This window comes from Diabrotica virgifera, chromosome 6, assembly GCF_917563875.1.
Source record: "Diabrotica virgifera virgifera chromosome 6, PGI_DIABVI_V3a".
Classification (NCBI taxonomy): domain Eukaryota; kingdom Metazoa; phylum Arthropoda; class Insecta; order Coleoptera; family Chrysomelidae; genus Diabrotica; species Diabrotica virgifera.
Window position 1 is genome coordinate 24,940,215 of NC_065448.1, and position 126,922 is coordinate 25,067,136.

Consider the following 126,922-nt stretch of genomic DNA (forward strand, 5'->3'; position numbering starts at 1 on the left):
TCTTGCTCAGAAGATCCTGCATTTGCCGTCTCATATCGTCCTGCAAGCGGAAAGGCACTCTATAAGCCGATTTAGCTATCGGAGCAGCATCCCCGTGATGATCTTATATTGCACCTGATTAGTACATGAGAATTCCCCCTCCGTTTCTACATCCATCACATCGCGGTATTCAAGCAATATCTCCCCTGTATTTTTTCCTGTCCAACTGACAAATGTTCCAACTTCTCGTGAATTTCCTATGTGAAGTCGGATCCTTGAGATTCAGTTCTCACCTGCCTCATCATCCTTGTATTACCTCGAGCGATTATTGCCCTTTTCTACGACTCTTCCCGCACTTATCTCCGCGGGTTCCTGGTTACAATTTATGAACTTCGCCCATACATTATCTCCCATTCGCGTTGCCATCACTCGATCCACTCTAACACCTGATGGTAAGTGTCCAAACTGCTCGACAATTATTTCCTCTGGTTGGTTTGATCTTCTAATTTTGGCTTTTAGTATAGTTTCATTCAATGCTGGTAGTTGGCCCTATTTTTAGTATCACTTCAGCTGGCTCCCAATTTTTCTGACAAACTCCGCTGCAAATTGTTCTTATTCGCCAATCCTTTGGTGCCCGCTGAATCTCACCATATATTACTTTAAAATACTCTCCTTCATCCATATGATCTCCCTGAATTCGAGTCCGCTGCAAACACACAAATTCGGGACAGCTTGGATATTAGTGCACCCTATGTAACCCACAGCGGAATCTTATGTTTGTGCGTCACAGTGTTGCCATACTGTTTTCTTTATTTCTTTCATAATTTCAATCAATGTTAAATGTACCTACAAGAATAATAGAATAATTTTATAAGAACGTTTACTTCTCCGTCACTATACCAGGTAGAATGACAAATGAGGTGTCAAATGAAAGCTTATAATCCAATGATATATCGCTTATACTATTTCGGTGACTTTAAAACAGTACTTACGGTTGCGAATCTAAAACCGGAAGTCCGATGTCAAATTTCTCATCTTTTGTCATTCTACCTGGTATAGTGACGGAGGAGTTATATTCGCGGTCGGACGGATAGACGGACAGACAGCCTAGGTCAAATTTCTCACCTTTAGTACCAACCTTGGATTATAAGCTTTCATTTGACACCTCATTTGTCATTCTTCCTGCTATAATAACGGAGGAGTTGAGTTTATAAACAGACAGACAAGACGGACGGACGGACAGACGGACGTGGATAATTCAACGTTTTCACATTTTTTAAAAATTGGTGAAAACTACAACAAAATAAACTTTACTTATTAATTGGTGTTTCAAAACTACTTATTTTTTACACATTACTTACAAGGTTTCTAGCAAATTAAATTTCACAATGATTTAAAATAATCAAGTAAAAACCTATCTATGCATAATATTAGAACATACCTAAAATACACAATGATACATGTCACACACAAATATAATAAATATCACAAAAAATTGTAATGTGATGAAAAAATAGAGGATACGGCAACGGTGTAACATGTCATGCTCGGATCCAATGCCAAAATCTACAGAGACATATTAGGGTGCACTAATGTCCAAGCTGTTGCAAATTCGTCCCCTTTTCCCTTTCATTTTCTCCAGTTCCAGGCGAAATATTTGATTATGCGTGAAGAATTTCAAGGACATACGATTTCCTAATATTATATGTCGTCGCCGTCATAAAACTCATTGGCGTTACAAGTATGTACTATGTCATCGGCAAATCTTAGATGACTTAAAAATCTGCCACCAATTTTAATTCCACGTTGTTCCCAATTTAACTTCTTAAACACATCTTCTAATGCAAGAGTAAATAATTTTGGAGAGATAATGTCTCCCTGTCTAACTCCTCTCTCTGTTATTATTTTGCTTGTTGTTAGACCTTATAAATTCGGGTTCAAAACGTCCTCCGACGTTGTCCGATGTCTTGTTGCCAATATCTTCTATCATTGCAGTTTTAATCTTCTAATCCTCGTACACTCATTGATCGTCTTACTCCTTGTATCCATGTCGTTCTTTTCTTGGTCTTCCTCTTTTCCTGTTTTCTATAGGTATCCATTTCATAATTTTATTTGGCAGTCTTTCCTCCCCCATTCTCTGAACATGTCCGTACCACGTTAATTGTTTCTTCTCAATGCATTCTACAACCGTTTCCTGTAAATTCATTCTTCGCTTTACTTCCTCATTTCTAACCCGGTCCAATCTCGATGTTCTTTTCTTGCTCTTCTTAGGGCGTCCATCTCAGTAGCTTCTATTTTTCTTTTTTTGGCGTTCCTTTATTCTCCATTAATCATGGTGTTGCATATTCTCATTTTTCTTTGTTTCCCTATCTCGGTACTCCACAAAACTCCGTTCAACGATTTAATTATCGTTCTTGCTTTATTTATTCTGCTCTTAATTTCTGCATCGTCAGTACCTTCCTTGTTGAAATTAATTCCCAAATATTTATATTTATCACAGCTAGTTATTTTCTGATTATTGTCCAATATCATATCAGTTGAATACTCACCTAGGCATAAATATTGTATTTTTTCTACATTCATCTGCAGTCCCATTTTTCGTATTCTTCCTTCAATTTGCGAGTCATATATTCCAAATCTTCTTTATCGTTTGCACATATTATCTGATCGTCTGCAAACTGAACGGTGTACACTGTACAGGCAGGTGTTGTCGTCGATTTGGATTCCCATTCCACTGCATTTTCTTTTCCATATTGTAAGGGCTTTGGGGACATAAATCTTAAACAGACTCGGTGATATGCAACATCCTTGTCGTAGACCTTTGTTGACTGTAAACAAATCTGTTATTTTGTTTCCTAATTTTACTGCAGTTTTCATGTCACTGTATAAATTTTGGACAGCTTTTATGAGAGTAAAGTTGTTAGACCTTCTGATACATTTATTTGCATAGTTGCGTTGTCGCAAATATTGATTTAAGACTACCTATTACTACCAAGAGAGCCATATAGAACCGACAAAATTTATGATTTTAAACAACTTTCCTCTGGTAATCACGCTAATGATTCAGAACTGTGTTAACGGACCAGGACTATACCGGAACTGAAAGTGAAGAAGATCTATATCAACCATCCACATCGAAACAAAGGCCACTTATACAGCAGCCTGTTCTAATAACAAGAAACGTCTCAAAACTATTTATCTAATCTAATCTTTCCAAGCTATTATATATGAAAAGGTATAAAGGTACAAAAAGGAAAATGGCACCAATTAAAAACCTAATTTTTATCTTCTAAATTATACATAATTTGCCAGATAAAGTAAGATAAAAAATATTTTTTATTTAAATTTTAAAAAAATTAAGTCATTTATTGTTGAACGAAGCCCTAACAATGACAATCAAAATTTGGGCTAGAAGTGAAGATGGTAAGTACCATATAGTTTAAATATGTTTTTATACCCCTCTACCCGTATCTTTTCTCCATCCTAAGGACGTAGTTGCGTCATGTAATTTGTTTCTGTCCAATTATCTCTCTCCTGGTCGTGTTGTTTTGCTTCGGAAAATCATTAACCAGTCATGTTCTTTTGTTTGGTCCGACCATCGTAATGGAGATCTTCTTCTGGATCTTCTGCCCTCTACGTTACCCTCAACTATCATTCGTTCCATGCCTTCTCTTTTTCTAGTTATATGTCCAAAATATTAGCTGGTATGTGGTATGTAATTGTGGTAATCTAGTGTTTAGTTTTATCTTAAGTTCTTTTAGTATTGAATTCTTCAGTGTACTTCAATATTTTTATGAGTTTGACTGTTACAATAATAATTAGAATTAAATAAAAACTATAAATCATTTATGTTGAAAAATTCAAATATCACTCAATACCATAAAAGTGATGGTGGACGCATAAAATTACATTACAATGCATACTTTTGTTCACATAGAAATACTATGTTGTGAATGCCGTTTGGTAGAAGAAACAGTACCTGTCAGTCTGCACGATTTACGTGTACTGTCCGTGCTTTGCTCTCGACCAGTCTCCCTAGAAACCATGGTTCGCCTGTCGTTGTACAATGGTTTCTAGGGAGACTGGTCGAGAGCAAAGCACGGACAGTACACGTAAATGTCTATGGAACCAACAACAATCCATCAAACTTTCTTCTCTGTTGACTTCTTAGCCTTCTGGACACCACCGTCCGGCATAACCCAGGATCCAAGAACACCAGGACACGGCGCTTGCCCGGACTGTTTGTTTTTGCTGCCAACACAATACATTCACCTCAAACCCTGAAGAGGACAAAATCCTAAACGGGGAAGCACATTGAACGCATTTCTTCTAAACATTATCTAGACAAGCAAATCAAACAATGTGGCTGGCTGGCTGCACGATTTCTTAGAAAAGTAGTAAGAGTTTGAGCACAGTATAGGAGGAAGGTTTGAGTCAGCGCCCCCTCCCTACCTTCTCCTCCACTACCCAAGCCTTTCGCTCTAGTTTTCCGCGGAATTGATCATTTAGCCTCTTATTCCTTCTTAGTTTGGATACTTCACAACAGGATATTCAGATTAGAAAAATACTTCTCATAGAATTAAGTCACATCAAGATAGTCAAGCTCACCGATCATATATATGTGAAAACACTCATCGACAGGAGGCGCCTTCGTGGTCGAATTGACAGCTCTTTGGAAATTCAATTAATAGAAGCATAAGCGTAACCAGGGGGGGTTTTGGGGGTTGTAACCCCCCCCCATTGGGATGTACTTTGAGCTCTATACGCTTAACACAATAGCCCTCAGAGACCTTCCAGTAGTTGTAACCCCCCCTTTCAGGTAGTTGTAACCCCCCCTTAGGATCATCTGGTTACGCCTATGAATAGAAGTAATGGGAAAACACATTTTGAATATAATTGTTGAAGAAATTAAGGAAGCCGAATAGGTACTACTCCTTAAGTGTCGATTCAACATCAGGTTTGTCTCATATTGACCAGTTAACTATAATTAAGTTAGTTCATCTGATGGTTAAGTGTATGAGCGTTTTCTCACATTCATACCCATAAGTAGCCATAGTGTAGAAAATATTTCTTCTGCAGTTTTAACTTTTTTAAGCGAATATGGCACTCATGTTAAAACGACATGAGGGGACAATCATATGACACTGCAGCAAATATGTAGGTAGGGCTTACAATACCGGGATTCCGGGATTCCGGGATCCCGAATACCGGAATCCCGGACGATTTTTGTCCGGTATTCGATACTGGTATTTATAATAAAAATACCGGTATTTCGGTATTAGCTTAATTTATAAAAAGTGAATTGATGCACAATAAACTTTCTTCTAAAATATTTTTTGCTATTACAAGAAATTATTTTTGAAGATAAACAACCAATATCACTGTAAAAAATATTTATTAAACACGTTTATTACACGTCGTATTAAGTCGTTAATTTAAGGCGAAGGGTTATATCAGTTTCTACAACCAAATTATTAAATCTCGTCTATACAAATATGTACATAAAATGAGTTGTATAAAAATTCTTAAATTGTTAAAAAGCCGTACGATTTATCATTCAGAATTGTTTTAACATTTTTAGATCTTTTTTTATTTTTTTTGTGTATTGTGGTGTATAAATTAGGCTTACTTATTTTCTGGATTATTTATAATAATTGAAAATATTACTTACATACTTATCCCTCTTCACTCCATGCGGAGCATAGGGCGTCAACTGTCTGCCTCCATTCTGTCTTATCCTTTGCACTGATCTTTATTTCTGCCCAGGTTTTCCCAATAGCATAATTTCTTTTTCGACACTTTTCCACGTTTCTACGGTTAGTTCTTTTCCATAGGTTCCTGGTTAGTTCTTGTCCATAGCTCTTGGTTTGATATACGGTTTGGCCAGTAAATATTAAGAATCTTCCTTAGGCATTTATTTATGAATACCTGCATCTGTCCGATACATTTTCTTGACACTTTCCAAGTTTCTGCTCCATACAGTCTTCACGTTGCTGTTGAATAGCCTTATCTTGGTTTTAATTGTCATCTGACGTGAAGACCACATTTTCCTTAGCATATTGAATGTGTTTTGAGCTATTCCTATTCTCCGTTTTACGTCCTCTTCCGTTCCTCCTTTGTTTTAAAGTTAAATTAATTTACAAATAGCAAATTTCATAAGTAAAAGTGCTATCTTATTTTATGAAGAATTTATCCTAGAATCAAATATATAGTTTTTCTATTTCCACATTTTTTGTATCTATGTATCCCTACTATCTATCTAATACTTATTATAAACAACATCTACTCATTTGAAAACAAAAATTTAATAGGTTTCATATATTATTTAATGACAAGTCCATATAACAACTGAGGATAGTATAAATATAACGTGTATATTTTTTATTCATAATACCGGTTTTAATACCGGGATCCCGGTATTTTAAATTTTAAATACCAAATACCGGTATTGAGATTTTGGCTCGGTATTGTAAGCCCTACATGTAGGTAAGGCAAATACAATAGTCTCCAGGCTCATTTATCTAATATTAACAAACTTGCCATTTACATTCCTTGTGCCTCACACTCACTTAATTTTGTTGGAGTAAGTGTTGCTAAAAGTTGCGTTGTAGCAATATCGTATTTTGGGTTTGTTCAGTCCGTGTACAACTTTTTTTCAACCTCTACCCACCGTTGGGAAGTTATCATCAAATGCTTAAATGAAACTCGACTAAGCAATCCAATTCGCCACGATCTAGTAATCTAGTCCATAAAAGACCAAGCAGCACTAGATAGAGTTATCCACTTATCTAAAGAATACCGCTCGGAGATGGAGAGGCTATCCGAGGTTTTGAAAGGAGAAGATACAGATTTCTTTAGGGGCCTCAGCATGGTTTGACTAGGGGTCTCAATATTCTTAATCCGGGACTGCTGGCCATTGTGATGCGTCGACGGATCTCGTCTTCGCAGCCTCCACTATTAGTGATGTCGGAGCCTAAGTAATTAAATTGTCTGACCACTTCGTAACCTGCCATGTTTCTTTATATCTGTTTCTATCGATGATCATTACTTTGATTTTTGTATATTTATTTTTAAACCATATTCCGTACTTACCGTGCCTAGACTATTCATAATTTGTTCCAGTTCTTTTGATGAAGACGCGAATATAATTGTGTCATCAGCATATCGTAGGTTTTTGATTTTTCTTTTTCTTCCTCCTATAGTTGCTCCGTGTTGCCACTTCTCAAAAACTTGTCGCATGATGTTTTTACTATAATAAATATTGAATAGAATGGTGCAATGGGGGATATTATGTATACATTATACATTACTGCACTGCCAAACTCCAGATTTCGATTTTAAGCTTTTCGAAACCACATTATTATCTTTTACATTATCGGTATTATTAACATAGCGTACAGTTCTTGTCATAAATAGATTAATGTTGTTCTGAAGCTATTTCCTTGTGGCATTTTTATAATTACGTATTTTTTATGGGAAATAAGCCACAATTTTACTAAAAAAATGAATTTATTAACGTTTCGAAGCCCAAACAATGAACTGTCAACACGGATGGAATGGCCCCATCCCATTCAAACAGTGAAGCGAGATTGCGGCCAACATACAAGTGAGAGGTCCTAGAGAGAGACAGAGCTTGTCAGGGAAAATTTGACTTCTTCATTCGTTGGATATTATCATAATGACCAGAGTTGCCAGATGTGATTTTATAAATCCCCCACTTAGAAACTGAAATTCCCTCAAATTGAAGCTCAAACCCCTTAAATTTAAATTTTTGCCGCATTTTAATAAATTAGTAATTTTAATAAATGTAGAGAACAGTAAACCAAAATTATACTACTTATCAACAGAAGGTCCTGGAAATAATTCATGGGTCCTATCGTCTTCGATTATATGAGAGTATAATTTTACAGTTCTACGTATATACGCAAATTTAATTTATCATGACCCCTAAAAATATCTCATAATTGTCCCTCCCCAACCATTTCTGCTTAGAAAAATTCCTCTAGACGCTTTCAAATTACTCCAAAATTATGGAAAAATACCCCAAGCTGGCAACGCTGACTATTACTATAAATTTTTTGTTTACGAAAGATGGCCATTATCTTCCCTCCTTCCCTGACTAGCGCTATCTCATCCTGGCGTCATTAAATTCACTTCTTGCCCATTCCATCGGTGTTGACAGTTCATTGAGCCCAAATCGGGTTTCGTTGTCAAAATACAAAATACTATTAAAATAAACAAACATGTTGTTGCTAAGTAAAAAAATTCTTCTATAATTTATTTAATCTGACTCATTTATATTGGCAATTCAGACGTATATTATACATTTTAAAGTAGAAGACTTTAAAATGATATCGCCAATATTTATGAGTTGCGTTCCTGGGACGACTTTACTAAAAGATAGTTCATTTGATTACATGAAATCAATCCCAACTCAAGAATATCCGTCGCAAAAAAATCATAGCATGTGATCTGTCTTTAAAAAGACAACCAAATGCAACGATGACAGTAAAATTCTCGCGTTAGAGATTCCATAGTAAATCACGAGGGAAAACCAGGAAAAAACCTCGTGATACTATCCCGACATCGTAAGTATTTGGTCGTACATTTAATCTACCTTCAAGAAAACTAATACCAAATTCTGACTTTAATATGTTTAAATTATAAATAATATTAATATTACATAGATATACAATAAGTAATACTAAAATATAAAATTTGTACTAACTCGATATGTTATTGACTTACTAATCGTGGTATTTTCTTTCTATTGACTTCCTCTTTCAGTATGAGTAACCGCATCCTACTGCATTCTACCGAGGAATTTGTGACACAATTGGTTTCATTTAGCATAATTAGAGCCGCTTCTTTGATTTTTCTCTTTTTACTATCTGATTCTTTCAGGACTATACTTGAATCTCTCCACTGAACTCTATGTTCATTATCCCATGCGTGTCGACATATTTGAGATCTATCAAATTCTCTATTTTTAATATAAGATTGATGTTCATTTATTCTAACGTTTAATGGTCTTGATGTTTCACCTAAATAAAATTATTCGCATTCACAAGGTATTCTATAAATGCAATTCTTTGTTCTTTCTTTTTCATTTCATTCATTCATTCAACACATTGAGATCTATTCTATCTAAAACTAAACCTAACAATGAACAAGAAAGAACAAAGAATTGCATTTATAGAATACCTTGTGAATGCGAACAATTTTATTTAGGTGAAACATCAAGACCATTAAACGTTAGAATAAGTGAACATCAATCTTATATTAAAAATAGAGAATTTGATAGATCTCAAATATGTCAACACGCATGGGATAATGAACATAGAGTTCAGTGGAGAGATTCAAGTATAGTCCTGAAAGAATCAGATAGTAAAAAGAGAAAAATCAAAGAAGCGGCTCTAATTATGCTAAATGAAACCAATTGTGTCGCAAATTCCTCGGTAGAATGCAGTAGGATGTGGTTACCCATACTGAAAGAGGAAGTCAATAGAAAGAAAATACCACGATTAGTAAGTCAATAACATATCGAGTTAGTACAAATTTTATATTTTAGTTTTACTTATTGTATATCTATGTAATATTAATATTACTTATAATTTAAACATATTAAAGTCAGTATTTGGTATTAGTTTTCTTGAAGGTAGATTAAATGTACGACCAAATACTTACGATGTCGGGATAGTATCACGAGGTTTTTTCCTGGTTTTCCCTCGTGATTTACTATGGAATCTCTAACGCGAGAATTTTACTGTCATCGTTGCATTTGGTTGTCTTTTTAAAGACAGATCACATGCTATGATTTTTTTGCGACGGATATTCTTGAGTTGGGATTGATTTCATGTAATCAAATGAACTATCTTTTAGTAAAGTCGTCCCAGGAACGCAACTCATAAATATTGGCGATATCATTTTAATGTCTTCTACTTTAAAATGTATAATATACGTCTGAATTGCCAATATAAATGAGTCAGATTAAATAAATTATAGAAGAATTTTTTTACTTAGCAACAACATGTTTGTTTATTTTAATAGTATTTTGTATTTTGACAACGAAACCTGATTTGGGCTTCGAAACGTTAATAAATTCATTTTTTAGTAAAATTGTGGCTTATTTCCCATCGAAAATACGTAATTATAAATAGATTAATTATATAGTATTAGATGTTTTGGCGTACTTGCCAAAGAAGCCTTGGAGTAGTCAACAAAGCACAAATATGTTTATATATTGATGCTAATTTCCCCAAAAAAGACCAAATGCGTGGTTATAACAGCAAATCTAATAAAATGTAAATTATTGCTGGAGGGTTAGATAATAGAACAAGTCATGGAGTTTAAATATCTAGATATCACACTATCTAGCTACGAATAGCTCGAAGCAGAAGTGGAAGATCAAATTAATAAAGCAAACAGTGTCGCAGGTTGTTTGAAACAATATGGAGAAATAAAAATATCGGAAAAGAAGTGAATCGCAGAATTTACAAAACAGTCATCAGACCAAAGAGATGAAAACCCTTCGAAAAATCGATGGTAAGATAGGTACTATGGGATAGAGCTACAAGTGAAGATATACGACGGAGATGTAAGGTGGACAACATCAATAACTGAGTAAAAACAGAAGAGTAGAATGGAATGACCACATAAGCGGAATGACGACAAATAGAGTAGTAAGGATAGTGAGAGATCTTGCTGTCCTCCAATAGGAATACGATCAGTGGGACGGCCAAAAAACGATGAAATGACAACTTACTGGAGGCACATTGAAAAACAGAGTCATTGTCTACACAATAAGAAAAAGAAGGACTTAAATTCGCACAAACAATGTAGATTTCTTATTCTGACTGAATCATAGAATAAGAATTCTCTATACTCTATACCAGCGTTTCTCAATCTGTGGTACATGTACCACTGGTGGTACATTTCATTTTTTGAGGAGGTACACAAAAAAACAGCCAAAATCAGCACCACTATTATAGTTAATTAGATCACCTAGTTAGATATGTATTTCAGTTAGGTGGTACCAAAAATAATAAAAAGTATTTGGTGGTACATGACACAAAAAGATTGAGAACCGCTCCTCTATACAGTGATGAGCGCGTTAATAACCGGCAAAATAACGCAAAAGATGGAAATAATACATTGCGAAACAAAAAGAGATGAAACTAGTGGAGGTGGAAATGATCGTTATAGACGTACAAAAAATTAACATTACATTACATAATTAGTTTAAGTATTTTCTATGGGAAATAAGCCACAATTTTACTAAAAAATGAATGTATTAACGTTTCTAAGCCCAAATCGGGTTTCGTTGTCAAAATACAAAATACTATTATATACCCGATTTGGGCTTCGAAACGTTAATACATACATTTTTTAGTAAAATTGTGGCTTATTTCCGATAGAAAATACTTAATTATAAAAATGCCACAAGGAAATAGCTTCAGAACAACATTACATAGTTTCCCACCTTTACACGCATTGACATATTAAGCCTAGACTCGGCATACTCACCAAAAAAGCGTAACGCGGAAACAGCATGGAAACAGTCGATCGGTGCTCTATCTATCTCTTTTAACCAAACGATCCCGCGCATGTGACTGACAAAGATGGCTAGACCACTCAATCCTATGGCGACGTTACACCCCGATGCATTGAGTGGCATATCCCTAGTCAAGTCTATCCTCTTTACATGTCTCTGTTTACACGTCTGTGACAGGAGTATTTTATAAAACTCTACTGTCACAGTGACAGTTGTCATACTCCTCTGATACGTCTAAAGGTGGGAAACTATGTAATGTAATGTTAATTTATACGTTTATAACGATAATTTCCACCTCCACTAATTTCATCCCTTTTTGTTTCGCGATGTATTATGTTTTCCATCTTTTGCGTTATTTTGCCGGTTATTAGCGCGCTCATCACTGTATAAATACTCTGGCCCTACATTCTCGACTTCACTAGAAATTTCAATGGTCTCGTTTGAAAAAAATAAAATTGCTCCTGGGACATCGAGGTGCGTTGCGCGTTGTTTACTTGGGGTCCTATCGAATTCTCTAGTAGGTCATTGACAGGCACGTAACGTAACATTATTTTCTAAATTTTAGGTACTATAGATTATATCTCTCTAACAAAAGAATATGTACCAGGAGCCCTAAATGTTCTTAGAAAATCGTTTTATCGCGAAGAAAGCGACTGCCTAGCGGCAGGTGTGGCAAACAGCGAGGATGCTATGTGCGAAGTGGATAATTTTATGACTAATATGGCAAAACATGGAGTTTCCATTGTAGCGGTGGAGAGGAAAACAAATACTGTATGTGGTGTCGCAGTCAACGAAATTCGAGAGGTAATATAAGATGTAGTTGTAATATCTTAGTTAAGTTTATAATAATCTCCCATTAATCATCTCTCGAATTATCTCGAGTGCTAATGCACAGTTTGGCCAGATTAGCGCGCTCGAGTTAACTCGAGCGTACACGTTAAGGTGTTAAGCAGTTTAATATGACCGATTCATATAGGTACATACTAATATTCAATTTTTCTTGTAGATCAATACCCATCCCGTAGTCACACATTGTGTCGATAAGGCAAGGCACACAGCTACCAAAAGTTTTTTGAAATATGTAGAAGAAGCGGACGATCTCCTCAGCATTTTTGAAAATTGCAAAGTCGATTGCTACATAGAATTATTTTGCTTATCCATATTACCAGAATACAGAAGAAGAGGAATTGCTTTGACATTAGCGAAAGTAACTGAAGAACTGACTCGACAACTATCTCATGGGAAACCTGTGAAACAGTCATTAGATGACAGTGATCTGCCTTTAGAACCCATACCAAAAATGATTGCTGTTATTTTTACAACCCACGGATCCAAGAGACTAGGTGAAAAAGTTGGATGGGAAAGTGCTCGTAGTTTAAAAATGAGTTTTACCAAAGACGATACAGACTGTTTTAATGTTATGTTTAAAAAAATGTCTAACAGTAAGGTCTAAACTTATGCTATCGTTGTATAAAGAGAACCACAGCGAAATTCTACAGTTGTGTTTTAACGATATTTTTTTATTAATAAACTTCAAAAACTAAGTTTTTGATCTAATAGCACAGTGGTTCCCAAGCTATAATGTCTGGCGACCCACCTTCTGATGTTTTTTCATATTCGCGAGCCATCCCTCACTCATGATCATACGCTATTCTGTACTCTGAACGTCACTCAGCTACTGTAAGCGCCACGCCGCGACCCACCGGTTGGGAAACGCTATATATCACATAAAACAACATCCAAAAATGTTATTCTACATTCCACCAGACTGAAAACAATGGGAACCTACTCTGGTAACACCTCCGAGGCTTCTACAATTTGCAAGCCATAACGGATACTGAGACTAAGGAAGATGAGGGAATTTTACAATTTATAATTCACGTCCCATCTGCTCAGCGCGGTAAAGTTCCAACGAGAATGGTTCCCTTCGTACTTCAATCAGAGTAAACATGTAAATCAAAAATGAATAACCATTTTCAATTTCGTTGCAACACTAAACTACAGCCGTATCATTATTCCAGTTCAATCAGAGAGTGCAGCAAGCACCTCTATCGGTTTTTAAACTTATTAGTCTCTCATCAGGAGGCACAAATGCTGCTCTCTCTCTGATCCAACTAGGACAAACCCCGGCGTACAGTCACGGATTGCAACGAACGAAATGGCAGGGATGCACTAGCGGCAACTGCTAGCCAAAAACTAAGTTTTCAATCTAATAGCACATAAAACAACATCCAAAAATGTTATTCTACATCCCACCAGACTGAAAACAATGGGAACCTTCTCTGGTAACACCTCCGAGGCTTCTACAATTTGCAAGCCATAACGGATGCTGAGAGTAAGGAAGATGAGTTGGGTCAGAGAAAGCAGCATATGTGCCTCCTGATGAGAGACTAATAAGTTTCGAAACCGGTAGCGGTGCTTGCTGTACTCTGATTGAACTGGAATAATGATGCTGCTGTAGTTTCGTGTTGCAACGAAATTGAAAATGGTTATTCATTTTTAACCACTATATTTAACACTATTAGTCCAACAAAATGGAAGAAATGATGAAAGAAATGTTATCGGAATTTAAACAAATGCTATCAGAATTTAAAGAGAAAAGAGATGAGGTTGTTACATATGATACTTGTATCATTACGTACGTAGGTGGCAGTAGACACTCTCAATGTAATAGTCACTTTCGACAGTTGATTCCCCGACACCGACAGATTCCGATCCGAATGCCAAAAGTGCAAGTGCAAATGGGGCCTGATTCTAATTCATTTCGACAGTCGCAATTTTATTTCGACACCGCCATGACAGCCGGAGAGTATAGCGATTCTTGGGGATATTAACCTTATCATGTTGAGACTGCTCAGAATTTGGGTTGGCGCTTCGGTTTCTTGGATTTTGTTGATAGTCTGGGAAAATTATCGAAAAAATACCATTTTTGGGAAAAATTATTTACCAGCTATTTTATTGCTAAAATCGAATCTTAAGATTGCATATATTAGTAATATGGGGTATGACAAGTCCGCAGAAAGTGTGTTATTTTATTTATAAACAAATTAGCACTCCTAAATCTTCTTTTTTTTTCAATTAGTGGTCTGTAACTCCTATAATTTTTCCTTTGAGCCAAAAACACTCAAATAAAAATTCACCGTAATTTAGTTCTGCACAAAGTTATTTTTTTTCCGATTTCCTTCAACAAAAATTTTACTCAGAAAATCCGAGTTTTCCCAAAAAATCTGCCATTTTCAATTAAAATTTTAGGGAAGTACCTAATTATTTATCAATAATTAAATAATTGAAGACATGAAAGATTTATTATAGTAGATTATACAGAGGGGCTAAATTATGGAATAAATTCATTTCTTTAAAACGGACGATTTTGGAGCAAAATCCCCAAAGAGGTCGATTTTTATTTTTAAATTACAATTTTTTGGCATATATTTCATACTAGTGACGTCATCCATCTGAGCGTGATGACGTAATCGATAATTTTGTTAATGGGAATAGGGGTCGTGTGGTAGGTCATTTGAAAGGGCGTTTAATTCTCTATTCAGTAATATAAACATTAATATCATTAGGTATTTATACAGGGTTGCCAAAAAAAATTTTGAATTAAATTAATTGGCGCAACAAGAAGAATGTATGTAATTTATTTAACTCAAAATACATTGTACTGCTGTCAGAAAATAGAAAAAAAGGTTTATTTCACAAATAAACATTTCTTTTCGCTTAAATTAAATCACAAACAGCCTCCCTCCTACCTATTGGCAGTTTGAACTTTTAATTTAAGCTAAAAGCAATGTTTATTTGCAAAATAAACATTTTTTTCTATTTTCTGACAGCAATAGAATGTATTTTGAGTTAAATAAATTACATGCATTCTTCTTCTTGCGTCAATTAATTTAATTCAAATTTTTTTTTGGCCTCCCTGTATAAATAATGATATTAATGTTTATAATACTGAATAGAGCATTGAACGCCTTTGTAAATGAGCTACAACACGAACCCATATTCCTATTTAAAAAAATAATTACGTCATCACGCTCGGATGGATGACGTCACTAGTTTGAAATATATGCCAAGAAATTTAATTTAAAAATAAAAATCGACCTGTTTCGGGATTTTTCTCTAAAATCGTCCATTTTAGAGAAAATGAATTTATTCCATAATTTAGCCCCTCTCTGTATATCAGGAGACCGGCGACAATCTAACCAATAGTTTAGCAATAATTAAAATATTAATTAAAAAATTTCGGTCGAAATCATAACCAGAAAGATTATGATACACCAGAATAACTATGATTTTCATATAAAAAAGCACTATACCTATTCAACGTACCTTACAGGATTGAAATTGGACCATTTGAGCGGTCTCAGGAGTGTTATAAAGAAACAATTTTTTGGCTTATAAACAAATAGAACCCCTCAGAAAATATTAGATTAAATTAAATCGACCTGTTTCGGGATTTTTCTCTAAAATCGTCCATTTTAGAGAAAATGAATTTATTCCATAATTTAGCCCCTCTCTGTATATCAGGAGACCGGCGACAATCTAACCAATAGTTCAGCAATAATTAAAATGTTAATTAAAAAATTTCGGTCGAAATAATAACCAGAAAGATTATGATACACCAGAATAACTATGATTTTCATATAAAAAAGCACTATACCTATTCAACGTACCTTACAGGATTGAAATTGGACCATTTGAGCGGTCTCAGGAATGTTATAAAGAAACAATTTTTTGGCTTATAAACAAATAGAACCCCTCAGAAAATATTAGATTAAATTAAATTAAGTTAACGCTGTTGAAAAGAGCACGGCTTCTGTGTCCTTTTCGAAGAAAATCAAATTGAATTGCGAGGAGTGATTCCAGGTATAACCGGTCAAATTTGACCGGCATTTGCGACAGAGTTATAAACAACAGGATTTTAATCTTTGAACCATTAGATACCTTTTAATTCCGGTCCTCTTTGTACATACAAATTTTCATATCTTCAAGACACTCATAACAAAAAAGATTTATGTCACTGTCACCAAATTATTTAATTATTGATAAATAATTACTTCCCTCAAATTTTAGTTGAAAATTAAAGATTTTGTTTGGAAAACCCGAATTTTCCGAAGAAAATTTCCGTCGAAGGAAATTGGAATAAATTATCAATGTGCAGAATTAAATTACTGTCAATTTTTATGTGAGTGTTTTGGTTTAAAGTTAAAATTTTCGGAGTTATAGAGCAATAATAAAAAAAAAGATTTCGGAGTGCTAATTTGTTTATAAACAAAATAGCACACTTTCTGTGGACTTTGCACAGCTATATTACTAATATAGGAAATCTTAAGATTTGATTTCAGCATGTCCAGCAATAAAATAGCTGGTAATTAATTTTCCTTGTTTTTTACTAATTTTCCCAGATTATTACCTCACATCTTTCATTGAGTTGATGATTCATGTTGTGGACATTCTCAATTATTATATTTCTAATTTACTATTCTATCTAATTCCTCAAAACAAGCAAATTTCAATTAAACCCAGCTATTAGGCAATCCAAACCACGTGACCTCTGGTTGGCACACAAACTAAAGAAGAGGTTATGTTTGTATCTATTTTTCAATGATTTTTCATTGTTTATCGTCGTATTTTGGATTCATTTGGATTTCGTTTCCTGTTTTTGTGAACTTTATAAACTTTACCACAATGCGAACTGATTATTTAAGGAAATTATTATTGGAAACTCCAGATGTTGCGAGAAAGGTAGGCGAAACAATGTTTATTTACTGTTCATTTTGCCCCGATATTTATCAATAATGATGAATTTTGCAAGCAATAACATTATTTCTTTTATTGTTTTAGATATTTATTGAAGCTGAAAATAATTGGGGATTTAGATCCATACGGAATTCAGTCAGAATTGGATTTTACAGTAAAGTGCAGTCCATCAAGTTACTATTATAGATATGTATTTATACAGATCTGGTGGAGTCTCACAGTTGCTACTCTAAGCAGCAGATGAAAGCATACAAAAGCCTTCAGGCACATAAATATTTTACAGCTGGATTTGTTTTGAATGGAGTAAAAATTGTTAATGATTTCCTGATTTCCATATTATTGTTGGAAAGGTATGCCTTTATTTTATTTATTCACCATTAAGAAATATATGGATAACAGTATTAGTGTCTTTTGGATAAATTGGTTCTAAATATTAGATTTATTTACGTTTATATATCTGTATGAAACCAGACATATTGTCGTCCTAATCTGTAAACTGCGAACTCCATAATTCTCTGAAAATGATTTATTACTGCCATCTATTTGAATTACTGTCATGATTGTTCTAAAATTATATTATATGAATGTCTGATTTTAAATAAAGTATTCTCAATCATTGTAAAGAACGCAAATACTCTAATAAAAATAAATTTTTGTAGTTGAAGAATTTCCAAAAAAAATAAAATATTTTTTTAGGTGAAGCATTTCCAAAAAGCTAATGCTAAACGACTAAATGCTTGGGTGGGGTGATAGCCAGTTCTGATGACATAGCAAATGCACATTGTATGCGTATGGCCGGTAATAGTGAAGTCTGCAGCCATATTGCAGCAATCCTATTTTTAGCCGAGTATGCCCAGAGCAAGACAGACGAAGAAGAACCCAATGCATGTACATATGTTACAGCTACATGGTTTGGAGATAGCAACATATGCATTCTCTGATGAAAAACTAACGAGTTTTGAAACTGTTCGGTCAGAGTGCTTGTTGCGCTCACTAAACGAACTGAAATATAAGAAGTCTTTGGCATTGTGTTGCAGCGATATGAAAATGGTTATTCATTTTTAATTATAATGTACTTCTTCATCATGAGTAATTATGTATTGGTCTTTTAGATGTGTATTTATTTTTGTAATTAGTATCAACTTGTAATGATAATATACATTTATCGTTTAAGGTACGACTATGTTTTGACTCTAAAATAAATGTTTTAAAAATCGAATCCTGCCTCTTTCTGTTAGTAACTACCCATGGATATCACAAATTGTGCTTACTGATAGGTTTGTTCGTAGAACGATCAGCAACTCTTGCCAACCATCAGACACATGCGCATTCGTAGTCTATGAATGCTAACTATTAACTGCACAACCCTAACTGTTAACTGCTCATGCATCTGATGGTTGGCAGCAGTTGCTAATCGTTTGTGTCGTACTACGAACAAACCTATTAGGTCTGGATCCTGTGTACCAAAAAAATTGATTAATAGCAAGCTGAAAATTTGTTAATAGTTTAACGGTGTCCAGTTGGACAAACTTTGATGTATTGTGACACTGGAACAGGGGTAGTTTTAATTGTGAAACAGTTTGGAAACTCAGATTTGGAACATCAGATTACGAAAACATCCCATAAATTTTGTCGGACAGAACATCCAATTGATCTGTTACCCTTTCATTAAATTCTCATGCAAAAATCAGACTGCTATTACTAACCAACATGATTCCTGTAGTTTGACATGGTCTTCGTGTTCTACTCATTAAAATGCCCAGTTGGTGATTTTTTCACCAGTCTGGTTTTTGCATGAGAGTTTAATGAATTGGTAGCAAATCAATCGGAAGTTTTATCTGACAAATTACATAAACATTTTCGTAGTTTGACATTCCAAATTTTTAACCTGTTCTACAGTTAAAACTTCTAGTGTTCCCATACATCAAAGTTTGTCGGACTAGACACTGTTAAGCTATTAATAAATTTTCAGCTTGCTATTAATCAACTTTTTTTTGGTACGCGGGATCCAGGTCTATATGGAATAAATAAATAACAAAACAAATTCCCTGTCAAAACTGCATTTATTTTGAATAGAATGAAAAACAAAATAATATTGTTTTAACAAAATAGGGGATAAATGTTAAAATTTAGTATTAATAAAGTTTGTCACATTGGCCTAAAATTAATGTCACTAGTTACGTTAGTGTCACATATAAATAATTGTAATAATATTAATAAAAACCATAATTCCTAGCATGAGTGCGTCCTGTTTTTTGATAATTTAGTTAGGCGAGGAAACATAAATGAGTTTCTAATAGGGCTTTTCATTGATTGTCATTTGTTTCGAGCTTCCGTTAGATGTTGTATAATTCGTGTATAATATTACTATACACGGATTATAGGACATATGACAGAAGCTCAAAACAAATGACTGTGAATGAAAAGCCCTATAGAGGGAACACGAAAAAAATTAACATTATCTGATCAGCTCGACTTTCACAGTTCACTACTATACAAGTTACAGGCATGTTTTCAGCACTTTTTTTTTTATTAATGGCTTTGACATAGCCAATTAGCCATTTTCAGCACTTAAAATCACCAAAAACGAAAAGTTTATAAAATAATCAATCTAATGAATGTCTTTAAATACTATATTAAGCTCAAAATCACGATAAAAAACAAATTAAAATTAACATTATTCTGATCAGTTGGACTTCCACAGTTCACTACTATACAAGTCACAGGCATGTTGTCAGCACTCAAAATCACCAAAAACGTAAAGTTTATAAAATAATTAATCCAATGAATGTCTTTAAATACTATATTAAGCTCAAAATCACGACAAAAAACAAATTAAAATTAACATTATTCTGATCAGTTGGACTTCCACAGTTCACTACTATACAAGTCACAGGCATGTTGTCAGCACTCAAGATCACCAAAAACGTAAAGTTTATAAACTAATTAATCTAATGAATGTCTTTTAATACTAAATTAGCTAAAAAATCACGACGAAAAACAAATACGAAAAATCAAAAATTACATTGAGTTTAGGTTAAGAACGGTTTTGTGTGCCAACCAAAGATCACGTGATTTAACTTTGACAGGTCGATGGATTCCCTAATATTATAATACCTTTTGATTTAGTTTTCCTTGCAAGAAATAAACAAAACACATCTAAACTAAACCTAACCTCGCTTTTGGCCATTCATTCATCTCCATGGTACAATAAAGTTTCATTTTATTGTACCATGATTCATCTCCGTGTCAAATAATTTCGACAGTCGCCATATTGAAAGCATAGAGTTATATATTAGCATAGAGAGAGTGTCATTCAGAGCGAAGTGACGACACCATCTTTTTTATTTGGATTAGTGCTGTTTCACTCTTACGCATAGTAAAGCTACTACAGTTGTCCTCCTCTTCCGTGCCTATATTCACACTGAATGTCATCATAGATTTTCGATACAATGTGTTAGAAAGAGATGCTGCAAGCCAGTTCATGAGATCTTGTCGTCAGGAAGCGCGGAAGGTAGGCTCCCTCTATGTTAATATATACCTCTATGATTGAAAGCGACTTGTTTTTGGTCGAAATTTGATTTAGAATCAGGGCCATGGTCAAACCAAAGAATACTCCATCCAACAAGAAGCGAAATCATCGACTATTTCAGGATCCAAATTTCTTTGCGCATGTACGATCCGCCATGTTTCATGTATTATTTCTTATTTCTCAACCTAACCCCTAACAACTGTTTGTTGAACCCGGTTCAACAAACAGTTGTTAGGGGACGAGCCGTTAAATACCGCTATGAATTCCACGATTTTATTGGTTAGAACTACCCACGTGATATCTGTGTTCGTATTGGTCAGAGAATTAAGCAATAAAGACAAATGACAATCAGCTGTTAGACATCATTATGTGATGGAATTTTTATTTTGATGTAAATAAATATTATTACTGATAATTTGTATAAGCAAAATTATTGTACTGCACCTACAGTGACTCACAGCTTCAATTCTGAAATGATACAGTCGTTACTCAATAAAACTAGCTTGTGTCAGTGACCCAATATAAGAAAAAAAATTACATACTGACAGTAAGTTACTAACTATAAGTCCTCTAAAATAGCAAAGCTATGTTTTGGGTTTCAAATATACCATATACCATACTTAAATAACAATAGTTCTTTTATTATTTTGTGTACGATTTTGATATCAGCTAAAATGATGTAAACTTTTAAAGGAGAATATTAATAAAGAAAACAAAACTCCTTGTTGCTTATTTCTTTGGCTGATAAAAGATTTATTTCTTGCAGTTCAGCTATGTAGGTAGATTATTCTTTTGTAATATCCGTTTAATTGTTTTAGGGTTACCTATTTTTCCAAACTGTGTTTCCACCTCATCTCTCAATTTTGGTGCACTTTTTTGGGATTATTTGCTATTTCTCTGACAATACATCTTAGCTATTAGGACTTTGCAGACGACTGCTCTGAAAAGTTCATTTGATGTTCATCCATACCATTCTCTCAAGTTGCGCAGCCAAGATATTCTGCATCTCCCTATGCTTCTTTTTCCTTGAATCTTTCCCTGCATAATGAGTTGGAGCAAGTTGTTTTGGCCCATACATGGCAACATTTTTCATACGAATTTCTAGTTACATACAATCTATCTTTTTATGTCATAAGGCCAAACCCAGTTATACCAGGAAATTGGCTCAGGCCATAGCATTATTCTCTACATATAAAAACTTAGGAAAGTGTGTCCTTTTAGGTGACACAATAGATCGAACACAACGAGCCATGTGTATCTTTTTTAGTACACAGTGTTGAGGACAGTGTATATCTAAAAGGATACACTGGCGCTGAGGGTGTTAATTATTGCATATTTGAAACCCAAAACATAGCTTATGCTATTTTAGAAGACTCATACTAACTTACCTACCTTCAGTATGTAAGTTTTTTCTAATAAATATTGAGCGACTGACACAAGCTAGCTTTATTGAGTAGTGACTGCATCATTTAAGCTGTGAGCCCCTGTATATGTTTATCAGTCATGGCCTAGCTACACGTTAAAATTGTTTCGTTATCATTCCCTGCGTTGCTTTCTTCAGCGTGCACACTGATTTTTGTACAGCAGCTTTTGTAGCCAATAGTTACTCTTGTTTGTTTTCTAGATTTTTCCTAATCAGGACTTGATTTCTTTTTGGTTTGTTAGTAACTCCCTTCTACAATAGAGAGTTTGGGGCTTATTATTCGCTAAAGTGTTGGAATGCTTGTGGGTTTTGATATATGTACCTACTACCACAACTGTCAATACAAACTTTGATCAAACTGATAGTGTGACGACTAGATTTTTATAATTTGAACAAACTGTAGTTGTGACGTCACTTCCTGAGTTTGCTCAAACTGTTTGATCAAATTATTTGATAGTGAAACCACGACTTTAAGAATTTAAGTAACATCAATTTAATTTGCAATAAAAAAGATCATGAAGATTTGACGATGCTTGTAAATACATACACCCGATTTAGATAATTTAAGTGACAGCAATGTTTAGATTGTTTTGTCAAATATACACATGCAACAAAAAATTTAATAAAAATTTGCATAAAAAAATTGAAGTGTTTTAAAGGTTTCAATATGTAAAAACATTGATGAACCACAGAAACGGTTTTTCTCCACAAAGGAACAAAAATCGTAGCAACATATTAATAAGTGATACGTTTAAAAATCCAAATGTAAATGAAATTTCAGACTTTTTAAAAGGACACTAGACACAACATGCCCTATACTTCACAAAATGCCGAAGAAAATCATAATTATTATATAACATATAATTTCCCCTAAATTACTTTTCCCCATATCCAGTACCTATATTAACTTTTATGTAAATTATCTCTTTTTAATTTTCATGCATTTATAATTTAATTTATAAGATATATTCTAGTACTGCCGTGTTTGTATTGAACAACTGAAATAAATTAAAAGAATATTATAACTATACAATAATTGTTTATATTTTTTATGAGATAAAAAGAAATATTTTATGAGACTAGGTAGAGTCTAGAAAGAAGACTAGTAGAAACGAATAAATAGTGTTTTTTTAATCAATACCGTTTTTCAATATACATATTGATTTTCTACCACACTTTTATTTCTGTCATAAAAATTGTCAAAGATAAACAAGAAATTAATATTTATCCATCATCCTCAGTCAGCTGACTTGTTTTCTTGAAACGACACTTTGCATACAATATTGGTATTTAAATATCCCGCTCTGTCATTCTTAATCATTTGACCAATACGAACACAGATATCACGTGGGTAGTTCTAACCAATGAAATCTTGGAATTCATAGCGGTATTTAACGCTTCGTGTTAGGGGTTAGGTTGAGAAATAAGAAATAATACATGAAACATGGCGGATCGTACATGCGCAAAGAAATTTGGATCCTGAAATAGTCGATGCTTTCGCTTCTTGTTGGATGGAGTATTCTTTGGTCAAACTGTCAAGTCAAACTCAAACGTGAATCTGGGACATCTCGGTAGAGCATGAGCAAACTAAATTTGTAAATATAATAAATGTAATGTAGAGTTTTGAATCGTTGGTTTTGAAACATAATAAAATGGAAGTGAAACAAGAATTTAATGAGGAGACGTGCAAAATAGAAACAGAGGATAATGACTTGGATGATGCTCTTCTAGATGGCTTTAAATGTGAAATTAAAGAGGAATCCAATATACAAAGTACACCTGGCACATATGATTATTTAGAGGAAATTCCTACAAATACTGAAATACACCAAGATCCAAATAAACTGAATCCATTGGAAGAAAACCAAACCAGTGAAAAAGGTTAGTATAACTCGAGGTATAACTTAAACATACAAGTAACAAGAAGTAGTATAAATAATAGGAATTAAATTGAAATCTCAAGAGATTAGAATATTTAAGGCCAGTATTATATTAGGCAACTGGTGACGCCACCAAGTTGCTCCACCAGTGACTCATTACGTCACGGGGCATTTAAGTAAATGAGACCTATTAGACTATGGTAACTGGTTGTGCCACCAGTTGCCCATATCGGCCACCAGTTGCCCGTAATATTTTGTGTGCTTTAATTTGGTGGAGCCACTAGTTGCGCCACCAGTTGCCCCACTAGTTGCGCCACCAGTTACCTAGTCTAATAATGGCCTAAGGAAGAGAAATTCTGTGAAAATAGGTTTTTTGAATGAGAAATACAGAAGCAAGCTACAGCCCAAGTCGGGTGCTGGCCTCCCAGCATCTGCCTCCGAGGGAGGCCCGGATCTGTACCTTGCTGCGCTCCTCCAGTTGTCCACTCTCAATATCTCTTTAGCATCAGTTCTCACTTCTTCTATCCATCTCTTCCTTGGCCTTCCTACTGGCCTAGGTCCCACCATAGTTCAGATAAGTGTTCTACTAGATCTTCTGTCGATATTTATTCATATCAGGTGACCTGCCCAGTGCAATCTTTGTAGATAATAAGAGTATAAAAGACAAAGCATATAAGTAGATAAACAGGACAGATACGTAGATAAAACTAATACGTTAGACCAGGGGTTCCCAACTGGTGGTACGTGTACCACTGGTGGTATGCGGGAAGATTTTAGGCAGTACGCGTCACGTGGGTAGAACAAACGCTGGGCCTCTGTCTGCGAAAGTGCCAGTGCAGTTGTTGTGCTTCCATATCATCCCTGCTATGTTTTTGGTGAATCCTGGATCAAAGTGATAGCGCTAAAAAACCTAAACCACAGGCCAATGGGAAATATCACGAAAGCTACTTACAGTTTGGTTTTATAGTGAAGTCTGGCACAGACAATGGTGACAATCCTATTCCTTTGTTTAAAACTTCAAGAATGCACATATTTTGCACTTCAAGTAGACGAAAGCACCGATATAACAAACATCACAGCTACTTATATTTGTACGATTTGATTTTTATGAAGACGTAGTTATAGAAGAGTTTTTGTTCTGTAAACCACTTGAATCTTTACTGATCATGAGCTTTGTTTCAAGAATTATAGTGTTTTCAGAGCTGATAGAAACTTAAATACTAGTTCAAAGAATAGAGGTGGTGGAGTTTTAATTTTAGTTAATAGTAAGTTTAAATCTACGCATCTTACCACTCACTTTATTAATGTTGAACATCTGTTTGTTTCTTTGTCAAGCCATAACTAAACTGTTATTATTGGAGCTGTTTAGATTCCACCATCATCAAATCAGGATATTTATGTGGATCATTGCTCTGCAGTAGAGTTTATTGTTGAAAACAACCCTAATAGTAGCTTATATCTTTTTGGAGACTATAATCTTCCACAAGCAACTTGGAATTATTCTACTGAGGATGGTCTTTCTGTCTCTTGCCCTGCAGAATATCCTGCATTAACAGTTTGTGAAAGTTTTTCATATTTGAATTTAAGGCAGGCCAATGTAGTTGCAAATCAGCATGGAGTATTACTTGACTTATGTTTTTGTAATGATGATGCTCTGGAATCAATTACTGTTGACACAGTGGTGGACACTTTATTGCCAAACAATTACCACCATGTTGCACTTTCATGTGAATTAACTGTTAGTGATATTAATCCTTTGTCTTGCGATATTCTGTATTATGATTTTAAGAATGCTGATTATATAGCTTTAAATAATTATTTTGCTCCAATTAATTGGGAGTATTTCTTAGCTAATGATGATATTAACATTAGCATTGAAATTTTTTATCAGATTCTAAAAATAGCATTAGATTTGTTTGTACCTATTAGAAGATACAAACCATCTGTATATCCTCGTTGGTTCTCATCTGAACTTAAAAAGTTGATATCTTGTAAGAAGGCAGCTCATGCTAAGTTTAAAAATACTAACTCAGCTGGTGATTATTCAAACTTTTCTAATCTTCGAGCTCAGTGTAAAACTTTGACAAGAACATGTTATGATAATTATATTTCTAGTATTGATCTGAAGGTTAGTGAAAATACAAAATACTTCTGGAATCACAATAACTCATTGAAACAAGATCACGGTATCCCCAATAAAATGCATTATAATGGTACAATTGCTGAAAGTGGTACAGACATTAGTAATTTATTTGCTACTCATTTCTCTAGTGTTTATAAAAATGATAATATAGATGTGTCAAATATGCAATACGAAATTTTTAGGCAGCCTGATATTCCATTTATACAATTTTCCCTAAGCGATGTTTATGAAGGAATTAGCTCTTTAAAAGATAAACTGGTTAGTGGTCCGGATGGTATCCCTACGTATTTTTTGATAAATTGTAAATGTAGTCTTTCCAAACCACTAAATTATTTATTTAATTCTTCGTTAAAATTACATCAATTTCCTGTTAAATGGCGGGATAGTTTTATTACCCCTGTATTCAAAAATGGTCTGAAAAATGATATTGCTAATTATCGTCCCGTAGTATTACTTTCTGCAATACCTAAATTATTTGAACTGTTGTTATATAAACCCTTGTCATGGTATTGTAAAAATATTCTGATTGAACAACAGCATGGTTTTACGAGTGGTAAGTCTACCAACACAAACTTACTGCTTTATCAACATTGTATCATTTCTGCCTTTGAAAAGAGGTGCCAAGTTGATTCGATTTACACTGACTTTTCGAAGGCATTTGATACAGTGAACCACGATTTACTCTTACAAAAAATCATTAAAATCGGATTTCCACACTATTTAGTGAATTGGTTGGAAAGTTACCTACAATGCAGGATTCAGTATGTGAAAATAAAAAATATTACTTCCATTCCTATAAACGCAAGTTCTGGCGTACCACAGGGGTCACATTTGGGACCCTTACTATTTAATATTTTCATTAACGATGTAGCTTCATGTTTTAAATATTGTAAGTTTTTATTATTTGCTGATGACCTGAAATTATTTATGGAAATTTCTGAATTATCTGACTGTTTCAAGTTACAAGATGATTTAAATTACTTTATTAATTGGGCTACCATTAATGCCATGTCTTTAAATCCACGCAAATGTTTTACAATAACTTTCTCGAGATCCACAAATCCTGTAAATTTTGTTTATAATATTAATTCTGTTCCTTTAGAGAAAATTAGTGAAATCAAGGATCTAGGAGTAATTTTTGACAGTTCTTTGACATTTGTCTCACACTTAAGATCTATTATTAGTAGAGCTTTGAAAACTTTAGGATTTATAACTAGAAACTCTAGAGAATTTTCTGTTTCTACATTCAGGACTTTGTATTTATCTTTAGTACGCAGCCTCCTATTGTATGTTTCACCAGTGTGGTCACCTCATTATAGATCACATATTTTATCTTTGGAAGCAGTCCAGAATAGGTTTTTGAGAACTTGTCGGTGGAGATTACATATGCCTCAATTTTCTTCTTATCAGAGAATAAATAATCATTTAAAGTTGTTGTCTATTGAAAAAACTTTAATTATTAATGATCTTTTATTTCTTCATAAAATCTTGGAGGGTAATATAACTTGCCCGGATTTGTTGGAGCTAATCAACTTTAAATTAAACACTATAAATATTAGAGATAAACCATTATTCTCGATTAGTTTTCATCATACTAACTACGGATATAATAGTCCTATACCTAGATTTCATAGACTGAGTAATGAAATTAATAAATCTACAGATCTGCTGGTAGTTAGTCAAACCAGGTTTAAGAACCAGCTGAGGGAGTATTTAATGTAATATGTTATTGTGATATATTTATTTGTTAGGAACCAACTGAGGGAGTATTTATGTAATTTATGTATTTTATATAATTTAAGTATTTTATGTAGGTAATATGTTATTGTGATATATTTACTTGTTAGTAGGTTAGTGTTAAAAATGTCTATATATCTTTATATTGTAAAAAGGAGATTTTCACTAGTAATACCACTAGAGGTCAAATTATTTCCGGAAATTTTTTTGAGATCATGAATATTTTGAAAATTTCCCGAGTCGCAGACGAGGGAAATTTTCTAAAAATATTCATGATCAAAAAAAAATTTCCGGATATTAATTTGACTTCGCGTGGTATTCGGTAAGAAAATTCCACACCAAATTGTGGTGGGAAATCAAATATTTTTAAAATTTATTTCAACAATGCAAATTATTTTCTTCATCAAGTCACCAGTGAAACATAAAATGTGTGGTCGACTTGATTGTTGAGTTGCTATGGTAACTAAGTGAGAACCTAACCACGAAATTATTATTTTACTTTTGAAGCTGTCAAGTAGCACGACGTAAAAAAATGTTTCGCTTTGGTCAAGAAAGTAAAGAAAATATTCGCCAGGAGATTAAGCAGTTGACACCCGCGAATACCAGGAAATTGAAGGCAAGCGTATGGAGGCAGTTTACAAACTTTTGCGCAGAAAAATCGTATAATTTTGATAAAAAATATAATATTATTTTATTTTATAGTTACTTGAGCTTAGGACAAGTGGTAGAAAATTATAATTTTAGAGGTTTTTCGGGAAGCTGCATGAACAGATTAATAGCGCGCCATAGCTTTGTCAGCAATTATTTAGGCTTTCAAATTCGTAATTTCTACTCATTGTAGTTGCATGGGAATACCATTTCAAGATAGAAAATAGTATATTCTTCAATTTTACATAAGTTTTGAGTAACTACAAGTGATAGAAAATTATTTTTTGGCGTTTTTCTTAACGTGCGTTATGCGCGTTTTAATGGTATGGAATTCATAACCAGCGTCAGCAAGCATCAATCATAGGAGGCTGTGATCATTATATTTTGACACTTCAAAACATCAAAAAAAAACTCGCGTTTTGTTACAATAAATAATATTGCACAGTCAGTAAAACCAATAAAATTCTTTGTTTAAAAAATGAATCGATTTGAAAATCATACAATATGCAAAATATGCGTGAAATTATCTGATGTAAAGATCAATCATCGTACCATGGCTTATTTATTTGAATTAATAGACGATTGTGGCTTCAACTTAAAGAAAGAAAATCTGTTCCAAATTGTTCACGAATATTTGCGTCTAAACTACGCAAAATTGAAAGTACTGAATGGGAAAAAGGTAAATAAATTAGTGTCTAAATATTATATATATTTTATTAGACATAGAAACTTAATTGAAAACATTCAAAGTCCTGCATTTTCGCCATTAAGAAGAGAGGAGGTGTCCGAAGAATATAGAAAACATCTTAGCTTTGTAACTAAAATGAATCAAAACTAAATTATGTAAACAAATAAAAACCAGTCTGTCAAAAATGTTCTGTTATTGTAAACGTCAAAAAATTTCCACTATAATTCGCTGTTGGGTACCCCACGAGCAAAAAATTTCCGATAAAATACCTCCGTTGCCATGGTGATCTGTCAAAATAACGTATTTTGATTGGTTAAAAATTACAGGTGTGGAATTTTCCGTTAAATAAATAAATAAAAATAAAAAAATAGTAGATAAACAGGACAGATACGTAGATAAAACTAATACGTTAGACCAGGGTTTCCCAACCGGTGGTACACGTACCACTGGTGGTACGCGGGAAGATTTCAGGCGGTACACGTCATGTGGTTAGAACAAACGCTGGGCCTCTGTCTGCAAAAGTGCCAGTGCAGTTGTTGTGCTTCCATATCATCCCTGCTTCCTTGCTATGAAGCAGTTTTTGGTGAATCCTGGATCAAAGTGATAGTGCTAAAAAACCTAAACCGCAGGCCAATGGGAAATACCACGAAAGCTACTTACAGTGTGGTTTTATAGTGAAGTCTTGCACAGACAATGGTGACAATCCTATTCCTCAATGTGTTGCTTGTTTCGAAACGCTTTCAAACCAAAGCATGAAGCCTTCTATGCTGATATGTCACCAACACACAAAGTACTCTGATGTGCTTGGTAAGCTGATCGATTTTTTAAGACAGAAAAGCTTTGTAAATATGATACTAACTTAAAGGCATCCTACCTTGCTAGATGTAGAATTGCAAAAAGCCCAAACTGTGTTAGGAGAAAAGGCAACCAAAGAAATTTAAAAAATACCATTGCCAAACAACACAGTGAGAAGGCGAATTACTGATATGTCTTCCAATATTTGAAGAACAACTTTGTTTAAAACTTCAAGAATGCACATATTTTGCACTTCAAGTAGACGAAAGCACTGATATAACAAACATCACAGCTACTTGTATTTGTACGATTTGATTTTTATGAAGACGTAGTTATAGAAGAGTTTTTGTTCTGTAAACCACTTGAATCAAACACTACAGAGGAACTCATATGTCAGGTAAATTGAAAGGGCTAGCAAAAATATCGAATGTCGAGAAGAATTAGAATTAGAAGTCATTAGTAGATATATTTCTAAAAAATTAGGATCGGGGGGGGGGGTTTCTTCCATTTTATGCCCTCGCCCGGTGTTTGGTGGTACGCCAAAATCTTCAGAATATTTCAGGTGGTACGCAGTTGCTAAAAGGTTGGGAACTCCTGCGTTAGACTATTTGTATCCAATGGTCTAGATTCTACAAGATAACTATCTATAAAGGGCCAGTATTGTTGTATAATGTCTAGGACCATGGTTTAAGAGTATGTACGTATAATGACTGGTATAAAAACAAACTTATTAGTAGATAAATATGAAAGATACATAGATAAAAACTAATACGTTTTACTAAAATATGTCTAGTGTATCAAAAGCTCAAATTAAAAATTGTGCTACTAGTCTTTCAGCCTATTACCACATCCTGGCTCACTCTCTTTAGTTAAATTAAATTAATATATATATTGACGGAAAACTCCATTTTACAATTAAAATTAAAAGTCAAAATTAAACATTGAACACAAGTTAACTTATTACTTACAATTAAACTAACGACATCAAAAAATTTAAATCAAATTAAAATAATTCATTTGAAATAGACCTATTAAAAGCATTTAGTGTGACTCCCATAAAGTCTATATTTGGAAACTCATTTACACTAGAAACAATTCTATTTAAAGGCATATTTTCTGCATGACTTGTATTGCACGATCTAGCGGATAGCAAGGGACATCTTCTCAAATTCCTAGCTGGAACATAAAAATCTATTCGACCCAGAATGCTAGGTGCAACAATAATGTAACACCTTAAATACGAAATTAAGGTCGAAGTATCTCCTGCGATCCTCTAGACGGTGCAAATGAAACATCTGCATGATCTGACTGGAATTCAATTGCATTCCTCTAGTACCTAATCTATACCGCAGATATCTAACGAATTTATTTTGAATCGATTCAATTCGATATTTGTGATTCTCATAACTTGGACTCCAAATCACTGAACAATACTCTAGTAATGAACGAACATAACTCAAAAACAATCTCACAATTACAAACAAATTATTAAAATCATATGACATTCTGATGACTAACCCTAATGTCCGATTAGCACGCGCAATTATGGCATCATAATGGTCCACGAAACTTAGCTTACTATCCAGTAACACACCTAAATCCTTAATTACCTGAACCCTAGATAAATCCACATCTCCTATCTTGTATTTAAAATCACTGGTGGTCTTATTACGTGAAAAAAATAATATATGAGCATTTCGAAGCATTCAATCCTAAGATTATTTTCCTGGCACCAATGTACTAAAGAATCCAAGTCTCTCTGCAAACCCTCACAATCAGATTCTGACCTAATGCATTTAAATATCTTTAAGTCGTCTGCAAATATCAGATATTCAGATTTAAAGTTCCTACCAATATCATTTACCAACAACAGAAAAAGCTTAGGACCCAAATGGGAACCCTGCGGAACCCCCGACATGGCTTCAAATCCATTAGAAACACATCCTGCTGATCTTACTTGCAATGTTCTTCCTTGCAAATACGAAGTAAACCAAGCTAATAAAGAACCAGTGATACCAAAGTTTCTCAGCTTTGTAATTAAGACATTATGATCTAGTAGGTCAAAGGCCTTACTGAAATCGGTGTATATAGAGTGCACCTCGTAACCCTCATCCATTGCTGTACCTATACTATCGATATACAAAAAGAGGTTAGTGAGAGTAGAACGTCCGCCTACAAATGCATGTTGGTTGTCCATAATAATGTTCCTAAAACAATTATCCAAACTTGGCAAAACCATTTTTTTCAAATACTTTAGATAAGGCTGACTGAATACAAACTGGCCGATAATTTTTGATATCACTATGATCTCCTGCCTTGAAAATAGGACACACAAAGGAAAGTTTCCATCTGTTCGGGAAAATTCCCGTCTGGAGAGATTTATTAAGAACATATACTAATGGTTCACACAAGGACACTGCACTTTCTCTTAGGAACAAATTCGGTATCAAATCAGGGCCAGCCCCTTTATTGACATTTAATGACAACAACACATTCAGTAAATTGTCAAAAGTGACTTCGAGGTTACTAATTTCCACCTCCAGCTGTTGTGAGAAAATTTCATTACTCTCCAGGTTATCCAGAGATTTACCATTAAAAGTGCTGTATACTGTATACAGTACCAAAATGTTTCGCAAACAACTCTGTTATTTTTTGTTTGTCATTCTCACTTTCCTCACCTAGAAACATAGAGCCAGGGAGAGCACCATGTCCGTTGGTTTTATTTTTGATGAACTTCCAAAATTCACCAGCGTTCTCATTTTTTCTCACTTCCATCGTTGAAACGTAAGCATTGTAAGACTGCTCAGTGAGTGTATCCGTTTTTTGAAGTTATACTTCTTTACGCGCGCTATGAGGGTGAATTTTTATATGTTAAAACCTACGATCCCGGCGCATACGCATTATAACTTTGTTCTGATTGGATGTTCAAATGACATGTCAAAAATTATCCAATATGGCAGCTGTAGCGCAGCTGTGGTTTGGACGGTTGACGGTTTGGTTATGTATGGTTGTTGCGTTTTAAAATTTGTGGGAAGAGAAACAACAAAGGTTAGTTAATAGCTATACTGCCTTTTTAAATAGTTTTCATATTATATTTTTGAAGTTATACTTCAAAATGTTTTAATTTATGTATCTATCAGTCCAGAAAATGTGTGGAAAGAATATATTAGTGTTTTTAAATATATTTTTCTACAAACGTGTTAAAAATGCTACTTTAAGGCACTAGTGCTTTAAAATTTTTAAGGCACTGCAGTTAAAAGTGAATTGTCAAATTGTGAAACGTCAAAATATTTATATTTCATTTATTAACATTAATATTAATAATACAACTTGCGCAATTTGAAAAAGGTGGTTTAAAAGGTTTTTTATTATAATTTTGTGTCTTTGGATTTGTCTTCCTTGGGCGTAAAATAATAAAACATCTATTTTTATATTTCACTTGTCACCGTGATGTATAATTATGTATATCTGAAAGGTAGCTGGCATGCGGCTTGATGGCCTTGTTGGTAGAGCATTGGACCAGAGATCAAAAAATCGCGAGATTGCGGGTTCAAATCCCGGACGATTCATATTTTTTTTTTTAATATTTGGCATTGTTAAGTTTTGGTTCATTTTTGGTAATTATTGTTAATTTTTTGTATTGTAACTGTTAAGTAGGTATATTTATTTCGTTGAAATTATATTATAATAGAAGTATAACTTCTTACGTGCGTACAAAGTACACACACATTCTTTTTTTACAATTCTCGTTATTATTTCTACCACAAAATCGAAGTTCTCTCTGTTCTGGATAGCTACATTCAGTATATTATTTGGCATGACCTCTCCTAGCTCAATTCTCAATCTTTGATGTTCTTGTAGGAAAACATATTCGAAAATGCAATGCTCCACGTTATCAGTCAGCACATTCCATTCAGATTTCGTTATTTGCTTTTTTAATTCTGTACGTATAATGTCTAAAAGTATAAGTATGCATATGTGTGCATATGTAACCTACATTGTTCTCATATTTAATATTGTAGCAAACAGTATTTATAAACGAATGGATTAAGCAATCCAAAGTCAATAAAAGAAAACAAAAAGAGATCTGAAAGTACTGTGTCCAGTCAGGAATTGGGCAAAGAAATAATTTATTCTCCTTAACCTACATTTGAAACATACTTTTGAAATAAAGATATTAACCCGGCATCCGACAGGTGGGGTGTAGTACACCCCAACAATACTGAAGCGCCTAAAACATAAGGAAATTTTGCATGTAAAGGCCACAGCGGCCGGATAGCTTTCTATTGTATATTCATCTATGCGATGACACATAGTTTTTAGTTGTCTGTTTAGTTTCAGCAAGTACATTTGGATTGAAAGTGGTCACACTCCACGTGTCGGATTTTGTACCTTCTGCAGAATTGTTTTTATTTTGTCTTACTCCTATAAATAAGTAAGTGAATAATACTTATTACAGATTTTGACAAATTTTTCTGTTAATCTAAGCTAAAATGAGTTGCGAAAGAGAACAAGCTCGCCTTCAGGCCTTATAGGATGAAGCAGACAGTGACAAATGACAAATCACAAGAGTGATTCGGAAGTAAGTGAAGAAATAGACAATGTTAGGGTAAATAGTGACTATCCTGGCCAGCGTCAAGATGTTGATGTTTCAGATAACACAAACAACTAAATGTAAAGATATTTTTTGAGATTCTTTAAAGTTTTCAGTGCTGGGGTTTGTCACACCCCACCTGTCTGTTAGTGGCATAAAAATTCACCTGTCGGATGCTGGGTTAAGGGGCTCTCCTACTGTAAAAGTACGAAAATTGTTTTACATGTATGTACTTCTTTTTATAATAAATGCACATGCAAAGGACCCAGCAGAAACCTTATGGGAAATGGATGTCTGTCAAATGCTTTGAAACTTTGGGTTCTGGTAGTCCTTGCTGTGTAGAACAAAAGACTCACTGGGCGCATAGCTCCAAAAAATCATGGTTTTAAGATATAAGCCTCTGAAGTTATAGGTCCAGTGAGGATGTTTGAGTTGGAATAAATTCATTTTCTCGAGAATGGGCGACTCTGGAGGTAAATTACAAATCAGGTCGATTTTTATTTTTAAATTTTAATTTTTTGGCATATATATCATACTAGCGACGTCATCCATCTGGGCGTGATGACTCAATCGATGATTTTTTTTAAATAAGAATAGGGGTCGTGTGATAGCTCATTTGAAAGGCTATTCAATTCTATATTCAATAATATAAACATTAACATAATTATTTATAGAGGGTGCCCAAAAATTTTTTTTGAATTAAATTAATTGAGACAAAAAGAAGAATGTATATAATTTATTTAATTCAAAATTCATTTCACTGTTGTCCGAAAACAGGAAAAAAGTTTATTTTGATAAATAAATATTGTTTTTCTCTTAAATTCATTATTACAACTACCAACCTGCCTCTTACAGTTTGAACATTAATTTAAGCGAAAAGCAATGTTTATTTTTCAAATTAACATTTTTTCTGTTTTATGACAGCAGTAAAATGTATTTCGAATGAAAGAAATTATATACATTCTTCTTTTTGTCTCAATTAATTTGATTAAAAAAAAATTTTGGGTACCCTGTAGAAATATTTATGTTAATAAAAAAAAACTAAAATCCTGTATAAAAGGTATATTTAAAATTTTTTATTTAATAAAATTTAATATTTTTTTTATTTATGTTAATGTTTATATTAGCTAATAGAGAATTAAATAAAATTTCAAATGAGCTATCACACGACCCCTTTCGCTTAAATTAAATGTTCAAACTGCTAAGAGGCAGGTGGGTGGCAGCTTTAATATTGAATCTACATAAGCGAAAAACAATATTTATTTATCAAATAAACATTTTTTCCTGGTTTCAGACAACAGTAAAATGTATTTCGAATTAAATAAATTATATACATTCTTCTTTTTGTCCCAATTAATTTAATTCAAAAACATTTTTTGGGCACCCTGTATAAATAATATTGTTAATGTTTATATTATTGAATAGAGAATTTAATAACCTTTTAAATGAGCTATTACACGACCTCTATTCTTATTTAAAAAAATGATCGATTGCGTCATCACCCCAGATGGATGATGTCACTAAGTAGTATGATATACAGGGTGTCCAGAAACTCTACCGACAAACGAAGACAGGAGATTCCTCAGATAATTTTAAGACAATTTAACCCAATTCACCTAGTCCGAAAATGCTTCCTAAGGGAGCTAGAACTCTTTGAAGATGGCGCCATGAAATTAGTTTTTCTTAAATACCTCCAGAACGCTTCTATTTAGAAAAACGAAAATTGGTATGCATATTTACTTTTCGGAGATGAATCGATTCCATCCATTGCAAATTTCTATTACCGGTCATAGGCGTGCGTTTTGGGTAGAGCAACGGGTATTTTATCGCATAACTTTTTTGTCCTTAACTTTTATGCATTTTTGACACCGGATTATTAAATTGTGAGGTATTCTAGTACTAAAAGATACTCTTGATTTAAGTCGGTAGGACACACCGTTTTCTACAAAAATCGATTTGAAAGTTTTTTGTTTATGGAATTTGAAAAAAAATTGAAAGAACTTTTCAACAAAAAACGAAGTATTTTACCAACATAAAGTAAGAGTAACTTTTAGTACTCGAATACCTCATAATTTAATAATCTAGTGTCAAAAATTCAAGACAAAAAAGTTATGCTATAAAATAACTGTTGACCTACCCAAAACGGACGCCTATGACCAGTACTAGAAATTCGCAATTAATGAAATCGATTTATCTCTGGAATATAAATAAGTGTACCAGTTTTCGTCTTTCTAAACAGTTTTTTTTTGAATTTTTTTTTAATTCAAAAAGAGAAAAGTTTTCAAATCGATTTTTCTAGAAAACGGTGTGTCCTACCGATTTAAAACAAGAGTACCTTTTAGTACTAAAATACTTCCCAATTTAATAATCCAGTATCAGAAATGCATAAAAGTTAAAGATAAAAAAGTTATGCGATAAAATAACCGTTGCCCTACCCAAAACGGACGCCTATGATCGGTACTAGAAATTTGCAATGAATGGATTAGATTTATATCTTGAAGATAAATACGCGTACCAATTTTTGTTTTTCTAAATAGAAGCGTTCTGGAGATATTTAAGAAAAACTAATTACAAGACGCCATCTTCAAAGAGCTCTATCTCCCTTAGGAAGCATTTTCGGACTAAGTGAATTGGGTTAAATTATCTTAAAATTATCTGAAGAATCTCCTGTCTTCGTTTGTCGGTAGAGTTTCTGGACACCCTGTATATGCCAAAAAATTATAATTTAAAAATAAAAGTGGTCCTGATTTGTAATGTATCTCCAGAGTCATCCATTCTCAAGGAAATGAATTTATTCCAACTCAAACGTCCTCACTGTACCTATAACTTCAGAGGCTTATATCTTAAAACCACGAATTTTTTGAGCTACGCGCCCATTGAGTCTTTTGTTCTACACATCAAGGACTACCAGAACGTAGTAGGATAAGACTCGAAACAGAAGTGGAAGATCAAGTGAATAGAGCAAACAGAGGCGCAGGATGCCTGAATGATACAATATGGAGAAATAAAAATATCGGAAAAGAAATGAAAGGCAGAATTTACAAAACAGTCATCAGACCAATAATGACATACGCGGCAGCAACACGACTCGACACAGAGAGGACAAAAAGATTGCGGAGATGAAAACCCTTCGAAAAATCGATGGTAAGACTCTATGGGACAGAGCTAGAAGTACAGATATACGACGAAGATGCAAGGTGGATAACATTAATAACTGGGTAAGAAACAGAAGAATAGAATGGAATGACCACATGACCTTTTTAATCTAACTTTAGAAGCTGTTGTTAGAAAATTGGATATAAACGGCTGTATTAATACAAGTTCTATGCAAATATGCGCATATGCAGATGATGTTGCTATAATAAGCCGCAACAAAAGGGTATTAAGCGAAAAAGCTATAGAGCTGAAACAGGAAGCTGCTACGTTTGGTCTATATATAAATGAAAGCAAGACAACATATATGGAGTGCGCACAAAGTCGAATCAACATGATAATCTGAAGGTAGACAACCATACCTACGAATATACCTACACTTTTCCCTACCTAGGCTCAATAATAAATGACAACAACAACATCAGTCAAGAAATACAAGCACGGATTCTTAGCGGTAATAAGTGGTTTTATGCATACAAAGACTCAATGAAGAATAAATTACTGAACCGTGAGTCTAAGCTTAGAATCTACAAAACAGTAATTAGGCCAGTCGTCACATATGGATGTGAAACGTGGACCCTCTCAACCAATGATGAAAATCAACTGAGAATATTTGAGCGCAAAATACTAAGGAAGATATTTGGACCAACCCAATGCAGCGATGGTTCGTGGAGAATTAAAATGAACCATGAGCTGGATGAACTAATGCAGAGCGCAGATATTGTTAGATTTGTAAAGTCACAAAGGCTAAACTGGCTCGGTCACCTAGAAAGAATGCCAGATAATCGAGCTGTAAAAGTAATCCAGAGATGGAAGCCCCAAGGAAACAGAACAAGAGGAAGGCCCCGTAAAAGATGGATAGACGACGCAGAGAGGGATCTTAAAACCATGAACATCAGGCAGTGGCGAAGGAAAGTATTCGCCAGGGCAGAATGGAAAAACATTGTTAGGCAAGCCAAGACTCATAAAGGGTTGTAGCGCCACTAGAAGAAGAAGAAGATATATAGAGATAGTGCAAACACTCCTGACCACAGCGCAGTAGACGAAATTTGGTTTAGTCCTCACTTCCATGCGAAACGCACTGTATCTACAATAGAACCTTTCTGTCTTTCCGTGAATTTTGACATTTTGACTCCGCCTTCGCGCAGCTCCATGGTCAGGAGTGTTTGCACTATCTCTACCTATGCCTCAGTTTAAGTTTTGTTTAAAATAATTGTAATTAGTTAATATCATAATTTTGTTTTATAAAAATGCCCTAGTAGACAAGGCTAAAACGGCGGGTTCGTTAGAAAAAATATTCCCATGAGATTTTTTTGCATAATCACATTCGTTAGACATCCCAGAATAAGGTTCAAGAAGTCGCCCACGTGAAAAGTGGTCCAATTTTTTTTTTAATAAAATTGCAAAAATCAATATTTTTGGCCCGTACAAATTTTTCTTAGGTTTTTCGGACCATTCTGGACAAAAAAAGTCTCTTGTATTTTTTCTCTTAAAATGATACTTTTCGAGTTATAAACAATTTAAAATTGAAAAAAACGAAAAATGGCGATTTTCAAGGCTTAATAAATTGGTTAAAAGTTATTATTATGAAAGTCAGAAAGTGACTAAATCAAAGTTTAAAACCACCCATACAAGATCCTGAAGAAATTTTTGTCATAATTTTATTACTAAGCTGTTATTTTTAGGTAATAATAATGAGCGCCAGCACGTTTTAGGCGGCCGTCTATGGTGAGTGCGAGAGAGATGCCATTCCGGCAGTCCAATGGAGCATCTTACTCGCACTCACATTTACAGCCGCGTCAATACGCTCTTACTGCTTATTGTTAATAATTAAAAATAACAGCTTAGTAATAAATTAATGACACAAATTTGTTCAGGATCTTGTAGGGGGGGGCTTTAAACTTTGATTTCGTCCCTTTCTGACTGTCATACTAATAATTTTTAACCGAGTTATTAAGTCTTAAAAATGGCTATTTTTGCGTTTTTCAAATTTTAAATTGCTTGTAACTCGAAAACCATCAACTTTAGAGAAAAATTACACGAGCCTTTTTTGAACGAAAAGAGAAGACTAAGAAACACCTGGCAAAGAACAAGGCACCCAGATGATAGACGAAGGTACAATCGAGCTGCAAGGCAACTAAAAGAAACACTTAGAAGACTCAAAAATAAATCATTCACAGAATATCTACAAAACTTATCGCCCTCAGCCGATACTAACTATAGTCTCTGGAAAGCCACAAAACACCTAAAACAGCCACGAGATCAAATCCCACCAATTAGAAAATCTGATGGTACCTGGGCCAAAACAGATGGAGAAAAGGTAGAAGTTTTCGGTAGATATTTGGAGGAAGTATTTCAACCGTTACCACCTGCAAACGGAATTAATGACGACGAAATATATGCATTCCTTGAGGAAAACGAGCAACAAATGCAGCCTATTAAAAACTTCACAATGCAAGAAACTTACGAGGTTATAAAAAATCACCTAGACCCCAAGAAGGCACCTGGCTATGACCTGGTTACCGGCCAAATATTAAAAGAACTTCCTAGAAAAGCAGTCGTTATGTTGACGCAACTCTTCAACGCAGTTCTAAGACTGAAGTACTTCCCTGCACAATGGAAGGTAGCAGAAATCATATTAATTCATAAACAGGGAAAACAGCCAAATGAACCTAGCTCATATCGACCAATCAGTTTACTACCAGTCTTGTCAAAAATAATGGAAAAGTTACTGATGAAGAGACTGATGGAAACTGTCGCAGCAAAAAGCTTAATCCCAGACTATCAATTTGGGTTTCGTCAGAAACACGACAGTAGAACAAGTGCATCGTGTTGTTAACACAATCATCAAAGCATTCGAAGATAAAAGTTACTGTGAATCAGCTTTTTTGGATGTAAGCAAAGCCTTTGACAAGGTGTGGCATGAGGGACTCCTTTACAAATTAAAAAAGCAGCTACCAACAACAATATATTTGATTCTAAAATCCTACTTAGAAGATCGATACTTCAGAGTCAGATACGAAAATGAAGTAACTAAACTACGCATCATCAAATCAGGAGTCCCACAAGGGAGTGTCTTAGGCCCAGTCTTGTACCTACTCTTCACAGCTGATCTGCCATGTACTGATGACACAGTCACCTCTACGTTTGCTGATGACACAGCTATATTAGCAGTAAACAGAAATCCTGAAGTAGCAGCGACAACACTACAAACCAGTCTCAACAATATAGCAACGTGGGCAAGGAAATGGCGAATTACAATAAATGAAAGTAAATCTGCACACATAACATTCACAAAATGCCATGGTGAAACGCCAAGCATTACATTCAACAATGAACGAATACCTAAAACAGACAGCGTAAAATATTTGGGGATACACCTGGACAAACATCTAACCTGGCGTACCCACATATGGAAAAAAAGAAAGCAGCTGGATACTAAATGGAAAAAGCTGTACTGGCTCCTTGGCAGAAAATCACAATTATCATTGCGGAACAAATTACTAGCTTACAATACCGTTCTCAAACCAGTATGGACCTATGGAATCCAGTTATGGGGAACAGCATCTAAATCGAACATTGCTATCATCGAGAGATTCCAGTCAAAAGCCCTGCGCAGTATAGTAGATGCTCCTTGGTTCGTAACAAACTAAGACATTTATAATGATCTAGAGATGCCAACGGTTACTGCAGTGACTAAACAGCTTAGCACAAACTACCTAAGACGCTTAGAGCAACATCCAAACACACTGGCAATTAATCTGCTTGACAACAGTGAAGAAACCCGAAGGCTGAAAATAAGAACACCCTTGGATCTACCATTCCAACAGCAATAATTGTACATATGAAATTAATTTTAAATTGTGATAGTTTTATTTTATTTTTAATATCAATGTAATAATGTAAAGTTACAAATTTTTATTGTTTTTAACATAAATGTAAGAATGTAAAAGTGCATACAGAGAGTGGATCATTGGACAAACTCTCTCTCACGACATTGTACCAATCAACATGTATGCTTATTGTTATTGTATGATGTAACAGATTGCAAAATAAACATTAAACAAAAAAAAGTCGATTCGAATTCCATATACGTCAACGTTTAACATATATAGTGAAACTAACTTTCTGAAATTTTTAGCCCCCTAGGTGGTCATGGCCATGTGACCTACCTAGAGCCTAATTAGGGTTTTTATTTTTTATCTCAGCCGCATCGAGAACTAGCGAAAAACTTTAAATAAGAAAGTTGTAAGCTTTAAAAAGTTCTGTCCGAAAATTTTTTTTTAATTTTTGGCGGGAAATTTTAATTTTAGAACGATTTTAAAATTTTAAATGAGTATAAAAACATAACTAAGACATTCGTTTTCACGAAAAAAATATATAACGTGTATTTTTGCATAATATTTCACCCTGAATTTTTTCAAATTTTTAAAATTGGTGAAACGCACCTTTAAAAATAAAAAATCGCATTTTTTTGGTTTTTTTTTTCGTTTTTTGATACAATTTTATACATATTTTTCAAAAAAGGTAACACCGTCACTAGAATAGGTAAAAAACTGAAAAATAATTGGGGTTTGCTTAATAAAAATTTTTTGTAATGCCGTCCATTTTCAAGATACAAAATTGTTGAAAGTTGAAGAAAACAAAATTTTACACATTTTTTACGATTTTGCCGAAACTACTGGCAACATTGTAATAAAATTTGGCGAGTTTTAAGAGGTAGTTGTTGTGCATTTTTTGACATACAATTAAGAATTTTATATTTATCATTGGCGCGCATAGGGGTAATGGTCTGAACTTTTTAAAGAAAATAGATAGTACGCCACTCTCATATGTCAAATTAACAATCGTTTTTGAATTTCTCGTTCAATTTGTGGCAAAAAATCTATCTTCCTATTTTTTCATACGACGCGCCATTTTTATTCAAAAAAATAAAACATCTTAACCCTTACAAAGTATTCGAACTTCTATGAAATAAAATACTACTATTCTTTTTCTCATGATCATCTTTTAGTGCGTCACAGTTTTTCGATTTCTTTCTAACGCATTAAATTGTATGTGACAGAAAAAAAGGCACGTCGGTGATTAAATTTCGTCGGTGACATTTATAACATTTATTCTAGTTATTCTAGTTGTCGATAGATGGCGCCATCATAAAAAAAATAATTTTTTTTTAATTAGGTAATAATATTACAAATATAATCTGTATAATTTATAAGACTATACAAATCAAAGAAAATACCATTTTATAAATGCAAGAAACACATTTGATTTGTTTTTATTCCAAATTGAAAATAAAATGTGACAACTGTTAGATTTAACTAAAATGTCATGTTAGAATAAATGTCATAAATGTGTATTATCACGGACTTACCTTTTTTCCTATCATTTGTTACGCACTGAAAAATGCTCATGAATAGGACAATATTAGTAGTTTCTACATCTACATAAACTCGTACATCCATTATAAAAACTAATTCGAATACTGTGGAAGCGTTAAGATATTTTATTTTTTGCAGCAAAACGGCGCCTCATATGAAAAAATGAGAAGATAGTTTTTTTATTGCAAATTGAACGAGGAATTCAAAAAGATTGTTAATTTGAAATATGTCAGTGGCGTACTATCTTTTTTTCTTTGAAAAGTTCAGACCATTACCCCTAAGCGCGCCAATGATGAATATCAAATCCTTAATTGTATGTCAAAACATGCACAATAACTACCTCTTAAAACCCGCCAAGTTTTATTTCAGGGTTCAAATTCAGGGTGAAACATTATGCAAAAATACACGTTATATATTTTTTTCGTGAAAACGAATGCCTTAGTTATTTTTTTATGCTCATTTAAAATTTTAAAATCGTTCTAAAATTTAAATTTCGCGCCAAAAATAAAAAAAAAGTTTTCGGACATAACTTTTTAAAGCTTACAACTTTTTTGTTTAAAGTTTTTAGCTAGTTATCGATGCGGCTGAGATAAAAAATAAAAACATAAAAACCCTAATTAGGCTCTAGGTGGGTCAAATGACCACCTAGGGGGCTAAAAATTTGAAAAAGTTAGTTTCACTATATATGCTAAACGTTGACCTATATGGAATTCGAATCGACTTGGGGGCACTTTTCATCATCTTACCCGGCTAGGCCCTTTGTCCAGACCAAAAATAATAATTTTTGCAATTTGATTAAAAAAATGGTTAAAAAAAATTTAAACCACTTTTCTCGTGGGCGACTTCTTGAACCTTATTCTGGGGTGTATTACAAATGTGATTATGCAAAAAAATCTCATGGGAATATTTTTTCCAACGAACCCGCTGTTTTCGTCTTGTCTATAGGTCTTAACGGCCTGTTGTGTGTATAAATAAAATAAATAAACAATCGGCTTACTGTATATTAAAGGATTGTTTAAAAAGAAAGCGGCGTCTTAAGCATCTACAAGACAGAAATGCAGGTGCCTAAAACATAATGATTATACACTCACGGACAAGAATATTGCATATTTTGAAATTAATGTGAAATGAAATTTTTTGAGGTGGTGCCAGTGTCACAGAAATAGGATTTCGACAGAAATAGAAATGCGATGCTTTAAAGTATCATATAAATAGTATAATCACATTTAATTTAATATGGTCTATATGGAGGCCAATATAATTTTTAAATTGAATCTCATCAAGGTAAGTATTCACTATTCTACCGACATCGACATGAAGACCTCAATTATGGTGCATTAACACGAATTTGTTATCCGATATGGTTGCCAAATTGGAAAATATGATCTTCTAAAATGTTTTTAATGTACATAACAGCTGTCATTCACCCAATCTCCTCCACAAGTTCGGTAGCTCCTGTCCAAGAAATACCACTCCATAGCACTATGCCGCCACCACTAAATTTAACACTCTGTATGAGGTTACATCTGGCATACCGTTCATCATATTATGGAAGCAGGATTGACAAAACTTCGTCAACAGAAGAGTTGGTGAACAGTATGTCAGTTGTAACCTCATACAGAGCGTTAGTTTTGGTGGTGGCGGCATAGTGCTACAGAGCGGAATTGCTTTGAAAGGACATACCGAACACGTGGAGGTGATTAGGCGAATGCAAACTGACATGTACATTGAAAACATTTCAGGAGGTCATGTTTTGTCATTCGCAAGTAGTGTTGCCAGGTACGATTTGTTTTAAATCGGTACATAAATAGGGCTATTACATCTTCCTAAATTCAGGACCGATATTCAGGATACGATTTAGGACACTAAATTAAGTCACTGTAGCTCGCTATTACACCATCCTCAATTTAGGATGCTAAATAGCACAAAGACAGGGTCTGAAAACCAAGAAGTGTTAAAACCACAGGGGTTCGGTTTAGGGCAGTCATTGAGAGCAAGACTATGTTATTATCATCTCCGAATTCTATCCTACTGCATGGATTTTAATCAAATTTTAGGAATAGGCTCAACTTATCTCCTTTTTCAAAGTCTACCCTATGCCGATGTGTGCTTTTGTCTTGGGGGCGGTTCCCACCCCTTCTCGGGGGTGGGAAACTTTTGCTTAAATAACTACGGAAGTTGCTAGAGAACCTAATTCTAAGCAAAAACATATCTATAATTTTTTTCGAAAACTCGATACTTTTTGAGTTATTCGTGGTTGAAAATTGGCCATTTTCATTGAAACATAACACCTTTTCAAACGGTTTTTTGCGAATACCTTAAAAACGATGCATCTAACTAAAAAAACTATATAAAACTTTTTTGTAGCCTATAAAAAAACAAAGAGATTCGTTTCTTCATAAATCTTCTAGTTATAACACAAAAAGAGATATGATACGTAAGAGAATTTGTTTTTTGGTGCAATCTCAAATCAGTGTATTCAACTTGAAATAACAAAGAAACGGTCGATTTTAGGTGTATAGTGCTACCAATACCTTTTGTTGTGATTGAAACGTTCTTTCAAATAAGCAGTATTAAATGTCGATTACATTCAAATTAAGCGAGATATGCTGCAAAAAATTGATGACTAACGAATTTTAAGAAAAAAATGAGAAGTATATTTAACCCCTCATCCACAAGAATTTAAATGCATCGTTTTCCTTCTACAATACATTTTATTATAGTATTATTTATATATTCAAAAAGTTGAGCGGCTTTAAAATGAATGGTTTTTGAAAAAAATAAAATCAAATTATAGAGCGCATATTTAAATTTTCTTAAAAATCTTCCTTTTTCTCCATGTAACTTGAAAATGATAAGAGATACGGTTATGAAAAATAAAATTAAAATGTTTATCTAAAAGAAACCTACATTTTTGTATGGCATTTAAGTTACATGTTACATGGAGGAACAGGAAGATTTTTAAGAAAATTTAAAAATGCGCTCAATAATTTGATCTTATTTTTTTCAAAAACCGCTCATGTTAAACCCGCCCAACTATTTGAACATAAAAATAACACTATAGTAAAATGTATTGTAGAAGGAAAACGATGTATTTAACTTCTTGTGGATGAGGGGTTAAATATTCTTCTCTTTTTTTTTTTTCTTAAAATACGTAAGTCATCAAATTTTTTGCAGTTTATCTCGCTTAGTTTGAATGTAATCGACATTTAATCTTGCTTATTTTAAAGGTCTTTTCAAGCACAACAAAAATTATTGGTCGACACCTAACATCGACCGTTTCTCTGTTATTTCAAGTTGAATACCCTGATTTGAGCATGCACTAAGAAAATAAACTCTTTTCACTTACTATATATCTTTTTGTGTTATAACTAGAAGATTCATAAAGGAAACAATCTCTGTTATTTTATAAGCTACAAAAATATTTTATATAGTTTTTTTAGTTAGATGCATAGTTTTTAAGGTATTCGCAAAAAACCGTTTGAAAAGGTGTTATGTTTCAATGAAAATAACCAATTTTCAACCACGAATAACTCAAAAACTATTGAGTTTTCGAAAAAAAAAATATAGAACAGTTTTTGCTTAGAATTGGGTTCTCTAGCAACTTACGTAGTTATTTAACCAAAAAATTTTCCACCCCCGAGAAGAGGTGGGAACCGCCCCCAAGACAAAAGCACACATCGGCATAGGGTAGACTTTGTTTCTTGAGCTGTTCCCTACTTATTGTGAAAATATCAAGTAAATCGATATAGTAGGATAGAATTCGGAGTCCCATACCCTCATTGACTGCCCTAATTTAACCAGGTTAAATTTTTAAAAGCAGGTAAACCAGGTACGCTCTTCGAAGGGCTCGAAAGGTAATTATGATTGATTACCTTTCAGTCAGCATCGTGACAATCAGCCTACGGTTAAAAAATCAATATATTTTTTTGAAAAAAAGGAGATATCCAATTGGAAGCATAATAATGTAAGTTAGCGGTGTTCTTAGTCATCGGCCTTATTCATTCTTCTTTATTTATGTATTATTCATAGATTCCAAAAGTTTGACTGGCTTAGAATGATTAGTTTTTAAAAAAATGTAGTTAAAAGCGAATAACGAATTTTTGTAGTTTGGTAAAAAATGCCTTTTGCTTCAGAATAGAAAGAGTAGCATCAGAGATACGAAAAAATATTTAAATATAAAATTGTAGCTTATTTAATTCCCAAGAAATTGGATTGCAAAACTTTTTTCTACGGCAAAAATTGAGTGAATAGTAAATGAGTATAATACCGAAAAACATTGATTTTTTCGATATAAAACTAACACTTTCGATAGCGAATAAATCGAACACTATTAATTTTATCAAAAAAATGTATATAGAATTTTTTGCTTAAAATGAATGTTTTTATCAACTTTTGCAGTTAAAATTATAATAAAAAATTTCCACCCCGAGATGGGGTGGCAACCACCCCCATGGTAAAAGCGCCTTTCGGCATTATATAGATTTTGATCCTTGGACTATCCACTACTTATTCTCAAATTTTCAAGCAAATCGATCCATTTTGTAAAAATTGCGAGGTGAAAAGCTACGGTTCCTGGACTAATAGCCTCATGCTTTCTCAACATTCTCTTTTTATAAAAATAATTTAATAAAAAAAGTTAAGGACTTTAACAACTAGTCATGTTTTTCATCGATACAGGGTGTTTTTAAATAAGTATGGCAAGGAGTAAGGTTTTAAGGAGTAATTTTACATGACAAAATAAAGTCAGTTTGCTTTATAAACGTATGTCCGCAAATGATTCGTTTCCGAGATACGGGGTGTTGAAGTTTTTCTGACAAACTGACGATTTATTTATTGCTTTAAAACCGGTTGAGATATGCAAATGAAATTTGGTGGATTTTAAGAGGTAGTTATTGAAAATTTTTGACTACAATTAAGAATTTAATATTCACCATTGGCGCGCATACGGGTAATATGATCCGAAAAATACGTAATATATTAATATAATATGAAGTCAAAAATGTATAAAAATTACTTTTTTTAAATTGTACCAAAACGCCCCATTATTTTTGTCTGACAAGTGATCCACTATGCATTACACATTTAAAAAAACAGTACAAACTAAAAATGACATCTGTGGTAATAAATAAAATTCCAGGAAATTGACATCTTTGGCGCATCCGACTGCGCATATGCCCCGTGAAAATTGTCCGACAAGGTTACCACATTATTGTAAAAAGGTTTTATGCAGATTCCGTTAAAATTATCCATGTGGTAATAAATTTATTATTTTCATAAATTTGACATACACTGGGGTGCAAAATTAACCGGACACCTTAAAAATGGGTCATTTTTGATGTCTCGAATTTCCTAAACCTGTTGTCCGATTTAAGTGATTTTTTAATATGTTATAGCCTTATTCGTTAACAATATCGCTGTAATAATATTGTTACTAAACGAGTAAATTTTCATTGTATACCGGGTATACCAATGACACTGTGTTTTTTCTCTAACTTCGCATCACCTTGTGGAATATTCTAGCATTTATAAAATACTGAAATTAAAACCCAACTATAGATTCATGTTTTCTCAACATTCGGTTTTTTGATTCATTCATTTATGTTGGACCATAAAAAAGTTAGATACTTTAACAATTACCCATGTTTTTCATGAATACAGGGTGTTTTTAAACAAGTGTGGCAAACTTCAAGGAGTAATTTTACATGAAAAAATAATGACAGTTTGCTTTATAAACCTATGTCCGCAAATGCTTCGTTTCTGAGATAGAGGGTGTTGAAATTTTTCTTACAAACTGACGATTTATTTATTGCTTTAAAACCGCTTGAGATATCAAAATGAAATTTGGTGGGTTTTAAGACGTAGTTATTGTACATTTTTTGACATAAAAGTAAGAATTTAATATTCACCATTGGCGCGCATACGGGTAATATGAGCGGTTATATTACCCGTATGGGCGCCAAATGGTGAATATTAAATGCTTAATTGTATGTCAAAAAATTTGCAATAACTACGTCTTAAAACCGACCAAATTTCATTTGCATATCTCAACTGGTTTTAAAGCAATAAATAAATCGTCATTTTGTAATAAAAATTTCAACACCCCCATTTCAACATTTATCTCGGAAACGAAGCATTTTCGGACATACCGTTTATAAAGCAAACTCTCATTTTTTTATGCAGAATTTCCCCTTAAAGTTGGCCATATTTATTTAAAACACCCTATATTAATGAAAAACATGGCTAGTTGTTAAAGTACCTAACTTTTTTATGGTCCAATGTAAGCGAATGAATCAAAAAACGAAATGTTGAGAAAACATGAGGCTATAGTTGGAATTTAATTTCAGTATTTTATAAATGCTGGAATGTTCCACAGGGTGATGCGAACTTTTAGAAAAAAACACAGTTTGATTGGTACACCCGGTATACAATGAAAATTTAACTGTTTAGCAACAATACTATTACAGCGATATTGTTAAAGAATAAGGCTATAATATTTTTAAAAAATCACTTAAATCGGACAACAGGTTTAGGAAATTCCAGACATCAAAAATGACCCATTTTTCAGGTGTCCGGTTAATTTTGCACCTCAGTGTATTTAGAGTGTCCGACGCGTCATATGACCCAATATTTTTGTCCGACAAAATTGTTTTCGCTGTTTATATGATAAAAGCCATTTTTTTTATTTATTTATTGCTGATTTACAATCTACTTCAATACAGTAATAAGTAAATATGATGTATGTTCTTGGCTTGTGGCAGGTGTCGTCCATTGACGATTCTCTGGAATTTACCTAGCAGCTAGGTCTTCTGGCCAAAGTGTTTTTAGCCGTCTGTCAACCAGAGGGGGTTAAATAATTCGTCTATGAGATGGTTTGGATGGTCTGCGCTGCGATTCATGTATCTTCTGGAGTGGTCAGCGATCACATCATTGATGAATGGGATGTTGAGGTCTGCATGAAGGGTTTGGTTTGACACATACCATGGGGCTTTAGCTAACATACGAATAGTTTTTGACTGGAATGTCTGTAGTATTTTGGTGTTGGATGGTTTGCTACAGCCCCACAGCTCGATTCCGTATGTCCACACTGGTTTGAGTATTGTTTTATAGATGGTCAGTTTGTTTTCTAATGAAAGTTGCGATCTTCTGTTGATTAGCCAGCTCATATTTTTAACTTTTAGGTCGAGGTGTCGTCGTTTGCCTGCAATATGTGATTTCCAAGTAAGTTTTTCGTCTAGATGAAGGCCCAGGTACTTTACTTCTGTTTTTATTGGTATAGGTGAATTATTTAGGTGTAGTTGTGGACATCCAATTCTTCGATTTGTGAAATTTACTTGACAAGACTTGTTTGTGTTGACGTTTATTTTCCAGCATTTAAGCCAGTCTTCTAGTTCATTGAGATGATTTTGCAATTTGTTAAATGCTAATATTTCGTTGATGTCTGATGCTAGTATACCAGTGTCATCCGCAAATGTTGCCATTAGTCATCATTTAACGAGTTTATTATCATAGTTTTAACAGCTTTTAAAGTGTGCTCCTACAAAAAGTTAGTTTTTTAAGTCAATTGTGCTTGGAAGATTGTGTATTGGATATCAATCCGTAGTGTTTTGCTCATACTATCCAGTGATTATAATTTTGATGCATGTTACTCATGGTTCCCTTCATACTCCATTCAGAGTAAACATGTAAATCAAAAATGAATAACCATTTTCAATTTCGTCGCAACACGAAACTACAGCCGCATCATATTCTAGTTCAATCAGAGAATGCAGCAAGCACCCCTACCGGTTTCGAAACTTATTAGTCTCTCATCAGGAGGCACATATGCTGCTCTCTCTGATCCAACCAAAACAAACCCTGACGTGCAGTCATGATTTATTTGTTTAAAACATATGTAAAATTTAAAATAAAAAACGCATGTTTAAAACAAAAAAATGTTTAAAATAAAAAAAACATATGTTTTAAACATGTTTTATTTGTTTAAAACGTAAAATTTAAAAACAAAATAAAACATATTTAAAACAAGAAAAAACGTTTAAAACAAAAAAAACATGTGTTTTGTATAAAATTAAAAAAACATGTTTTTTTGCAACCCTGAATGCAATATTGATTGTGTCTTCAAGGAGAGCAAAAATGATACATTTGGTTTTCCATGTGATTTATGCAAGAAAATATGTTGTAAAAAGTGCTCCAATTTATCAGCATCTGAAATTAGAGTAGTGGTAATGGTTTCACGGGTTTTACCATTCTATTGTCTTAGCTGCAGAGAAAATTTAATCAACATTCCTGACCTAATTAAGCGTGAAGTGACTTGGAAGTTGAAATACATAACAAATCATCTGAATCCAAAGGAAATTTAATTGCGTTAGAACAAAGAATTATTAAGATAGAGGATATTCTCTCTTCAAATACAACTCAATTGCCCAATTCATCAATCAATACGGATTGTTCTAACGCCTCATTCCTTACCAATAAGGTACAGCAAGTCACAAATCCTGCTTCCATGAACATCGACTCATTCTTAACTGAGATAGAAGATCGTCGTCAACGATCTAAAAATCTAATTGTTTATAATTTGCCTGAATCTGATGCTGCTTCCCAAGTGGACAAGTCTAAAATGGATCAGTATAAAGTTGTTACGATTTTAAAATCCATATCAGATAATTTTAACATCAAGAAAACTTTCAGAATCGGTAAAATTAATACTATTAACGATAGACCTAGATCTATTAAAATAATTTTGGATTCTGATGCTGATGTTACTAATATTTTAAAAAATAAGCATAAACTTCATTCCACTATTCATAATAACGTGCAGTTAAGATCTGATTTGACTATTCAACAACGATCACATCTTTCCATTCTAAGATCTGAGTTAGCTGATAGACTTAATAAGGGGGAAGCTGATATCACTATCAAATATGTTAAAGGGGTGCCTAAAATTGTGAATTCAAAAAACTAGTGTACAAAAATAATGTTATTAACGATCTTAAGCTCTATAATCTATAATGATCTAGGTCACCGAGAACACCTACTACTATCAAAATGTTCGCGTTTTAAATAGTAAAGTTCATTTCCCAAGTAGCACAATAAAAACATATTTAAGGTTTATAAAGGTTTTATTGTGGTAAATAAGAAGATAATGGTTTTAAAGTTATCTTGTAGATATACTGCCAGAACTTTAAAACTGTTTAGCATTTGTCACTAGTTTTAAAGTATCTAATAAGAGTATCAAATAAGACTAATTAATCTTAATAGATAATTTGTCTTATTGTAGTTTTAAAATAGTTTATTCTCAGTTCACTTTAAAACTAATTAGTTTTGTGAAGAACTTTCGGACTGTTTGGTTTTATTAGATTCTAGTTTATTACCATTTAGTTTTATTGCAGTTTTAAAGATTCTCCTAATGTGACTAAGAAAACCTATTATTAAAACTACTTGATCTCAAGACTATTATGTCAGTAAAACATATGCCTTAAAACTATTTTTTTAGTTTTCTTTAAAGTTGCTTTCTTAAAAGCAATTAATAGGTTATATTAAAACCAAACGCTCTTAACTGAATCAATTTGGTTATCGTCAAGACTAAACTATGCTTCTGGTTAGAAACAATAAAACTAAACTCATCCCCTCTTCTATTCATGTCCAAAATGGTCGGTCATTTGTTTTAGAGCGAAACAGTGGTGTAATGTGTTGTAAAAAGTGGAAGTACACTTAGTATAAAAGAAATATGGTGTATTCCACAAATATACGACTGTTTTGAATTATCGCGACAACGAATATTTTAGTGTGCAACATAAGAAGTACGAAAGTATTTTGCTCTAATAATTACTCCAATAAACAACAATATAATTTGCAATTTACTTTCGTTTTTCATATTTTGCACAGTAAAATATTCGTTGTCGCGATAATCCAAGAGGGTCGTATATTCGTGGAATGGGGTATAAGTCGCAAGTGCTTAAAATATAAACAAACTGGTCATTTTAAAGGAAAAATACAACACACACAGCACTACGACGCCTCGATTTTAGGTTAGATTCACATTAAAACCGAGTGGCATTATTGACAGCAGCATTAAAACTAAACGGTTTTAATTCCAAGGCAACCTTGCTTTTTGTAGGATAGGTCTTGGAAAGGTATAAAATAAAACCATTTGATCTTAACAATTCTCTGTCGATGGACCAAATAGTTTTATTTGGATTTCGGCCATATTGCTTTCTGGAGATGCTGAAAGCCATAATAGATTACAATATAAGGCTTACATAAAAATTATAAATAAACGACTTAGAAACATAAATTCGATTTATTTTAACATTAAAACATTAAAATTGTAGATAAAACTATTTTTCTTTCAAATTAATATTTTTCGGATTTAAATTTTTTTTATTATTTTTATTTTTTAATCGCCAAAAGTCAAATTTTATGGCGCGTGAGTTATTTAGACCTATTTTTGTTAACATTATCAATAAAGTTAACATTATCAATTACCTTGACAGTCCAAAATAACCAAGTACTTTTTATTATTTTATGGTTACAAATACGTATCTACCTATCATAACACATGTAAAAATTTATTAGTTTCTATATGGAGTACATGGGTTTAAAGAATCATTTAATATGGTAAATTGTCTTTAAAAGACTCCACTTAAAAAACCTTTTTAAGTTTGCTATAAAACTGCCTTCCCTTAAAGTGTCTTTTAACATGGTTTTAAAAGCAACTTCACAGCAGCTTTAAAACCGTTGCTTAAGAAAACAAAGTTTTAAGAAGGTTTTTATTTTTGGTTTTATTGACCTCTTTCAGAATGGGCCCTTTTATGCTGAAAGCGGTTTTATTGCAACCTTAAGGTTTACTTAAAAACCAAATGGTTTTAATTTTAGTTTTATTCTACAGATTTAAAGCATCCTTAAAAGACTTAATAAACCCGTTCGCTGCTACTTGGGTTGTTTAATCGTAATATAAGTGATAGTGAATATGATCTAATCGCTCTAAGTGAAACTTGGCTACACAGTGATGTATTAGACTCTGAATTATTTCCTAATGATTATATTGTTTACAGAAAAGATCGCAAATTTCAGGAGGTGAATAAGAAGCGGGGTGGTGGTGTATTGCTTGCGTTACAAGATTTTATTATTTCGGAAGTTATAGACACCTCTGCATTTGATTTACAATTTCCGTTGATCGATTTACTTATTGTTAAATCTCAAATTAAATATAAGAAATTTTATGTACTTGTGATTTATCTACCAGACAAACTGAGTTTGCAAGAATTTGAATATTTTTTTGAGTGCTTGGAACAACTTGATTATTTACACAATGATGCCTTAGTGTTAGGTGATTTTAACGTCCCTAAATTTATAGAAAATGAGACTTCTGATGATAAAACTTCTATAATTTTAAATTTCATGCACTCTTTTGGTCTTGGTCAATTTAATGGAGTTGTAAATCACTTAGGTAGATCGCTAGATCTAATAATGTCTCATTTTGCCTGCGAAGTAATGCGTGACATATCCCCTTTAGTCTATGAAGATTCCCACCACCCAGCTCTTATAATTAATATTACGGATATTTTTGGAAGGGAGTCTAGGTTTAGGTTTGGTTCTAACCAGGTAACTTACAACTTTAAAAAGGCTAATTTTTGTGATTTATATAGGGAATTGCATGAAACGGATTGGGCTTTTCTAGATGACTCTACTCAAGTTGATAAAGTTGTAGACATTTTTTACGATAGAATTTTTCTTTTAATTAATAAGTATGTTCCTGTCTACAAAAACTTTAGCCACACATATCAACCTTGGTTTGATGCCGATATTATTCGCTGTATCAAACTAAAGGTTAAGCACAGGAAAAAGTTTAGATTACATAAAAACCAATCAGATCTGCTTGAATTTCAGCGCTTAAGATATCTTTCAAAACTAAAAATTAAATTGGCATACAACGAATACATCGAAAATATACAATTATCCCTTTCGGTAGACCCTAGAAAGTTTTGGTCATATATAAATGCTAAAAATAACACTTCACGGATTCCTGGTGAAATGAAATATCAAGGCATTGCTACTTCTGAACCACAAAATATCGTTGATATCTTCGCTGAATACTTATGATGTTTATTAAGCAGCTATAGTCGGTTCGCTAAACTCAGACGCAACTGGCAAGATATTTTAGTCGGTAATTTTTTTGTTTTTTGCCAATTTTGCAAAAATTGGCAAAATTACTGACTATTTAGTAATTATTAACTATTTAGTAAATATTTTTTGCCAATTTTACTAAAATTGGCAAAATTACCGACTAAAATATCTAGCCAGTTGCGTCTGACTTTAGCGAACAGACTATAATGTACTAACTAGCAATAATGTCTTAGCGGTCAACACTGAATGTCTAAATTTTTGTCCTGTTCAAGAAACTGAAATAGTTATAGCTAGTAAAAAATTAAAAAATAAAATGACTTCTGGACCTGATAAAATACCCTCTTTTTTATTAAAGATTGCATAGGTGCTTTAACTAAGCCATTATTAAAAATTTTCAATTTGTGTTTATTATACAAACAGTACCCAAGTATCTGGAAGGAATCAAAGGTATGTCCTGTTTATAAAAATGGGGAAAAATGTTGTGTAGAAAATTATAGGCCCATATCTATTATATGCAATTTATCAAAGATTTTTGAAATGATACTTTATAATCGTATATACTCTTTCACTCGTAATCAAATTTCACAATATCAGCATGGATTCATTGCTAATCGATCGACAGTTACAAACTTTTGGGAATAACACAGTACATATCTGAGGCGTTGGATAGAAGATCCCAAGTTGATGTTATATATATATACTGATTTCTCGAAGGCCTTTGACAAAATTCATTATGGAGTTCTTTCCAAATTGTCACTTTTTGGTTTTTCTAAAGATGCAGTCACTTTCATAAAATCCCATTTGTCAGGTAGAACTCAATTTGTATCTTATAATGGTTATAACTCTCACAAATACATACCTTCATCTGGAGTCCCACAAGGATCAAATCTAGGTCCACTCTTGTTTTTGTTATTTATTAAGGACTTATGTGAGAAAATCTCTGTGCCCTGTTTGTGTTATGCAGATGACTTAAAAATTTACTTGGAAATTAACAATATCAATGATTGTCACACTATCCAAAATTATCTCGAGTGGTGTGCATGAATGGTGTAGTGTAGAGAAAACTATTTAAATCTTAATGCAAATAAATGCAAAGTTGTAAGTTACTCAAGGAAACATAATAATATAAACTATGTTTATACTATTGATGGTAGCGAACTGGAACATGTGAATAAAATTAAAGATCTTGGCGTAGTTTTTGACTGTAAACTTTCATTTACTGAACATATATCTTTAAAAGTTTCTGAGGCACTTAAATCTGTATAGTCAGAAATAGCCGAAATATTACTAACATAAAATCTGTCAAATTACTACATTTCTCTTATGTACGTTGTAAGTTAGAATATGCGTCTATAATTTGGTCTCCATTTTATAATTCACATGTTCAATCGATCGAAAAGGTGCAGCGTAAATTTTTAAAATATTTATCATTTAAAATTAACGGTATATATCCAGAAAGAGGGATCAGAAATAGTGAGTTGTGTAATAGTTTAAACATGGTTTCATTAGAAATGAGACGAAATTGTGCTTCACTGATATTCTTGTTTAAATTGTTGCATGATTCAATTGACTGCCCCGATATTCTTAAACAAATAAATTTTAATGTACCTTCTTATCCTGTTAGAAATGTTTTCACGTTCAGAACTTCACAAGCCAGAACCAACCTGCTATTAAACTCCCCAATATTTATTATGTGTGAAAATTATAATTGTTTGGTAGATTATTGTGATATATTCAACTGTAGTATAAGTCAACTTGTCACTGTGGCTAAGTCTCATTTGAATTATTGATCTATTTGGTAATTGTTTGTTCCTTTTTCTTTCTTTAATTATTCTAAACTCTTAAAGTGATGTAATCTAAAATTTAGTTTATAATTAATGTAAAATTGTCCTATAAATGGATACCTGTTGGACAATAAAGCTATCCAGATTTAAGCTATCCATAAAGCTATTATTATTATTATTATTATTAGTGTATTTTCGCTAATAGGAATATCAGCAGTGAAGATTTGGTAAAGGAATGGGCCAAGTACACTGCCTTGAGGTACTCCGGATTTTATTTGGTGGTAATTGGATAGAGTACCTTCGTAGTTAACTTGAAAGTATCTGTCGGACAAGTATGATTTAAGGAGGAGGATAAAAACCATTGATTAAAATGTGATTAAAACGTGATTAAAATAAAAGGACCAATGTGGTTATAAATTTTTTTCTTGCATAAAATTGACAACTTCGTGACCGCTTGACAGACAAACGCCCCACTACCATAATGCGCCAAGCTCCAAATTTGTCCGACTCCACCCAAATAACAAGTACAAAAAGCTTCAACAGTGTGGTCATAAACAATAATTTTATATTTGGGCCCAAGACCTATAAAGGTAGCAGCAGAAAAAAAATTTCATTTCACATACATATGCAATATTTTTGTCCGTGAGTTTATTATTTTTAAGACTTGTTTTCTGACATTTGATTATGTTTTAACCTTGTTTATTATTTTGTGTTTGTATTTATTTTTTTCTTGTAGTAAATGTTTATAGTGCGTTTCTATTTTAGGTTTTACTCAGGAGGAGAATAAAATGAAAATCATGGAAACATTTTGTGAACACTCATCCCGTAAACAACACTATACGAGTCAAAGCGCCAAAGGAAAAACTGGAAATAAGAATATAAAAGTTCAGACTAGACCGAAACCTTACAAGTGTGAAATTTGTTTCAAAAAGTTTTCTAAAACAGATCAATTGAAACATTTAAGAACGCACAGTGGAGAAAAACCTCACAAGTGTGAAATCTGTTTTAAACAATTTAGTCAAGCAGGTCAATTGAGAAAACATTTGAGAGTGCACACTGGAGAAAAACCTCACAAGTGTGAAATCTGTTTTAAGCAGTTTAGTGAAGCAAGTGATTTGAAAGTACATTTGAGAGTACACACTGGAGAGAAACCTCACAAGTGTGAAATTTGTTTTAAGCAGTTTAGTCTAGCAGGTAATTTGAAAAAACATTTGAGAGTGCACACTGGAGAGAAACCTCACAAGTGTGAAATCTGTTTTAAACAATTTAGTCAAGCAGGTCAATTGAGAAAACATTTGAGAGTGCACACTGGAGAAAAACCTCACAAGTGTGAAATCTGTTTTAAGCAGTTTAGTGAAGCAAGTGATTTGAAAGTACATTTGAGAGTACACACTGGAGAGAAACCTCACAAGTGTGAAATCTGTTTTAAGCAGTTTATTACAGCAGGTAATTTGACAGGACATTTGAGAGTGCACACTGGAGAGAAACCTCACAAGTGTGAAATCTGTTTTAAGCAGTTTTTTACAGCAGGTCATTTGAGAGGACATTTGAGAGTGCACACTGGAGAAAAACCTCACAAGTGTGAAATTTGTTTCAAGCAGTTTATTAAAACAGATAATTTGAAACAACATTTGAGAGTGCACACTGGAGAGAAACCTCACAAGTGTGAAATCTGTTTTAAGCAGTTTATTATAGCAGGTCATTTGAGAAGGCATTTGAGAGTGCACACTGGAGAAAAACCTCACAAGTGTGAAATCTGTTTTAAGCAGTTTAGTGAAGCAAGTAATTTAAAAGCACATTTGAGAGTACATACTGGAGAAAAACCTCACAAGTGTGAAATCTGTTTTAAGCAGTTTAGTGGAGCAAGTAATTTGAAAGTACATTTGAGAGTACACACTGCAGAAAATCCTCACAAGTGTGAAATTTGTTTTAAGCAGTTTATAACAGCAGGTGCGTTGAAAGTACATTTGAGAAAGCACACTGGAGAAAACCTCACAAGTGTGAATTCTGCTTAAAGCAATTTACTCAAGCAGGTCATTTGAAAGGACATTTGAGAGTGCACACTGGAGAGAAACCTTAAGTGTGAAATCTGTTTTAAGCAGTTTATTACAGCAGGTCATTTGAGAAGACATGTGAGAGTGCACACTGGAGAAAAATCTCACAAGTGTGAAATCTGTTTTAAGCAGTTTAGTGAAGCAGGTCATTTGAAAGGATATTTGAGAGTACTCACTGGAGAAAACCTCACAAGTGTGAAATTTGTTTCAAGCAGTTTATTACAGCAGGTAATTGAAAATCATTTGAGAGTGCACACTGGAGAAAAACCTCACAAGTGTGAAATCTGTTTTAAGCAGTTTAGTGAAGCAAGTAATTTGAAAGTACATTTGAGAGTACACACTGGAGAAAATCCTCACAAGTGTGAAATTTGTTTTAAGCAGTTTATAACAGCAGGTGCGTTGAAAGTACAGTTGAGAAAGCACACTGGAGAAAACCTCACAAGTGTGAATTCTGCTTAAAACAATTTACTCAAGCAGGTCTTTTGAAAGGACATTTGAGAGTGCACACTGGACAGAAACCTCAAGTGTTAAATCCGTTTTAAGCAGTTTATTACAGCAGGTCATTTGAGAGTGCACACTGGCGAAAAACCTCACAAGTGGTGAAATCTGTTTTAAGCAGTTTAGTGAAGCAGGTCATTTGAAAGGACATTTGAGAGTACACACTGGAGAAAAACCTCACAAGTGTGAAATTTGTTTCAAGCAGTTTATTACAGCAGGTAATTTGAAAAAACATTTGAGAGTGCACACTGGAGAGAAACCTCACAAGTGTGAAATCTGTTTTCAGCAGTTTAGTCATGCAATTAGTTTGAAAAACCATTTGACAGTACACACTGGAGAAAAACCTCATAAGTGTCAAATCTGTTTTAAGCGGTTTAGTCAAGCAGGTCATTTGAAAGGACATTTGAGTGTACATAGTGGAGAAAAACCTCACAAGTGTGTAATCTGTTTTAAGCAGTTTAGTGCTGCAAGTAATTTAAAAACACATTTGAGAGTGCACTCTGGAGAAAAACCTTACAAGTGTAAAATGTGTTTTAAGCAGTCTGGTGATGCAAGTTATTTAAAAACACATTTAAGAGTGCACAATGGAGAAAAACATCACAAGTGTGAAATCTGTTTTGAGCAGTTTAGTGCTGCAAATAATTTAGAAATACATTTGAGAGTGTGAAATTAGTTTACTATAGTAACTGATTAAAAAAATAATTTCAGATTATTTGCAGAAGTCTTTACGGTTAGTTAGAAACGACTTTGAATGTTTTAAAAATAGTGTGGTAGTCATTAGTGGAAACTGGATTATTTTTTAATTTCAGAATATATGTTCAAAAAATATTTTTGTATTTTAAATTTTTGTAAGGCAATTTTAGCGACTTCTGGGAGCCGTATGATCTTGTCGTCTGTGAGGGGTGCTTAAGAGAGTTCCCACTCCTCAGCCGTAAGATTGGGATGTGGAAATCTCAAAAAGGCTTTTGGGCGGCCGAAAGCCGGTCTACTGATTTTTCAGTAGACCTACTGATTTTAACTTCAATTACTGACTTATTGAAAAACTAAATTGTTAAATTTCTATGAAATGGGCTTTAAAAATACGAGATTATTTGGCCGCGTCGGTATTATAAAGGGCCGTAAATACCAGGTCATGGTATTATTGGATTATTTAAATAAGGAAATCTTCATATAATTGGTTTGCAGAATTTTGAAACTGGCCGTTAGGACAGGTGACCGATAACACAGCTGTATTTACACGGCCTAAAAAGAATCTACTGATTTTTGAAACCAAAACTACTGAAAAAGTAAAAACTGAGCTGGCAACCCTGGAAGGAACTTTAAAGGGTGAAATCCTCATTAGAATAATAATGCGCTTCAGTTCGTTGTCCACAAATTTTTAAAACAAATTACATATAAATTTAATTTCTTGTCTCACAGATGTCTCTATGCCCTTTAAAACCTAATAAAATCGAAACAACTAACAAGACTTACAAAGATACAAGCATATAAAACAATAATACGACCCGTTGCGACATATGGAAGAGAAATGTGGAGGATAACAAAGGCAAACGAAGAGAGACTACGTGTTTGGGAAAGGAAGATCTTTGGGCCTGTGCTTGATAAAGCAGTACGACAATATAGGATAAGAACAAACAAAGAGCTCGAACACGCCAACATAATAAAAGAGGAAGTCCAGAAGACTCCAATGGGCTGGACACCTCTGAAGACATTCCGACCAAAGAACAGAAGGCTGGTATGGGAGGAAGTCAGAACTGGAAGAAAATCACGCAGACGCCCTCGACTCCGGTGGCGAGATAATATAGCAGGAAACCTGAAAGCTATGGGCGTGGAGAATTGGATAGAGGTTGCTCAAGACAGAGTAAATTACATTGAAAGATTGAGACTACCGAGGAAATGATGGTCAGACAACGTCAATTGAGGCTAAAAACCGAAGTAAAACGAGCATTGAGCCCATTTACAATATAAAGTAGGAAGAAGAAGGCAACAATGTCAACTTAGATCTCTGACGTAGATTAATGACGTATAACGCTATTTATACTGTACGGTCTGTACATAAACATTAGATTTGTGCCATCAGTCGGCCATATTGAAAAATTTGACAGATCATTGGAATTGTCTCATGCTCATGAATTTACTCGCGGTTAGAGAAAACATAATACTTTAGTTGACGTTTACTTAGCCGACATAAATTAATAAAATGAAATACTGCCAATTTTAAACATTCGGTAATCGTACGGTACTCATCGGTAGCCTAAATTCATTTTTCGGTAATTACAACTTAATTAATTAAAAATTAATTAAATATTGACCGTATATCTAGCCGACAATAATAGAAATATTCACTTCTAAACAAAAACTCATTGACAAAACGATAGAGAATCGTTTGGTAGAAACGAAAATAGAAAAATATTTATTCGGTAATCAATAGTTACTGAGAAAATTACAAAAAACAAGTAGCGCAATTCAAAATATAATCAATATGCCTGCCAACATGGCGGATACGACGGATGGGGGTGGGGGTGCGCGAATACGTCGGCGCACATGTCGCGATTATATTTTGAATTGCGCTACTTGTTTTTTGTAATTTTCTCAGTAACTATTGATTACCGAATAAATATTTTTCTATTTTCGTTTCTACCAAACGATTCTCTATCGTTTTGTCAATGAGTTTTTGTTTAGAAGTGAATATTTCTATTAATGTCGGCTAGATATATGGTCAATATTTAATTAATTAAGTTGTAATTACCGAAAAATGAATTTAGGCTACCGATGAGTACCGTACGATTACCGAATGTTTAAAATTGGCAGTATTTCATTTTATTAATTTATGTCGGCTAAGTAAACGTCAACAATACTTTAGCTGGCGAGCTTCTAGACAATTGACAGTCTAGTCAGGATTTGGCGGGCAATATTTGAAAAGCATATTTAAAATAAATATATTATTTAAAACAGTAAATAAAAGATCTCATTCGCTTGTTCGATTATTTATATAAATGAAATTCAAAATATACTTTACCTAATAACTAATTGTAAAGCCTTAGCAATATTTTAAATAAAAAACATCAATAATTTATATCACAATGGGAATGTAGCAATTTTACAGCATTTTGAATTTCTTTAATAGAAGGTTTGTTCAAACGCCAATAATGAGTTTTTTCTTAACCTAATTTCCTTTGTTTAGTAATATTTTTTTTGGGCGGAGTATTTCTATTTTCCTCTAGTACTATTATTGATGTGCTTCCTTCTGCATTTAGCACAGCTTCAATGAACGGTTAAACGTTTTGTTTCATTTAATTCTGTCATTGAGGAAATTAGATCAATTTGAGCACATATCAAGCCAGTTTTTTAAAAGTAATTTTTCTTTGTCTAACGGCATCACGCATTATCACCATCTTCAGTTTCCTTAATATGTTAACTAAATCCTGTATTTTATTTTCAGAAGTAGATTCTTAAATTATTAGGGCGTTAAAGTTTATATTACTGAATAGAAAATTAAACAACCTTTTAAATGAGCTATCACACAACCCCTACTCTCATTTAAAAAAATCATCGATTAAGTCATCACGCCCAGACGGATGATGTCACTAGTACGATATATATGCCAAAAAGTCATAATTTAAAAATAAAAATCGACCTGTCTCAGGATTTTTTTCCAAATTCGCCCATTCTCGAAATAATGAATTTATTAAAAGTCAAACGTCCTCACTGTATATTAGGTTAAGAATATTTTGAATTTTACAACAATTTTACACCAATATTTTGAATTTCTCTTTAAAATAATTAACCATAGGAAAGTTATAAATTATAGTAAAATAACCATATAAAAGTTATATCATTACCACATTAAAGAACAGTCCAAAGGAAAATAGAAATATTCTACATAATAAAAATTTTCTTAAACGAAAGTGATTGTTTTCAGTTAATAAGAGAAAGCCTAAAAGGGAAAATTATTGTTTAAACAAACCTTCTGTTAGAGAAATTCAAAATACTGGTGTAAAATTGCTAAGTCCCCAATAACTATAACCTATAGCATAGGTTATATAGCTAACCTATCGTATACATAAATATACATAACGATGTTTTTTTATTTAAAATATCGCTAATACTATATAATTAGATTAATAAATATATTTTGAATTTCATTTATATAGATAATCGACCAAGCGAAGTGAGGTCTTTCATTTATTACTATGTTAAACTTAATAATATGTATTAAGTGTATAATATATACTTTTCAAATTGCCCGCCAAACCCAGAAGCTCGCCAGCATAGTAGTGTTCTCTAGCCGCAAGTCATGAACTCGAATGACTTTTGGTCCACTGGCGGATCCAGGGGGGTCATGCCCCCCCCTCATAATTGTAAACCCACGTATCCTATGTTTGGTAAGACTGTCACATTTCATCAGAGATAGGTAATTAAATCACCCTCAAGACCCGTGACCCCCCCCCCAAACAAAATTTCTGGATCCGACACTGTTTTGGTCTTTTGTTTTGAGTTTGACTTTTCCTTATTTTCTTATAAATTAGTTCTTATTTGTTATTATTATATGTAAATAGTGAATATTATATGTAGATATTTGAAACATATCTAATAAAATCAAGTTTTAATAAAATGGAAGTGAAACAAGAATTTAATGAGGAGACGTGCAAAATAGAAATAGAGTATAATGACTTAGATGATGCTCTTGTAGGTGACTTTAAATGTGAAATTAAAGAGGAATCCAATAGCCAAAGTACACATGGCACATTTGATTATTTAGACTTGGAAATTCCTACAAATACTGAAATACACCAAGATAGAAATAAACTAAACCCGTTTGGAGAAAACCAACAAACTGAAAAAGGTTTGTATAACTTTTTTGGGACATATTGTACAATAGTGCACTGAACCTAAAGACGAAATTACACGGTTCACTTTTGCCTTTCAATTTGTAGGAAGAAACATTAAAGTGAATCATTGAATATTGTGGTTCAATGGTATTGAAAGAACTGAACATGCTCAATATTGGAACTTTTAGCGTTCAATCTTTAATGTGGTTCGACGAGAAATGAATGTGTAAACACAAGAATTGAAGGATTCCCTTGTACAGCATATTATTATGGCAGGAAGAGCACACGTTTCTGTCCTTGGAACATTTTAAAAAGTATTCGTGTCTATGAAATTATAAAACAAAGGGTTATAAAAACTGAGATTGTGGTGGAAATGTTATTAAATTGCTAACTGAAGATTTGAACATTAGAGGTAAAACCGAAGAAGACTTAAAATTAAAAGTATCTGTACTCGTTAGGTATAGTTGTGAGTTGACAAAGATACTCATGATCGTACCCACCAACATCGACATTTTCTTAGCTTCTTTTTGGTTAATTCTTTTATTAAATGATCACATATTAATGCAACTCCTAAACACATGACTTGATTCTACAACATCATTCTAAAAAAAATCTATTGAATAGTTCACTTTCCAGATACCGTGTAAATAGCATTGCTTTCACTTCTGCCCCATTCAACTGAAGTGAATTCAATTAGGTTGAACCGTGTAATTTCTCCTTTACCTACATTTATGTGGCATCTGAATATTATGTTTGTGCGTTGCAGTGTTGCCAAACCTATTTTGTTCATTTCTTGTATTAGGACCGTGCAAGTTCGGCAAAGCGACACCTGGTTTCTAAGCTCAGCAACATTTTTCGGACTTTTAATTATATTAGTCCTGGCTCCTGGATAATTGTCAAGGCCATAGTGCAAAAAATAAGAAGAAAAAATAAGATTCAGGTTATGTTATTAAAACGTATTAAATTAGTTATTAAAATGCAGTACATCAAGCAAAATACAATTAATTAAATTTACCTTTATATAATAATAATTGCATATCATATCAATATTGTGGAGCAATATATAATTTTTCTTCTTCAATGACAGTAGGTATGAAATATACGTTAATTTGACAATATGAATTATTTAAGAAAGTTGCAATATTTCTCCGCTATTCGCGCACGATCGTTTCTCGTATCCCCCTCCAAGTACTTGCACACCGCGAATAATTTCAATCAATGGTTAAATGTACCTACAAGAATAATAGAATAACTTTATAAGAACGTTTAAAATATACAGATACTTATAGTCTGAACAAATTATAGAAAAAAGGCTATTTTTGAGAAAACTTGTTTAGCAGTTATTTTAAAAAATCTTTACTTTATTGGTGTTTCAAAACTATTTTTTAATTTATTAAAATCATTCATCTGTTTGATTTATCTATTTATCTACTTTTTTATAACAATTTAAATTATCTTTGATTTAAATAGCTATTTGTATAACAAGGGAGGAAAGTGCTACTTTTCCTCCCGAGAATGAAGTTTACTGCCCGACGCGTAGCGGAGGGCAGTAATCATTCAAGGGAGTATCATTCATACTCCCATGTTATACATATGGTTTTTCCACCTTCCTCAAATAACAAGTCATTTTTTCATTTTTACTTAATTTATTTATGTAACTAACCAACAAAATTTATTAGAACTAAAACTAACAAGTAGTTACAATATAACTGTCAACTGTCAAATATAAGTCAAATTATTAATGTAAACATTGCGAAATCAGAATAACAATTTACTGTTTTTTACCATTCTGCAAAACACATAGTGTTTTTAAATAAACGTTAAAATGTATAGATACTTACGTAATAGAAAATAGGTATTGTACAGGGCGTCAATAAGTTATATTTCATGAATGAAATACCATGACGTCACTTTTACTTTTCCTCCCTAGGGAGGAAAAATATTTTCCTCCCTAGGGAGGAAAACTACAACTTTGCTCCCTACAATCAGGTCCGAAAAAGTATACTTTCGGTAGAGGTAGGTGGAAAAACATTTATACAGGTTATCTTCATTTATATTTTTTATTTAACAGTTGATCTCCTTTTGTATAATAATTTTTGTTTTAAAATGTCTCTTTTGAGCTTTTTGTATTAAAAAACAACATACAAAACTTTACTTCATTGGTGTTTCAAAACTATTTTTTAAATGCAACTTTATGTAATGTGATAGTATGAAAAAATTGAGGATATGGCAACGGTGTTACATGTCAAGTTCGGATCCAATGTCAAAATACGCACATAAATATTAATTTATGAATATGAGTATGTATACAGGGTGTTTCATTAATAATTGTCCATATAGTAACTGGAGAAACCTTAGCACAAAATACGAAGATTGAACCTAAAACACTTAAATAAAATGTGGTCCCTTACTGAGTTACAGGGTGTTTTATCTAAAAATTTAAAAAATATTTTTGCTCAGAATTTTAAAACTATTCATCGTATCCTTTTCATACGTGGCAGGAAGTATAGGTACTGTACAAACTACTAAATTATGTTAAACAAACGTTTATGGCTATTACCAGAGGCGTATGACGGGGGAAAGTGAATGGTTGACCCTTTTCAAATTCTACGCCACTGGCGAAATTGCTATTTTAGTTCAATTTTTGGATTCTCCAATACTTTCTATGAAAATAATATAGTCTTCATTCGTAACGATAAAGTCATTAGTTTTCGAGATATTTGAAGTTAAAAATGAAACGACACGGTTATTTTGATCAGTGTATTGTGTCACTTTATTTTTAATTTCAAATATCTCGAAAGCTAAGCATTTTATCGTTACGAATGAAGAGTATATTATTTACATAAAAAGTAATGCACAAACAAAAAATTACACTAAAATAGCAATTTCTTCAGTGGCGTAGAATTTGGGAAGGGTCAATCAGCCACTATCCCCTGCAGGGCCTCCGTAAGAACTACTGGCGTCTGTGTGCAAAAAATTATTTTGGCGCCACTTAAGGCATTTTGATAATTTTTTTTTATTTATTTTTTTTTTGAAGGTAGGTAGGTAGGTGCAAATAAAGCAAAATAGGAACAAATAACACCATAGCAAATCTTAATTAAATAAAGTTTAAGGGGCTTTATTGAATCAATTCTGCTGGACCATCTTATCACCACATAGAGGGTTTAGACTTAACCCGAGAACATTTTTGCTCACCTCACAACATCCCACCTTTTTGTGGATGGCGAACCCAGAGTAACGCGATTTTCAAATTTTGTCCATTAAGGTACGTTTTTACTGCAGCGGCTGGCTCGTTAATCGCTGAAAGATAGTCGCTGAATCTGAGCATTGATTCCGGTATACTGCTTGTGTGATTTGTTGGCGGTGCGTGTTTCGGAGTTTTGTATTTGAGAAATTTTTGTGAAGTGAAGCTTGTTTTTATAAGTAATGTATCATTTCATAATTTCCTAATAAATGGTTGTTAATCACAATTTTGAAGTATCCTTCTTCTTGTCTTCTTTTAAATATTGCATGTTTTTCTATAGTATTTTTACTACAAAAGCGATATTACGTAGGTCAAAATTTTTGACGTAAGAGGACTGTCAAAACATTAGAATGTGACTTTTCATTTACGTAGGTCAAAATTTTTGACGTAAGAGGACTGTCAAAACATTAGAATGTGACTTTTCATAATTTTCCATGTTTATAATAAACATGGCAATAATGAAAAGTCACATTCTAATGTTTTGACAGTCCTCTTACGTCAAAAATTTTGACCTACGTAATATCGCTTTTGTAGTAAAAATACTATAATCTTGTAGCATTGGACAATTCTTTCTTCATCCTCTGCTCGCATGTATTTTAACAATAATTGTTTTCTTTTAATAATAATATTAATATTGTCCGTATGTCGTCTGTCCGTCCGTCCGTAAACATAACTCCTCATTATACCAGGTAGAATGAAAATGAGGTGTCCAATGAAAGCTTATGATCCAAGGATACTACTACAGGTGAGAAAATTTGACCTAAGACTTCCGCTTTTAGAAATGCAACCGCAAGTACTATTTTAAAGTCAATAGTACAAGCGATGTAATATTCGACGCGCTATAGCAAGATGAGAACAAATATATACCTACTTCTGGTTTCATGACTGTCTGCCCGTGTGTTCGTCGTCCGTGAAAATAACTCCTCCGTCATTCCACTAGGTAGAATGACAGATGAGATGTCGAACGAAAGGTTATGATTCAAGGATGGTACTAAAGGTGAGAAATTTGACCTAGGACTTCCGGTTTTAGAAAGACGACCGGGAGTACTGTTTTAAATGTATACTTCCGGTTTTCTGACTATCTGTCCGTCTGTGAAAATAACTCCTTCGCCATGGCACTAGGTATAATGGCAAATGAGTTGTCGAATGAAAGGTTATAACCCAACGATGGTAATAAAAGTGAGAAATTTCACCTAGGACTTCCGGTTTTAGCAATTCGACCGAAAGTACTGTTTTAAAGTCGTCGGAATAGTACAAGTGATATATTATTCGACGCGGCTCCGCAATACGAGAACAAATATATATTTCCGGTTTCATGACTGTCTGTTTGTCTGGCCGTCAACGAAATACGCCACTATAACCGCCCAGTGTCTACGATTTTGTCTGCTCTCATACTCTCAGAGCAGTCACCAAAAATCGACCCTTGCTGCCCCTGGGTACAAAGGTTATAGACGCTTCAGTCAAAACGGCTCCTACAATCCACACAACCACACGCACAATCAGATACACCGCATTCACTGTTCAGCTACAGAGTTGCCAGATGTGATTTTATAAATCTCCCACTTAGAAACTGAAATTCCCTCAAATTGAAGCTCAAATCTCCCAAATTTAAATTTTTGGCACATTTTAATGAAGTAGTAGTCATATGTAAAGAAGAGTAAACCAAAATTATACTACTTATTAACAGAGGCCCTGGAAATAATTCATAGGCCCTATCGTCTTCGATTATATGAGAGTATAATATACAGTTCTATGTACATTCGCAAATTGAATTCCCCTAGACGGTTTCAAATTACCAGAAAATTGTGGGAAAATACCCCAATCTGGCAACCCTGTTCAGCGACGATCTTTCAGCGATTAAACGAGCCAGCCGCGCCAATAAAAACGTACCTTTAGACGGGACTTACCATAATACTTATAACAAATCCACAGGGTACCAGGCGGTGCCGTGGTCGAAAAATTGTTTAAACAATTTTTTTTTAACAAATTCAGAAAAGAAAATTTTTCATTTTGAACAATTTTTTTTAGATAACTATGGTCATTCTGAGTAAAAATGGTTCCTTGTCATTTTTCTCTAAGATTGATTGTTGTCGAGTTATACGCGATTTAAGATTTGAAAAATGCGAAAAAATGGCCATATACCTAACTCGACAACAATCAATTTTAGAGAAAAATCACTAGAGTCCTTTTTTGCTCAGAATAACCCAAATTATCTAAAAAAAATTGTTCGAAGTGAAAAAATTATTTTTGTGAATTTGTTTAAAAAAGTTGTTTAAACAATTTTCGACCAAGGTACCGCCTGGAACCCTGTGGATTTGTTATAAAGACCTCTTTTTGAGTAAGTTTTTGCAAAAAAACCATCGAAATAATTTCGCTAACGGGGGCAACGATACAACTTGGGCTATAGCGCTAATTGGTAATAATTAAAAACAACAGCTTTGTAATAAAATAATGACAAACATTTCTTCAAGATCTTGAAGGAGGGGTTTTAAACTTTGACTTCGTCACTTTTTGACTCTCATATTAATAATTTTTAATCGAGGTATTTAATCGAGGTAATCGAGGTATTTAATCACCACCCTGATTAAAATTAGTAATTGACCTTATTTAAAACTTTAATTAAAACTTGTAATAACATGCAAAAATCACCTTTACCAACCCTTTCAAAGTCACCACTTTTTGCGACTGAGGATTTTAAAAGGATTTGGTATTAACAGTCTTATAGATCTTGTAAAAACCTACCAAATTATTTTTTAACAAACTTTCTAAGATAAAAATTAAAAAGGTTACGGTTAAAAAATATATTTTTTTCAAAACAAAAAAAAAAGAAATCAAATTGGAAGCATAATAATATAAGTTAGCTTTGCTTTTAGTCATTGGCCTTATTAATTCTTCTTTATTTATGTATTACACCAATACTAAGGGCCACCGCTGATAAAGAATACACATTTAGAATCATTCTCAAGAATCACCTCAACCAGGCCAGATGTGCCTTTAAATTCGGTCTTCATCAGTCTTCAACTAAACGCGTATCAGTCAGTATTCAAAGTTCTCCCGGGGTAAAACATTTACCCTAGTGTCGGTTCTATCAATAAATAACTTTATCGCTATTTGGTGTTTCCCTTATTTTATACACGCAATCAGAACTGATCCCCGGATAACCTGGTGCCCAAGGTCAGTACAAGAGACGTCATCTTCTGGAGTTTTCGGGGATTTCGGCACTAAATTGATGCAACTGGACTATTCGGGGGGTTTTTGAGGTGGTTAAACACGAATGTGCCATCAAAACAGACCTCTGGATCACCTGGTGCCCAAGGTCACTACAAGAGACGTCGTCTTCTGCAATTTCGAGGGCTTTCGGTATTAAATTGGTGCAAACGGATTACTCGGGGGTTTTTGAGGTCTCCAAACACGAATATGCCATCAGAATAGACCACTGGATTACCTGGTGCCCAAGGTCACAGCAAGGGACGTCATCTTCTGGAGTTTCGAGTGTTATCGGCATTAAATTGATGTTAACGGATTACTCACGGGTTTTTTGGGGTCGGTAAACACGAATATGATATCAGAACTGAACTCCGGAGTACCTGGTGCCCAGGGTCGCTACTAAGGCACGTCATCTTCTGGGGTTTCGAGGGTTTTCGGCATTTAATTAATGCAAATGGATTACTGGAGGGATTTTGAGGTCGCTAAACACGAATATGCCATCAGAACTGACCCCCTGTGCACCTGGAGCCCAAGGTCACTGCAAGGGACATCCTCTTCTGGAGTTTTGAGGGATTTTGGCATTAAATTGATAAAAATGGATTACTCAGAGGTTTTTGTGGTGTTAGACACTAATATGCTATCAGAACAGACCACCGGATAACCTGGTGCCCAAGGTCACTGCAAGGGACGTCATCTTCTAAAGTTTCGAGGGATTTCGGTATTAAATTGATTCAAACGGAATACTTACGGGTTTTTGGGGTCACTAAACACGAATATGCCATCAATATTTAACATGGGAATACCTGGTGCCCAGGGTCGCTACTGGGGCACGTCATCTTCTGTGGTTTCAAGGGCTTCCGGCATTTAATTGATGCAAATGGATTACTGGACGGTTTTTGAGGTCGCTAAACAGGAATATGCCATCACAAACAACCACTGTGCACCTAGTGCCCAAGGTGACTATAAGGGACGTCATCTTCTGAAATTTTAAGGAATTTCGGCATTAAATTGATGAAAATAAATTACTCGGGATTTTTGAGGTCGGTAAACACTAACATGCCATCAAAACAGACCATCGTAGAACCTGGTGCCCAGGGTCACCGCAAGGGGCGTCATCCGCTAGGCGAGGTTTTCGGTACTATATTGATGCAAACTGATAGCTCATAGGTTTTTGGGGTGCTGAACACGAATACCCCATCAGAACAAACACCGGTGGACTAAGGCAGGTCATCTTCTGGAGTTTCGAAAGCTTTAGGTACTCAATTGATGCAAACAGATTACTCACGGGGTTTGGGGTTGCTAAACACAAATACGCCATCAGAAGAGACACCGGAGTATCTGGGCCTAAGGCACGTTATCCTCTGGAGTTTCGAGGGTTTTCGGCATTAAATAGATTCAAACGGATTACTCATGGGTTTTTGGGGTTGCTGAAGACAAAAACGCCGTCAGGAGCACCTGGTGCCTCAGGTATAACATCTTATGGAGTTTAGAAAAATTTTGGTACTAAATTGATGTAAACGAATTGCTCATTGGTTTTTGGGTTTACGGAATACGAACTCTATACTATGTTGATCTATTTAATTTTTTTACATGAGTTTTATTATGTGTTGACATTATTAGTGATTACCGTAATCACTAGATACTCCAGAATTCCTCATGTAAGCCATATTCGTGTTCAACAACCCCAAAACCAAAAAGTAATCCATTTTTCATCAATTTAGTACCGAAAATTCTCAAAACTCCAAAAGATAACGTGCTTTAGGCTCCAGGTGCTTCGGTGTCTGTTCTGATGGCGTTTTCATGTTCAGGTACCTGAGAAACCCATGAGTAATCCGTTTTCATCAATTTAGTACCGAAAACACTCGAAACTCCCGAAGATGACCTGCCTTAAGCACCAGATGCTGCGTGGGTTGGGTCTGATGGCATACTCATATTCAGCAACCCCAAAAACTTAAGAGTAATCCGCTTGCACAAATTTAGTACTGATGAAAACTATCGAAACTACATAAGATAACGTGCCTTAGGCACCAGGTGCTCCGGTGTCTGTTCTGATGGCGTATTTATGTTCACAAAACCCAAAAACCCATGAGTAATACATTTGCATCAATTAAGTATCGAAAACCCTCGAAACTCCAGAAGATGACGTGCCCTAGGTACCAGGTGCTCTGGTGTCTGTTCTGATGACGCAATCGTGTTCAACAACGCCTAAATCCGATTAGTAAGTAATTCGTTTGCATCAATTGAATGCCGAAAATCTTCGGAACTAGAGAAGATGATCTTCATTAGGCACCAGGTGCTCCGAGGCTGAGATCTGATGGTGTATTCGCGTTCAGCAAACCAAAAACCTATGAGTAATCCGTTTGCATCAATTTAGTACCGAAGACTCTCGAAGCTCCAGAAGATGATGCCCCAAGCAATAACCTTGGGCACCAGGTTCTCCGGGATTCGGTTCTGATGACATATTCGTATTTAGCAACCTCAAGAACCTCTCAGTAATCCATTTGCATCAATTTAATAGCGAGATTTCTCGAAACTCTAGAAGATGACGTCCCTTGTAGAGACCCTGGGCACCAGGTGCTCGGTGTGTCTGTTCTAATGGCATATTCATGTTTAGCGACCTCAAAAACCCCCGAGTAATCCATTTGCATCCATTTTATGCCGAAAACCCTCGAAACTCTAGAAGGTGACGTGCCCGAGTAGCGATCCTGGTCACCAGATACTCCGGAGTTCAATTCTGATATCATATTCGTGTTTAGCAACCCCAAAAACATGTAAGTAATCCGTTTGCATCAATTTAATACCGAAAGCCCTCGAAACTCCAGAAGATGACGTGCCTTGCAGTGACCTTGCGCACCAGATAATCGAGAGGTCTGTTCTGATGGCATATTCGTGTTTAACGACTCAAAGATCCGCGAGTAATCAATTTTTATCAATTTAATGCCGAAATCTCTCAAAATCCAGAAGAGGACGCCCCTTGCAGTGAGCTTAGGCTCCAGGTGCACAGGGAGTCGGTGTTGATGGCATATTCGTGTTTAGCAACCTCAAAAACCCGTAAGTAAACCGTTTGCATCAATTTGATACCGAAAGCTCTCGAAACTCCAGAAGATGACATCCTTTATAGTTGCCTTGGGCACCAGGTGATCCTAAGGTCTATCCTGATGGCATCTTCGTGTTTAACCACCTCAAAAACCCCCCGAGTAGTCCAGTTACATCAATTTAGTGCCGAAATCCCTCGAAACTCCAGAAGATGACGTGCCTTAGTAGCGACGCTGGGCACCAGGTACTCCGGAGGTCAATTCTAATATCATATTCGTATTTAGCGACCCCTAAAACCCTCGAGTAAGTAATCCGTTTGCATCGATTTAATGCCGAAAACCATCGAAACTCCAGAAGATGACGTCTCTTGCCGTGACCTTGGGCACCACGTGATCTGGGAATCAGTTCTGATGGCGTAATCGTATTCAGTGACCCCAAAACCCACCAAATAATAAATTTTGATCCTTAGAGTATACTGATTTTGACTTTATTTGTATATTTATGCAATTTTGGATGCATTTTATGCACTTTACAGTGCAATTATGCATTTTTTACACCCATTTTTGAATAGTAGACTTTTTCCTGACGTCATCCTGAACATAATGCAAAAAACTGCAGGTCTCTAGGTGCTGTATTTAAAAATTTATTTATTCGGGTGTTTTTAGTGCTAAATGCCCTGGTCTATTTTAAGACTTGCTGTCTCACATTTGATTATGTTTTAAACTTTACCATTATTTTGTGCCTGTATTTATTTTTCTCTTATAGTAAATGCTCATCGTTCGTTTGTATTTTAGGTTTTACTCAGGAGGAGAATAAAATGAAAATGAAGGAAACATTTTGTGAACACTCATCTCGCAAACAACACTATACGAAACGACGCGCCAAAGGAAAAACTGGAAATAAAAATATAAAAGTTCAGACTGGACAGGGACCTTACAAATGTGAAATTTGTTTAGAACAGTTTTCTAAACCACATCAATTGAAACAACATTTAATAACGCACAGTGGAGAAAAACTTCACAAGTGTGAAATTAGTTTTACGAAGTTTAGTGGCGCAAATGATTTGAAAAGACATTTGAGAGTACACACTGGAGAAAAACCTCACAAGTGTGAAATCTGTTTGCAGCAGTTTAGTCAAGTAGATTGTTTGAAAAGACATTTGAGATTGCACACTGGAGAAAAATTTTACAAGTGTGACATCTGTTTTAAGCAGTTTAGTCAAGCAGGTACCTTAAAAACACATTTGAGAGTGCACACTGGAAAAAAACCTCAGTGTGAAATCTGTTTTAAGCAGTTTAGTCAAGCAGGTAATTTGAAAAAACATTTGAGAGTGCACACTGGAGAGAAACCTCACAAGTGTGAAATCTGTTTGCAGCAGTTTAGTCAAGTAGATAGTTTGAAAAGACATTTGAGATTGCACACTGGAGAAAAATTTTACAAGTGTGACATCTGTTTTAAGCAGTTTAGTCAAGCAGGTACTTTAAAAACACATTTGAGAGTGCACACTGGAGAAAAATTTTACAAGTGTAACATCTGTTTTAAGCAGTTTAGTCAAGCAGGTACTTTAAAAACACATTTGAGAGTGCACACTGGAAAAAAACCTCACAAGTGTGAAATCTGTTTTCAGCAGTTTAGTCATTCAGTTAATTTGAAAAACCATTTAAGAGTACACACTGGAGAAAAACCCCACAAGTGTGAAATCTGTTTTAAGCAGTTTAGTCAAGCAGGTCATTTGAAAGGACATTTGAGAGTACACACTGGAGAAAAACCCCACAAGTGTGAAATCTGCTTTAAACAGTTTGGTGATGCAAGTAATTTAAAGACACATTTGAGAGTGCACACTGGAAAAAAACCTCACAAGTGTGAAATCTGTTTTCAACAGTTTAGTCATGCACATCATTTGAAAAACCATTTAAGAGTACACACTGGAGAAAAACCCCATAAGTGTGAAATCTGTTTTAAGCAGTTTAGTCAAGCAGGTCATTTGAAAGGACATTTGAGAGTACACACTGGAGAAAAACCCCACAAGTGTGAAATCTGCTATAAGCAGTTTGGTGATGCAAGTAATTTAAAGGCACATTTGAGAGTGCACACTGGAGAAAAACCTCACAAGTGTGAAATCTGTTTTCAACAGTTTAGTCATGCAGTTAATTTGAAAAAACATTTAAGAGTACACACTGGAGAAAGACCTCACAAGTGTGAAATCTGCTTTAAGCAGTTTAGTGATGCAAGTAATTTAAAGACACATTTGAGAGTGCACACTGGAGAAAAACCTCACAAGTGTGAAATTTGTTTTAAGCAGTTTATTACGGCAAGTGAGTTGAAAGTACATTTGAGAGTGCACACTGGAGAAAAACCTCACAAGTGTGAAATCTGTTTGAAGCAGTTTAGTCAAGCACATCATTTGAAAAGACATTTGAAAGTACACACTGAAGAAAAACCTCACAAGTGTGAAATCTGTTTTAAACAGTTTAGTGATGCAAGTAATTTAAAGACACATTTGAGAGTGCACACTGGAGAAAAACCTCACAAGTGTGAAATTTGTTTTAAGCAGTTTATTACGGCAAGTGAGTTGAAAGTACATTTGAGAGTGCACACTGGAGAAAAACCTCACAAGTGTGAAATCTGTTTTAAGCAGTTTAGTCAAGCACATCATTTGAAAAGACATTTGAAAGTACACACTGAAGAAAAACCTCACAAGTGTGAAATCTGTTTTAAACAGTTTAGTGCTGTAAGTAATTTAAAAACACATTTTGAGAGTGCACACTGAAAAAAAATCTTAAAGTGCGAAATTAGTTTTTTTTTATTAGTTTACTATTCGCTCTGAGCGTTAACAAAGTGTTCCGGAAATGCGTATTTAAAATCGAAATTAAATATTAGCGCGCCAGACAAAGAAAATGTCGATTCGTTGATTCCATTTTTATTAGCCTGACGGACGAGAAATTGTCATCGTCTCGTCACCTCGCTTAGAAATTTAGTACCCTGACTCAATTAGAGTTATACACATGTGTTGTTAAAAATTTGTCGACCATACGTGAAAATTGTATTTTTTTTTTGTTGTTTTGAATAAGTGTTGTAATCATTTTTGTATCTTAACTCCTTTAGTGTTTTATACAGAAGTAAAGAGAAAAATTTACCTAAATGTTCAGTTTGTCGTAGACTATTGGAGTCTACTTATTGTATTTGTGATTTTATTACCTCCAAATTCAGTGCGGAACTAACAGATTTGTGGTGTTTGCTCTAAGTTTGAGCCGTGGCCGTTCGAGAGTCCTAAGCCCTAAGTTCGAGACCAGCAGATTGCTTCGGCCAGCAGAAGTTCGAGAAATAATATCCTTGACTTGAAACCAGCCACCGTGGAGTGCAATGGACTATGGTAGCTATAAAGAACTTTTGAATAAACATTTTCATAGAAATTTACATTCATAGATATTTTGATTCCATATTCAATGATAGGTTCTTTTTTAATTTAATTATTGTTTGTATTTTGTAACCTTTTTGATCTAGGATAATTAAACCTTTACCTTCTCAACTCGATTTATTAATTTAATCTTAGTTAAAGGATTAGATAAAACCTTTTACCACCTCTTTATGGGGTGTGATTTTTTAACCAAAGCGTTGGTAATTAATAATATACAGTCCACAGAGGTCATTGGGACCTTATTTAGTTAATAACATATTGGGAATTTATCCCCAGTTTGTCCACAAAATGTCAAAGCAAAATCGACCGACCTGCTCATGGTGGCGGTTTTTTGAAATCTTGTAAGGACGCTTTGCGTATGTTTAAATGGGACATTTAAAAAAATGCCGTGTCACGCTAGTGATATTATGTATATTAATATAAACAGAAAATAAAAACGCACTTAATCTGATATAAATTCTTCACTTTTCAATATTGAGTATCAGTTTTATTATGTATACATACTTTATTAACGAACATTTTTTTTATTACATATTTTAATTTACAATCTGCTTCATCGAAGCTATAAGCAAATAGTTTGAATGTTAAATACATGAGGGAGAAGCTGCCCTGTGGCAACCCTCCTATTATAATTTTTACATTTGATCACAATATGTATATTTAATTTATTAAATCTGTTGGCCATAGTTTCTTCAGTCGTCTTGCGAATTCGGGAGGAGTGTTCAGCAGTTTTGCTTCATCATTTGGATGACTTCTCAGTCCATCAAGGGCATCAAGGTAGCTCTTTGTGATCCTTGGAATTTCTTCCTCTACCAAGGGTGTAGCTGAGTCATCGTGTAGGGTTTTATTGCTTACATACCAGGGTGCGTTGAATATCATCCTCAATATTTTTGATTCGACTCTTTGTATTATCTTTGATGGCTTTGAGCAACCCCAGAGTTGAACACCATAGGTCCAAATTGGTTTTATCGTAGTTTTATACAGGAGCAGTTTATTTTCAATATTGAGTTTTGATTTTCGACCAATAAGCCAACTCATTTGTCGTATTTTGATGTTGATCTGGGTTTTCTTGGCTTGAATGTGCGGCTTCCATGTTAATCTTTTGTCAAGGTTTAGTGCCAAATATTTGATTGTGTGCTGACTGGTAATTGTGTATCATTTAGTATTATTGTTGGACATACATCCCTTCGGTTTGTAAATGTAACTTGGGTTGACTTCGTTTCATTTACTTTCACCTTCCATTTGTTGAGCCATGTTCCCAATTGGTCAAGGTAGTTTTGCAGTTGTGCAGACGCGATAATATAGGGTCCTCATTGACAGCGATTATGGTGGTGTCATCAGCGAATGTTGAGATTTGGGTTGTTTCAGTAGTTGGGATATCTGCGGTAAATAATAGGTAAAGGAGAGGGTCCAGGACACTACCCTGTGGTACGCCTGATTTAATGAGAAAATATGTGGAAGTTGCTGTGTTATATTTTACTTGGAAGTAACGATCTTCAATGTAGGATTTCATGATTAGGTAGTAGGGGGTTGGAAGAATACATTTGAGTTTGAATAAAAGTCCAGTATGCCATACTCTATCAAATGCCTTTTCTACATCTAAGAATGCCGCTGTGCAATATTTTTTTTCTCAATAGCAGTAAGGATTTTTGTTATAATTCTATGAGTCTGTTGTGTTGTGGAGTGTCTCTCTCTAAAACCAAACTGGTGTGTGGGTATTTCTACATCTAGATTAATGTCATTCTTCAGTCTACCAAGTAGTAGTCTTTCGAAGATCTTAGACATTGTCGGCAACAAGCTGATTGGTCGATAGGATGATGTTTTATTTGGAGGTTTACCCGGTTTGTGAATCATTATTATTTTCGCAAATTTCCATGTGATTGGGAAATATGTCAGTCTGAGTGCACTATTGTATATTGTAGTTAGCATGACCAATGCTCTTCTCGGAAGATGTTTCAGTATTAATCCTGTTATTAGGTCAAATCCAGGTGCTTTGATTAACGAAAATGAAAATATTTTTGTTGCATTATAAATTAATAACTAATGAATTCTCACAATTGTATTCGGTTATTATCACTACAAAATAAAATATTCAAGTTTAACAAAATAATCCCATAAGACTCGATGTTAAAACGTCCTTACAAAATCTGACAGCATGTTACATTGCTGTAAATAGAGAGGAGACGCACGGAGCGAATAATAACTGATTAAAAAATCATTTGAGATTATTTGCGGAAGTCTTTACGGTTAGTTAAAGAAAGAACTTTGAATGTTAAATAGTGTGGTAGTAATTAGTGGAAACTATGGATTATTTTTTAAAATTAGAATATATTTTCAAAAAATCTTTTTGTAGTTTAAATTTTTGTAAGACAATTTACTGCCTTCTGGGAGCTGTATGATCTTGTCGCCGGTGATAGAGGCTTAAGCGTACGGCTCCACGGGCGAGAAATTGACGCTAGCAGTAGCCGTAAAACGAACTTAAGGTTCCGCGGAACGGAATAGGAATAGCCGAACTGTACCGACTACAGGACTTGTGCGTAGTCGGTTCAGTTCGGCTATTCCTATTCCGTTCCGTGGAACCTTAAATTCGTTTTACGGCTACTGCTAGCGTCAATTTCTCGCCCGTGGAGCCTTAGCCTAAGAGAGCTCCCATCCCTAAGCCGTAAGATTATGATGTGGGAATCTCAAAAAGGCTTTCGGCGGCCGAGAGCGGGAAACTGACTAAGGAGATGAAAATTGCAGAAGGAACTTTAAAGTGTGAAATCCATTATTATATTAATGCACTTCAGTTCGTTGTCCACAAATTTTTAAAACAAATTACATATAAACCTAATATCTTGTCTCACAGATGTCTCTATACTCTATGCCCTTCAAAACCTAATAAAATCGAAACCACTAACAAGACTTACACAGATACAAGTATATAAAACAATAATACGACCCGTTGCGACGTATGGCAGCGTAACGTGGACGAAAGGCAAACGACCAGAGACTACGTGTTTGGGAAAGGAAGATCTTTGGGCCTGTGCTTGATAAAGCAGCATGACAATATGGGATAAGAACAAAGATCTCGAAGAACTTTACCCAGACGCCAACATAATGAAAGAAAAAGTCCAGAAGACTCCAATGGGCTGGACACCTCAGAAGACATTCCGACCAAAAAATAGTAAGGCTGGTATGGGAGGTAGTCATAACTAGAAGAAGACCACGCGGACGCCCTCGGCTCCGGTGGCGAGATAATATAGCAGGAAACCTGAAAGCTATGGGCGTGGAGAATTGGATAGAGGTTGCTCAAGACAAGAGTAAATTACATTGAAAGATTGAGACGACCGAGGAAAAGATGGTCAGACAACGTCAATTCGCTCCGAGCGTTAACAAAGTGTCAAAGCAAAATCGACCGACCTGCTCATGGTGGCGGTTGCTTGAATCTTTGTAAGGACGCTTTATTGTATGTGTAAATGGGACATTTAAAACAAAATGCCATATCACGTTATTTGTTGTGTTGTTCATTGGCTCCGTGCGTCTCCCCTCTACTTACAGTCACGTGACACGCTGTCAGATTTTGTCAGGACGTTTTAACATTGAGTCTTATGGGATTATTTTGTTAAACTTGAATATTTTATTTTGTAGTGATAATAACCGAATACAATTGTTAGAATTCATTAGTTATTAATTTATACTGTAATTTATAGTGCAACAAAAATATTTTCTTTTTCGTTAATAAAGATTTATTGACATAAACTGCGATAGTGAGGTTATGTATACAAAATCAAACTAATAATCAATATTGGAAAGCGAAGAATTTATATCAGATTAAGTGCGTTTCTATTTTCTGTTTATGTTAATACATAATATCACTAGCGTGACACGGCATTTTTTTTAAATGTCTCATTTAAACATACACCTGATAAAATTTCAAAAAACCGCCACCATGAGCAGGTCGGTCGATTTTGCTTTGACACTTTGTTAACGCTCGGAGCGAATTGTAAAAATACATGAAAAACTAGTGATGTGAAATACTTTTATTTTTCTCGTCCCCAAAAAAAAATTAGATCAAAGAATAAAATTAATTAACGCTGTTATAAGGATGAAGTGAGGTTAACTTTTTCTATATATACAAAGGGTGTGGCAATGCACACATGATATAATAATATTATTTACGTTTTTATAAGTTTTGTACATATTACATACACTTTTTAGCTCTGATAAATCCGAATTTACTCCAAAAAGTACGGATACGGTATGTCCTAAATAGCCTCACTATCGCAAATTATGTCAATAAATCTTTATTAACGACAAAAAATATTTTTGTTGAACTATAAATAACATTATAAAAGAATAACTAATGAATTCTAACAATTTGTATTCGTTTATTATCACTAAAAAATAAAATATTCAAGTTTAACAAAATAATCCCATAAGAGTCAATACTAAAACGTCCTTACAAAACTGACAGCGTGTCACGTGACTGTAAATTTTTGTAAATGGAGGGGAGACGCACGGAGCCAATAGCAGGAAACCTGAAAGCTATGGGCGTGGAGAACTGGATAGAGGTTGCTCAAGACGGAGTAAATTACACTGAAAGATTGAGACGACCGAGGAAAAGATGATCAGATAACGTCAATTGAGGCTAAAAACCGAAGTAAAATTAGGTTTGTTCGTAGAACGATCAGCAACCGTTGCCAACCATCAGACGCATGCGTGTTCGTAGTATACGAACTCTAACTGTTAACTGCGCATGCGTCTGATGGTTGGCAACGGTTGCTGATCGTTTGGATCGTACTACGAACAAACCTATTAGCATTGAGCCCATTTATAAAGTAGGAAGAAAAAGGCAACAATGTCAACTTTTTTTTTTATTTATTTATTTACCCACGGAAAAACCCCATTAACAGTAAAAATACAATAAGCACAATAAAAAAAATGAGGTACAATCATTCATTAAAATATAAAAAGTAAAAATAAGAAAAGCAAAGACTTGAAAAATCATCAGGCAAAATATTCAAAACATAACAGTTAGAAAAATAAAATGTACAAATGTAACTGAAACAAATCAATTAAGATCAAAACACAAATACAATAATAAAATAACAACATTGAAAGATGAAACCTAATTATCACATGGCAAGAGATCTCCTCTTACTTAGATCTTTGACGTATAACGGTATTTATACTGTACGGACTATACGTAAACATTAGATTGGGGCCATCAGTCGGCCATATTGAAAAATTTGACAGATCATTGGAAATGTCTCATGATTGGGCGCGTTCACCAGATGCAAACGTTGGTAATCAGTTTGCGCTTTATGCTTCTGAACGACTTGCTAACGTCAAACATGTTTGGAAAGCGGTCGCCATTTTTGTAAGCATAAAATATTTATGTTGAACTTTGCAAAGGTGTTGACGTTTATATGGCGGGAATTTAAATTGTATTGGCTCCGTGCGTCTCCCCTCTACTTACGGTCACGTGACACGCTGTCAAATTTTGTTAGGACGTTTTAACATTGAGTAACATTTTGTTAAACTTAAATATTTTATTTTGTAGTGATAATAACGGAATACAATTGTTAGAATTCATTAGTTATTAATTTATACTGTAATTTATAGTGCAACAAAATATTTTCTTTTTCGTTAATAAATATTTATTGACATAAACTGCGATAGTGAGGTTATGTATACAAAATTAAACTGATAATCAATATTGGAAAGTGAAGAATTTATATCAGATTAAGTGCGTTTTTATTTTCTGTTTATATTAATACATAATATTACTAGCGTGACACGGCATTTTTTTAAATGTCTCATTTAAACATACACAAAGCGTCCTGATAAAATTTCAAAAAACCGCCACCATGAGCAGGTCGGTCGATTTTGCTTTGACACTTTGTTAACGCTCGGAGCCAATATATTATAGAATATATTTATAATGGTTTTATATACAGGGTGTTTCATTAATAATTGTCCATATAGTAACTGGAGAAACCTTAGCACAAAATACGAAGATTTAACCTAAAACACTTAAATAAAATGGGGTTCCTTACTGAGTTACAGGGTGTTTTATCTAAAAATTTAAAAACTATTTTTGCTCAGCATTTTAAAACTATTCGACGTATCCTTTTCATACTTGGCAGAAAGTATAGGTACTGTACAAACTACTAAATTACGTTAAACAAACGTTTCTGGCTATTACCAGAGGCGTACGGCGGGGGAAAGTGAATGGTTGACCCTTTCCAAATTCTACGCCACTGGCGGAATTGCTATTTTAGTTCAATTTTTGGATTCTCCAATACTTTCTATGAAAATAATATACTCTTCATTCGTAACGATAAAGTCATTAGTTTTCGAGATCTTTGAAGTTAAAAATGAAACGACACGGTTATTTTGATTAATGTATTGTGTCGCTTCATTTTTAATTTCAAATATCTCGAAAACTAATCATTTTATCGTTACGAATGAAGAGTATATTATTTACATAAAAAGTATAGGAAAATCAAAAAATTACACTAAAATAGCAATTTCGTCAGTTGCGTAGAATTTGGGAAGGGTCAACCAGCCACTATCCCCTGTCGTACGCCTCTGGTAGTAGCTAGAAACGTTTATTTATCTTAATTTAGTAGGGTGTGCAGTGCCTACACTTTCTGTCAATTATGATAATGATACGCCAAATAGTTTTAAAGTACTGGGTACAAATAATTTTTAAATTTTAATCATATGAATCATATCATAAATTAATCAAAATAACTGTACCGTTTCATATTTAACTTCAAATATCTCGAAAACTAATAACTTTATCGTTACCAATGAAGAATATATTATTTACGTAGAAAGTATTGGAGAATCTAAAAATGGCACTAAAATAGTAATTCCTCCAGTGGTGTAGAATTTGAGAAGGGTCAACCATTTACTATCCCCTGTCGTACGCCTCTGGTAGTAGCTAGAAACGTTTGTTTATCATAATTTGGTAGGGTGTATAGTAGTCGCACTTTCTGCCAAGTATGAAAAGGATACGTCAAACAGTTTTATAATACTGAGCAAAAATAGTTTTTAAATTTTTAGATAAAACACCCTGTAACTCAGTAAAGAACCACATTTTATTTAAGTGTTTTAGCTTAAATCTTTGTATTTTGTGCTAAGGTTTCTCCAGTTACTATATGGACAATTATTAATGAAACACCCTGTATATGAAGACATTCAGCTACGTTATCTATTAAATCTATTTTCTTCTTTCTCTTAATAACAAGAATAATTTCAAAAACTTATTTATTGATAACATTATTTTAGGTTACGTTCAAACCAAACAAGCAAAATGTCAAATTTTAACTTAAAAGGTTTGTTCCGACACGACCGAGAACCGTCACGAAACGGTAACGCTCCTGCGCAGTAAAGAAAATCCGTTCCAACAAAAATATGATCGTCATCGGATCGTCCTTCCCACTGTTTCAACAAGAATTGTGATCTTTCGGTGACGGTTTCGTGATGATCATTTCAGTAATCGGGCAAATGCATAATGTGCTGGTTGGACTGACTTGAGCACTAGGATTTAATTCTTTAAATTTTTTGAGCCTTTGATCGACTAAAAGCACACAAGCTGTCACCAACAAAAATGACAAATATATGATTACCGTCATGGGACGATAACTGGGCGATACAATTACGAACATGCGCACAACAAACGGTACAAGTAGTTTCGTGACGGTTTCTGGGCCGTCCAAAAGTTCATGTTGGAACAAACCTAAACAATACACCGTTCAGCTCGCTGTCAACAAGTTTAAGAATCGATGATCAAAACGCAAACTGTTGTGAACGTGTTTGCATCTGGTGAACGCAACTGTCAACTTAGATCTCTGACGTATAACGGTATTTATACTGTACGGACTATACATAAACATAGATTGGTGCCATCAGTCGGCCATATTGAAAAATTTGACAGATCATGGAAATGTCTTTTGTTTTGATTTTGAGTTCTAGAGTTTTGAATTGGTTTTGGTTTTGAAACATAATAAAATCAAGTTTTAATAAAATGGAAGTGAAACAAGAATTTAATGAGGAGACGTGCAAACTAGTAATAGAGTATAATGACTTAGATGATGCTCTTCTAGGTGACTTTAAATATGAAATTGAAGAGGAATCGAATAGCCAAAGTACACGTGGCACATTTGATTATTTAGACTTGGAAATTCCTACAAATACTGAAAGACACCAAGATAGAAATAAACTAAACCCGTTTGGAGAAAACCAACAAACTGAAAAAGGTTCGTATAACTTTTTTTGGGACATATTGTACAATAGTGCACTGAACCTAAAGACGGCATTACATGGTTCCCTTTGGCCTTTCAATTTGGACAAAGAAACATTAAAGTGAATCATTGAATATTGTGGTTCAATGGCATTGAAAGAATTGAACATGCTCAATATTGTCACTTTTCTTTAGCGTGGTTGAACGAGAAATGAATGTGTAAACACAAGAATTGAAGGATTCTTTTTTACAAAATACACGTTTCTGTTCTTGGAACATTTTAAAGAGTATTCGTGTCTATGAAATTATAAAACACGGTTATAAAAACCGAGATTATATCTGTACTTGTTAGAATACTCTTTTAACAAAGATACCCATGATCGCACCCACCAACATGGACATTTCCTTTGCTGCTTTTTGGCTAATTCTTTTATTAAATGATCACATATTAATGCAACTCCTAAACACATGACTTCATTTGACATCATTTGAAGAAAATGTGTTGAATAGTTCACTTTCCAGATACTGTGTAAATAGCATTGCTTTCACTTCTGCCCCCATTCAACTACAGTGAATTCAATTAGGTTGAACCGTGTAATTTCGCCTTTACCTACATTTATGTGGCATCTGAATATTATGTTTGTGCGTCACAGTGTTGCCATACATTTTTGTTTATTTCTTGTATAATTTCAATGAATGGTTAAATGTACCTACAACAATAATAGAATAATTTCATAAGAATGTTTAAAATATAAAGATACTTATAGTCTGAACAAATTATAGAAAAAAGGCTATTTTTGAGAAAACTTGTTTAGATGTTATTTTGAAAAATCTTTTATTGGTGTTTCAAAACTGTTTTTTAATTTATTATAATCACTCATCTGTTTGATTTATCTATTTATCTACTTTTTACAACAAGTTAAATTATCTTTGATTTAAAAACATTTATACAGGTCATCTTCATTTATCTTTTTTATACAGTTGATCTCCTTTTTATAACAATTTTTGTTTTAACATGTCTCTTTTCGGCTTTTTGTATTAAAAAACAACATACAAACCTTTACTTCATTGGTGTTTCAAAACTATTTTTTAAATGCAAATTTATGTAATGTGATAGTATGAAAAAATTTAGTATATGGCAACAGTGTTACATGTCAAGTTCGGATCCAATGCCAAAATACGCACATAAATATTAAGTTATATATTCAGTGCACTATTATTATTGTACAACATATCCGTTTTTTGAATGAGAAATACAGAAAAACTACAGCTCAGCCTGAAAAAAATGTATAGATTGTAAAGTGAATAAACAAGTACAGTAAAACCTTTGTGTGTGTGTGTGTGTGTGTGTGTGTGTGTGTGTGTGTGTGTGTGTGTGTGTGTGTGTGTGTGTGTGTGTGTGTGTGTGTGTGTGTGTGTGTGTGTGTGTGTGTGTGTGTGTGTGTGTGTGTGTGTGTGTGTGTGTGTGTGTGTGTGTGTGTGTGTGTGTGTGTGTGTGTGTGTGTGTGTGTGTGTGTGTGTGTGTGTGTGTGTGTGTGTGTGTGTGTGTGTGTGTGTGTGTGTGTGTGTGTGTGTGTGTGTGTGTGTGTGTGTGTGTGTGTGTGTGTGTGTGTGTGTGTGTGTGTGTGTGTGTGTGTGTGTGTGTGTGTGTGTGTGTGTGTGTGTGTGTGTGTGTGTGTGTGTGTGTGTGTGTGTGTGTGTGTGTGTGTGTGTGTGTGTGTGTGTGTGTGTGTGTGTGTGTGTGTGTGTGTGTGTGTGTGTGTGTGTGTGTGTGTGTGTGTGTGTGTGTGTGTGTGTGTGTGTGTGTGTGTGTGTGTGTGTGTGTGTGTGTGTGTGTGTGTGTGTGTGTGTGTGTGTGTGTGTGTGTGTGTGTGTGTGTGTGTGTGTGTGTGTGTGTGTGTGTGTGTGTGTGTGTGTGTGTGTGTGTGTGTGTGTGTGTGTGTGTGTGTGTGTGTGTGTGTGTGTGTGTGTGTGTGTGTGTGTGTGTGTGTGTGTGTGTGTGTGTGTGTGTGTGTGTGTGTGTGTGTGTGTGTGTGTGTGTGTGTGTGTGTGTGTGTGTGTGTGTGTGTGTGTGTGTGTGTGTGTGTGTGTGTGTGTGTGTGTGTGTGTGTGTGTGTGTGTGTGTGTGTGTGTGTGTGTGTGTGTGTGTGTGTGTGTGTGTGTGTGTGTGTGTGTGTGTGTGTGTGTGTGTGTGTGTGTGTGTGTGTGTGTGTGTGTGTGTGTGTGTGTGTGTGTGTGTGTGTGTGTGTGTGTGTGTGTGTGTGTGTGTGTGTGTGTGTGTGTGTGTGTGTGTGTGTGTGTGTGTGTGTGTGTGTGTGTGTGTGTGTGTGTGTGTGTGTGTGTGTGTGTGTGTGTGTGTGTGTGTGTGTGTGTGTGTGTGTGTGTGTGTGTGTGTGTGTGTGTGTGTGTGTGTGTGTGTGTGTGTGTGTGTGTGTGTGTGTGTGTGTGTGTGTGTGTGTGTGTGTGTGTGTGTGTGTGTGTGTGTGTGTGTGTGTGTGTGTGTGTGTGTGTGTGTGTGTGTGTGTGTGTGTGTGTGTGTGTGTGTGTGTGTGTGTGTGTGTGTGTGTGTGTGTGTGTGTGTGTGTGTGTGTGTGTGTGTGTGTGTGTGTGTGTGTGTGTGTGTGTGTGTGTGTGTGTGTGTGTGTGTGTGTGTGTGTGTGTGTGTGTGTGTGTGTGTGTGTGTGTGTGTGTGTGTGTGTGTGTGTGTGTGTGTGTGTGTGTGTGTGTGTGTGTGTGTGTGTGTGTGTGTGTGTGTGTGTGTGTGTGTGTGTGTGTGTGTGTGTGTGTGTGTGTGTGTGTGTGTGTGTGTGTGTGTGTGTGTGTGTGTGTGTGTGTGTGTGTGTGTGTGTGTGTGTGTGTGTGTGTGTGTGTGTGTGTGTGTGTGTGTGTGTGTGTGTGTGTGTGTGTGTGTGTGTGTGTGTGTGTGTGTGTGTGTGTGTGTGTGTGTGTGTGTGTGTGTGTGTGTGTGTGTGTGTGTGTGTGTGTGTGTGTGTGTGTGTGTGTGTGTGTGTGTGTGTGTGTGTGTGTGTGTGTGTGTGTGTGTGTGTGTGTGTGTGTGTGTGTGTGTGTGTGTGTGTGTGTGTGTGTGTGTGTGTGTGTGTGTGTGTGTGTGTGTGTGTGTGTGTGTGTGTGTGTGTGTGTGTGTGTGTGTGTGTGTGTGTGTGTGTGTGTGTGTGTGTGTGTGTGTGTGTGTGTGTGTGTGTGTGTGTGTGTGTGTGTGTGTGTGTGTGTGTGTGTGTGTGTGTGTGTGTGTGTGTGTGTGTGTGTGTGTGTGTGTGTGTGTGTGTGTGTGTGTGTGTGTGTGTGTGTGTGTGTGTGTGTGTGTGTGTGTGTGTGTGTGTGTGTGTGTGTGTGTGTGTGTGTGTGTGTGTGTGTGTGTGTGTGTGTGTGTGTGTGTGTGTGTGTGTGTGTGTGTGTGTGTGTGTGTGTGTGTGTGTGTGTGTGTGTGTGTGTGTGTGTGTGTGTGTGTGTGTGTGTGTGTGTGTGTGTGTGTGTGTGTGTGTGTGTGTGTGTGTGTGTGTGTGTGTGTGTGTGTGTGTGTGTGTGTGTGTGTGTGTGTGTGTGTGTGTGTGTGTGTGTGTGTGTGTGTGTGTGTGTGTGTGTGTGTGTGTGTGTGTGTGTGTGTGTGTGTGTGTGTGTGTGTGTGTGTGTGTGTGTGTGTGTGTGTGTGTGTGTGTGTGTGTGTGTGTGTGTGTGTGTGTGTGTGTGTGTGTGTGTGTGTGTGTGTGTGTGTGTGTGTGTGTGTGTGTGTGTGTGTGTGTGTGTGTGTGTGTGTGTGTGTGTGTGTGTGTGTGTGTGTGTGTGTGTGTGTGTGTGTGTGTGTGTGTGTGTGTGTGTGTGTGTGTGTGTGTGTGTGTGTGTGTGTGTGTGTGTGTGTGTGTGTGTGTGTGTGTGTGTGTGTGTGTGTGTGTGTGTGTGTGTGTGTGTGTGTGTGTGTGTGTGTGTGTGTGTGTGTGTGTGTGTGTGTGTGTGTGTGTGTGTGTGTGTGTGTGTGTGTGTGTGTGTGTGTGTGTGTGTGTGTGTGTGTGTGTGTGTGTGTGTGTGTGTGTGAAAAAATGGCTTGGATGCGAGTCCGTTAGCCACAGATTTTTATTTTATTTTTACCTCAATTTATTAGTTTTGTTATATTTATACGTATCTCACTTAAATGATTATATTTGTTTCTTTCAAGTAGTTTATGAGTAATTTAAATATTTCCATTTTATGACAACTTAGTAGATATTCTATACTAATCGGAAATGAACTTTTGTTAACAGTAAAACCTTTGTTAACCAAAACATCATTTAACCAAAACGACTGACAGTTCCAATAATTTCGTCAATAAAAAGTAAATTTTTATCGCAAAACGGAAACAATTTGATTTGTTAATTTGTCAACATTACTTTGAATCCAAAAAGCTCATGTATGTCCACCACTTTGTTTTCAGATTGGTTCGAAAATGAATTCTTCCCTAGTGTAAAATCCTTCTTAAAATAAAAAAAAACCTTCCCTTCAAAGCATTGTTGCTTGTTGACAATGTGTCAACTTACCCTCAAAATCTACAAAATGGTGATATAATATGTTCGTTTGTGGACCCTGTCGGTGACTTTTAGTCCACGACAACGTATGCGCACTTTAATTCCATATTATATTTATTATAATAAATATAGTGATGAGCACAAAAACAAAGATGTAAAACATAACAAAAAAGATGGAAAACATACTAAATTGTGAGATAGAAAGAAATGAAACTAGTCGAGCTGGGATAATTAGCGATATTAACCTATACATTTACATTATATTGATTGTTTCCCACCTTTACACGTATCAGAGGAGCATGTCAACTAAAACTGTCACTGTGACAGTGGCATTTCTCAAACTTCTTCTTCTTCAGTTTATTGGCCTCCACCTACTTGGGTATTTGGCCAGCTCATCGTCTCGGAATAAGGGAAAAATCCCTTATTCACTTACAATTTGGAGTTAGTACATTGTACAATTTGCTTCTTCTTCTTCATCTTCTTCTTTAGTTAACTGGCAATTTTGGTTGGTGTGGGACAAATATGGCAAGACGCAAACTTTTTTCTCTCAGGGGCAACTGCCGACCATTAAACAATCTTATTCTTCTATGTCTTTTTTACAGGCAATTTTGAGTTGGCATGGGATAAATACAACAAAGGCACAAACTTCTCTTATACAGGGCAACACCTGACCATTACTCAATCCCATGTTGTTGCCTCAGATAGGTATAGTGAAAGACCCAGGTGATTACAGAATGTTTATAAAGAAACAAAAGATTATATTATTAGGTTATATGAATTATATTTTCACATGTACTTTTGACATATTTTTCAAATTATTTATTATTATATATTCATTTATGTTATCTATTTATTTTCAATATCTTATTTTTCTCATAACTTAATTTTGTGTATATTCAAAAAATGTATTAAAAGTTTAATAAGAACCAACTGCCGTTTATAAAGAAGGGTTGTTAGGGATATGGGTGTTGGGCACCCATTTTTAGATAATGCAGTATATAAATCAAAATTTTGCACAGTATTAATAGGGCATTCAAAAATCACATGTTGTAAATCTGCTAATTGACCACATTCACAATAAGGATGTTCTACTATCCCCATTTTAAATAGGTGATTTGGAACCAAACAGTGACCTGTATGCATTCTGATAATAGTTGTTATGTGTCTTCTATCTATGTAAGGAACATTGAAATACCAAGGACTATTTTTGAAAACTGGTTGTAGCTGTTGATACCAAATACCTTTATATTTAAAAGATTCCTTCCACTCTTTTTTAAATTTATCCCAGTACATTTTTTAAAAAAAGGGAAAATAGTCATCTTTCTCCACCTTTATGTTTACTGGACAATTGAGACAACGGCGGAAAAATTATACTCTAAAGATGGGATATGTACACCCATACCTGAAGTATTTAATATGGGATCCACTGAACCATCAGTGTAAATCCATGTATATGTATGATATTTTTCACAAAATTCATTATAAAACTTTTGTTGACTATAAATTTCTGTTTTGGTAACTTCAGATGATATAATATTGACTGGTTCTACAAGATATTTTAATTCTATTTCATAAATAGGATTTATTTCTGATTGTTTAATATTTATAATTTCATTTTGGGAATTAATGTTTGCTTCTATTAAATATGGATATTGTCTATATTTCCAATAGCCAATATTTGATTTACAATAATTTGTAATATTAATTATTTCCTCTAATGGATTACCCTTTAGTTCTTTAATTTTAAGTAACATTTTCATAGAAAGAATTTTTCTTCTATATTCTAGAGACATTTCACCACATTCAGATAATAATTCATTTGTAGGAGTTGAATGCATACAACCAGTAACAATTCTTAAAGCTTGAAATTGTATGGAATCCAATTTTTTTAAAACCTTTTTGTTTCCAGGTGTTAAGATATTACCAGCATAGTCTAGATGTGATCTCACTAAACCTTTATAAATGGTTATTAGGGTCTTAGGATCCGATCCCCACCAGGTTCCACATAATGCTGATTTATTGCAAGTATTCTGAATGAACTCTGACCAGTTTAAAGACCCAGTTAAATTAGCCCCTAAATATTTAACTGATTCCGACCAGTTAATTATATTATTATTATACATAATATAAGGAATATATTTGTAACTTTTCCTTTTTCTAAACAATACAGCTGATGATTTATTAATAGAAATTTGTAAATTATGCTCAGTTACCCAAGCATGAATATTTTTTAAATTATCATTTATCTCTCTTATTAGTTTATTTGGATCTTCACCTACTATTGTCATAACTATATCATCTGTATATTGAATTAATTGAGCCCTACCTAATGGAATTTGGTGAATATTTTTGGTATAGATGTTAAATAATGTGGGGCTTAGTGGGGATCCCTGCGCTAAACCTAAATTGTATACCTTTGGGCCAATTATATTATTCTTACAATCTTTAATAAAAATTTCCCTATTATTTAAAAATGCAAAAATAAGATTTACTAAATCGATCGGAATATTCACCTCTATTAGTTTTTCATACATCAAATATATATTAACATTATCATAAGCTGCTTTGATATCCAAAAATACTGCAATTAACTTTTTATTATCACTAAAGGCTTCCAGTACTTTATGTGTTAAGAGATTTACTGCCTCCATACTTCCTTTTCCTCTTCTAAAACCTATCTGTAATTTAGGCAGTAATCTATTGCCCTCTATAAACCACTCTAACCTATTTTTTATAAGATTTTCTATTATTTTTCCCACACATGATGACAATGCAATAGGTCTATAATTCTCCCACAATCCTATATTTTTCAGTGGTTTTAATATTGGGACCGTGCAAGTTCGGCAAAGCGACCCCTATTTCTACGCTCTATACTAAAATTCGCACTTTTAATTATATTGGCCAATTATATTAGTCCTGGTTACTGGATAATTGTCAAGGCCATAGTCCAAAAAAATAATAAGAAGAAAAAACAAGATTCAGGTTATGTTATGAAAACGTCAACAATTGTATGTAGTAAATAAAATTAGTTATTAAAATGCAGTACTGCAAGCTAAATAAAATTAATTAAATTTACCTTTATATAATAATTGCATATCATATCAATATTGTGGAGCAATATATAATTTTTCTGCTTCATTGACAGAAGGTATGAAATATACGTCAATTTGACAATTTCAATTGACAATATGAATTATTTAAGATAGTTGCAATATTTCTCCGCGACTCGCGCAGGGTCGTTTCTCGTTTCCCCTTCCAAGTACTTGCACACCGTGAATAGGTATTGTTAATATTTGCTTCCACTGATGTGGAATAGTCGCTGTTAATAAAAGTTTATTATAAAATTTTAAAAGTAATGACAAAGCAATATTAGGAAGATTTTTAATCATTGAGTAGGAAATTTTATCTAAACCAGAGGCTTTATCTTTTTTTATGTTTAAAATGTTTTGTATCTCTGCCATAGAGAACGGTTCAGTAATTACTGTTGAAGGAAGAATATTAAAGCTGCTGTTGAAGGAAGAATATTAAAGCTGGGATCTATATTAGTTATTGACATATTATCTAATATTTGTAATGCTACAGTTGGATTTGGTAATTTATTTGTATTACTCGAATTTTGATTATTTTTAAATTTTTTAACGGTTTTCCAAACTTTACTAGTAGGAGTATCCCTGTTAATAGAAGAGCAGAATTCTCTAAAACTATCCTTTTTCTTGCGTTTTAAATTCCTTTTGACATATGCTTTTATTTTTTTATACTCTATATAATTCTCTATGGTTGAGTTACTTTGATAATTCTTGATAGCATTCCTTCTTAAGCATATTAATTCATCACACTCTACATCCCACCAGGGATTACTTTTTGTAGTGGATGTTCTAGTTTTATAAAAAGGAATAGTTTTAGAAGCCGCATCATTAATAATAATAATTAAATCTTTATAATCTACCTCATCCCTACAATTATTTACTAATGAGTTTTCTATATACTGTAACGAGTTAGGCGATGGACTACCCCAGCTAATTGAAACAATACTCGAAAATATTATCCCAATCAACTAAGATAGCCATCGTTACACCCTTAGCTTAGCTCAGTCACTCAGGTGTGTGTTCGTCTTGTCCTAACCTCAGATATGAACTATGAAAATTGGAATGGAAGCAAACAAAACATAGTTTTTAACTAATCATGTTTATTGTTCATAAAGATATAATAAATAAAATGACTTAGTAAATTGCATTAACAAATGTATTTAAATTCTTGCCAAAAACTAACAATTCTGGATTATACTTATGGCTTTTGGTAGCTGATGGTATCTTCTTGATGTCGTATGGTACTGCTGCTGGTTCTGCAACGGGCTCTGGGGTTGTAGGTGTTGTATTCCACCAGGCCTACGGATGTTGGTCGTGGCAGTCTTGGTTATGTGGTTGCAGCCCTGATGACATGGTCCTCGTTGTTGTATCGCCGGCGATTTGAGGGTTGTTGAAACTCCCAGAGGGAGAAAAGTGGTTTCTTTCCAAAAAAACTATAAAATAGAGACACATATCAATCATCAAGAAGAAAAACCAACGTGTGCCATCTGCCGTTCTAATCGTCAGAAAGAGTAGCAGATGACAAGAATAAATCAAATGAAATTTAGATGAGAATAGTTAAAATTCTGATTACTAAACGTGCATACATGTAAATTAAAAGATAATTATATTTGAAACTAAAATATCAGAACACATGGTCTGAGATTGGAAGTTAGGTTAGATAAAAAAACAATATAAAAACTGTTAGACGGAGAAATATAATCACAATATAATGTTATCCTTACCCCAAGAGATGATTTGATGAAATAGAAATGATTTATTTTTCGAATTACATGCCTTTTTAAGGATTAATTTTTCCCTTCCAGTCTGTCAGGGAGTAGGGATGACGGATGAAGTGACACTTTCATGACAGTGCGACATAGGTGGCGGGCATGTTCCGAATTGAGACAGATACTTACAGAGTAAGTATGTACGAGGTGCGTTCAGAATGATGATTTAGATTTTAGATGAAAAGAAATATATTAAATAGAAATAACAGAGGATAATAAAAGAGGATAATAAATGAGCGCCAACCGATTTTTAAAGGGGGAAATGGGTAAACCAAATAGAAGAAGATAATTATTGATGAAATATTAAAGAAAATAAGGTAAAATAATTATTTAAAAATAAAATATCAAAGATGTGACGTTTGTAACGTTACACACTCCTCTCACCCATCAGAAAAATTTTGAACACACGTGAGAAATTTTTCTCACAGAAAACAGGAATGTTACACACTCCCTCCACTCATCAGAAAAATTTCGAACACAGGTGAGAAATTTGTCTCAAAGAAAATAAGAAGACAAAGTTCTAACCAGAAATAAATATATGCAGTAGTAATCGTTCAGAACAAATCAAAAATAAATACTCATAATAAAGTAAATATTAAGTCAATGTATATAGTTAATTTAAATTATTAATCATAAAAAATTTTAAAGTACCAAAATAATTTTCAGATGTTACTCTGGGGAAAATAAAAATATTACCCAATGAATTGTAGTATTCATCACACTATAAAATATTTATTATAAATAAATGACATCAGAGAATATCTATCTCTGGATAAAAAAAATAAATGTACTTTAAAAAAGTATGAAATTAATTCAAAATTATAAAGACATGTAGTATAAAGTGTAAGTAATAATTAAATTTTACTAAGAATCCAAAAGTAAGTAACCATAGTCAAATAATGTAGACATATTAAAAATGAATTGCATTGCAAATATTCTGGTATTTATATAAAATAAAAGGCATATAACCAAATTTAAGTAAATATTTGGGATATCACATCCTATATAAAATAAATAAATAGCTATTGGAGCTACTAACAACAACTGAATCTCGAACAAAACACCAGTACCCTGGATAACGAGTACGGAAAGTAAGGTAATAATAATAATAATCAAGTAAAAGCATATAAGTAGGTAAAGATAATATAAGTATAATATAATGAAAAGAAATGCAAGTGCAACTATAGATAAACCATTAAAAAAAATAAGTACCAACTACATGGAAAGCCAAATAAGACAAAGTTCTACACCAAAGGGTTTAAAAAAACTGCATAAAACTAGTCATAAAAGACTTAACCAATGAGTTAATAAAGAGAGAGATAATGATACATAATGCAAATGCTACTTCCATCAAATGCATACCAGGGATCTACACTAAAGAACAAAATATATGTATAAAAATGCATAAATATGATTTGCAAAGATGGAAAATAACAAATGCTAGTAGCTAAACTACAATCATACTTCAAAGCGCCACAATTCTACACCAGATTTCTAAAAGTAGATATGCATAGAATTGTTTGAACTCCAAAAGAAAAAATTTATAAAAGACATCATCCTAAAAATAATATACAGCATTAAACTGTATATCAACAGTCATTAAGACCAAAAAAACGGAACTCAGACTCAATAGATCTGGCCCAACCCTATGGATAACTTATATGTACCCTAGAAAAAAAAACACTAGGTGTCTATGCAGCTATATATAAGCCATACACAACTTATAAGTGCCGGATGAGGCTTTCATGCTAATCTGTATCAAAAATCAGTACAACACCCAAAATAAAATAATAAAACAATAATATATAGATAAATAGGGCATTGTTAAATAAAAAAGATGTTAAATATAATGTTTATCATAATTAATATAAGTGCAATAATGCAAAAAATTGAAAAATGTAAAATATCATGCTTTACGAACAAAAATTTTTTTGAGATCCAACACAAGAAGAAGAAGAAGAATGATTTAAATTAATATTCTGAATACGTAAAGAAGAAGAATAAGAATAAAATACCTTAATGAAAGAAAAGAACTTGAAAATTGTCCTAGTCTTTACTATACAAGTAAAGTAGTATATACCATCTGAACAAAAAGTTCGACGGAAACAACAAAATTTTTGGTAGTTGTACAAAATTGGTAATAAATATATGAGAACAACTAGGAAAAATAAGAATAAGTAAAAAGTAATTGAAAATAAGTAATAAAACAAGATTTAAATGCACTTTAGAGTACACAGAAGTACCTATGAAAAGAACGTAGAAGAAATAGTACGTATAAAAAGTACAGAAAATATGACAATAAATGGAAAAATTCTCTTGGGTTTTGGAAAGTTACGACAAAATAAGAGTAATTAAAGAAGAACTACCAAAAAAAACTGGTTAAAACAGAAAAAAAAGTGCCATGTGGACATTACTATCAAGGTTCTAACATAAAAATTAACCAAAAAAAAGTAGGTAAAAAGTTCCAAATGTTAAAAATACCAATATTTGCAACTGTAAATGTATTTTAAATCAATTATGCTGAAATATATAATTAAATTATTGAAACTGGTAATACTTTTTGACCCATAACATGTGAAAATATATAAAAATTAGTCAAAAAGGTAGTCAAAAAGTACCAAAATAGATAATATATATAGATTTACTGCAAAAATTGAATATAAAAATGAAATATAAGAAAATAGTATTTATTAATGCTTGTTGTCTGCTACCAAACCACACACTCACAGCTCGATTCTTCGGATAAGACAAGTGCGTTGGTGCGCCAGTGTAACGAGTTAGGCGATGGACTACCCCAGCTAATTGAAACAATACTCGAAAATATTATCCCAATCAACTAAGATAGCCATCGTTACACCCTTAGCTTAGCTCAGTCACTCAGGTGTGTGTTCGTCTTGTCCTAACCTCAGATATGAACTATGAAAATTGGAATGGAAGCAAACAAAACATAGTTTTTAACTAATCATGTTTATTGTTCATAAAGATATAATAAATAAAATGACTTAGTAAATTGCATTAACAAATGTATTTAAATTCTTGCCAAAAACTAACAATTCTGGATTATACTTATGGCTTTTGGTAGCTGATGGTATCTTCTTGATGTCGTATGGTACTGCTGCTGGTTCTGCAACGGGCTCTGGGGTTGTAGGTGTTGTATTCCACCAGGCCTACGGATGTTGGTCGTTGCAGTCTTGGTTATGTGGTTGCAGCCCTGATGACATGGTCCTCGTTGTTGTATCGCCGGCGATTTGAGGGTTGTTGAAACTCCCGGAGGGAGAAAAGTGGTTTCTTTCCAAAAAACTATAAAATAGAGACACATATCAATCATCAAGAAGAAAAACCAACGTGTGCCATCTGCCGTTCTAATCGTCAGAAAGAGTAGCAGATGACAAGAATAAATCAAATGAAATTTAGATGAGAATAGTTAAAATTCTGATTACTAAACGTGCATACATGTAAATTAAAAGATAATTATATTTGAAACTAAAATATCAGAACACATGGTCTGAGATTGGAAGTTAGGTTAGATAAAAAAACAATATAAAAACTGTTAGACGGAGAAATATAATCACAATATAATGTTATCCTTACCCCAAGAGATGATTTGATGAAATAGAAATGATTTATTTTTCGAATTACATGCCTTTTTAAGGATTAATTTTTCCCTTCCAGTCTGTCAGGGAGTAGGGATGACGGATGAAGTGACACTTTCATGACAGTGCGACATAGGTGGCGGGCATGTTTCGAATTGAGACAGATACTTACAGAGTAAGTATGTACGAGGTGCGTTCAGAATGATGATTTAGATTTTAGATGAAAAGAAATATATTAAATAGAAATAACAGAGGATAATAAATGAGCGCCAACCGATTTTTAAAGGGGGAAATGGGTAAACCAAATAGAAGAAGATAATTATTGATGAAATATTAAAGAAAATAAGGTAAAATAATTATTTAAAAATAAAATATCAAAGATGTGACGTTTGTAACGTTACAATACTGATAATATTGACCCCAGTTAGCCCTTTTGTAATTTCTTTTATTAGAGATTTTTAGTTGGCTAACATTATTTAAATTTTGTTGATTTATATTAATTTTGCAAATCGTTGGAAAATGATCGCTACCTCCAGTATCCTCATATACTTCCCATACACTATTCATAGCCAATACAGCAGACGAAATGGTCAGATCCACTGCGGATGGATTTTGACCTGGTTGGCCCAATCTTGTAGGTGTACCATCATTAAGCACTACTAAATTTTCCTCTTCAATAATTTTTATTAAAATTCTACCATTTATATCAGAATGATTACCTCCCCACAGTGGATGATGCCCATTCAGATCTCCCATGATTATGAATGGATGGTGAAGAGAATGTAGTACCTCTTTAAAACCATTTTCCTGTATCTTAATGCCAGATGGGTTATATACATTCAGAATCTGTATATCATATTCTTCTAAGAGAATACCTATGGCTTGAAAATTTTTATGAGACTTTGAATTATCTATGTTAATTCTGCTATGTATAATTGTATGTATAATTGTATAATTTTTGATTTTATTAAAGTTGCAATTCCCCCATAAATATCATTACGATCATCTCTATGTATTATATATTTATTAATGGTAAAATAAAATCTGGTTTCAGCCAGGTTTCGTTTAATATAATTATGTCCGGGTCAATTTCTTTGATAAAAATTAACAAGCTATCTCTATTACTATTAACACTGTGCAAATTCCATTGTAAAATTGATATTACAGTTACTAATATTCTGAGTCATCGTCATCATTTATTTTATTTGAGGTATTTAAATTTGTAAAATTATTTAGCCGGGTCATAAAACTTAAAACATGAGATCTATCAGAATCTTGTAGCTTTCTTGCTAGATTTATTATATCGTCTAACATATTAGAGTGGTCCCTATCAATCCGATATGAGTCCAGTCGCTGAGAAGTCATTCCCCTACTAGATCCTTCTATAGAATCAGAAACGTGATATGTATTATTTGTACTTGTTCCTATTATTGGAGATGTATTATATAATCTGCCATTTGGACTTATTAAACATTCTTGATAGGATTTTTTATCATATGTTTGTTTTATATCTGTATTTTTTCTTTTTTTGTTATTACTTACTGTCTCCCTGTATGTACTTTTCTTACGGCTCACGTCAATGTTATGTATGCCCCTTCTCTGATTAATAGCTACCTCATTATCTTCAGATCTAATATTTTTTAATGCAGGAAAATCCTGTTTGTATTTTACAAATTCTTGGTTTTTATTTATTTTAGAAAAGAATTCTGATGCTTCATAAAATGATAAATTATCTAATGACATATATTCCCTAATATTTTTTTGTCTTTTATACTCTGGACAGCTCCTGTTTGTGCTATTATGCTCATTACTATCACAATGTATACATTTAGTGAAACAAATTATGAACCCCCTCTCATGTTCTGAAGAACCGCAATTTAAGCATTTACTTTTGTTACTTTTACATATTTTTTTACGTGACCATAATTTAAACAATTATAACATTGAACAACCGGTAATATATAAGGAAGAACCCTATGTTCTATGCCACAAATATATATATTTTTTGGTAATTTAGTTCCCGAGAAAGTGATACTTATGGTACCTGTAGGTATATATTCAGCCTCTATATTTTTAGTAGTGATCGCATTATTTTCTAATGAACTTTCCTGATTAGATGTAGTGATTCTATTGGAATTCTTTTTTTTTGTACTTAATCTTCTAGCCTCAATAATTTTACAATTATCAATTTTTGTTTCAGAATATTTGACAATCATTTCATCTGTAAAACTCTTATCGATAAATCTTACTACCCCCTTACAGGTAACATTTTTATATGGAATAAATAAATCATAACCCTTCTTTATAACCGCTTCATTCTTTAAAAATTTATTGGCTTCTGAACTAGTTATAAATTCCACACTAATTCGATTCTTACCTTTTTTATTAATTTTTTTAATAGAATTTAATTGAAGATCAAAAATTTCTCGTGCAATAGCCAAGTAATTATAATTACCTATATTTTTGTCAGTATTGCTGGAAATGTATACTTCATACGGACCTTTATCTTTATAACTATATTCAGAAACCTTTTGTAAAGGTTTTTTAAGTGATTTTCCAGTATTTATCTCACCACGTGAGGTTAAATTTTCAGATTCCATCTTTTCGCATAGATTATTAGATATTTTTTTAATTTGATTTTCAAGTTTGTCTAACGGGGGAGGTCCCCCGCTATTTTCTGCCATAATGGAAACCCCCTTAAACCCACTAGTTAGTAGAAACTTTTACTTTTACGTACTTTAAATTCAATTAAGTAATCTATAATTTATTTAAGAGAAAGAATAATTTAAATTTAGGATGTATTAATACTTAATATTTACCGTTTACACACTCTGTAATCACTTAACCCTCCACCAACCTTTTTTTCCTTTCTCTGGTAGATGGACGTTGAACAACTCCAAAACTGACCTCCAAATAACTCCAGAAGTGTTAATATTACTGAAAAAGTATAAAAACTTTCTTCCGATAATGAAAACTTGGCAGTTCCCATTTCTTCTTTCTCAAACTCATCTGACACGTCTAAAGGTGGGAAACAATCAATATAATGTCAATCTATAAGTTACTATCGCTAAATTTAACACCTCCACTAGGTTCGTCTCTTTTTATCTCACAGCTTAATATTATGTTTTCCATCTTTTGCGCTATTTTGCCGGTTATTAGTGCGCTCATCACTGTATAATATGGAATAACATATGTAACCGTTTCATCATTTAATAATTTTCTATATCGATACCTAAACTCCAAAACCTCTCAACTGTTTTTGTTCATTTTTTCTATTTTGGTCTTTCTGTATGTTTTTTTAAATGGAACACCCTATATTTTATTTTAAATTTGAAATCCTGTTAAATTCTCCATCACAAAAATATAAAGGTTTGTTATGTTATACAGGGTATTTACAAAGTTATAACCAATTTTATATGAAAATCGTAACAAGTTCAACTCCCTGTATAAATAAAAATAAACAAAACAGCAATGGTTTATTAATGCCATATTTTTTGCATATAGTCAAAATTTTCAAGAATGATTGATATTGCTAATTTTCTTTATATCAAATACAGGACGAGTCAAAACGCAAGTACATTATTTTCTCAGTAATTTTAAATGGAACACCCTGTATTTTATATCACTATTGAAAAGTATTTTAGATAACATTTCCTATGTCTAAATTTATTAGTTTTCGAGATATTTTTATTTTTCAATGGACCAGTAGCGCACCCGCACAAATCACCAGAATTTAATAAACTGGACTGATTTTTTGGGGTTACGTTAATAATGAAGTTTATAAAATACCTCCAACAACAACAGATGAGATGAAAAATAGAATACAAAGTGTATTTCGATGTGTTAATTTACAAATGCTTCGTAGAGTAAGTAGCTCATTCAATGATCGTTTTTAGGCATGCATTAATGTGTTAGGAGGTAATTTTGAACACCTTATGTAATTAAATATTAAAAATATTTTATTAAAAGTAGCTTCTAATTTTTTCAAACATGTTTTTTTTGCAAAATATATTACTGATAAATTATTGTTCGTTCTTTATTTGTTACATTGTTACATTTACGTACAAAAGTAGTGTTTAATTATCTTCACAAAATGTTGTATGTTGTGTTTGTGTGTTATTTTGTAAAATTTATTACTAATTTTCTTTCTTTATTTGTTACATTTACATAAAAAAGTAGTTTTTAATTGTTTCAAAAATGTTGCCTGTTGTAGTTGTGTTTTCTTTGTAAAATGTATTACTAATAAATTATTTTTATTTCTTTATTTGCTACATTGTTACATTGATTACTGGATTGATAATCAGTAATCGTCAAATGTCAATTCAGTCATGGCTTACTTAAAATTTAGATAAATTTAGACACCTAAAATAATTTGCTCTGAAAAATTAAAATATCTCGAAAACTAATAAATTTGGACATAGGGAATGTTATATAAAAATTAAGGTACGGTAATGGTACTTATCAATAATGATATAAAATACAGGGTGTTCCATTTAAAATTACTGAGAAAATAATGTACTTGAGTTTTGACTCACCCTGTATTTGATTAAAAGAAAATTAGCAATGTCAATAATTCTTGAAAATTTTGACAATAAATAAAAAAATATGGCATTAGTAAACCATTGCTGTTGTGCTTATTTTTATGTATACAGGGAGTTGAACTTGTTGCGATTTTCATACAAAATTGGTTATAACTTTAAAAATACCCTGTATAACATAACAAACCTTTATGTTTTTGTGATAGAGAAGTTAACAGGATTTCGAATATAAAATAAAATATAGGGTGTTCCATTTAAAAAAAACATAAGTTTGGTCTGCCACTGTGTTATCGAACACCCCGTAACATTCTAACTAATTTTGTAATGTGAAGCTCAAAGTTGGCTACAATTTTTGTTATTAACTTTTATGGCTATCTATTACTATAGCAGATCTATTGAGCTTTTAATTTACCCCACTAATCAATCACCCTGTATTGGGATTATACTGCAGTTATAATGAACTTTTAATTCTCCACACAGAGATATAAAGCACTATGTCCTACTTTATAAAATAACAAAAGATAAGCACTTTATAAAAAGTATCATGTCATATTTTGTTTAGAGACAGAGGGCACTATGTGGACATGAAACCCTATACCTCTGTGTACATTGCTTTATACATCCAGTATTAAACAAGCAGAGTAAAGTATTACACTTTGCCGTGTAATGTTTGTCATGAAGGAGAAACAAATTAAAGTTTAACATTGTATAATGAATTTTTAGTAAACATCTAGTACCATGACCCAAAAGATCTTGAAGAGGTAAACAGCACTATGTCCACTACATTTTGTTTTATTTTTTTTTTATTAAAAATAAATCAAGTTTAGTATCATAATATATGTTTTAAATAATACAATTTTGAAAGTTAATAATCTGAAGAATAAATTAGACAAGGGATTGTGACATAATGTGTATTAACATACATCCTGTGAATAAAGAAACACAAAAATAAACTTAAACCGCTTCTCCTGTAAAATTACAAATTTGTGACACAGTGCCCTTCACCTCCGGCATACAGCTTTATGTATATAATATACACTCACCGGCACAAAATTCCGCTACCCAAAATTTTTTATTAAGTTTGACAATTTATAACTTTATTATTTGTGCTCCGATTTTCAAGATTTTTGCACCAGTTTGTAGGTACATGTATTGATATTGTTTGGTATTATTCCGGTAACAAAATAATTTTGCTTGCAAGGCATTATACAGGGGTGAATGGAAGCGTTGTATTTTCTCCTAACTTTAAAGAATTCTGTGGAAAAATGGAAGAGCTGATTTTGTTTCATAGTCCTGTCATACTATCCCAGAGGCATCACTAAAATTTTGTTTTTTGAATTATCCGAATATCTCTTTTCTTGTAAGGGCTGTACCATTTTTGTAAATAAAAACACTGATTGACTCATAAAATAGACGTTGTATTGATACGATTAGAACGGCCCGCATGCGGCCCAGATCTCAATCCTATTAAGCATTTATGGGATGAATTAAAAACAGCTATTTGCCGTCATCCTAGGCCTTCAGAAAATTTAGTACAGTTATGGCTCTCGTAGAGAAATATCGGGCTATTCCCCAGGCAAGGATAACACATCTTTATTTGATGCCAAACAGATTGCGAGCAGTCGTTGCTGCAAGAGGTGGACATACCCGCTATTGAATTGTTTTGTTTTGTGGTTAATTTTGTTTTATTTTGTTAATTTTAGTGAGCTTGATAATTTTAATGAAATAAACCTTCAAAGCAAGTTTTTATTTACAGCTCTTACAATAAAAGATATATTCGGATAATTCAAAAAACAAAACCTTAGTGATACCTCCAAGATAACACAAAAGGAGTATGAAACAAAATCAGCCCTCCAATTTTTCCACAGAATTTTTTAAAGTAAGGAGAAATTACAACGCTTCCATTCACCCCCGTATAATGCCATCTAAGCAAAAAGAAATTTAAAGCACTCATGGGAGTGCCGACAGAAGTGAAAACTTCTTATAGTATCTAAATTACGAGCTCAATGCTTTTTCCCCATCCAAAAAGAAGTGCTATACCTATATTATATGCGCGTTGCGTACGTTCTATACATATACATAAATATATACGTACGAAATTTAGTTCGGCAAAGTGGTGACGGTCGTAAACACAATACTTTTTCCCTATCTAAAAAGTGCAAAACGTCCCTAAAAAAGTTTTGACTTCACAAATTTATTTCGTCGAAGCAATGACGGTCGCTAGTTTAATACTTTTTCCCCATCTAAAAAGTGCACAACGTCCCCAAAGAAGTTTTCATTTCAAAAATTTATTTCGTCGAAACAATGACGGTCGCGAGGACGGTCGCTAATTCAATACTTTTTCTTCATCTAAAAAGAGCACGACGTCTCTAAAGAAGTTTCCACTTCAAAAATTTATTTCGTTAAAGCAATGACGGTCGCTAATTTAATACTTTTCCCCATCAAAAAAGTGCAAAACGTCCCTAAAGCAGTTTTCACTTCAAAAATTAGTTCGTCGAAGCAATGACGGTCGCTAATTCAATACTTTTTCCCCATCTAAAAAGGGCACAACGTCGCCAAATCAATCCTTTTTCCCATCCCAAAATAGATTATACATTTATTTTAAATTTAAATACTTCTACACAATTTGTATGTACATACATACACATAATAATTATACGTACAAAATTTATTTCGCCGAAGAGATGACGGTCGCGAAATAAATCCTTTTTCCCCATCCTAAAATAGGTTTTACATTTATTTTAAATTTAAATACTTCTATACAATGTATATAAACCTACACATAATATACCTATATATTATGTACAAAATTTATTTCGCCGAAGCGATGACAGTCGCGATGATGGTCGCGAAATCAATCCTTTTTCCCCATCCTAAAATAGGTTTTACATTTATTTTAAATTTAAATACCTTTACACAATTTATATATACATGCACATAATATATAACATAAGCGTGATAATGACGGTCGAGAAGACGAATTCAGTGCTTTTTCCCCCATCCAAAAATCGCACAACGTCCCTAAAGAAGTTTTCACTTCAAAAATATATATACGTACAAAATTTATTTCGCCAAAGTGATGATGGTCGCGATGACGGTCGCCAAATCAATCCTTTTTCCCCATTAAAAAATAGGATTTACATTTATTTTAAATTTAAATACTTTTACACAATTTATATACACATATGTACATTATAATATATGTATACGTACAATATTTATTTCGTCGAAGCGATGACGGTCGCCAAATCAATCATTTTTCCCCATCCACAAATAGGTTTTACATTTATTTTAAATTTAAATACTTCTACACAATTTATATATATACAAACATATTTATAATATATACGTACAATATTTATTTCGCCGAAGCGATGACGGTCGCCAATTCAATGTTTTTATCCCATCCAAAACGTGCGATGACGGTCGCAATGACGGTTGCGAATTCAATGCTTTTACCCCATCCAAAAAGTGCACAATGTCCCTAAAGAAGTTTTTACTTCAAAAATTTTTGTTACCGGAAAAATAACAAACGACATCAATACATGTACCTACAAACTGATACAAGAATCTTGAAAATCGGAGTACAAATAATAAAGTCATAGATTGTTAATCTTAATCAAAAATTTTGGGTGGCGGAACTTTGTGCCGGTGAGTGTATAAAGACCAAAATACGAAAACTGAACTAAAACAGTTGAGAGGTTTTGGAGTTAAGGTATCGATATGCTTCAGTTTGAGTATTGTTTAAAATAATTTTAATTAGTTAATCTCATTTTGTTTTATAAAAATACCCTAGGTCTTAACGGCCTGTTGTTTGTATAACAATCGGCTTATTGTATATTAAAGGATTGTTTAAAAGAAAGCGGCGTCGTAAAGTCGTAAGCATCTACAAGACAGAAGTGCAGGTTCCTAAAACATATTGATTGTAAATATTATTTTTAAGACTTGCTGTCTCACATTTGATTATGTTTTAAACTTGATTATTATTTTGTGTCTCTATTTATTCTTCTCTTGTAGTAGATGTTTATAGTTCGTTTGCATTTTAGGTTTTACTCAGGAGGAGAATAAAATGAAAATGAAGGAAACATTTTGTGAACACTCATCCCGTAAACAACACTATACGAGTCGACGCGCCAGAGGAAAAACTGGAAATAAAAATATAAAAGTTCAGACTGGACAGGGAGCTTACAAATGTGAAATTTGTTTTAAAAATTTTTCGAAACCACATCAATTGAAACAACATTTAATAACGCACAGTGGAGAAAAACTTCACAAGTGTGACATTTGTTTTACGCAGTTTAGTGGCGGGAATGATTTGAAAAGACATTTGAGAGTACACACTGGAGAAACACCTCACAAGTGTGAAATCTGTTTTAAGCAGTTTAGTCAAGTAGGTAATTTAAAAACACATTTGAGAGTACACACTGGAGAAAAACCTCACAAGTGTGAAATCTGTTTTGAGCAGTTTAGTCAAGCAGGTACTTTAAAAATACATTTGAGAGTGCACACTGGAAAAAAACCTCACAAGTGTGAAATCTGTTTTGAGCAGTTTAGTCAAGCAGGTACTTTAAAAAAACATTTGACAGTGCACACTGGAAAAAAACCTCACAAGTGTGAAATCTGTTTTCAACACTTTAGTCATACAGATAATTTGAAAAAACATTTAAGAGTACACACTGGAGAAAAACCTCACAAGTGTGAAATCTGTTATAAGCAGTTTAGTCAAGCATGTAATTTAAAAACACATTCGAGAGTACACACTGGAGAAAAACCTCACAAGTGTGAAATCTGTTTTAAGCAATTTACTCGAGTGTATGATTTGAAACAGCATTTGAGAGTACACACTGGAGAAAAACCTCACAGGTGTGAAATATGTTTTCAGCAGTTTAGTCATACACTTAGTTTGAAAAACCATTTGAGAGTACACACTGGAGAAAAGCCTCACAAGTGTGAAATCTGTTTTAAGCGGTTTAGTCAAGCAGGTCATTTGAAAGAACATTTGAGAGTGCATACTGGAGAAAAACCTCACAAGTGTGAAATCTGTTTTCAACACTTTAGTCATACAGGTACTTTGAAAGAACATTTGAGAGTACACACTGGAGAAAAACCTCACAAGTGTGAAATCTGTTTTAAGCAGTTTAGTCAAGCAGGTAATTTAAAAACGCATTTGAGAGTACACACTGGAGAAAAACCTCACAAGTGTGAAATCTGTTTTAAGCAATTTACTCGAGTATATGATTTGAAAGAGCATTTGAGAGTACACACTGGAGAAAAGCCTCACAAGTGTGAAATCTGTTTTAAGCAGTTTAGACATTCAAGTAATTTAAAAACACATTTGAAGAGTGCACACTGGAGAAAAACCTCACAAGTGTGAAATATGTTTTCAGCAGTTTATTCATACACTTAGTTTGAAAAACCATTTGAGAGTACACACTGGAGAAAAGCCTCATAGTGTGAAATCTGTTTTGAGCAGTTTAGTCAAGCAGGTCATTTGAAAGAACATTTAAGTGTACACACTGGAGAAAAACCTCACAAGTGTGAAATCTGTTTTAAGGGGGGGGGTATAGTTTGAAATATTTAATTTTTTTTATTATTTCAAAAGTGCATACTTTCAAGAATACTCTCTGAAATTTTCAAAATAATCGGAGTAAAATTACCAGAGATACAGGGTGTTGAATATCCCTACCTTCGACTCGCGTTGCCGCGGCTTCGCGCCAGCACGCTTGAGCGTAGTGAAAAACGTTAAACAACTGTTCGCCTTCTCTTTTGTAGATTACTCCGCAATTCAAAAAACATATTCCAATGTTCATCACTTTACGATTTGGCAGACAAATAAGAAGATGAAGATGCAGTTGTCAAAACTTTAAACGAATTTTTCTCAAAACTGCTTTTTCAAATGCGGTGGACATTGTAACTGAAAAACTACTTGACCGATCTACCTGAAATGTTGCATAGATTTTCTTTGGACATTTCGTGAAGTAACAACGTCGAGATATTTTTCGTTTTGTGCTTATTTTTTGTTCAACAATATTAAATCTGTTGGTTTTCACAAAATTTTTATCAAAAATTTCGTATTTTTGACTTCTGAGTGATACCAAAAATTCAAAAATCATTAAAAATAAAAAAAATCGACGTTGTTACCTCGCGAAACTCATAAGCTAATTAAATCATTTTAGATTTTTTGTTTCGTATGATCCAGTGATGAGTTCTGATGTCCAACGCAAAATCCATTTTTTTAAGCCGCCTGCCAAAATTTGCCTCCAATGGCTTATTTTTCAATATTTTGGATTGAATTTTTTTTTAAATATTCTTTGAATTTTACTTATTATGTTTAGTTAATTTAAAAATAAAATAAATCTACCATAGCTTCGAAAAAAATTAACAAAAATGTGCTTGATATGTTGATTTCAAACCATACCCCCCCCCCTTAAGCAGTTTAGTCAAGCAGGTAATTTAAAAACACATTTGAGAGTACACACTGGAGAAAAACCTCACAAGTGTGAAATCTGTTTTAAGCAATTTACTCGAGTATATGATTTGAAAGAGCATTTGAGAGTACACACTGGAGAAAAGCTTCACAAGTGTGAAATCTGTTTTAAGCAGTTTAGAAATTCAAGTAATTTAAAAACACATTTAAGAGTGCACACTGGAGAAAAACCTCACAAGTGTGAAAATTGTTTTCAGCAGTTTACTCATACACTTAGTTTGAAAAACCATTTGAGAGTACACACTGGAGAAAAGCCTCATAGTGTGAAATCTGTTTTAAGCGGTTTAGTCAAGCAGGTCATTTGAAAGAACATTTGAGAGTGCACACTGGAGAAAAACCTCACAAGTGTGAATTTGTTATAAGCAGTTTATAACAGCAGGTGCGTTGTAAGTACATTCGAGAGTAACACACTGGAGAAAAACCTCACAAGTGTCAAATTTGTTTTAAGCAGTTTACTACGGCAAGTGAGTTGAAAGTACATTTGAGAGTGCACACTGGAGAGAAACCTCACAAGTGTGAAATCTGTTTTAAGCAGTTTAGTCAAGCACATCATTTGAAAGGACATTTGAGAGTACACACTGAAGAAAAACCTCGCAAGTGTGAAATCTGTTTTAAACAGTTTAGTGCTGCAAGTAATTTAAAAACACATTTGAGAGTGCACACTGGAAAAAAATCTTAGCGAAATTAGATTTTTTTAATTAGTTTACTATTCGCTCCGAGCGTGAACAAAGTGTCGAAGCAAAATCGACCGACCTGCTGATGGTGGCGGTTTTTTGAAATTTTGTAAATAGGACGCTTTGTGTATGTGTAAAAAAATGCCGTGTCACGCTAGTGATATTATGTATTAATATAAACAGAAAATAAAAACGCACTTAATCTGATATAAATTCTTCACTTTTCAATATTGATTATCAGTTTGATTATGTATACATACTTTATTAACGAAAAGGAAAATATTTTTGTTGCATTATAAATTAATAACTAATGAATTCTCACAACTGTATTCGGTTATTATCACTACAAAATAAAACATTCAAGTTTAACAAAATAATCCCATTAGACTCAATGTTAAAACGTCCTTACAAAATCTGACAGCGTGTCACGTGACTGTAAGTAGAGGGGAGACGCACGGAGCGAATAATAACTGATTAAAACAATCATTTGAGATTATTTGCGGAAGTAGTAATTAGTGGAAACTATGGAATATTTTTTAATTTTAGAATATATTTTCAAAAAATATTTTTGTAGCTTAAGGCCCGGTCTTTTCACCTCCGGATAAATAGTTAACGGGAAGTTTATCTGACAGATAAAAAAAGTAGCGTCTTTTCACTCTGGAATAAAGTTATCCGGCAGATAAATTGACGTTAAATATCAAATATTTAACTGCCGAATAAAGTACCGAATAAGAAGTTATCTGGCAGATAAACTTTGATTTTCGTATATTTCATGGTTTCTGATTACCAGGAAACTAAAAATATAACCTAAAATCTTGAGGGTCTGATTGAATTTATTGCAAAAGTAAAATTTTGTTCTTTCTAAAAATTCTCAATCACAAATTTTATGTTATTTTGTTTTTATACATACCTACCTACTGTAATTTTTTAAGCAGAGTTATTAGATATTAAATTAAAGATGGGTTATAATTTGAAAAAATTATAATAGGTAGGTATGTATTATTGTATACCTACCCAACTATATTCATTTACAAAGGAAAACAAGTTGTAAAAAATAAAAATAGAATAGTTTCTTATCCCATCATTTCTTTGAATTGCCAAATATTTTACGATTCCAAAATGAAAGGTATTGATATATGTAGGTAGTAACTAGAATTATGTATGCACATGGTTCTCAGAAACAGTAGATGATACCTACCTTGAAAAAAAAGCTGCTGTTAAGTATCCAAAACATACTGGGTGTATCATGAAATTCTAAAAAAATAGAATATAGGAAGACTGATTTTATATTCTGAGAATTTCGTAATACTCCCCGGATATGTTTTAAATAGGTACCTTCTTACTAATATTTTTTTGTGCCAAATATAAGTAATTCTGTATTATTGCTGTTTAAATTCAGATCATAGCAATGGGTTGTTACTTTTTTAATGAGTCCGCAAATACATCCCTTTTTGTATATAGCAGAAAACAAAATGATTACATTGATTCAGTTGTCCTACACTGAAGCAATATATTTATAACATAGAGAGAGATGAAAATGAAGACAATTTTGAAAATGAATTGCTAAGTATAGACCAGGAATAAGCTAAATTATTGAATTTACTGAAGTTATGATGTTTGATAACCTTATAAAAATTTTTGTGTTAAGCTTGTCACGCACGGGGAACTATACTAAAATATATCTCATATCACTCACTATAGTAATGAGTGAGGCTGCATACACGGAACTATACCTAATGTATATTATGGTTCCGTTTATGCAGGCTCACTCATTATTATAGTGAGCAATATGAGATGTAATATATCTATTATAGTATACCTCCTGGTCAGTAACAAGCTTTATGGGGAAATAGAAGGATCATTAATATACATGTATAATTTTTTATTCTTTATTTAATTGTCCTTTGTATAATTTAATTATTAAATTTAATAAATCAATGAATTTTTGTGTCTCTTCTGCCCTTTAATTTTCTCTGGCACGCTTGTGTTCTACCCTTTCCTCCTCTTTTTCTATCTGAAGCAATTGAGCTATGTTGGGTATTAGCGTTGTTCTTTCTTGTAATACATTCTCTAGTTTATTATTGGTAGCTTATTTCTGGAACTAGCTTTTTCTTTGAGAACACAGGATTCCATCTTCTAGGTGTTTGTCATATCTGTAACCAATTTTTTTTATTTAGAAAAGTGAAAGATATCTACTATGGGCCATTCCACGAACATACGCCTGTTTTGGATTATTTCGACAACGAATATTTTACTGTGCAACCTAAGAAGTACGAAAGTAAATGGCACTAATAATTATTCCAATAAATAACAATGTAATTTGCAATTTGCTTTTGTTCTTCTTATTTTGCAACGTAAAATATTCGTTGTCGAAGTAATCCAAAACAGGCGTATGTTCGTGGAATGACCCATAACAAATATTAAAATTAGGTTTTATTCTTGTTATTGGGATTCTTCAATTTACCATGTAAATTATCCAATCTTTAAAATATTGTGTTTTGATATACATAGTTGGTTTATCCCTAGTTTACTATTCAATATACCAGTTGGATGGATTATAAATCTGTAGCGTTTTGACAATGATTGATATGTCCATCTAGCCTAATTTTTCAGGAGGGCATTTTGAAAGTTTAAATCATGTTTTGTCAACCCAAAAACGAAAAGTAATCAACATAAGAAATCAAGTAATATATCAAGTTCTGGCCTACCTAATACAGTAGAATCCAGATTATCCGTGCTCCTCGGGACCGAAGGTGGCACTGATAATCCGAACATGTATTTCTTATGTATAATAAGTACGTATACACATACATATTATAATATTATGTACCTACCATAAAAAGATAACAGAAAAAATAAATCTTTCATTATGAGTCTCTCTTTCGTCATATAGAGTTTCCGTTAAGTGATTTACAATGACGCTATGTTGATAAAACCTCAAAAATGCAACTTGAGTAATAGAAAATCATAGCACGGATAATTAGGGTTCTACTGTAAGTTAAAAGGGGACATGTGGGACAAAGGGGGTTTTACCTTCATCATACACATACCAAACTATACCAACTTGAAGAAATGTTACTAAATAGCATATCAAGCAAATAATCTCATTATGGCTAAAATCAGACGTAACATCAAGTTTTGCCATATTGCATGATATTTACAGAAATATAGTATTGAATTTAAATAAAAGTTTTCCCCACATTAACAAATTTTTACATCATTGAACAGTCATTAGGTTTGTTCTAGCATCAGTTTCAAACGGTTTGAAACCATCAGCGAATAGTCGACTAGCGCGAGTAGATAGGGGATAGCACTGGTGACTGTATTATGTTGTCTCACTGAGCAACTAATTGCTGACGGTTTCTGACTAGTTTGACTGTTTGCTAGAACAAACCTAATATTAGTAATCATATAATATGTACATATATAATTATGTAAACAAAATTACCACTGCATCTGTTTCATTAGCTAGCTTGTCTTTATTTAAACTTGTCTTTGTCTTCTATTTTACATACAAATCAACAGTTTTCCTCTAATTTAAAATGGATTTACCTCTTGTTCAAGCTCTCCAGTAAACTATTTCAGCATAATCAATGTTTTCCTTCTAAAACAATATTGTTGTCTGATTAAAATATGGAAATGTATTTCTAAACCTTATGACTTTGTATACCTATTTTTTTAAGTTGTAATTCTTTGATTTACTTACATTTCCTTCATTCCTTCTTCCAAAATGGAAATAAAATCGATAAAATCATCTTTGAAATACTTTGAATCTAATTATGTTAGGTTAAGTTAAAGCTGAAATTATAAAAATAAACATAAAAGTCAGGTGTGTTCGGAATCCAAACTTACTTTTAAGCTTATCTACCGGATAACTAACTGGAACATAAATTGACGTGAAAAGACGGGTACATTTTATCTGGCGAATAAATATTTATCCTCCAGATAGCTAACTGCCAGATAAGAGCATATTTATTCGGAGGTGAAAAGACCGGGCCTAAATGTTTGTAAGGTAATTTAGCGCCCCTTGGGAGCCATATGATCTTGTCGCCGGCGAGGAGGCTTAAAAGAGATCCCACCCAACAGCCCTAATGTTGGGTTGTGAGACTTTCGACCAATAAACGGCTCGACTATACTGCCAAGCTGTAAGTTCCCGTAGCGAGGGATGAAAGATACTGGATGTAACAATATCACAAATGGTACCCTTGGGAAAGGGGGCTGTATAGAAGTGGACCACCCTTTCCAAAGCTTCTCGTGGGAATTAAATGGACATAAAAGAGCAAACAAGAAACCAAAAAACTACCCAAAGAAGCGAGTGTCAGATACCACTGGCACAGTTTAATGGGAGTCAGTTAGCTCACTTTCGATTTTCACGGTGCCAATTTTGCAATCGACTCGCTAAGACAAAATTTTCAATGAGCGACGATAACAACCAATCACGCCAGACGTAGGATGCCGTTAACTGTCATTCATCCGTGCAAAGACTACGCATCATCAATAAAATGGAACATAGAGAACAACGGGGAAATAGGGGAGAGTGGGCCACCTTGAGACGTGTGCACCATGAGACAGTCGCAATAATTTTCAAACTACGCGCGTTAAATAACAGTCAGTTCTACCAAAGAATACTCCATCCAACAAGAAGCGAAAGCACCTGTCGGCTCCTTTGATATTCAGGGGACAGAAATATCGGTCGGAGAATGGTAGGGGTAATACTTCACACTACACCAAGAAAAGTAATCAGGAATTCGTTCAAAACTGTGGGAAATTTGAGTTACACTGAGAAACAAAGTAATAATTAAAACTATAGTGTTTTTAAGTTGATCTATTAATATGAATTGTATTTTTTCTGTAAAATTTAATATAACCCATATATCAATTTTGTACTGATAAGTAAAAAGATTTTAAGTTAAAAATATCGATTTTGACTAAGTTTTGTAAACTTGTGTAAACGTGATGGATTTTTGATGCTTAGTTTAATTTAATAGTTAATTTCAAAATAGAGATTAAAATTTCTATCGATTTCTATTACTTTTTTCGTACTAAAAAACTTGAAAAATAGATATTTTTGACCCAAGACCTTTTTACTTAGTACAGAATTATACTTTCAAATTGTCTATTACTTTTGTCTTAGATTGATCTTTTTTTTTGTTTCCTTTTGAGAAATTTCTTTGAATGTCTATTGACCTCCAACACCACCATATTCTCGCTGCACGAGGAAACTCTGCGGCGGAGGCTAGAATGACTTTATTCACCTTCGATTTCTTTCTGTACATCTGAGGTTTCTGGAAACTCTGGTTGTACTCTACCAAATTCAACTCGCCTGGATATATAACAATTATCTCATCACATCTAGCATCTAATACTTGGGAATTAATCTATCAGCTGACAACAATATCGAAGAAGAGGTAAAAGAACAAATAATTAAAGCCAGTAGAACGGGCGATGCCTTAACGGCACAATTTGGAAAAACAAAAACGTAAGAGTGCAAACAAAGGCCCAAATATATAAGTCAGTTATTAGGCCAGTTATGACTTATAAGGCCGAAACAAGACCAGATACAAGCAAAACACATAAACATCTGGAGACCAACCAAATGAAGATCTTAAGAAGGATTGCTGGAAAAGGACTACAGGACAGGGTAAGAAGTGGGGAAATCAGACGCATATGTGGGGTGGACAATATAAATACCTGGGTAAAGAAGAGTGGATTAAACATATAAGCAGGATGTTTGAATCAAGGATAGTAAAGGACAAGTCACCGTTAGGCAGAAGAAGTATATGACGCCCAAGGAAAAGCTGTAATGACAATTTAGGGACAGAATGAAATGCACTGTTGAAGAAAAACAGGCAGTACTGCATATATAAAAGAAAGAAGACATCAGATCTAGCATCTAGCCACCTTAACCTGTTTCTTATTTTGTTTCCAATAGGATCCACACCCAATTTTCTCGTATATACTGATTCCTAACATTATCTTTTCTAGTTATTCGCTAGTTCTAGTTATTAATAACTACGGATTCAATACGGAACTTAACCTGACCCTAATGAAGCTCTGCTTTCACAAAAAATTTTCCAGTTTCAGCTGCATTCGCTCTCTAATTGTTACCTTCTGATACATCTCTTATACCACTCTCACATATTCAGCCGGCACTCCTTTCCTACTTAGTACCATTAGGTTTCTGGTAACTTTGCTATATGCCTTCTCAAGATTAATAAACACTATGTGCAAGTCTTTCTCTTCCACTCATAAGTTTTTCCCTCAGCTGTCATAAAATAAAAATTGATGTTGTGGACCTGCCTTGCATAAATTCAAAATTACCTTTATTTCTAGAACCGTACACTAAATTTATACTATTGCAAATTAAATTAAACAATAAATAGCTATGTTTAAATTATTTTTATGCTTTATTAAAAATCTGGGAATAAATAATTTTAATAGATAGGTATGAATATGGAATCACATAAATGTTTGAAATGAATGAAAATGATAATCACATAAATATTTAAAAAGAACTTTCTCTCATGGTCCTACCCCTACGATCGTTTACCTGCTACGATTTCTCGGTACTGAGAAGAGAATTATTTGTTCACGATCTAGTGGGGCGTCCCAGTACGAACCACACAAGAAAATCCACCTTTGCGTGGAGCCATCACAATGAGAGTTTATTTTAACAATAGATATGTTTAATAGTATTATCCTTTTTTTCTACAATTAGAAAAGATTAAACAACACAATAATTTTACAACAAACAGCTGTTAGGGGTTAGGTTGAGAAATAAGAAATAATACATGAAACATGGCGGATCGTACATGCGCAAAGAAATTTGGATCGTGAAATAGTCGATGCTTTCGCTTCTTGTTGGATGGAGTATTCTTTGGTTCTACAGAGTATTCGCCGTTAACGGTCAGTCGTCCTCGTGTTGTTTAGGTACGTGCACGCATCCCGAGAGTTTTTTTACACGTGTTGTTTGTTTTCGAAATAGGTAAGTTTTTCATACTAAATATTTTAGGGAATTATAAAATATTCCAGATGTGATATTTTTAAAATGTTGTTTTAATTGACCAAGGAGACCTTCTATTATCATCTGCTGTGATTGTCTGTTTTGTTTTGCACGATATTTTGCAATATTAACGACCGTTATTTATAATGTATTATGGGCCTCCTTGAGACAAATGTTTTGGGCCACCATGGGACGTGTCTCAAGGTGGCCCACAATGTTGAAACCTAATCTGCAATTATTTTTTTTTTGTTACAGATGTCTCGCGGTCGAAAGAGAAAATCTAACAAAGGATTGTTTAGCGCAGAGACTATGAAAAGTGCTGTAGCTGATGTATTAAAACATAACTTTAGCCTCAGAATAGCAGCTGAGAGAAATGGCATTAAACATCAAACATTAGCGCGATACGTAAAAAAAGCTAAAGAAGCTCCCAATGACGTATTATTGTATAAGCCCCACTACGAGATAATCGAAGGGTATTAAATGATGAACAAGAATTATTGCTTAAAAATTACATAATACAATGCAGCAAAATGTGTTACGGAAAGTCTACAAAAGACGTGAGGCAACTGGCTTACGATCTCTGTCTGCATAAAAAAATTCATATGCCTCAGAAATGGGAAGAAATGAAGTCTGCTGGACTTGACTGACTTCATGGTTTCAAAAAGAGACATCCCGAACTCAGTATCCGCCAACCGGAAGGTTGCAGTTTATCCAGGGCTACATCATTTAATCGTTCTAATGTGGATGCATTTTTTCGAAATTTAAAGGAAGTTTTAAAGCGTTTTGATGGATTTTCTGAAGGCACACGCATTTTCAATTTAGATAAAACTTCGACCACAACTGTACAAAAGTCGTCAAAGATTCTTGCACCTAAGGGAGTAAAGCAAATAAATAAAATTACAAGCGGCGAACGAGGTATATTGGTTACAACGTGCTGCATTATAAGTTCAACAGGTTTGCAAATTTTACAAAAGTATGACTTCCTACAATACTTGACTTTTTCTCTGTTTCAGGAACTGCTCTACCTCCTGTCATGATCTTCCCAAGAGTAAATTTTAAGCATCATATGTTAAACGGAGCACCGGCTGCTACATTAGGACTTGTAAATCCCTCAGGATGGATGAACTCTGAATTATTTGCAGATGTTATGCGTCATTTTATACAACACTCCAACAGTTCCAAAACAGATCCAACATTACTGATCTTGGATAATCATGAAAGCCACTTCTCCATTGAGACACTAAATTTAGCAAAAGACAACGGAGTTACCATGCTCACTTTACCGCCACATTGTTCCAACAAATTGCAGCCATTGGATGTGGCTGTTCATGCTCCATTTAAAACATACTATAACAGTGCTATGGACTCATGGATGATGAGGAATCCTGGAAGGCCAATAACAATTTTTCAAATCGCGGAATGTGTCACTATGACACCCAGTAACAGAAAGGCAGGTTTCAAAAAATGCGGAATAGTACCTTTTAATCAACACACCTTCGATGAGAGTGACTTTTTGATTAGTAACGTAACTGATAGGAATGAAATATCAGAGGAGGGTGATACAAATGGTAAAGAATGCCAGCCAACCTGCAGCAAAAATTTTACAAATAAAGAACCTGGTTTTCATGGCAATGAAGAAACTGACGAGAAAAGTCAACTTTTCAGAAGTCAAGAACAGTTATTTGGTTATCCCAAAGCAGGACCCCGAAAAATCTTAAAATGAGAAGAAAAGGCCGAAGCAAAATTGTAACTGATACCCCCGAGAAGTTAGAAATCGAGGAAAAATATCACGAGAAAAAAAGAATGTGTGTGTACTTTGTACGTACGTAAGAAGTTATACTTCTATTATATGATTTCTTAAAAATAAATATACTTTAAACAGTTTGTTTTAATTTTTTTTAAAAACCAAACTAATTTTGTGTTTACCGCTTTCAAAAAAATAAAAAAAAAATAGGATTGCTCCGGACGCGAACTCGAGACCCCTCGATCTCTGGCCGAATGCTATACCAAATAGGCTACGAGGACTCTGTCGGTATCGGTTCGGACGTACCTAATTACAGTTCACGGTAACAAACAGACAAGGTGAAAAGTATAATAAATATACAATAAAATGTTTTAATAATACTCATCTTACTTCTGAGGAAGACAAATCCAAAGACACAAAAATTATAATAAATATATTGACTAAAAACACTAATATATTCTTTTCACATCTTTTCTTAAACGCCATACTGTCTGTGTGCGCATGCGCGCAGTATTATGAAATTTTACTCTCAATCGCGCTTAAGAAGTATAACTTCAAAAAGAAAGGAAGCAATTGCTCTCTCTAGAAGTAGAAGTACCAAGAGAAAATTAACAGAGAGTACTTCAGCTGGTGCATTATCATCATATCCAGTGACACTGACATTGATTTACAGATTTGGAGTTTGATCGTTATCAGGATTTGACTGAAATTAATTCTTATGTGCTGGTGTAATTTCGTGATAAATCAGTTTTTTATGTAGCGAAAATTATTGCAGTAAACGATAAAGACTTTAAAGTCACATTTTTGCGTCATAGTGCTAAAATTAAAAATACATTTTTGTTTCCCACTGTTGAGGGCATATCGCATGTCAATAAAACTGACGTTAGATGTGTGCTGCCACCAATTCTTAATTGCGGAGGCACAAAACGTCAGAAGTCCTTTATTTCATTTGGCGTCAAGGTCGATAATATAGACATTCGTTGAGAATATTGATTTAACTCGTTTTGATATTAATGTTTATATCTTGTTTGATATTTTGAATAAATATATAACGAATATTTTAAAGAATTTTAGTTGTTTTGGATTTGTCTCAAGGTGGCCCACTGCATGGGCCAGGTTGAGACAAAAACGTGTTTTTAAAAATAATTAATAAAAAAAACTAGTTTCTGATTACAAAAGACTGCTATTTTTGTTTGATTATAAATGGATTAAATAATTGTATTTTGAATTTGCACTAAAAAAATGAGTAACAAATAGCTTATACAGTACGTAAATCGTACAGCTGGACATAGGCAATGTACATTAAGTTGAGTGTGGCAACTGCGCTAATCTGTGTTAGTTGAAGCTTGTGTTCGAGTTTCTGGTGCAATAGAGTTGTTACAACGAATAGAATAAGTGAATTTGTAAGCAAGAATGTCCATAAATAACTCAAAAACAAAGATTATGATTAATGAGTTAATAATTTTACTTTAATTTTTAAAATATTTTTTATTTAAAACTAATTACAAAATTAAACAGACAGTTTTCTCATTCCCTCAGGGCAAAAATATTCAGCTACTATATTGTCATGTTTTGACGTTTATTTGTGTCAGTCGAAATGAATATAAACGAGGATTGTGACTTCACGAACGGCGGTCTTTGCGTGTCGTAAGTGGTCGAAGGCAAAAGTGTCCTCAAGTGGCTACCTTAGTATTTTGAGAATACTTTGACCAGTGACCTCTGATCGGTCACAATCCTTTGAGTAAAGTAAATTTCTCCTTTACAAACATATCTAGCCGTTTTAACACCACTGAACCACGCCTATTTTTTTTTAAACTCTATGTAGAATTTTCTTTCATGAAAAAGACGCTATTACGTGTGAATCGAGGGAGGTAATTCTGCTACGTAAATCTACGTAAATAATTTAAAGCTAATAAAATGCAGTTATAAACCTTCCAAACATTTTATTGTGTACTATGCCCAACGAAAAACGAAAAATTATTATTCAAACTAGTTAAACACAAATAAATAATTAATTTAAAGTAATTGAAAATCCAACAAAGAGGAAGCATTTAAGAAAAGTAAGTCAACAATAAGAACACCACCCCAAAAAGACGATAAGGAAAAGCAAGAAATGGATGAAATAAAGAACATATTAGCAGAACTGAAGCAGGAGATTAAAACAGAAATAAATAACTTAAAAACAGAAATGAAGGAAGAAAATAAGAAGACCAGAAGTGATATAAAAGAACTAAAAGAAGAAATAAAACAAAATAATGAAGAAATAAATATTATAAAACTAGAAATCCAAAAAATGAATGGACTAAGGAAAGACAAGATTTTATAGAAGAAAATGAATTGTTTAAAAAAGAAAATAAAAAGATAACAGAAGATATAAAAGAACTCCAACGAACAATTGAAATAATGGACAAAGACAAAAGGAAAAATAATTTAATTATTAGTGGGTTAGAAATTGATACTGACGATTCAGCAACACTGAAAGAAAGAGCAACAAATATGATTGGAAAACATTTAGGTGTAAATATTAATATTAAAAGAGCATGTAAGATTGGAATAAGAACATGCTTAATAGAACTAGGAAACGAAACAGAAAAAACAGCCATTCTACGAAATAGGAACAAACTAAAGAATGTTGAACCCAAGAAAATATGGATAACAGAGGACCTTACAAAAAAAGAGAGAGAAAAAATGAAATCTCTAAGAGACAAAGCAAGGGAAATGAGAGATAAAGGAAAAACAGTGAAAATTGGGTACAACAAAATTACAGTGGATGGTAAGGAATGGAGATGGAACTACAATGAGGAAAAGGTAGTGGAGGTAGCGAGTCCAAAAAACTAGCAGCGCGACAGAGAAGAGACGAAGTAGATGCCAGACAAGGATCAGAAAACAAGGAAATTACGAATACACTGGACAATGAAAATAAAAGTATAGACTCGATTAGTGATAAGATTAGGTTTAGGAGTTCAAATGTTAAACATAATAATAGAAATAGGATGGGTGGTGGAAATATTGGTAGTATAGGTAGTATAAATAGTAGTAGTAGTAGTAATAACAATAATGGAAAATCAAATACTAGTTTTGTAAATGAAGAATCAGAACAAATAGGAATAGCAACATGGAACGTGACCTCTCTAAATGGAAAGAAAATAGAAATAACTGAAGAAATGGAAAAAATGGGTATCCAAATAATGGGAATAAGTGAAACAAAAAAGGTAGGAGGAGGGCACATAAATCTAAATGAGGAATATAGTCTTTATTATTCAGGAGTACCGCAGGGACAAAGAGCAAAGGAAGGAGTTGGTATAATAGTAAATAAGAGACTAGAACCAAGAATAACACACTATGAAACATTATCATCTAGAATTATAACAATCCAAATGGACCTAAAAGACAAAATAGGATTCATACAATTATATGGACCAACTGAAGGCAGAGATGAAGAAACGATGACAGAATTCTACAATGAACTCCAAAGAGCACTAGACAAATTAAGAGAATCGAGAGAGAAAATCATAATTTTAGGAGATTGGAATTCAAGAGTGGGCAAGGATGTCAACAAAGGATTAGGATGCATTGGAAAATACGGAGAGGAATGTTTGAACAGGAATGGTGTCAAAATGCTAGATTTCTGCCAAGCAAATGACCTACTAATAGGAAACACATTTACAAACCAAAACATCGAAGACAAATATACGTTCGTGGCGGAAGAGAGAAGAGCGAAAAGTTTGATAGATTACATAGTTTATACGATAAACCTAGAAGATAAAATACATAACGTCTTAACTGAAAAGGAACCGGAACTAGCTACAGAGCACAGGATGGTTACTGCAAAACTCGAGGATGAAAAAATAAAGGAGGTGGAAAGAAAAGATTACCAAAGAGTAAAAGTAAATAAGCTCAAATTAGAACAGGTGCGAGAACATTACAAAAAAGAAACAAATAGAAGATTAAGACAACTAGAAAACCAAAAAGAGGCATGGACACTGGAAGAAAGATGGAACGCCTTCAAAGTAGTCATAAAGTCTACAGCAACAGAAATATGTGGAATCAGAAAACATAACAAACTCCATAAAAGAACGAGATGGTGGAACAATGAAGTTAAAACAGCAGTGAAGAAAAAGAAAATAGCATGGAAAAAATACATTGAGACCGAACTGGAAGAAGATAAAGAAGAATACAAAAGGCTGAGACGATTAGCGAAAAACACCATAAAACAAGTAAAAACAAAAACGTGGGAAGAGTTTGGAGAAGAATTACAACAAAACTATGTAACAAATAATAGAAGCTTCTGGACAACAATCAGACATATGAAGAAAGGAAAACATAAAGAAATAACAGCCGTAAGGGATACAACAAACCAAATCCAAACAACTCCAGAACAAATAGCTAAAGTATGGAAAGAATACTATGAAAACAAATTTAGAAATGCAATAATAGATGATAGAAATGAAACATATCAAGATAACGAGAACAAAGAATTAGAGCAAATAAATAGAGAAGAAGTAATATTGGAAGTATCAAACGTAAAAATAGGTAAAGCTGGAGGGGATGATGACATAGACCCGGAAATGGTCAAGTACATGGGAGAAGAAGGGATAAAATGGTTGTTGAAAATATACAAAGAGGCATGGGAAAAGCAGCAAATCCCAAAAGACTGGCAAAGTAACCTTATAGTGCCAATATACAAAAAGGGAGAACACGTCAACTGCGAAAATTATAGAGCAATATGTTTATCATCGGTATGTTTTAAAATATACACGAAAATAGTAGAGAAGAGGCTAAGACAAGAGGTAGAAAAAGAACTGGGAGAAGAACAAGCAGCGTTTAGACCAGAAAGACAGACAAACGATAACATTTACATCATTAGAAATATAATAGAAAGAAGTATTGACTCGGGGGGAAAGCTCATTCTAGCATTCATAGATCTAAGGGCAGCATTCGACTCTATAGAAAGACAAATTATATGGAAATGCTTGCAGAACATGAAAGTACCAAGTACACTGATAAAAATAATTGAAAATATATACGGAGTAGTAAAAGGACGTGTACAGATAGCAGGAGAAAGATCTGAAGAATTCAATTGGGAAAGAGGTATCAAGCAAGGAGACAGTCTTAGTCCGCTACTATTTATAATAGTCATGAATGAATTAACTAGAAATACTGGAGAAAGAACGAACCAAATACAGACAACAATAGGATACCAAAGATTACAGCCAATAAAAATAGAAGCCCTATTGTATGCGGATGACATAGTCCTTATAGCAGATTCCGTGACAAAAATGCAAAAACTCATAAATATATGGACAGAAGAAATAGAGAAATTAAAAATGGAAATAAACATCGAGAAAAGTAAAATAATGGTCATCGTCGAAAAGGAAGAAAATGAAGTAATTATAAAATGCAAAAATACTCAACTGGAAATAGTTACAGCATATGATTATCTTGGAAGTATTATTACCAATGATGGGAAAATAGACCTCGAAATAACAAACAGAACTAAAAAATCAAATAAACTGTACTACGCACTAGCGCCAATTCTGAGGAAAAAAGAATTGTCCCACGAAACAAAAATTAAAATATATAATACGATTGTGATACCGACGATACTGTATACAAGCGAAAATTGGACTTTACAGAAAAAGCATAATAGTAGGATAAATGCAATTGAGATGAGACATTTACGTGCTATAGCCGGAAAGACCAAATGGGATAGAATAAGAAATGAGACAATAAGAGGGATAACTAAACAGGAACCAATAATGAATAAAATAATAAAGAGGCAATTAAACTGGTATGGACATCTGATGAGAATGAAACCTAGTAGACTAGCAAGGAAAATTCACGAAACAAGGAATATTAGAAAAAAGAAAAAAGGCAGGCCGAAGAAAAAATGGATACAGCAAATAGTAGAAGCAGGAAAAATCAAACAGAAAACGCTAGAAGAAATGAAACTAATAGCACAGGACCGAAAAGAATGGAAGAGATGGGTGAATATGTAGCTAAATTAAACCCAAATCCGACACCTGAAAGGGTATAAGGAAGGGGAGAAAGAAAGAAGAAAGAAAGAAAATCCAACAATACATTATACGGTACAATATAATAAGTAAACTAAATGAAAGGTTCAAATAGACTACCTTGCTTTGCAAGACAATAACCTAATAATAATAGTATTTATTTCGAAAATTGTACATACATATATACAGAGACACATACATATACGCAGAGCGAAATATTCGTCAATATAAAAAACAAAATTAAAATTACAGAAATCCTGTTAAATATTAGAATTCATAAAATCTATTACCTGATATGGTTCAATCTGCAATAGTAATTTACGCACAGCTTTTTTATATTGAGTTAATTGTGTTATTTTTCTAATGTCGTGGGGCAATTTATTAAATAATCTCATGCAAGAATATTTGGCACCCTTCTCTGTCACAGTTAATCTGTGAATAGGATAAATATACTTAATCTCCCTATTGTTGTAACAATGTGTAGGTAGATTCATTTCAAACAGATATTTATTTCTAAAGAGGAATAGTAGACATTCCTCGATATATATTGCAGGTACTGTTAAAATATTATTAGATTTGAAAACTCCTCTGCAAGACTCTCATTTTTTTAATAATTCTTAGCACTCGTTTCTGACAAATAAATATTTTATCAAGTTCATTGCTTCCACCATAAAAAATTGCTCCATAACGGACTAAAGATTCAAAATTTGAAAAATAAATTGTTTTTAGGTCATCTTGACTTAAATATTGCGATAATACTCTAAAAGTATAGCATACTGAATTCAACCTTTTATTAAGTTGCTGTATGTGACTTTCCCATGACAATGTTATATCAATTGTCATGCCTAAAAATGTAGTTTTAGTGCCAAATTCAACGTTTGTATCATCTAACAGAAAATCATTTGGACATTCCACATTTGATCTAGTTGTTCTAAAAATTAAACAATTCGTTTTTTGTTTATTAATAATTAATCCCTCACTGGAGAACCACTTAGACATTTCTTCATAAATATCAACAGATTCATTTAGTAGAATTTCCAAATGATCTTCTGCTACTATTGTTTGTTTTTTAACCAAGAGGAGTGATTTAAATTTACCGCGCCGTAATGCTTGTTTCTAATTGGTCCAACCGCAGGCAAGTTTACTCCACTGTTATTAAATTTTGACACTAATGACATTTATGAAATTTTGGCACTTCTGTCATTTTATAGGTTAATTAAGTATATCAGCGATTTTTTGTGTTTTCTGCATTATTCCTTTAATTTTTAGATTTTTAGTCTACTTTTATATAAAAACAGTTGTTTTTAGAACTCTTTAGCGATGTGTTAGTATAATATAATATGTATGGATTATCATCGAAAGGTGATATGATCAACGAAAAAAGAAGATGAATTTGGTGACTTTTCTAGTAACTTTCTTGGGTGTGAATCTGTCTCTTTAGTTTACTCCTCTTGGTTAAAAAATCAACATTAGAACATTCGTATCATCAGCATAATTAATTAGACTACAGTTGTTACTAGTAATACAATGGGACATATCATTTATATACAAAATGAAAATTATCGGTCCAATTATGCTTCCCTGAGGAATGCCTAATTGTGTAGGTCTAATTTCGGATATAACATTCTTATTATCTTTTGTTAAAATTACTCTTTGTGATCTTCCTGATAAGAACGATTTAAACCAATTATGAGCTACCCCTTTTACACCATATAAGTTTAGTTTTTTCAGTAATAATTCGTGATTCACACAATCATATGCTTTTGTTAAATCTAGAAATAATCCTAGTACAACC

General features: G+C 33.6%; 4 protein-coding genes and 3 long non-coding RNA genes across 16 annotated transcripts; 4 read left to right on the forward strand and 3 right to left on the reverse strand.

The window, feature by feature from the left end:
• Positions 1-3,236: 3,236 nt before the first annotated feature.
• On the forward strand, positions 3,237-13,077 carry LOC114326986 (uncharacterized). The gene is made up of 3 exons (XM_028275478.2): positions 3,237-3,402; positions 12,099-12,337; positions 12,540-13,077. The coding sequence occupies exons 1-3, from the start codon at positions 3,369-3,371 to the stop codon at positions 12,984-12,986; spliced, it is 720 nt and encodes a 239-aa protein (XP_028131279.2). The 5' UTR covers positions 3,237-3,368; the 3' UTR covers positions 12,987-13,077.
• A 6,864-nt stretch (positions 13,078-19,941) lies between these two features.
• LOC114326978 (zinc finger protein 664-like) lies at positions 19,942-77,577 on the forward strand. 4 transcript variants are annotated; one of them, XM_050654855.1, is made up of 3 exons: positions 19,942-24,129; positions 74,843-75,523; positions 75,608-77,577. In XM_050654855.1, exons 1-3 carry the CDS (start codon positions 23,901-23,903, stop codon positions 76,816-76,818), a joined length of 2,121 nt encoding a protein of 706 aa, XP_050510812.1. In that variant the 5' UTR covers positions 19,942-23,900; the 3' UTR covers positions 76,819-77,577. The 4 variants fall into 4 exon arrangements, with proteins under 4 accessions (XP_050510812.1, XP_050510813.1, XP_050510811.1 ...); XM_050654856.1 differs by having other exon boundaries at positions 74,843-75,274; XM_050654854.1 differs by having other exon boundaries at positions 74,843-77,577.
• A 7,633-nt stretch (positions 77,578-85,210) lies between these two features.
• On the forward strand, positions 85,211-112,318 carry LOC126887384 (zinc finger protein 501-like). Of its 6 annotated transcripts, none has more exons than XM_050654859.1 (4): positions 85,211-85,718; positions 107,252-107,984; positions 108,069-108,355; positions 109,654-112,318. In XM_050654859.1, the coding sequence occupies exons 1-4, from the start codon at positions 85,487-85,489 to the stop codon at positions 109,995-109,997; spliced, it is 1,596 nt and encodes a 531-aa protein (XP_050510816.1). In that variant the 5' UTR covers positions 85,211-85,486; the 3' UTR covers positions 109,998-112,318. The 6 variants fall into 6 exon arrangements, with proteins under 6 accessions (XP_050510816.1, XP_050510817.1, XP_050510819.1 ...); XM_050654860.1 differs by having other exon boundaries at positions 107,252-107,900; XM_050654862.1 differs by having other exon boundaries at positions 107,252-107,648.
• On the reverse strand, positions 94,386-99,296 carry LOC126887387 (uncharacterized). Its single transcript, XR_007699046.1, has 2 exons — positions 98,666-99,296; positions 94,386-98,374 (listed from the first exon to the last, which is right to left on the reverse strand). It is a non-coding gene; the product is annotated as an uncharacterized LOC126887387 (long non-coding RNA).
• Positions 107,839-108,653, reverse strand: LOC126887388 (uncharacterized). Its single transcript, XR_007699047.1, has 2 exons — positions 108,567-108,653; positions 107,839-108,061 (listed from the first exon to the last, which is right to left on the reverse strand). It is a non-coding gene; the product is annotated as an uncharacterized LOC126887388 (long non-coding RNA).
• LOC126887386 (uncharacterized) lies at positions 112,242-115,083 on the reverse strand. Of its 2 annotated transcripts, XR_007699045.1 has the most exons (4): positions 114,219-115,083; positions 114,073-114,164; positions 113,815-113,970; positions 112,242-112,519 (listed from the first exon to the last, which is right to left on the reverse strand). It is a non-coding gene; the product is annotated as an uncharacterized LOC126887386 (long non-coding RNA). The 2 variants fall into 2 exon arrangements; XR_007699044.1 differs by having other exon boundaries at positions 114,073-115,070.
• A 355-nt stretch (positions 115,084-115,438) lies between these two features.
• Positions 115,439-119,253, forward strand: LOC126887385 (uncharacterized). The gene is made up of 2 exons (XM_050654864.1): positions 115,439-118,323; positions 118,383-119,253. The coding sequence occupies exon 2, from the start codon at positions 118,403-118,405 to the stop codon at positions 119,090-119,092; it is 690 nt and encodes a 229-aa protein (XP_050510821.1). The 5' UTR covers positions 115,439-118,323; positions 118,383-118,402; the 3' UTR covers positions 119,093-119,253.
• Positions 119,254-126,922: the final 7,669 nt, after the last annotated feature.

Bases quoted from the DNA above. Each gene is read 5' to 3' on its own strand.
- LOC114326986 (XM_028275478.2), top strand. From the start codon at position 3,369: ATGACAATCAAAATTTGGGCTAGAAGTGAAGATG. The intron at 3,403-12,098 runs GTAAGTACCATA...TCTAAATTTTAG, and splicing joins TTGGGCTAGAAGTGAAGATG to GTACTATAGATTATATCTCT. The intron at 12,338-12,539 runs GTAATATAAGAT...TTTTTCTTGTAG, and splicing joins CAGTCAACGAAATTCGAGAG to ATCAATACCCATCCCGTAGT.
- LOC114326978 (XM_050654854.1), top strand. From the start codon at position 23,901: ATGGAAGTGAAACAAGAATTTAATGAGGAGACGTGCAAAATAGAAACA. The intron at 24,130-74,842 runs GTTAGTATAACT...TTTGTATTTTAG, and splicing joins AAACCAAACCAGTGAAAAAG to GTTTTACTCAGGAGGAGAAT.
- LOC126887384 (XM_050654858.1), top strand. From the start codon at position 85,487: ATGGAAGTGAAACAAGAATTTAATGAGGAGACGTGCAAACTAGTAATA. The intron at 85,719-107,251 runs GTTCGTATAACT...TTTGCATTTTAG, and splicing joins AAACCAACAAACTGAAAAAG to GTTTTACTCAGGAGGAGAAT. The intron at 108,356-109,653 runs GTAATTTAAAAA...TTAGTCAAGCAG, and splicing joins TAAGCAGTTTAGTCAAGCAG to GTAATTTAAAAACACATTTG.
- LOC126887385 (XM_050654864.1), top strand. From the start codon at position 118,403: ATGATCTTCCCAAGAGTAAATTTTAAGCATCATATGTTAAACGGAGCA.